General features: G+C 44.0%; 1 protein-coding gene and 1 long non-coding RNA gene across 4 annotated transcripts; one reads left to right on the plus strand and one right to left on the minus strand.

Moving 5' to 3' along the window:
• The first annotated feature begins 20,312 nt into the window (after positions 1-20,312).
• UCK2 (uridine-cytidine kinase 2) lies at positions 20,313-89,880 on the plus strand. Of its 3 annotated transcripts, XM_074349746.1 has the most exons (7): positions 20,498-20,921; positions 70,273-70,432; positions 71,330-71,426; positions 75,943-76,085; positions 82,280-82,377; positions 84,602-84,650; positions 86,081-89,880. In XM_074349746.1, exons 1-7 carry the CDS (start codon positions 20,823-20,825, stop codon positions 86,218-86,220), a joined length of 786 nt encoding a protein of 261 aa, XP_074205847.1. In that variant the 5' UTR covers positions 20,498-20,822; the 3' UTR covers positions 86,221-89,880. The 3 variants fall into 3 exon arrangements, with proteins under 3 accessions (XP_074205846.1, XP_074205845.1, XP_074205847.1); XM_074349745.1 differs by lacking the exons at positions 70,273-70,432; positions 71,330-71,426; positions 75,943-76,085; ... (1 more) ...; positions 84,602-84,650; positions 86,081-89,880 and adding an exon at positions 25,127-32,974 and having other exon boundaries at positions 20,313-20,921; XM_074349744.1 differs by lacking the exons at positions 70,273-70,432; positions 71,330-71,426; positions 75,943-76,085; ... (1 more) ...; positions 84,602-84,650; positions 86,081-89,880 and adding an exon at positions 25,124-32,974 and having other exon boundaries at positions 20,314-20,921.
• On the minus strand, positions 73,897-80,660 carry LOC141574377 (uncharacterized). The gene is made up of 2 exons (XR_012501371.1): positions 79,906-80,660; positions 73,897-77,059 (listed from the first exon to the last, which is right to left on the minus strand). It is a non-coding gene; the product is annotated as an uncharacterized LOC141574377 (long non-coding RNA).
• Positions 89,881-144,179: the final 54,299 nt, after the last annotated feature.

Genomic DNA, 144,179 nt, shown 5'->3' on the forward strand with positions numbered 1-144,179 from the left:
GGAGAAATCTTGGAACCCTTGTGCATGGCTGGGGGGAATGTAAAATGTTGCAACCACTGTGGAACATAGTATGGTGGATTTCAAAAAAATTAAACATAGAATTACCATATGATCCAGCAATTTCACTTCTGGGAATAGACCCAAAAGAATTGGAAGTGGGGACTTGAACAGATATCTGTATGTTCTAACAGCATTATTCACATTAGTGAAAAGGTGGTAGCAACCCAAGGGTCCATAGATGGATGAGTGGATAACCAAAATGTGTATATACATATATATGTATAACATATATATAATATATATAATTTAGCCTTAAAAAGAAGGAAATTCTAACACATACTACAACATGGATGAGCCTTGAAAACATTATGCTAAGTGAAATAATCCAGTCACAACAGGATGAATACTGTGTAATTAATTCCACTATATGAGGTACTTAGAGTAGTCAAATCTATAGAAACAGAAAGCATAACGGTGGATACTAAGAACTGGGTAGAGGAGAGAATGGAGAGTTATTGCTTAATGGATACAGCGTTTCAGTTTGGGAAGTTCTCGAATTGGATGTGGTGGGTGATTGTTGCACAATATGAATGTACTTAATACCACTGAACTGTACCCTCAGATGCTGTTAAAATGGTAGGCTTGATATTGTGCATATGTTACCATAATTTAAAAAAAAATTTATGTTGGACCATATCTAGAAGATACAGATCAGCAGCATCTCTTAATCATTTTTGATGGGTGTGTAAATTGGTACAGCCCCCTTCGAAAGTTTGTCATTACCCTGTAAAGATAAACATTTGCATACCTTTGGACCTACTATTTTGCTCTTAGGTATACACTCAAAAGAAATTTGAACAAGTACCAAGACATATACATGATTATTCATATGAGCATTCTCCTTAATACTAAAATCTGAACACAATCCAAATGCATCTGCAGGTAGAACAATAGTAAATTAAATTAGGATATATTTATATTGCACTCCAAATGAATTTGCCACAGCTATAGCCATAATATGGATTAATCCTAGCAATATAATATTGAGTAAAAAGAGTCTGTAAGAATTACCTAAAGCATGCAGTAGACTTTTTATAAAGTTAACAACTTCTAAGCACCCCTAACATTAGTTAGTAATATAATTATCTGTGATATTAAAAGGAAAAGCAAGACAATTATTATTTAGGTAGTGTTACCTTGAATAGGAAGAGGCTGGGTGATGCAATGGAGTGTCAAAGAGGTGATTCCAAGTGTAAATTCATGTTCTAGTTTTCATGTTGGTGGTGACTTCATGGGTATTTGTTGTATCATTTTAAATGAGATGAACTAATGGTTGAGGAGCTTGAATGAATCAATGGTGAAAATGTCATGAGCCAAGAATAAATAATGAATCTAATTCTCTGCATCTGAGCTCAAAACTATTTTTTCTTTTTTGCATTCAACTCCATAACAGTTTGAAATAAATAAAGAGAAGAAGCAGGGGGAAGTAATCTTTTAAATTACTTACCATCAAGTAAAAAAATGATACTCTAGAAAAGGTGTCCTATTTCTCTTATGTCTTCAAGTACCCTCTGATATTCACTGCCACTGTTGCCTGGGCATTTAAGCATCCCAAGTTTAGAAGATCAGTGATAGTGGAAAGACAACAAAATACCTTGAGCTTGGATGGGAATTTTACAAAATAAGCAGTATTTCTTTTCTTTTTTTTTTTTTTTTTTAATTAGTCTGGCAGCTTTACATAGGATAGATTCATTTGGGGGAGAGATTGCAGTCAGGAAAACCGAGTGTCAGGCTATCATCATGATACAGTTTTCAGGTGAGAAAGCCCCGAACTAAATAAGTAGTATCAGCAGAAATTGAGAAGAAAGAAAATCCAAGAGAATTTTGAAAGATGAAATAATAATTCTTAGAATTAAGTAAAATGAGGTGAATAAGAATACTGCAATAATTCTAAGGTTTCTATCAGAGGCATTTCTAGGTTTTATGTGATCTAAAGCTTACACAATTCTTGGGCTCTCTTTCTGAGAAGGAATATGGAATTAAAGATTGAAACTAGGTATAAAAATAAATACTTATTTTTTTATTTAAAAGGGGTCAGTGCAAGTCAGGATCGCAAAAATTTATGTTTCTTTCATTAATTTCATGGTTAAGTCTGTCTCTGAATTTTAATCTGTATATTGACAAACTTGACATGAAATGTCCGGGAAAGTTAGCCTTTTAAGAGAGGAAAATATAAAAAATTAAGTTTTTACAATAAACTTCTATACTATTAAGAGTTAGAAGGGGCCTTTGAGAATGCTTAAATATCTAAACAAATCCACATTCCTTTTCTCATGAGTGAGTCTGGGCCATCTTTTTTTTTTTTTTTTTTGAGTTATAGTCAGTTTACAATGATATATCAATTTCTGGCATACAGCACAATTTTTCAGTCATATATGAATATACATATATTCATTTTCATATTCTTTTTCCCTGTGAGCTACTACAAGATCTTGAATATATTTCCCTGTGCTATACAGTATAAACTTGTTTATCTATTCTATATATACCTGTCAGTTTCTACCAGTCTCAAACTCCCAGTCTGTCCCTTCCCACCCACCTCCCCCCGGCAAGCACAAGTTTGTATCCTATGTCTGTGAGTTTGTTTCTGTTTTATATTTAAGTTCATTTGTCTTCTTTTTTTTTTTCCTTCAGATTCCTCATATGAGTGATATCATACAGTGTTTTTCTTTCTTTTTCTGGCTTACTTCATTTAGACTGACATTCTCCAGGTACATCCATGTTACTGCAAATAGCATTATGTTGTCATTTTTATGGCTGTATAGTATTCCATTGTATAAATATACCACAACTTCTTTATCTAGTCATCTGTCGATGAACATTTAGGCTGTTTCCATGTCTTGGCTATTGTAAATAGTGCTGCTATGAACACTGGGGTGCAGGTGTCTTTTTGAATTAGGGTTCCTTCTGGATATATGCGAGTCTGGGCCATCTTAATAGAAACCTAAAATCTGAGGTGACTTTTCCCATTGAAAATACACAGCAACATGCTTACTCAGTATTCCTATGATAGACTACTATTGGCCAATAATCCACTCCTACTTACTATTTCAACTCTTACCCTTCACCTTAGTAATTCACTTTGCTGCCAAAAAGGCACTGATTTTATTCATGGAAAAACATAAATACTGTAAACAATACTACTAAATGTTCATAGCTTCGTTTCTCTGACTCAAGGCTTTTTCAGGAGATCAGTCTCAAACTGACCTATATATCTAGCACAGGGCTTACTGGTAGATACTATAAAATATTTGTCAAAGGGATGAAATGCATGTTCTACATACAAAACCACTCCACCAAAGCACAGGGAAGTTTTAACGTAACATTCTTGTAGTACAAATCACTTATTCTCTCCTAGGCATAGGGAAATTCTTCTCTACAGGACAAATAAGACCTTTTTCACTCACTTCAATATGATTCTCACACATTTTCCTGCGGTCTGTTCTCAGTGTTCTCTCCTGAACCCCATGCAAATAATTCATTCCATAATGTTCTGAACATAGAGGCCAGCTGGCTATTTCAGGTAAAATTTCCTAAGTGACTATACCATTGTGGTTGTACCTGTATCTGAGGTCTGATCTGCAACTTTGGAAGTTCAGAAACTTCGTGATAAGGATTCATATGAAGGTGATCAGATTTCTATGAAACTAGATCGAAAGAAAGTGACTTTATCCCTGGCATTTAGACTAATGCCACATTGTAAGTGCTCAGTAAGTGTTTACATTAATGAGTAAGTAACAGGCAATAAAATGAAAGTTTGTTGGAAATACAGAAAGTTTAGTACAGATATATCATAAGACTTTGAAAAAACTGGAAAAACAGGCAGGACTTTGAATTGCAAGTGAAACACAGCACAAATTTTATTCAAAAGACAGTAGGGCCTTTGAAGATTTTAGAGGCAAAAAAAAAAAAGTTACATGATCAAAGTGGTGCCTTAGGAAAACAAATTTGGCAACACAATTCAGAATAGATGGCAGATTAATTAGAAGACCATACTGATGTCTAGACAAACAGAAAAAAGAGCCAGAACTAGGGTGTCAGTGAAAAGAAAGATGAATGCTAGAGAAGCCAGGAAAGTCATTCATGGAGACTAATTTAGCACAGCTTGGAGAATAGAGAAAAGAAACATGGCAAAAATCATTCCGGTGTTTCTAGTGTGGCTGATGGGAAAATGGATTCATAACAAAAACCATGTTATACAAACTCAGATTGGTCTTGTATGCTCTTTACAATCTTTATATCTATCCCTTTTGCTAAACCCCTATTCCACTCCCACTTTAGAATCTTTCCCACCTCCCTCACATCTTTTATCACGTTGGAGCTCATCTCATTTCTATTCAATAAATTCACCTTTTTCTTCTCAGAAGTTAAAGGTAAATTTCCCCTCTTCTCTCTGGGTTTCATTTGGGATGGTTTCCAGTTGCTTTATCTTCAAATTCGCTCATCATTCTTCTGCAGTATCTAATATGCTCTTATTTCTACATAGCATATTTTTCATCTAAGACATTATAGTTTTCACTTCTAGAGTTTGATTTGTGGGGTTTTTTTTTAATATCTTCCATGTCTTTACTTAGCATATCCAGTCTTTTTCTAGCTTCTTGATCATATGGAATACAGATGTAGCACTGTTTTATGCTATTTTTAACTGTGCCCCCATCCCAAGATTCAAGAATCTCGACTAACCCCAAGTAGGATCAGTATAAGAAGGGGAGCACATCAAGGCACATTATAATCATATTGCTGAAAAACGCTGCTGATAAAGAGAAAATTGAAAAGCAGTAAGAGGGACAAAAACATACATTATGTACAGAGAAGCAAAGATTAAAGTGACAGCAGCTTTCTCATTAGAATCGAGGCAAGTCAGAACATAGAACACTTTTAAATCTGAAAGGAAAAAAAAAATCTGATTCTTTATGCAACAAAAATACTCTTCAAAAATCAAGATAAGATAGAGATATTTTCAGACAAATCTGAGACAGATGGTCACGAAAATATTGTATATAATAAAAGAAATGTTGAAGTTCTCCAGGCTGAAGGAAAATGATACAAGATGGAAAGTTGGATTTATACAAAGGAATGACGATCCCAGAAATAATAAATATGGTAAATAAAGTAATTCTCATAAACAAATTATAATTTCTTTAAAAGGTATCTGTTTAAAGCAAAAATAATAACGGTGTATTATGAGGTTAATAACACATGTAGCAGTGAAATGCATGACAATAGCAGCACAAATAATGAATGTGAGAAATGTAACTATACTCTTTATGTATACTTTTATGACGTGGTATAATAGTACTTGAAGATAGAGTATAATTTAAAGATGTGATTGTAAACTCTAGATCAACCTCTAAAAAACTAATTCAAAAATACAGCTAATAGCCAGCAGTGGAAATTTTGTTAATAAGGGGTATCAAATTGATCTGCAGATTATGAACCATCCTTGCATTCTTGGAATAAATCCCACTCGATCATGCTCATGGTCCTTTCAATACATTGTTGAATTTGGCTTGCCAATGTTTTGTTGAGGATATTTGCATCTATGTTTATCAGGGACATTTTTTTTTCTTATTTCAATTTTTTTAATATGAGGGATATTGACCTGTAATTTTCTTTTCTTGTGGTGTCTTTGTCTAGTTTTGGTATCAGGGTAATTCTGGCTTCATTAAATGAATTTGGAAGTGTTCCCTCCTTTTCTGTTTTTCAGAAGGGTTTGAAAAAGATTGCTACCAATTCTCCTTTAAATGTTTGGTAGGATTCACCAGTAAAGCCGTCTGGTCCTGGACTTCTGCTTGTTAGGAGATGTCTGATTATTGATTCAGTCTTCTTACAAGTAATCAGTCTGTTCAGATTTTTTTATTTCTTCTAGTTTCAAAGTTGGTAGGTTGCATGTTTCTAGGAATTTATTTTTCCTTCTAGGTTATCCAATTTGTTGGTGTATAATTGTTCACAGTGCCTCTGGTATTATATTTGTATTTGTGTGGTATTATATTTGTATTTGTGTGGTATTATATTTGTATTTGTGTGGTGTCAGTTGTAATGTCCCTTCTTTCATTTCTAATTTTATTTACTGGGGTCCTCTTTCTTTTTTCTTGGTAGGTCTGGCTTGAGACTTGTTTATTTTATTTATCTTTAAAAAGAAAACCCAGCTCTTAATTTTATTGATGTTTTCTATTCTCTTTTTGGTCTTTATTTTATTTATTTCTACTGTGATCTTTGTTATTTCCTTCCTTATAATAAGTTTGGGCTTATTTGTTCTTTTTCTAGTTCTATGAGGTGTAAACTTAGGTTGTTTACTTGAGATCTCTGTTATTCCTTAATGAACTTTCCTCTTAGAACTGCTCTTGTTATATCTCATAAATTTTGTTATGTTGTGTTTCCATCTTCATGTGTCTCAAGGTATTGTTCTCTTTTGATTTCCTCCTTGACCCATTGGTTGCTCAGTAGCATGTTAACCTTTACATATTTGTGGATTTTCCAGTTTTCTTCTTGTAATTGATTTCTAGTTTCATACCCTTGTGGTCAGAAAAGATGCTTGATATGCTTTTAATCTTCTTGAATTTATTAAGACTTGTTTTGTGGAATATTATATAATCTATCTCAGAGATATTCCGTGTGTGCTTCAGAAGAATGTGTATTCTGTTGCCATTGAGTGAAATGTTCTGTAAATGCCTGTTAAATCCATCTAGTGTAACATAGTTTAAGTGCAATGTTTTCCTTACTGAATTTGTCTGAATTGTCTATCCATTGTTGAAAGTGGATTATTGAAGTCCCTTATATTACTGTGTTGCTATTTCTCCATTCAGATCTGTTAATATTTGCTTTATATATTAAGGTGCTCCTACTTGGGTACATAAATATTTACAAATGTTATATCCTGGGTTTGGATTACCCCTTTACCATTATATAATGACTTTTGTTTTTTCTTATTATAGTCTTTGGCTTAATGTGTATTCCATCTGATTTAAGTATAGCTACTCCTGCTTTCTTTTGGATTCCATTTGAAAGGAATACCTTTTCCCAACCCTTCACTTTTAATCTGTGTATTTCCTTAAAGCTACAATGAGTCTCTTATTGGCAGCATATAGTTGGGTCTTTTTTTTTTTTTTTCCAATCTACTCAGACACTCTATGTCTTTTGATTAGAGAATTTAGACTTTTATATTTAAAGTAATTATTGGTAGGTAAGGACTTACTGTTGCCATTTTGTTCATTGCTTTCTGGCTGTTTTGTACTTTCTTTGTTCCTTTCTTCTTCTTTTGCTCTCTTTGTGATTTGATGATTTTCTGTAGTGGCATACTTACTGTTACCTCTTTGTTGTCATCTTTTGTGTATCTATCACTTTTGCCTTTGGTTAGCATGATACATAAAACATATTTTACTGTTCAGTTCTTTTCTATTCAAATCATTTTCTTGTGAAATGCCAACTTATACCCGTACCCTTGTGGGTTTTCTCTTCTTCAATTATTAACTAGTATACTTCCATAATAGTCTTATCTTTGTTGGTGGCTTTGCTTACAATGTGAGCAATTCTTCACTATTACTTTCCATGATTTCTTGAAAGTCCTGCATCTTTTGCAAGAGATTGGCAATTTCATTTTGCAAACAATTTGGAATGAATTTGCAAATAGGCTAATGGGAACAGAAAGATGTTACATGAGGAGCGATGTTAGATGACTAATTTTATAAGTGATTGGTAAATATATAGCAGGGCAACTTTTGCTTCTTCGTGCAATCCCTTAAATGTGGGGACTTCTAATAAGACCTTGACTAGTAAAGACCCCCTTTAGGTATTTAATAGGGTTGTGGTGAGTCTTATATGAAATAATGCTCATGAAGTGCTTAGTATTTGTTCCTGGCACAAGTAGAGTTGATTACTTAATCCTTCGTGTTGCCACTATATAGCATAATATCACACCGTACGGTATTACAACTGCTTAATTGTTTGTGTGAGTGTATTTACTAACAGTCTGTGACTCCTGGAAGGTAGAAATGGTTTCTAATTCATCTTTATACTCTAAATACCTGAAAAGTTCCATATACTTAGTAAATATTCAAAACATGTTGAATGAGTAAGTGAAATAATGAATAAATGGATATCTCCCTCATCTTTTTCCTGTTACAATAACATATCTCAGAATATCTACTTAGCCTTCCTCAAAAGTAATTTCCTCTAGGCCTTGAAATATTTTGTTTTGTGCCTTTAACTTAAAATTTATTTTTTTTACTGAGGCAAATATCTCTGTGCTGATATGGAATGTTCTCCAAGATACAGTGATAAAAATAAAATGCAAAACACTCTGTAGCATATGCTAGTTTTTTTTTTAATTGGAGGGAGAATACACACATATATTTGTGTGTGTGTGTTTATTTGCTATGTGCACAGACTATCTTAAGGATACATGAAAAACCATTAGGAGTGAATGCGTTTGGGTAGTAACATTGTGAATACACATGGTAAAGATTTACTTTTTAACTGTATACTCTTTAGTGTTGCTTTATTTTTTTTTAACCTTGTGGATATATTACCTAATAGATATAATTTTATAAAATTTTTTTTACAATTCCTAAAACCTAAAATAAATGATAAGCAGGAAATTGGAATGATGTTGGAATATTACAAAATTCAGGTTAGAAAAGTATTTAAATATAGGTTTGTTACATGTATATATAGAAGTGTGTAAAAGTACAAGTTTAAACATTTTTTTCCAGGTCTTCATCTCCCTGGAGGCTTACATATTGCACATTTCAAGTTGTCCTAATGACCACAGATACATAAAAATTGGTTAGGATTTAACAGATATACTTTTTATTTTTTTTAAAATGATTTCCACTCTTTTCCATATAATTTGGTTCTTCTGATGGAATCTTGCACCTCTGGCCACACTAAGCTTTATTTCTGTGGCTTTTTATTCCATTGTGGGTTTTACTGTATTCTTGGTCTGTATGATTTCTTCCTTCCTAAAGAATAGCAGACTTTGTCAGTGCCCTGCCAACCCTCAGGTCTGACTGTTGTATTTACTCCACCAGCTTCTAGCTGCCTGAGATCATCCAGCATCAGGAGCCTCTGCTCCTCTTGTGAGGTTACTGGAACCTAAATTAGTTTGACCTTTGAAAGCAATTTAGCCAGATATAGCAAAGGCCTTAAAAATGTGCATACCCTTTGATCCAATAAGAGGAAATAATCAGATAATTGGGTCAAGAAGTATATTTAAGGATGTTTTCATATCCCTACCTAATTGAAAAAGCAGAATATCTAAATGTTAAAAAAGAGGACTGTTAAATAAATTATAACAAATGTATGCAATGGAATACTGTTAAGTACTTAAAATGATATAAATGTGTATTGGTTGCATTGAAAGTTCACAATATATCATGTGACTATATTGGTTCATTGGTAATTGTGTTGGGACAATCTTTGCTCCTTAGTGCAATCTCTTAGCTGTGGGTACTTGGCTAAGGAGATCTTGGCTAAAAAGGACCTTTGTTTAAAAAAAGTTACATATATATATAAAGCACAGAAAAACATCCAGAATATTGACAATAACTTGCAATTTATTGTCAATATTCTAGACCTTGAATAGGGTGGCAAATCTTTATTAGCTTATTAAATAAATAATGAGGGTCAATGATGAGAATATGTTACAAAATAAGGGTTATGGTTATTTCAAATTTGTGCAGTTGAAATCCACTAAAAAAAAAAGTAAAGAAAGGAAAGAAGGAAAAAACATCTAGGAGGTTACACATGAAACTGTTCATGAGAGTTATTTCTAACTGGGACTTCAAGGGTGATTGTTTTCTTTCTACTCAAAGAGTTTCTAATTTGTCTATAGTTCTACGTTACTTACAGAATGGAAAAATAATAAAAGTCAAAAAAGTCAAAATCATTAAATTTAAGATTAAAACATATTCAACAATAACAACAGTGAAACTTTACCCTCTTAAATACACAAAAGACTATTGTCTGTATTGGCCAATTATGTTCATTTGTAGCGAATGCGTTACACGGATTCGTGGGGTATTCCATGTAGAACACAGGAGAAACATTTCTGTAAACAATGGGCAAATCCCATTGGATTTGATTCATTTCACCTATGTCAGGCCACTTTTGCACAATACTTGGAGAAAATGTCAGGTCGTTTACTTATAAAAGGAAGGACGCAGTGCCCTACCTACTAGGAAAGATGAAGCCATTTGGAGAATATTCCCTTGAGTTGTGAGGTGTTACTGACATGAAGGTGCTTGAATATAGCTACTTTTTTAGGGAAAGGAGAATTTCTAAATGCTATTACTTAAGTTACCTTGCCTTAAATAAAGGAGAACTACTTTATTTAAGGAGATGTAACTTATTTAAATTTTCAGAGTTTCAAATAGTGAAGTCAGAGGTTATTTTAAAAAGTTGAGGTTGCTCTGGGACTTGGTTAGATGTCTCTGCTTTATCTTCTTTGGTACTTTCCCTAGGACCCCATCTTATTGTCATGGCTTGTTCCAGTACCTGTCTTTGTAGATTGTAAGCTCAATAAGAATAGGAACAACATTTTACTGGCCCATAATAGGAACTTAATATCTAGTGAAAGAATGTATAAATGAATGAATGGATAGAGTTGTGATTTAGAGCTAGGTACTAAACGGTTGAAGTTTTAAAAAGCACAATGATGAGGGTTCCTTACACATTGATGGAGAGGTGTGGGTTACATTAAGATTTAAGATTTTAAGGTGAAATGTTTACATTTGTAGTTGACACAAACCAAGGGCAGTACATGAAATGCCAAGATAGAAATATACTACTATTCATGTATAATTGAAAAATTGTGCTCTACACTGGAATTTGACACAACATTGTAAACTGACTATAACTCAATAAAAAGTTAAAAAAAAAAAGAAATATACTACTAAAAGTTCCTATGAGGTGTAAGAATGTAGAGAAAAGTGGTAGATAAGCTACAATGTCATAATTATATCAATTCAGAGCTGGGAGGGAACATAGAACATCTAAAAGTCAATCCCTTCATTTAATAGATGAATAAATTAAAGCCAATACAATTTAAATAACTTACAAGGTCACATAGCTCATTATTGATAATATCACACCATGAGCCAGGTCTCCTGACTTGCTGGTCTAGTTCTCTGTTCACCAAACTTAAAGATTGACTATCCCTTAAACCAAGGAAAACGGAAGTCAGAGACAGTCATCTTTTATCTGAACATCCTGGTCCAGACTACTTCTTCAACCACAAAGAGCAACAAAAATAAGGGGTCATCAGGGACCGCATGGTAAAGGAAACAGAAAAGTTTACATCTGTAACATTGTATGTAGTTCTGTGCTCACATCTGGAAAAGAGCTTGAAAAGAGCCATAGGAGGAAATGTAACTGATCTGAGAGTTGGAAGAATAGGATACAAACATTCAGACGTTTCAGCCTGAGCTGCGAAAAGAAAATAATTATTGGGACTGGACCTGGAACCTTTGCAGTTGTCAGTGAAGAGGAAAATGAGACCCTTCCACAAAATGCGCCATTGTCAGATATTCTGTCATGAATTACATGACCCACAAGACTGATCCAGTATGATAATTCCGAAGGCCCTATTTACAAACCCCCCTTTCTTTTCAACTCCCACTTGATCCCTAGAAATGCCACCACCAGAGAGGGGAAAATGAACGCCTAGCTGTTGTTCTCTCCGGTGACAGTGGTGCTTCACTGGTCAACAGGCTGAAACTTATTTGGAGCCCCTCCTCTGTTGACCCTCATTTCATTCCAAACCCTGGATCGTTGGGGATGAGAGACACTTCTTCACCTTCAATCATAACTGTCAACTACTGATGTCTTTTATTCATTTTCTCTTTTTGGCATCAACAATAGTTTCATGCCCGTGAATATTTTCCGGTGTAAGTATGTCTTGATTTATAATTGCCATCATGGAAGCGGTTTTTAATGAAACTGTCAGAGCATTCAAAAGATAAGTGTTTTGTGCATCCAAAAATAAATAAATTATCTCTCTGTTTTCCATCTTTGGTGTGTTCCATTTCTTGCTTGAAGTTAATCAGATGTCACAGTCTTCAGCTTTCTTTTCCTGAGGGTTTTTTTTTTCCTTCTTTTATATTCCCTTTTGTGTTTAACTTTTAATGTTCTCTTTTCCCACATATTTTTTAAAACTCTGATATTTATTTTCATAATTGTTTGAAAGCATAAATGTCTTAATGATATTAATATGTGCGTTTTTCATTAGATAGCAGAAACCAACCAATTCTGCCAGCAAGGAATTATTCTTTGCAAAAAATATGAACACTAAAAACTGAATAATAAACTAACCAGGTAATAATGATTATCTTTAAGGGAGGGGATTGATAAGAACTTTTGCATTCTATATAAAACTTGTCTACATCGTTTGATTTTTATACACTAAACATCTGTAACTTAAGCCAGAAAATAATTATAATAAATTATTAATAACTGAATATTAAACATGAGATATCTATCTAATAGAAAGCTGAATTCAATAAATATCTTTCTCAATGTAAATAGGTCTCTTAGGACTTCTTTCAAGCTAAAAAATCCTGTTTATGTCCCTGCAGGAGACAATTTGCTGTATGGACCGTTGCTTACTATAGACAAGCATTTCTCATGGTGAGCTCCACAGAACATTAGTTCTGCCCTTTGGTACAGGCATACAGAAAAAAAAAAAAAAAAGGATTCTGGTTTGTTAAGTTTGGTAAAACACTGGTTTAAACAAACATAAGTAAGTTGCTTTACTGCAGTATTTCTCATAGTGTTTAATATGCTAATGCACATCCCAGAAGTTAAAGTGGGAATAAAATGTAGTACATGGGTTTTTCCAAACTTATTTGTTCCCAATACCTTTTGTTCTGTCCAGAACCACTGCTCCAAGGCACATATTTTGGGAAACACTGCTTTAGGGTGCTCAACAAAGAGTTCTTTTCATAGTAATGGGTACAAAGGACTCTACCTTCTTATCACAGGATTTATCAATATCTCAAGACACACTGCTCATTGCACATCGTTTTTGAGCCAGATCTAGAATATTGAAGATATAGATTTTTCAAATATTAAACTAACCATATATTTTTTAAATAAACAAAACTTGTTCATGATGGATTATCTTTTTTAGTTATTGATGGCTTTGGTTTGTTAACATTGTGCCTGTGTTCAGGGTTTTTACATATTATGCTTCAAAGAGAAACTAACATTTCATTTTCCAGTCTTGTAATATGTTGCCAGGTTTTGGTGTTATAGTCCTGCTGGCCTCATGAAATGAGTTGTGAAGTGTTCCATCTTTTTTGTTTTCTCTGGTAGAGTTTGTGATATCTTGGTATTAACTCTCCTTTGAATGTTTGGTAGAAGTCACTGGTGAATGGATCAGAGCCTGGAATTTTATTTTGTTGTGTTTTATTTCATTGGACAGTTTCCAATTTTGTAAGAGAATCTCAGTTCTGCAAAAGGAGTCAGACCCCATTCAGTGTAGAGGATACAGCCCCAAGGCCTCACCAGCAATAAGTAGTGGACTTATTTGGGTGCAAGGGAAAATGCTTTAAGCATCTCTGCCAGCTTGGTGATGAGGTTCTGGTTCAGAGCAAGTGGTAAAGCAGCCAGAGATTTAACAGGGCAATCCTGGAAATGAGACAGGGATAGGATAGCTGAGATAAGCTTGTCATATATCCTTGGCTGACTGGGATACTATGCATGGACAGAGGAGACCCAAGAGATCTCGGAGAGCCTAGCAAAAAGTAAAAGATGAGGGAGACCTGAGGACTGGCTGAAGCTTTGAATGCATTCCCCAATCTATACATAAATCAATCAGCAGAGGGTGGGAGCCTAATTGACTCAAGGTATTTGAGCACAATCTCTGCCCAAAATATTGACTGACCACTAAGCTATGCAGTCACAGACGCAATACCTAGGGAGCCAGACCAAGCCAACACAACAAACTAACAAACAAAAATAAAAGAGCAGAGACATCAGTGGCTGCACATGAGGGAGACAAATTTGGCAGTTTAAATCTAGGCATGTTATAAAACAAAAGCCAAAAAAACCCCTGACAACTAGCATTTTTATAAAATGGAATTCAGAGTTTCTATATTATCTAAAATGTCTAGTTTTTTATAAAAAATTACTAGACATGAAAAAATTACTAGACATGCAAAAAAAAAAAAAAAAAAACCCACAGGAAAGTTCTATCCATATCCAGGGGAAAAAAAGCAATTAGAAGAAACTGACTGTGAGTGGAACCAGCTTTTAGCTTTGGCAGGCAAGCACTCCAAACCAGCTATTACAAACATGTTCAAATAATTTTAGAAATGCTAACAATAAACCAACAAAAAGGGACTCCAAATAGGGAAATAGTATAAAAGAGAACCAAATGGAAATTCTAGAGTTGAAAAGTGTAATAACTCAAAAGAAAAATTCACTAGATGATCTCAACAGCAGATTTGAGATGACAGAAGAAATAATTGGTGAATTTGAAGATAGACTACTAGAAATTATCCACTCCAAAGAACATAGGGGAAAAAAAATAAAGAAAAATAAACAGGGCTTTGGAAACCTTGGAGTCAAGCATTCCAACTTAAATGTAATGGGAGTACCAGAATGGGAGAGAGAAAGGAGTAGAAAAAAAAATATTTCAAGAAATAACGGCTGAAAACTTCCAAAATTTAATGAAAAACCTTAACTTACAGACCCAAAAGTGCAATGAAATTTGAATAGGATAAACTAAAAGAGAACCACACCTAGACACAATGAGGCAAATTTCTGAAAGCCAGAGTGAAAGAAAAAAAATCCTGAAAGTAGCAAGAGAAAATGACTTATCACATATCGATGGAAAACAATTAACAACTAACTTTTCATTAGAAACAATGTGGGCCAGAAAGACAGTGGAATGACATAGTCAAAGGACTAGGGAAAAAAATACCAACCTCTTAACCAAGAATTCTTTTTAGTTGTTGTTAAAAGAATTTGGTGGGGGTGGGGGGGGGTGGGGATTAGGTTTATTTATTTATTTTTAATGGAGGTACTGGAAATTGAAGCCAGGACCTCATGCATGCTGCACATGTGCTCTACCACTGAGCTATACCCTCCCTGACTTAAACAAGAATTCTATATCCAGTAAAACCTTTCTTTAAAAAGGAAATTCAAATAAAGACATTACCAGATAAGCAAAAACTGAGAAAACATGTTACTGGAAGACTTATTATACTGTTAGATCTACTATGGATTGTCAGGCTGTATAAAAAAGCAAGATCCAATTATATCCTTCCCCTAAGACACTTTAGATTCATAGACATAAATAGGTTAAAATTAAAAGATGGAAAACAATATACCAGGCAAACTGTAAACATAAGAGAGGTGGGGTGGCTTATTAGTATCAGACAAAATAGGCTTTAGTGAAATGGAGCAGGGCCCTGTGGGGTCCTCCTGGGTACAAATACTTTCTGTGCCCCCCATTTCTTGTATGTAGGAAATAAGTTTCATTCTTTCAGCCTCCTTGACCTTCCCTGAGTTCCAAAGGGCAGATTCAAACAGTTGTTAATCAGGGAAGGGAGGGGATGCAAAGACGAGGGAGGAACAGCCAAGAAGCAACAGTGCAGCGATCACGCAGTGTCCTGGTTCCCCCTCAAGGAACAGACATAATAATACCTTTGAGCTCCTCTGTAGGAACCAAGGCCCTCACTGAGGCGGAGCATGAGGTTACTGGAACACCACCCTGTTACTTCACTGCCAATCAACTAGAAGAATGTCTGCACGCAGGTGAAAATAATGAAGACTCTGACCCCCTCCCACAATGATTCTCCCTCTAAAAACTTTCATGGTTGAGCAGAATTGTCAGAGTTGTTTTTTGGACACGAGTCTGCCTTCTCTCCAGGTTGCCGGCCTCCTGAGTGAAGCAACCTTTCCTTTTCCAATCAACACTTGTCTCTTGAGTACTGGCTTTCGAGCAGCAAGCAGCCAAGCCTGAGCTCAGTAACATTAGGACACAGACTATTCCTAGTGATAAACAGGGACATTTCATAATGAAAAAGGATATGTATATGATATACGTTCACATATGTGTTACATACACATAGACATATAAAGAGATGGGTATGATATTTATAACCACTCATAAATGTATATATACCTAACAAAAGAGCTCCAAAATACATGCAGTGAAAAGTGACATAACTGAAATGAAAAATGGATAATTCAACAATTTTAGTTGGTGATTTCAAAAGTTCACTCTCTGTATGTGATGGCCAGGAGAAATGCCTCAAAGAACTCCACCTGCAAGGGACATGACTGACCAAGAGCCCCAGCTAGTGTGCTCTGAAATAAACTGCTGCATTTGTTCCCTAACCATGCTTCCCATAGGTGACTGGCAGCCAACTGGAATACTGAATATCACTGGACTACTAAGGCAGGCCCATCCCTAGGAGAGATGAGGCTCTTCTGATTGTTAACTTCAACATGAGGACTCCCAACAGCTTGGAAAGACTGAAAGGCTGAAAAACAGAAAGGCTGAAATGTTCTTAGTCTGTACTGTGGTCCAGGATGCTTCTGCCCAACCTTCCCTACCGCTCTCCCTCACTCAGGGTCAGGCCTGTGTTGTCATCTGAAAGCTCTTTCTTCCAGACTTTTTCCAGCTCCTTCTTTCCTCTCACAGCCATTTCCCCTGATAAATCTTTTTGGGTTTAATCTCAACTTGGCAAATACTTCTTAGATGACCCAGATGAGCACAAATGGTACCAAGCGTGGTCCAAGGAAACAGGTGGTCAGATAGGGGTTTGGGACTGGCTCACCTACTGCCCGGCATATGAAGAAGATGCCATCCTGGTTGGGAAGTGGGACATGGCACAAGGTGGCGGCTCAGTTGCTGAAGATATCACTAGTGGTGACCTGGGAAAATGCCCTGGTGGAGGAGAAAGCTGTGGCAGATACAATGTTTTAGGCCTTTCAAAAACATGGGGGACCAATGTCTACAAAGAATGGACTTGGATGGTTGCTGCTAAGCTGTAGTGATATGCTTCTGTTAGCAAGCAGTTAATGGTTAAGCGTGAGAGTCAGGGAACCTCTGGGAGCTTACAAAGAGGCCCTGATCCCTTGTGCAAAGGGGAGGCACATTTGAGCAGCAGGCTGAAGACCTAATTGTTAGAGAGGCTCAGAGCTCATTAGCTGTTTGCATTGGTCAGTCAAGGCAGGAGTAATTAGAAAATATTAGGGCCTTGGTGATAAAAACCTAGGATCCTAAAATATGGCTGGGGACATCTGAATGGATGCCTTTGAGGATGCTGCCTCTGTGAGCACCATGGCCCTGGACCCTCTGTGCTTGCAGAGGTGGCCCACGGTCCCTAGGAAGAACTAACACTTCTGCTCTGCCGGTAATAGGTGCTCTCCTCTGAAGCTGCTCTTACCCCTCCCCCTCCCTGGCCACCAGGCTGAGAAGTGAGGCTATGTCAGGCCTGAGTAAATTATACTCAAAATTCTACTTGTGTGTGTGTGTGTTTCCTGGAGGAATCTCTTGCTTTTTTTAGTTTTCTTAGTCTTTGACTAAAACTATTTCTGAAACACGAGGTTCCATCCCTCAAAGCCTTAGGCCTCTCTGCCACCAGCAACAGCTGCAATTTCATCATGAAGCAGAACTGAACTCATTTTCTCTTCTAATGACCTGGGGAGAGTTCGTTTTGAGATACCAAAGGAACTTTTCAGCAACATACCATTTGAACCCCGAGCAAAAACTCATCTGCTGAATCTGCAGTCTCATTTGGCCTCCAACACCAATTGGCACCACAGCTCAACAACCTGAGGACAAACAAACCCACCATCCTTGGCTGAGCCATCAGATTAAAGGGAGCGCCTCCCCTGAGACTGATGCCATCAGCTGTACCATCCTCTGCTTTTCCTGTTGACAATTACCAGGGCTGGGGCTGGGGTGAGGCCAGGAAGGTGTTGAGGGCAAACCTGTAAGGAAGACTCCATTTTAAGCACTTGCCCTGTCTGAGAGTCAGAGCCTCCTTGGGTTTTGCACCCTAGGGGTTTCCCTTGTCTCACCCTAGTCCCAGCTCTGCACATCACCCACTATAATGCATCCATTATGGTGTAATGGACAGAGCATCAGCCCCAGGGTGGAGGGGTAGGGGGAGGGGTAGATGTAGCTTATTTACAGAGAAAGCGACCTTGGCGCTAATTGAGAAAGGTGAAGGAAAACACTGCAGAAAAGTGGGCTGGGCTGGGTGGTGGTCTGGTGATAGGAAAACAGGCAAAGGGTCAGATACAGGTCTGGGATGAGACCTGGGAACAGGAGGAAGCTAAATGGCTTAGAAGATGGAGCGTGAAGACAATGGGGATGGCCAGGAGCTTGCTCTTACTGGGTGCTGGGAGCTGGCTGGACAAGACAACTGAACTCCTGACTTTATTAAGTCTTAATTTCATAGAATCCCATTTGAAAATCTGGTTATAAGGTAGGGAGAGAAAATCAGAAAATCTCTATAGAACTCAAATCTATATGTTAACTTTTTCAAAGTCTGGGAAGATTTCTTGGGGCATATGAGATTTCGGAAACTGGACCAACTACAGTCTAAGGGCCCTTGTATGAATATTATCTTTCTGAGGAAGGGGAAGGGCATGTGGGCAAAAATCAATATACTGAATTTAAAAAAATTAACAACTTGCATTTGTGTACTGTTTTATAGGTTACAAACTCCTTTGACATTGTCTTTTTAATTCTCAGTCTTTTCTCTGTGCCTTTGCCATTTCTGTTCCCAAGTCTGAAAAATCTTTCTCCTCCTAGACTGCTGGTTGAGAGCTATTTTTAAAAACTGATTTATTGAGATATAATTCATATACCATGCAATTCACCAATTTATATGATTCACTAGTTCTTATGCAAAAGTCGTGCCACTATCATGACAATCACTTTCAGAACATTTCCTTTACCCTGAAAAGAGATCCTGGACCCATTAGCTGCCACTCCCCATTTACCCCTGACTCCTCCAGCTGTGGGCAACCACAGAAAAGTCTCTCCTTTGATTAGTTGTATCTGCACACTCAGGCTAATTTCATTCCCAAATGTTAACTAGACCCGAAGTTGATCAGACATATCTGGATATATATAAACAATTCTCACAGATAACCAAGAAAATGTATTTCCTTGAATCTTTTCTAGCTCTGGATTTGTTTTTTTCTCAGTGGGAGGGGAAGGCAGGCAGCTGGAAATCACTTAATCTAGAATCTGCTGTGTAATTGCTATGTTAGGCTCAAATGTGATCTGAACATCCCTAGCTATGGGATTTGGTGACCAGGCTCCCAAGAGAGAATGACACAGCACAGGGAATAGCACAGGCAGCCTGCTTGGCTTTATAGAGAGTAAAGACGCAGAAGTCCTTGTTGAGGTCACCAGTGCTGAGAATATCCTTAATAATTTAAATGGACAAGAGGAATTTCCTTATGTGAGGGTGAGCCAGCCCTAGGGGCAGAAGAGGGAAAAGCCCACTAGTCTACTAGTCTTACTCCTACCTCTCTTCCCTGTGCCCCAGCAAAGGCTTCCTTTCCAGCCCTTTAGATGTCTTTTCTCATAGAACACTTACATAGGGTCTGTAACTGTGCCAAGTACTATTTTAAGTACTTTCAATATAATAATTCATTTAATACAATAATCCTAGCATGTAACTGCCATTATCATTCCCATCTAACAGATGAGATCCTTGAGCAAGGGAGATTAACTTGCTCCTGGGACTGCCTGTGGATGCAGAAATCTAGTTCCAGAGGTGGCACTGCTCTGAGTCATCCGCAGCTACTGCCTTTGTAACCAAGTGCCTAATTGCCCATCTCTGAAAAAACAGTTCAAGTAAACGTATTAACAAGTCCACATGACGTTAAGTATTATATGAATGTTTCCACAAGCCCTAACTCCACAGGAACCTCAACGTTTGGGATTCCAAACCATGGTTAGAAAGGGCGTTGATGTTAGGAAGGAGGGCGCCCCTCAGAGGAGACCTTCAAGTTACCCTTCTCTAGGAAGGACTTCAGAGTCGCCTGTTAAGGACGACGGCGTTTGGGGGTTTCCAAGAGAGGAAATATTTAAAGCCAGCGGCTGACATACTATTTTGGCAAACGGGAGGGGAAAAAAATCTCATTTTCGGAACACAAGTTTTTAGCCTGGATAATGGGTAAATGACATTAACTCTTTGTATCATTTTAACTGTCCAAGTTTGTTCGAATTTTGCCTCTGAAACCTGGAGGCATCCCCTCCTTTACTTGATCTGCCCTTTTAGCCTTTTAACCCTTTTGAAATGGGTGGTAGCATACCAACTTAAAACGCAGTGGCTCCTTTTTTTTTTTGCCTCGGTCCGCCGCAGATGGTCCGGGAAAGGGTTAACCGGGCGGATGGGGAGGAGGGTCGGGCTCACACCTTTCCCAGAGACCTCAGGCGGCGGCGGCGGGGCCCGGGAGGGGCGGAGGCTGGGGCCAGACGCCTCGCCGCCTCTGCCTCGGCGAATAGCAGCGCGCTGCCCGCCCGGATTGGAGCAGCAGCATCACGCTGACCTCTGCCTGGGATGTAAACCGGGGCCGGCTGCTGCGGGCAGAGGAAGGCTCTCGGCTCCTCCGGGGAAGCCAGCCCCAGCACCGGGCTCCGAGCGGCGCGCAGGGAGCGGCGGCAGCCTTGAACTGGGCAGCGCCCAGCGGCGGCTGCGGGAAGCGGAGCGAGCCCGGCGCGGGCGCGGGCGTGGAGCGTGCGTCCGTTCGCACAGGCAGCGGGAGGAGGGGCGGCGCGAGCCATGGCCGGGGACAGCGAGCAGACCCTGCAGAACCACCAGCAGCCCAACGGCGGCGAGCCCTTCCTTATCGGCGTCAGCGGGGGCACGGCCAGCGGCAAGGTACGACGGGGCCCGGGGGCCGCGCTCTCTTCCCCTCCGCTCGCCTCCCGGGCCCGGGCCCGGCGGCGGCGCATGTGGCCGGCGGCCGCGGGCCGTGTCAGTTGCTGCAGCCACCGCGTGGCCCGCGCGCCTCCGCTCCTGGCCGCGTTCCAGCGCCGAGTCTTCCCCGCGCGGACTCCGGGCGCCGCGGCGGGGGGCCGGAGGGCGGGGACTCGGGCCAACGAGGTTCCAGGGGTACCCTGGCCACCGATCACGGGGCTGGCCCCCTCCCTCTCGTTTTTCCCCCCCCGCGGCAGTAACTCGTGGCCGGGGTCCTATGGGGGAGGGGCAGAGAAAGCGGATGCTTATTGTTTTGCCAGTCAGACGTGGGAAAGAGGGCTTTAAGCAGGGTCCTCCAAGAGCCCCCGATACCCCCGTCTTCCCCCCCGGCGTGGCGCTGATGTGCTCGCCCAGCAGCGCAGCCCGGGTGCCAAGGGCGGAGCGAGCCGGCTAGCCCGACCGCGAGGGCTGCGAGAACGCGCGAGGCGGCGTCCCGGGGAAGGGGAGCCCCACTTGGGCTGGACGCGGGAGCTGGGGATTGCAGGGGTTTCCGGGTAAAATCCTGAGAGCCAGATAGGCGAGATGACATCAATGAAATGATCATAGTCGGGGCTTCTCTCTCTCTCTCTCTCTTTTTTTGTTATAAGAGGAAACGCGGTCCGCTTCAATGAGAAAGTTGTTCTGGCTCCAAGCTCTTCGAGGTCTGGGGCACCCGCGTCTTGGATCCACGGAAAGAGGTCGTCCTCTGGGTGTCTGACTTCTCTAGGATCCTTCCTTCTGTCTGTCTTTTTTTCCCCCCAGTAAGACAAGAGGAGGCTAGGGAAATGCTTTCCTAGCTTTACCGTGGGCTTTTTCTGCAGGTGGAGAAGGGTGGAGTCCTCCCAGATGTTTCTTTGCTCTCCTGCGGTTAAGATGTGGCTACTTGTTTCCTTCACAGTTTTAACAGTCTCCAGTTCATTTGGTGCGCGGAACTCCTCCAGGGGAGCCTGCGGGAGATGGGTGCTGCGCTGTGGGTTTGGCGAGGCGGGATGATGCCTCCTAAGGCTGGGGAGAGCAGAGCAGGAAGGCTGGTTGGCGCCATGAGGAGCGAGCCACGAGGTTTTCACTCCGGAGCCGACTCCGCCGTAGCCCCTCCTCCATTTTGGTTGCACATTTCCCCCTCCAGGTCTGGACTGCTTTGGCGCATGGGGCCCGGACTCGGCAGCTGGCGCTGGGTGACTTCTTTATGGATTAGTTAATCTCGTCGGTGGCTCCCAGGAGTAAGAATCTGCCTGTTTTAGGCCCCAGAAGTTTATGTTGAATTTTTTCCCCGGTTGAATGCATTTTTATTTTTAATTTTTTTTTCTTTTGGTAATGTTCTCTACGAGTACTATTACTAGTAAGTCACAGCCAAACCAGGATTCCGCCTCTTTTAGGAAGTTTACCTGTTCTATTATAATTACCTCACCTCCCCATCCCCCCACCCCTTCCATAGCATATTCGTGTTGCGTGGGACCTTTTTTTTGGGTGGTTTTTCAGGGCTGTATTCCCGGAGCTCCTAGCACGATGCGTGACATATAGTTGAGCCCAAATATTAACCTGAGGTCCAGCCCTCCTAGGGGGAAGGAGGCAGATGGGCATAGCATTTGGGAACAAAATGACCTTGGTAATCATCTAAGTAATTGACTTACTACAGAGATGGAAACTGAGATCCTAAAAGGTAAAATAACTCCCTTCTCCTCATTCTCGTGTGCGCCTCAATTATCAACTTGTTCTCAGTCGATAATCAGTATAAATTTAAGTGTTATTTCGGTAACGTGTCAAGTAGGAGCTAGTAGTGAGCGGTTAAGGGAGAAGCTAACTCCGCTGTCCCTATTTCTCAAGGAGGAAGCAACTACCAAAAAAGTGTCTTTTCATACACTTTTTAAAGCACGTTGTACAGCTGCGGCACTTACAAATACTTTGTCATTGTTTAAGATTATTTGATAATTGTTTGGTTCCTAAGAAAGCCCAAGGGAGCACTGAATGGACTTCTAAAATTCCGTACTGTAGTCGGTTTGCTGCAATTATGTCTTGATTCTATATTTGTCTTTCTTGCCTTTCTTCCGAGGAATGTGAAGTTTTTTTTTCTTTTAAAGGATGGTCAGCATCAAGAAACTGGACTTTCTTTGAAAGCCTCAAGCTTGAACGTTCCCACAGTACAGGGGGTCTGGAAGCAAGGTTGATACTTTGCCTCCCTGGGTATTTGCATTGGGTCTGTTAAAGGAATTTGGGAGGAGGCACAAGGCCTAAGAACATCATCAAAAATGACACTTTTACAGCTAGAAGGGACCTCAAAGGCCCTGGATCCCAGTACTGAATCTGATGGCTTGTAGATGAGAAAACAAACGAATTCACATCATACAGTTAGTGGTGGAGCTGGAACTAGCCCTGTGCGGCTCTGTCCTTGCTGTTGCCTTGTTTAAGAATTGATGTTAAGGCATACGCAGAGAACCAAGTTTACATCTTCAACGTGGAAGGGGGCTACTTGGAAATGGCTACAGAATGGTATCAGAGGTACTTGACCCAAAAGCAAATGGAAATGCAGATTGCTTTGAACCCAGTGGCCCCATAGTATAGATCTTGAGTGATTTCTCCCCTCCTCCATTCCTTCTTTATAAGAAAAGACAACTCCCTGTTGAAGTGCTCTTGAGAACTCTGATTTGTCTCCATGTTGTGGCTCCCCTGAGTTATAAGCATTTTATCTTAGGCTAAATTGTTTTGGTGCTAGAAGGCAAAAATAGTGATAGCCGGTCTGTATATCACATTTTTTTTAGCTTGTTTTAAAAATGAAGATGAATTAGAATTCTAGAGTAAGCTTTGCTAGGCTGCCATGGCAAATCATTGTTCAAAACTCATCTTAAAATTGTGGGTTTAGAAGGTAATTCTGATCTGTAGGTTAAAAATCAAGTTCTCGTATTTCCTCCTGGAGGCCAGGTCTAGAGAGAGCCAGGAGTAATGGGGAAAAGAAACTAGTTTAAACTTCTTTACCTGCGTAAATATCCATGACTTTAGGTGCCATTCCCTCTTTATTTTTGCTGTTTCTGCCCTTGTGACTTCTTCTTTGGCCAATTGAAATAGCTTCTCAATCTGCTCCTTCCCACTGCCTGCAGAATGGGTTCTCCTTAACAGCTCTGACTGTGTCACTGTCTTTGGAAACCTTTAACGCCTCTCCATTGCCCAGACTACAGGTCAGATACTTCAGCACAGTGGAAATCCCCCCAGCCCCCAAATGCGGTCCCAGACTGTTTATTTTTCCACGCTTGTCCCTTTCCCCCACCCCCCAGTGCACACAGACAACATCTGTGGAACTGCTTTCACTTATTTATGCTTTTGCTTCTTGTCTTCTCTCTAATCCTTTTAGGCCTTCAGTTCTGTCAGTCCTTCCCCGAGGGAACTTTGTTATCCATTTCCTTAATCAGAATAATTTTTTTGTCTCTAACATCCATCCTTTCACCACGTTTTGCCTAGTGCTAGGGTTATTGGTTGACTGCCTCGCCCACTGTGATAAAAGTTCTGTAAGAGCGTTTCCTTATTTCTGCCATCGTGCCCATTACAGTGTTTGATGTGGTGTGGGTATCTGACATGTGCTGAACTGAGTTAAGGCAGACCACAGTTTATAATTGTCCCCTTATTCTTATAATTTATAAGGCTATTTGGATTAGAATTTGAAGCCATGGTTGAAACCATACGTAACTGTACTCTTGGTGTTGAAATGACCAAACAGTGTAAACCCCCTTGAACCAATGTGGTAGGACACACTGGTATTGCCTAGTTAGAGCCTAGTGTTTGTTTACTGTGTACTAGATAGGCATTTTGTTGAGTGAATGTCATTATGCAGAGACTGTATTATGTGCTTAGAGTTGAGGGGAATATAAGGAAATATGAGAGAAAGTCTCTGTCAGTATTTTTTAGTGACAAGCTGTTTAAACCACTTTCGCCATCAAGCCAATTTATCATTAAAGCATTTGATTATCTCTTCCCTTTGAAGTCAGGCAGGTGTCTTCCCCGTTGATGGATAACAGTGGAAGATGAGGTGAGCAGAATTAACTTGCCTGAGGTCATGCAGCAGTGATAGAACGTGGATTGGAATCCAGATTTTTCCCTTTTCTAAATCTGTTGCCTGTTTTGAACTGTCTCCCCAGCAGCGACCAGTCCTCAGAGGTATTTGGAGGGAGGTGGGTCAGACTGTGTGTGATTAATACAGACCTGGAGAAGAAAATGGCAGCCCTCTCAGTGGTGGGGGCTGTCACCTCAGATCGGCTTCACCATGAGTCAGCATCTGCCTTTGGAGCGCTCTGGAACGTGCCCTGGACCTGCCTCGCCTTGGCTCCCACTGTCCTGTTCCTGGAACCTCAGCAGCCATCCCCATCTGGCCAGATGGCTCATTCTACACCCTCGCTCCATCAGGGGCTCCCAGAGCCTTGGGACTGCTTTGGTCCCTCTGCATTTTGCTCAGAGCTGACCTTGTCAGCTTTGTACTGCCCCAAGCTGCTGCTCTGGCCCTGCAGACCCCCTGCCACTCTCCCCTTTCGTCTCTTTTCCAGCCACATGCCCTAGCTTGGCCCCTTACAAGTCCCCTCTGCCCAAGGCTCTTCGCTCCAGCTGAAATTCCCCTCTGGTTGATTACTCCAGCGCCTAGCAGTGCCTGCTAGGAGGAAGCCCAGACAGCCTCCTGTGGTTCCTCTCCTGCTGTGCCTTTGGTCAGCTACCACCTCCTTTATTTCTTGTTGGAAAGCCTTTGAAGTGTGGTTTCTGATGCGCGCGCTGTCTGGTGTCACCTAACTCCTGCTCTCTGTACCTATAGCGCTGGCATAGGTCTTCTGCCTCTTTGTTGAGTCTTGCTCTCATGAGGTTCTGTGATGGAGACAGATTGTATTTGGGAATTTCATGGCTGAAGACCTGACCTTTTTTTTGCTAGTGGGATCTGACATGGTGCTGTTAGAACTGCTAAAGATCTCTGAGGTCTTTTAATGTGTGTCTCACTTTTTTTAATCAATAGAAAAGGCTTGAGGGAATATTCCATGTGTGTGCATGTGTATATACATATGCTTTCTTTTCATTAAACTATTTTTATCATTAAGCCAATGTATCATTAAAGCATTTGATTATCTTGTCATAATTATAATGTATCTGTATATGTAAGTTATATATGTATAATCAATACATAATTAAAAACAAAAAATTATCACATAATTAAAAGCAAAAACATATAGTTAAAAACAAAAAACAAAATTAAAAAAGAATTATGAAAAGATGAAGAAATGAAATAAACACTTAAAAATTGTGGTTTCTTTAATGGTATAAAACCTTTTGATTCTTTTACTAAAGTATTTTTTATTTGTGACTAAAATTTTTTTTATTTTTAGGAAGCTTATTTCAAATGCGTGATTCGTGCATCTTGGATGATCTTGGTGATCTTACTCTTAGTGATAATATAAAGCTGAAGATTTGGCTCTAAGTTGTCTCATGAATCTTGATTTAATGACCATATTTGAAAAAGTTATTCCCTAAAATGATCCAAGTACAAGAAACTCATCATTTGTATTATGTACCAAATCATGGTAGTCCCATCCCCCAGTTATGCAGTGACTGTTGTTAAAAACCAGCAGGAAAATTTTTATCTTCTTTGCTGTCCCTCAGCTATTTTTGTAGACCAAGGTGTTCCACTTAATGCTTTTTAACTAGTGGACTCAAAACCCACTCAGGATCCTCACTTGGAATTATTTGCAGGTTTTTCCAAGTTTTCTGTTTATGAGTTTTATAGGCACACACATAGTTTTTGGCAACTAAGTTGTCTAACAGTGGAAACATTTTCAAAATATTTTTTTAACATTGACTTTGATAATTTGATTTTAATACACATACTGCTTTTCTTTCAACCTTACATAAAAACAGCAAGTCAAAAACTTTACTTTTGAAAGTAAAATATTTCCAAATGAACAAGTAGCTGCAAAATTTACGTGAAAAAAAAAGGAAAAGACAGAATTTTCTAGAAGACAAAATAAAAGTTGTAAAAGTTGTCAGATTTTGACAAGACACAGGCATCAGCATTCAGTTCACATACACGCAAGAGGTTAAGTCTAACATGAGAGTTCATTCAGAAAGCAAAGTATTTACCATCAACAAAAGTACCATCAATGGACTGTTTAACCTGAAAAATAAAAAGAATCATAAAACGTAGGAATTCTCAGGCCTGTCTTAAGCAGTAACCTGATTAGATATGGGGGCATTTGTTCTAAAATGAATCGTGTATGCTTGAGAATTTTGTATGATGATGGAAGACGGTGATAATCAAAAAGGTCAGTTTGCCTTGTCACCTGGCTATTAAAAATGATTTTTTCATTGTGCAGGTTTCTTTTAAAAAGCAATTATTTTCCCACGGTGACTCCCTGTGAAACTGCAGAAAAAGTGTCAAGAGTACCTCTGTCCCTCTCACACTTGCTTTAGTGGCCTTGCACGCCCTATGTCGGAAACTCGAGTTCCCTGCGAAGGGACCTGGAGTACCCTGCGGTGGTTTTCAGCAGTGCCTCCTCTTCCCGTCCCATGTGGTCCCACACTTCGTTTGGGTAGAGCATTCATTTCGCAAGAGTAGTGACAGAGAAGATTCTACCACTTGCCTTTTTGTATGACTTGGGGCACGTTATTGTAGGGCTTCTGTTAAGAATTTTGCATGCTGTGTACATGGTGGAAGTGTAAGACTTTTGTGTGTGGAGCTGAAGTTATGCGTCTTTATTGCCTTAATCAGTCTGTAAGTGTGCTGTCTGGTCTGATAGTCTGGCAATTCCCAACCTCCTCTCCCCTTGGCTGAGGAACTGCTTTGTCCTATCTCAGTAAACATCCTTTGTTTGTTTGCCTGTCCTGTAGGAAGTCCAGAGTTGTACAGATGTCTCTGGGATCGCCTTCTCCCAGATGGTGGAGGCTGAGTTTTGTCTCTGCCCTGTGCAGGTGGGTAGTCTCTCTCAGGCTGTACAGAGAATGAGTGTAGTGGAATGGGATGCTCAGAGTGCTGACCTGGGATTTTGGACTGTGGTCTTTATACATGTTTGCATCCACTTCTCCTTAGAGAATGTTGGAGAATTCTTTATTCTTTCACATGTTTAGTGTTTTTTTAAAATACACATGCACACACACATACATACATATATATATATATATTCACACACATACATTCTTTTTCAGATTCTTTTCCATTATAGATTATTACAAGATACTGAATGTGGTTTCCTGTGCTATATAGTAGGCCCTTGTTGTTTATTTTATATATAGTAGTGTGTATATTAATCCAAAACTCCTAATTTACCCACCTCCCCCTTCCCCTTTGGTAACCATAGTTTATTTTCTATGTCTGTGAGTCTATTTCTGGCTTGCAAATAAGTTTATTTGTATTTTTTTTTTTAGATTCTACATATAGGTGATATCATATTTGTCTTTCTCTGTCTTACTTCACTCATCCATGTTCCTGCAAATGGCATTATTTCACTCTTTTCATGGCTGACTAATATTCCATTGCATGTATACACCGCATCTTCTTTATCCAGTCATCTGTTGGTGGACATTTAGGTTGTTTCCATGCCTTGGCTATTGTAAATAGTGCTGCTATGAACATTGGGGTGCAGGTGTCTTTTCAAATTATAGTTTTCTCCAGATGTACGCCCAGAAGTGTGATTGCTGGATCATATGGTAGCTCTATGTGTAGTTTTTTAAGAAACGTCCGTACTATCTCCATAGTGGCTGCACCTGTTTACATTCCCACCAAGAGTGTAGGAGGCCCCTCATGTGATTTTGACATCAATTTATTTTTCATCATGAGTAAAAAGTAGCAAAGGATGTAATTTCTGATATATTCTAAATGTTGACATTTTAAAATATTTATTGTTTCATTCTTTTAAATGTATCTGATGGCCTCTAAATACTGTAATAATTTGAATTATCCATTTGAAAAATACATGAATAAGCTTGTACTTGAATCAGAAATGCTAGCTTTTCAATTTTTCTCCTTGAAACCATTTTCAATTCCACTTTCCCCACAAAATGTTAATTTATTTTTATGCTTGAAAATCTTTTATTGAACATCCTGTCATCCTTCTGCAACAAGAATATGTATGTACATTGGAATGATTTTTATTTCCTGTTCTCATAAATCTTTTCAGTGTTCACTTCTTTTGGATCACGTTACTACAGTTATTAGCATAAATTAATCAGAACAAGTAGGTATCCGTTTTGATAAGTAAACACAGAAGGTGGAGTTTTGTTGGAAGGCAACTTGATGAGATGGATGGCACTCCCTCACCCCATTATTTTATGTGTTGGTGGATGATTACTATTACTACTCGATGCTAGAATAAGATTTTTTACTGTATAGATATAAACTTTGAGAAACTTTGTTGATATAAGTAGATGAGAATGGAAGAACTTTTGTTATATTAAGATCACTCACTTTTTGTCTTTTAAGTTATGTCAGAACCTGATGCTATCTTTGTGAATAAGCTAGCTTGCCACCCACCTCCTTTGATTTTGTTGAAAGCAGAAAACTGGAAACCTGCAGATTTATAGAAGGATTTGTTACCCACTTATTAGGTGATTCCCCCCTCCTTTTTTTTTTTTTTTTTTTGGTTATCCTTTTTTTTTTTTTAACTTTATTACATTTTTGTGGGGGGGGTAATTAGGTTTATTTATTTATTTAAATGGAGGTACTGGGAATTGAACCCAGGACCTCGACATGCTAAGCATGTGCTCTACCACCGTACCGTCCTCACTGGTCATTCACTTTTCAGTATCAGCTTTAGTATTTCAAATCACCCTTTTATGGCCACTGATTTGGGAAACTTGGGTTCCATTCTAGCTTTGCCAGTTACTTATTAGGTATATTCATTTATAGAGAAGAAGGTCCTTTCAGCCCTTGACATTCCACAATTCTGTAAATTGCCTTGAATATCCTGTAATTGTTTTTTTTTTTTTTTTTTTTTCACCACTAGTCACACATACCAAGTGCTCCGAACCCGCCTAAGGCAGAGACTGACATCTTGCCACTTGGCAACACCTGCCTGAACTGGATTCCTCACAGGTCCTGGGACCATGTGTGCTTTCTCTCACTCCTTGTCCCTCGAGTTCGTCCCTCTGCCCTCCTTCCTTTTCCTTACCTGGATGACCCCTGCTTATCTTTCCATGCGCATTCTCTCTCTCAGGCAGTCCTCCTGGCATGGTTCGGTGTCCCTCTGCAGTCTTGCTGAAGCATCGTACCAGATGCTTGGAATTCTCCCCCACCCAGCGTGGACCTTGCTTCATTAGGCTGTCTTCCCCTCTAGACTGAGCTCTCAGGATCAGGGTTGAGGTTTTCCTCACTGTTGCCTGAGGCTCACACATGGGCTAAAAACACTTTAGGTGGGTTCTCAATAAATATTTGTTAAATAACCAGGTATTAAGGACCTTTTTCTCAAGCTCTGTAGTATCTTCACTTGGATGTAGAACAAGAGTGTCAGTAAGTCTCATATTTAACTCCTGACCTTCCCCCAGACATGCTCGACCTGCATCCTTCCCCATCTCCATTGATAACATCTTCATCCTTCCAGTTGCTCAGGCCTAAGACCTTGCAGTCATTCTTAACTGCTCTCCTTCACTTGTACCCAATCCGTTAAGAAATCTTGCTGGCCCTACCTTCTTGCCTACCTGTCCACAGTCTGACCACTTTCTACCTCCACTGCTTCCACTCTGGTCCAAGCCCCCAGCACCTCTCAGCTGGGTTATTGCAGTGGAACCCTGACTCATCTCCCTGACCTACCCTGTCCTGATCCACCCTGTTCTCATCACAGCAGCCAGAGTGATCCTGTCAAAATGAAGGCTGGGTAGTAGTTCCCCTGCTTCTGCTCAGAACCTTGCAGTAGCTTCCCATCTGACTCCCAGTAAAAGGCGAGAGTCCTTCCAAAGACCCACAAGGCCCTACAAACGGGCCTTGGCGTTGTGTTCATTGTGCACGGACAGCACTTCCTTCAGACATCTGTGTGGTTAACCCTTTCATCTCCTTGGTCTTTTTTTAAAATTGCACACAGTAGGTGCTCAGATATTTGCTGAATAAATGGGTGAAGAGTGCATTACTTTCTTGCTCAGTTTCTTCTTCTAATACTAGTTTTCAGCACTTAAACCCAGTTGCTTTGGCTGTTGCTGGGAGATCATTGTCCCTTTGCTGGTCACATTTGTATCTCCTGTTGGGGTCCCTTCACCTGGATAGGATTGTGGCATATTGCCAACCACAGAGTTTGGTGTAACTATACATACTACATGGCTTAGGTGCTTGATTAATGGTGCATTTGAAAAAATATGCAATCAACCTTAACATCTTGCTGTCAAGTTCTTACTAGTGGTGTCACCTAATTTTGTTTAACGAAATGCTTGTTGATATGAAATGGATCTTTACTTTAACTCGAGTCTTCGAAGAGTAGATCTTTTATACCAAAATGATGATCTTCTCTGTCTTAGAGGAAGGTAGATCCGTCATCTTTAGGGGAAAACGGTCTCTGCTTTGGGCAGCTTGCATTAGTCTCAATCTCGAAGCATGGATGGGAGTTGGGAAGGGGCTGAGCAGAGCTGTAGGGTGGGAGAACATGGCAGCTTTTGGGGTTCTTCTGAGCTTTAGTGTGGCTTGTTAAGGAATAGAGAATGTCCTTACTGAACTGGGGAGACTCGACATGGCAAAGACACTTTCCAAAGCTGTATGTGTAACCTTGAATTGTCCCTCTGGGATTATTTAGTGTTCTTCCTTTCATCAACACGGGTGATGTATACTTACATGTATTACAGACTGCAGTTTCTGCTGTAAAACAGCAGTGTTAAGATCTGAGATGCTGCCGTTCAAAAGGTTTTCTTGACAAAAATGCAGACGCTCTGTAAACTGAAGCAGTTACGGTCTTTACTCTTCTGATAAATTTATGATACACTCGATAGTAAGAAGTAGTTCTGAGCAGGAACAGAACTCAGAACCCAGGACGTATACCCAGGGGCCTCGGGTAGCCTGTCCCATCTGTGTGGCTCATGGCTTGGCATCTCTGCCGACAGGTGCATTGGAGTCAGCTTTACCCAAGCAGCTGTGGCGTGATGGCCCGTTTTATCAGTAGAGGTTTTCTGAGCAGCCGTTTCTGTTCTATGGTATATTGTTGTCTGCGGGAACTTTCTCCAGAAGGTGAGTTTGGGGAGGATGGTTGGTTCAGAAACCTGCTCTTTTCAGGAGGGGCGCATGTCCTGAGGACCTTTGATTTTTCTATCAAGGTAAAACATCCTATTTTGGTTAGTCAGTGGCTTCATTTTTCTCTGCTTTTTTTTAGTAGAGAAAGCAAACCTTTGAAAGTAGGAGGAGCAGACTGTTGGGTGAGACACAGTATTTGAGTAAGAGAGGCAGAAAGTACTCTCCTGGAAGGCGATGCACGTGGAGCCCTCCTTGTCTGACTCTGAAGGACACACGCTGGCCAGAGCCTGTGCTGGATTGGGTTCTGGAGGGACATGATCAGGGGACATCACGCTCAAGGTAGAAAAGACTGTGTTTTGGACATCTGAGAAGAGCTAAATCCCCAGCCTGCCATGTGGCTCCTTTTGCAGGTCTCGATGGGGTTCAAGGTCTTTCTGGCCTGATAGAATCGAAGCTTTATGATGTCTCTCCTTCATGTACGGATTGGAGTGGAACTCCTGTAAGTCCAGACAGCTCGATGGGTGGGAAAAACATGCGCTTTAGAGTCAGCCACGCTGTGTTAACATCCTAGCTCCACCCCTCCTCATCTGTCCCTTCTGGACCCGTTTCTACATTTGTGAAAAGAGATAACGTCTTGTTCGGAGAGTTGCTAGGATCCCATGAGAAGGTGTGTGCAGAGGTACCCACATTGCAGGGGGCTGCTTGGAGCCACCATCACCCACGTGCCCGTGGGTCTTGCTCTGCGGCCGTCGTGCTGTCACCGCAGGACCTTTGGCCGTTCCGCTGTCGCTTGTAACCAGCACGGCTCCCTGGCACATCAGCCTGGCCGGCATCCAGGCGCGGTGGCGTTGATAGCAGTGGGGACCCAGTAGGGCAGTGTGATGCCCACTTACTAACATGATGCTGTTTCCTTGAGGCTGTGGCCTTTCTTCTTTGCTCACAAAGCCACAGCGCGTCAGATGGCGGCCCCTCTCTTCTCCGGCTGGCCTTTCCTCGTTCCTTTTCTCATCACCAGCTTGCTGTAGGGCTTACTTAGCGATTCTGTTCTGACGTTCTTAAGTTGGACCTTTTCCTGAAAAGAGTTAAGTGGACTTGTTTTATAAAGGGTAGTTAGGGGAAGAAAAAGCAGTTTATTAAATAACATGGCTTTTTTTTTTTTTAACGCTTGTCCTTAAAAATAGAACACATAGGAACGTGTATAAAATGACAAGTATGTGGTTCAGTGAATTATCACAAAGTGACCACATCTGTACACGTGCCCTCGAAGTCAAGAAATAGATTGTGACCAGCACCACGGAAAGCCCTCGCCATCACTACCCCATCCCTCAGCTGTCTCTTGCTGGCCTCCTGGAGACAAGGCAGCGTTTTACAGCTGTAGCGTTACCGCGACTTGTGGGACTCCGTCTCCTTTAGGAGACACATACATACATATGAAAATAAGGCCACTGCAGTTCTCACCCTTGTCTGCCCCCCAGAGAAAAGGTCACACCTTCCATTCCTTTGTTCTTCCGGTAAATGTTTGTTGATTTCTGACCAAGTGCCGGACACACTGTCAAGTCCTGGGAATACAGCAGTGATTATGATCAGATAAAGCCCTTCACCACGTGGCGCTTCCGAGTCGAGGTCTGACTCACCAGTGCTAACCCGGAGCCTAACCGCGTGGTAGGTGTTTAATAAATGTCTTCCAGACCCAACTAAATATGTTCCCTTTACTGTTCTCCTGTGGCATTCACCCTCTTGGGCTGTGGTCAGCCGTTAGAGTTCCGACTTTTTTTTTTTTCCTCCATATTGTCTTTTTAATTTTACTTATTTTTATTGAGATAGAGTTGATTTATAGTATTAGTTTCCTGTGTACAACATAAGTGATTCAAAATTTTTATAGCTAATACTGCACTTAAAGTTATTATAAAATATTGGCTATGTTCCCTGTGCTGTACAATATATCCTTATAGCTTATTTATTTATTAAAAAATTTTTTTTGGGGGGGAGGGAGGTAATTAGATTTTTTAAATTAACTTTTTAATGGAGGTACTGGGGATTGAACCCAGGACCTCAGGCGTGCTAAGCATGTGCTCTACCACGGAGCTATACCCTTCCCTTGGGTTATTTATCTAATACATAGTAGTTTGTATCTCTTAATCCCTTACTGTTATCTTGCCCCTACCCGCTTCCCTCTCTGTATCTGTGAGTATCTTTTTTTTTGTCATATTCACAAGTTTGTTTTATTTATATTAAACTTAGAAGTGATAGCATGTATTATTTGTCTTTCTTTAACTTATTTTTACTAAACTTGATGCCCTCCAGGTCCATCCAAGACTCTTGACTTCCAGATTCCAGGATCCTGGACTGCAGGTTGTCTATCTTTGTATTCCTAATCTTTTGCATAGAAAGGACTTCAGTCTGATTATTGAAGGTGTGACAGGTGTCAAGGAAATGGTGCTGTCGGGGGTTAAAAGGAGTTGGAGAGTGTTAATGGCTCTGGAAAAGCTTTCCTTGCTAAAATCACCAATAATCACTTGGTTCCCAAGGCCCGTTAAAGCCACTGATTCCTGAGCTTACTTGTCGGTAACATTTGACAATGACCGTTTCCTCTGGAGGAAGTGTTTTTGATTTCGCCATCTGAGGCTGGCTGGCTTTCTCCCTGTCTCACTGTTCCTTCTCAGTCACCTCTGAGGGTTCTTTTTCTGCCTGGGAAGGTGTCATGCCTCAGAACTCCCTCGTTGGCTCACTGGTTTTTGCCCTCTGCGTTCTCTGTCTCCTCCATTTGTGGGTGACTCCCAGGTTATTTCCTGCTCTGAGTCCGTTCCTGGGGGTCCTTGCCCATTTATCCAGCTGTCTCCTGGGCACTGCCCTTCCTGTTCCAGGACCAGGTTTATTCGGAACTGGCCCACTAATACCTCACCTCACCTGCTCCGGCCACAGATACTGCACTACTGGTGTTTTCTCTCCACACACACGCACAGGACAGAAACCTTGCATCATCTCTGTCCCTCTCTTGCACTCCTCCATCCTCCCACGTCCGTCCAGGCTCCTGGGCTCCCACCAGTTCTCCTGGTGGAACTTCTCTTGAAGTTACCCACCCCTGTCCCCCCACATCCATCATTTCTTGCCTGAATAACTCTCCATTGGCTGATTTCCCATCCGCCAGTCTAGACCTCCTTCAAGACATTCTCTACGTTGTTGCTGGAGTGGTCATGCCCATTAGCCCCTTGAAGTTTCAGTGGTGGTTCTTCACCTTCAGTCTTGCTGTCAGCATTGCCCACCCCCCAAAGCCTTATGGCGTGGTCCCTCCAGCCTTACTTCCTGTCTCTCCTCCTACTCCATGCTTGTCCTTTCCAACCTGGTTGTCAGCACCCAGATCTCAGAGAGCTCACCTCCACACCTCTGGACGTGTCACTGCTTCTGCTTCACACGATGTCCGGTCCCCTCCCAGGAAGGTGTCCTCTGTCAGTCCACTGCACTCTGCATTGTGGTTCCCATCCTGTGTTCTCCTCCTTCTCGCGTGCTGTGCGCTCTTTGTCTTCCCAGCAGACTGAGTTTTAAAAGCGATGTCTTTCATCTCTGTCTGCTATGCCTAGAATATCATAGGTGCTCAAAATACTTGAGTGAATGTAATGAGGGTCTTTTTTGTTTTTTGTTATGAATGTGGGGTTGGGTTGTGTATGGGTTCATCTGGGTCATTTTGTTTTTTTTATTCTAACATCAGAATTTGAGATCTGAAAGGTGAATCTCAGATTTTCACAGTAGTTTCTCCACAGAGCTGAACATTAGACTAGTGCTGGTAGGAAGTGTGTTAGCAGGAGGCACACTTGTTGGTTCTCGCTTACCCTCTGCCCCGCCTGCCATGTGAGTGTGTAGGTGTGTGGAGGGAGAGAGGAGTGGGTGTGGGGATGGCAGATGGACTGTGCACTGATGTTTCGGAACATGGGACTAGTGCAGAAAACTTCCGATCTCATGAATTTAAAAACTACTAGTTTTTGTCAAGTCAGCTTTAAACGAACCCTGCGGTTATAGCAAAAACCATTGCTTATCTGTTGGGCTGTTAGGTACAGACATTTGAGTTTCAAGAACTTACTTGGTGACAGATATTTTGACGGGTGGCACAGGCTTTTAATTCATTAGAAAGGACTTTTGTAAGTTTTTTTTTTTTTTTTTTTTTTTAGTTGAAGTATTGTCAGTTTACAATGCGTCAATTTCTGGTGTACTGCATAATGTTTCAAACATATATATATATATACATACGTATATTCCTTTACATATTCTGTTTCATTATAGGTTACTACAAGATATTGAATATAGTTCCCTGTGCTGTACAGTAGGACCTTGTTTTATCTATTTTATATATAGTAGTTACTATCTGCAAATCTTGAACTCCCAGTTTAATCCCTTCCCACCTGCTTTCTCCCCAGTAATCATAAGTTTGTCCTCTATGTCTGTGAGTCTGTTTCTGTTCAAAGTTTTTTTATGAGAAAGAACAACTTTTATTATCTTTGTCACTTCTTTTCTTAATCAAAAGTAACATGCTGATGAGTACACAATTCTGACTGTACTCAAAGCCAGTATTAGATTGTACCCTTTAAATGGGTGAATTATGGGCTATTCGAATTCTATCTAAATAAAGCAGTTTTTAAAAAGTCAAAAAAAAAACAGAAAGTAACACATGCTCTTGTAAAAAACATCTGCATAATAACTGTTGGAGTGCCTGCCGTCACTTTATCCCATTGCCTTTTTTGCCCTTTTGTGCCTTTATTTTCTGTATATCAATGAATATTATCTGAATTTATTTGTGTGTGTATTTATTATCTATTTTTTTCAAAATGCTTTTTACAGATAATAGCTAACGTTTCCTGAGCACTGACTATGTGCTGTCCCAAGCGTTTTATACATACTAACTCCTGTAATCCTTAGAGCCCTGAGGGGTAAGTTACTGAAATTATCCCCAATTTCCAGGTGAGGAGATGGTAGTACAGAGAAGTTAAGTAACTGTGTCAAGTGCCAAAGCACCGTGTGGTGGGGTTGGTGTTTAAATCCAGGTAGCCTGGCTCCAGAGTCCAAAAACCCGCTCTGCTCTGCTGAGTTTCAGTGTCCGCTTGGCAGGGCAGGTGCACCTGCTTCCAGCGTGGCGCTCTGCTCTGGGTGTGTGGAATGAAGGTGAATCAGACCAAGCAAAAAACGAAGATAAAATACTTCTTCAGCACCCTTCCTCGGTGCAGTTTGGTGGTTTTCCTCATAAAGACTTTTATTTTCAATTACAAGCACACACTTATGCACAGATATAGTCCTTTTACCTAAATGTTACCCCTCTTGGGAAACTTTTTTTTTTTTTTCCACCTCCATGACTCCTTGGGGACCATGTCCCTTAAGATGCAAGATTATCTTAGCTGTGTGACAATTAAGACAACTGAAGTTGTTTTACATTACCTAAATGTCAGTCTCCTTGAGATGTGGGAAACATTTTAGCCTCATCAGCAATATCCTGGTGAGGGGGTGCCCCTGCAGGTGGCAGCTGCGACCTATTTTGTGTTGATGCATGCTGAAAGACGTCACCCCTGTAAAGAAAGTTAATGCTGCTAAATCAGAGGATATACCTTATTTGGAGGTTTGAGCACCCTGGTGACTGACTGTGGTCTTTTCCTAGTTCCTGTGATTGTGCTGATGAGAAAAAGGGACTGCTTAAAATTTTTTGTGTGTGTAATAACAGCATTTTATCATAACATTTGAGAGGTTTTAAGTCTTGCCTTCTCTTCTCTTCCCCTTCAGTGGGAGCAGAGGATTTCCCTGTAGGGCAGTGGCTCTTAGGTTAGTCTGAGGCCCTGGGATGGGCTTCCAGAAGGGCCTATCAGTTTCTTAAGCTGTGTAGAATTTTGTTAAGCGTGCACATTTTGCTGGAGCTGCTTTCCATCCCAGAAGTGAGCGTGAGGACTCAAAGAGCCCTTTTTGATGTGGGATGTAACACACTCTCATTCTCAGGCTGCAGGGATCCTGGAGGCTGACTTGATACAGAGATCAGGAATGCTTTTTTCTTGTCTGAGAAAATGAGGTGGGTGGGGATAAAACTCTGGAGAGGGCAGTTTGCACTTTTCTCACTAGGGCACAGAGATTCTTACTAACTGAGTGAATGCATTGGCTCAGCCTGTATACAGGGGGCACCTGATCAGATTAAATAAACATTTGGTGTGACAGCAGTACCATGCCTGCTTTTGTCCTCATCAGAACCTTCTAACATGTAGTCTGGACCTAGCTCACAGCCTCCTATTTAACTGGCTCTTCTTATTTCCAAATGCTGCTGCTTGTGTGCAGGTACATGATTAAAAATTTAACCTGTATATTATTACTTTCGTAAAAGTTAAAGAAAATGTGTCTGGTTAAAAAAAAAAGGTGAATAGCCTCAGCTCTGCTGTTCCCTAGTGCAGTGGTCTTGGGCAGAGTTGTTTGTTGTGCCTCATTTTCCTCATCTGTAAAATGGGTACCCAAATGGTGCCTACCTCTCAAAGGGATGAAGTAATACATGAAATCATACAGAAAAGGCAGCTGAAGTGTTACCTGGAGTATGGTAAACAGCCAGTAAGTGTTAGTGCTTGTGAAGGTGATGATGACAGTAAGGGTAACTCCATCCATTTATAGTAAGACCTGTAAACCCAAAATAAGGAGGCCTTCCTTCTTGACTCCATCCCATTTCCTAGAGACAAACACTTTCAACTCTTTTTGGTTGTTTCTTTTTTTATTTATCTGGAGTGCTATTTTCAGTGCTATTTTCTGACGTCCCCTCTCTCAATATTAGGCATTCCTTTTTTTTTTTTAATTGGAGTATAGTCAGTTTACAGTGTTGTGTCAATTTCTGGTATAAAGTGTAATGTTTCAGTTATACATATACATACATATTTGTTTTTGTATTCTTTTTCATTATAGGTTACTACAAGATATTGAATACAGTTCCCTGTGCTATACAGTATAAACTTTGTTTATCTATTTTATATTTAGTAGTTAGTATCTACAAATGTGAATTCCCAATTTACCCCTTCCCACCCTCTTCCCCTCTGGCAACCATAAATTTGTTTTCTATGTCTGTGAGTCTGTTTCTGTTTTGTAAATTCATTTGTGTCTTTTATTTTAGACTCTACGTATAAGTGATATCATACGGTATTTTTCTTTCTCATTCTGGCTTACTTCACTTAGAATGATAGTCTCCAGGTCCATCCGTGTTGCAGCAAATGGCATTATTTTATTCTTTTTTTATGGTTGAATCGTATTCCATTGTATAAATATACCACAACTTCTTTACCCAGTCATCTGTTGATGGACATTTAGGTTGGTTCTATGTCTTGGCTATTGTAAATAGTGCTGCTGTGAACGCTGAGGTGCATGTATCTTTTTCAATTAGAGTTTCCCATGGATATATGCTTAGGGATTGCTGGATCATATGGTAAATCTATTTTTAGTTGTTTAAGGAGTCTCCATACTGTTTTCCATGATGGCTATGCCAAACTACATCCTCACCAACAGTGTAGGAGGGTTCCCTTTTCTCCACACCCTCTCCAGCATTTATTGTTTATGGACAACAGTGATGGTCATTCTGACAGATGTGAGGTGGTCCCTCATTGTAGCTTTGATTTACATTTCTCTGATCATTAGTGACATGGAGCATGTTTTCACCTGCTTGTTGGCCATCCGTACATAGGCAGTCTTCATTGGCTTCCTGTTGTAGGTGATGAGGTTTTAACTGACACTTCCCCCTTCCCTCCATGTCTCTTCTTGTAGTATAATTATATCAAATTTTGGTTAGGGTGACATTTAGGTTTGTGCATTGTTGTGGTCTTATAAGCATTGTCCACTGCTGAGTTGTGAAACAGTGTATGAGAGTGTTGGATTTTGTGGAACATTTCAACTGCTATGTTGAGTTGAACGAAACAAATGGGGTATTGTTGATGGCTCTTAGCTATGAAGTTAAAGGTCATCATGTGGTTGCTGACCGTTAGGATTTATTTTTGTGACTTGCTCATTTTTGTCCTCAGATGTTCAGTTTTACCTCATTCGTTTGTCTAACCATCCTGGAATCTTAGAGGTTGAACTCCCAGAAGAAACATTAGACTTTAGATAGACTGAGAGTTTGGAGCAGACAAAGATGGTCTGTAGGTCTGTCAACTTTTGGTACCTGCTGCCCTTCAGGTCCTTAGTCTTAGGCTTCAGAAAAGGGAAGCACAAGGGGGTCCACCTAGGTGGATGTGGGTTGAAATGAGCCCAAAGTGGGAAAAGGCAGAATCCCAATATGATTATGAAAAGTGAACAGGAATGATAGTAGGAAAGAGCAGAGTCTTAAATGCGCACTCAGCGGAAGGGCTGGACAGATTCTCACAGTTGGAATGTCAGTGTTGATTTACTTTTTCATGGTACAGCTTACCCAGGGTCGGGGCAGAGGATACAGACAAAGCGGGACTTGTGGTTTTGTGGATCTCAAGTGTTTACCAACGAACCAGATAGAGGAGGTCAGGTGGTGCGATGCCTCCACTCTTGAGAATCCAACCTGGAGACAAAACACTGTCCTTGTGCAGTACGTGGAGAAATTGCGGGTTCTGGACCCAGGAGGGGATGGGGGAAGCCCAGTACCCAAGCCGAATTTCTCTTTGGAGCTGCAGTTCATGAAGTAGCCCTGAAGGGATCCTGGTCTGGGGCTTTCTGGCCACTGAAATTGAGAGGGAAGAGGGCAGGGCAGGGTGATGGGGCTGGGGAGGTGGAGGGGCCTGGGGAGGCCAGCGCTTGGGGACTAGTGATGGTTTTCTCCAAAATGGTCAGGTCCCGCATTGGGAGAAAAACTCGAGATTAATTTCTTCTTAAAACAGAGTTCCTTTTCTCATCTTTTGCTCTAACCTTTCTGTGTTGGGGGTTAGTGACCAGTTTTGTAGGGGGGAGTCTGGACCATCGGTAGATGCTGGACAAGCTGGTTTCAGCTAGGAATGCTTGTCTCTTGGGAAGAGTAGCAGAGGGTTTTCTTGTTCACAGTGGTTTTTCTTCCCTTCTGTTCTTGGTGGGGTGCCTATTTCCACATTTTTCATCCGGCCTTTACCAGACTTTGCTGAATAGTTAGTTACTAGCAAGATATAAGCCTTTGTAACTTGGTCATCTGCTACATAAAGTAGGTAAAATTAATACCACCCATTACTCAGAGAAATGGACAGGATCAACAGGAAAGAGATTTGACTGGAGTGGCCTGGAAATGGTATGGAATAGCCCGGAAAGGAACCTGAGATCATGGCATGTCCCAGAACAGTCACCTTCCTTTGGTATAAGCTGAGGGGACCTGGATTAAGACAGCCCTTAAAGTCCCTTCCAGGTTGCATAGTGTGGATCTTTGGAAGGGGAAACACAAGATTCTGTTCCCTCTGTGACCTGTGTCTCATCTGTGGAGCTTCCCCAGCGTACCTGGGTATCTCTGAGATCGATCCATCTCTCTCGCCCCTGGAGAAAGCACTGTGAAAGGCGGCGTGATGATGGTTCCTGTCTCTAGTGTATCCTTCTGTCTCCCGGCTTCACCCACAAGCACACAGATTCCCAGGCTCTTTCCTTTGTCTTAGTTTCTCTTTGAACGTTTGGAAGGGAGCTTTTCTTTGGTGTCCCTGTTTTTCTTTTCTCCCTGGATCTGGGTGCGGTGCTTAGGGGTGACCTCAATGCCCAGCCTGGATACCTGGTACAGTCTGGCTTAACTGGGACATTCTGAAAAGTCCTTTTAGCGAGTGATGAGACTCACCGTCAATTCAAGCTGGTACAGCTCTGGCTGTGGCTTGAGTCACATACCTCTCAAAGATCAAAGCGCGGTCTTCCTCTTGAAGACTCTTGATCCCAAGGCCGTCCGCCCCCCAGGGCCCTGGCTCTGGTGTCTTTTCTTCCAAGTTGCCCCTTTTGTTGTGAGTTATATGTCATGTGAGTATCATCAGGGTCCCAGTCCTGCTTCTGTGTGCTCTGAGGAGCCACCTTCCCATAGAGTTTTGCAGAACCGCATGGATTATAGAGAACAGACTTTAAAGCAATGGATTGCCATCAGGTTTTTGGACTAGCACCGGGAGAAATGAATCTGCTGACAATGTCTCTCCCCTGGATCTGATCAGAGATGGGGGCGGGCAGAATGGGAAAATTCAGGTGTTGGGGAGCAACTTAGCGTAGAGCAGACCCTGAACTTACCAGGTATATTTCTGAGGTGTTTTTCATGAAAAATAAACAAAGCATGACAAATAGACCAAATAGTTGTGTTCTTAAAAGTAGGCTGAGTTTGAAGTCTGCCTGCTAAATGCTTTTCCCCTCTCCCCTCTCCAGTGGGGGTGTTTGCAGAAATGGTCTTTATTCAAAAAGGAATTGCCTCCTTCCCTGAATGTCATCCTTGGTCAAAATGCATTTCAAACAGAGAGCATTTCTTCTCCACTCCCTCCTCTGTTTGGTGCCTATAACCTGTGAGGATGATGGAAAGTATTTATTTTGGGCCTGTGGCGATTCAAGGTGAAGGTACTAGTGACCTCCTGGAACTTTTTCATTCCCATCTCCACACCCGAAGTGTGTCTCCCTTCACCACTGGGGACAAGTGAGTCATCTTCCTGGGAGCCCTTAACTTCACAAGCACAAGGCTCTGGGTAAGGAATCAGGGCTTTTGGAACGCCCGTTTATGGGAGCCCTTGTCTATAGTTACTTGAATGTAAAGATCTCTTCTTGCCAAGTGCCTTCTTTAGCAGTTTTGGAATCTTGGGCACTGACCTTTCACCAGTCTTCTCCCCGCGGACTGAGCTGTCAGAACCCTCCTGCTCCCTGGGAGCTTGAAGGTTGGGGTCCCATTCGTGTCTCCCTTCATTTGGGGGTTCCAGCAGTGAGGCAGAATGGCCCTTGAGAGTTCCTAGGGGAGAGGTCGGGGGCAGTCAGGCAGTGGACGCTGGAATGGCTTTCCCCCAGGCACTGTGGACCGTGAGTTCATAATCCCACCCCATGCCGAGAGAAGGGGCTCCCTCTGAAGCCACCTGTGCCAGAGAGCAATGGGGAACAAATGGCTGGTCCTAAGATATGCATTCTTAACTTCATTCAGGTGATTCCCATGCATCCCATGGGAAAGAAAACTGGTTTCTCTGGTTTCCCTCTAGGATTTGGTCACCTGAAAAGTGCAGATGACTGACGGGTAGTGTAAGGCCCCCTGACCAGCCCGACCAGTGCAGATGGGCAGCGTCGAGCCAGTGGCCTTTCCCGTGACCTATGTCCCCTCCCTCCCCCAGCCCTAACACCTTCTCTTAGAGTTAAACTGTACGTTGCTAACTCAGCCTCTTTTTTTTTTTTAAATGTATCTTTTGAATTTCTTGAGATTAAAAAAAAAAAGTCTGTATTTTCCTCTGTTGACGTCCTGATTTTTGTTTAGCCCTTCACTCTGAAGCACTCCTTATCCTCCCCGCTTGGCTCTTACCTTCACCATATCTTTTCGAGTCCGTAAATAATACCTTACTCTCTTTTTTCCTGTCTTATACTTCTGTTTTTCCTACAGATCCCCAGTACTTCTTGGACCCCACTATAGGAGAACATCATTGTGAAGATTTTGACTGGGTTTGGAAAGTTAAGTTGGTCCCTTCTGAAGGTGTAATTAATGGTTTGCTGGGTACCTTGCACACAGGGACACTGAAAAGAGAAGGGACAGAATCTAAAGTGTCTAGCTGGGGAAAATGATGATTGTCACTTCTTCAGCTTGAATCGCAGGTGGTGCAGAATGTTTGCCAGCCTACGTTTTTTTTTTTCTTTCTGTTCTGAATTGTTCTTCCTTGGAGAGTTGGACACTTGTGAAATAAATGGAAAGGATGTTCTTTATCTCTGGAATGATAGAGATTGTAATTGGCAGGGTCCACCCAGCTCTCTTCGGGACCCCATGTCTAAGGCCTTAGTATGTGGCGGTTAGTTACAATGAGTCAGGCTTTCTGAATTTATTCCATAAACGCCTATTCCAAGTCTCTCTGAATCTCCATTTATTTTGCAGCAAAAATGTCCCAAAATAAGGCACTTATATATAGCAACCGATCCTCTACTTCCTTGCATCTTGTTTCAGAACAGCTCACGGTTGAGCACATTTCAGCAGGCACAGAATCCGCCACAGCAGGAAGTAAAACTGTTTTCACATATGTATTCAGTCACTTCCCAGTTTTTGTGCTGTCTGTCTCAAGCTCCTTCTGTCCTGTCTGCCTGGGACCCACGGAACCTCTGTCGGCCAGGTCGCACATCCCAGGGTTTCCTTAGATGTCTGCACACGGGAGGGGTGTCGGAATACATGCTGTCTGAACCTTGCTCTGGATGACGTGCTGGGAGCCGCTGTGTCTGAGACCCACGTGCGGAAGCGGGGCTACCTGTGATGTAGAACTTGGAGGTTCCGGGAGTGCGGGCGGGAGCAGAGGTGAGGATAGGGAGCTTGTGCAGCCAGCCCGGTCGGGGGGAGACTTGGAACTCTGTTTCCCTGTCCCCGGGGAAGAGTCTCAGAGTAGAGAAGTCAAAATACTCTGCATCGCTCTCTGCTCAGCCTCCGGGGATGCCCTGGTGCCGGGCAGCTGACCTCTGCGATGTTTTATCCTCTCTGTAAAGTGGAAAGGAATCTGCCTTGTCTCTGGCACCCAGATGTCATGAGAATAAAATGTGAAAATAGGTATGAAAATGTTTTTAAATTCTAAGAAACTCTCCGTGATGAAATGACATATGTCTTCTACTGTAGAGGGTATTATGTATTATGTGTTCTGAACAGTGTTACATTGTACAGAAAATAGATACCCAATCCCACTTAACAATAGGTGTAAAACTGAGGCTCAGAAATAAGTGTCTTCCCCAAGCGCACAGCTTGTCCGTGGCGCACTCAGCGCTTGAATCTTCTCTTTGAAACCTGGTTTCTACAAAGCTGATTGGGGCCCATCAAAGCAGTAGGCATCTTACAGTACAAGGAACCATCTGATATATTAATTTCTTCTGCAAACATTAGATGCCTGTTGTATCTCTAATACCTGGCATTTTAGGTGTTAGATGAGTTTTGTTTGTTGTCTTTTACATGTTTTTCCCCCTAAGTAACTTGTAATGATCTTTAAAGCATTGGGCTTAAATTTTTTTTTTTCCCTTCCTCTTTTTAACCACTCCACCCTTGGTTCTTTTCTGTTTTTGTTTTTGTTTTTTTAGATTGTATTTTTTTTAAGGTAGAGATACTGGGGATTGAACCCAGGACCTTGTGCGTGCTAAGCACACACTTTATCACTGAGCTATGCTGTCCCCTCATAGTCGTAATTTATTAGTGTCTGTTTGTTCTGCAACTGGCCAGAGGCGTGTCTTTAAGGAAAAGAGACTTGGAATGACATCAGTAAGTGAGCTAAGAGTTGTGACATGTGACTGTGTCAGCTTGCTTGTGTTCAGTTGGCCAGGTGGTGATTTAACTGTTAACCCTCCTAACTCTTCAGCTTTGGGCCCATCTAGGGGGAGCTGGAAAGCTTTAATAGATAAGTTAATTGGAAAACACTTCCAGAATCAAATGTCACTCCTTTGGCAGCTCCAGGTGTCACCTGGGACCAGCATTTAGAACCTGAGAATTACGGATGTGCCTTAAATGCACCCCTCACAGGCTCTGTGGTTTTCTTTTAAACATTTGGCAACATGTCGATGGAGCGGAGACTGAGAAGGCATCAAACGTGCCGTGGCTTCATTCTCTGTGGTGAGAACGTTTCCTAGGGGCTTGGGAAAGCATGTGGACTCTGAAGAGTGACCAGAGTCCTCTCACACCCACTTTCTTGAGATCCTGAGGTCAGTCACAGTCATGTAAGGTAGATGGTAGCATTCATTCCTCCTTCTTCTTTTTTTTTTTTTAATTACTTTAAATTTTCTTTTCTTTTCCTTTTTTTAACGGAGTCACTGGAAACTGAACACAGGACCTCGTGCATGCTAAGCATACCGTCTACCACTGAGCTACGCCCTCTCCCTCCCTCTTTCTTTTAATACATGAAAAACTGGGGTTCAGAAATGAAAATGTCTCCCCAGCTGTCTTCCCCAGTCACCCAGCAGGTGACAGAGCAAGTACTGAACCCTCTGCTCACTGAATCCTGGTTTATACCAAGCTGACGAGGCTCCGTCAAAGCAGTAGGCAAACTGGTCCTCTGAGCACCACCTGAGTCATTCACTGATTCAGCCAATGTTGAGTGGCTGTTGCATTCCTAGGACCCGGCATACAAGGATGAGTAAGGCAGTAGGAGAGGACAGACAACTGACACAAGCGATGACCGTGCAGTTGGGTAAGGAACAGGGATGTGGGGTGCAGAGTAGGGCGGATCACACAGGGGAAGATGCAGGGGTGGGGAGCTGGAGAAGGCGGAGATGGGAGGTGACGACTGAGCTGGAGCCGGAAGGATGAGAAGTTTGCCAGATTGGAAAGGGGGTGGGGACACTTGCAGGGTGGCATTCCAGACAGAACTGGAGGGCTGGGAACAGCAGTGTGTGCTCACACCGGGTACATAGCAGGAGCAGCCATTGGAGGCCAGCTTGGTAGCCCCGTGTGCCAAGTGGAGGCGTTTGAATGATGTCCCATGGCTGCTGTATCCCACTTGTCCTTCACCTGATGCTCTGGCTGTCATCTCACTGCCATTCTGGTCACCCCTGCCCCTTTATCTTCCTTTCTCCTTTTTACTCTTCCCAGCTTTTGCCTTAGGCTGCCAGTGTCTGCCTCACATTTTAAAGGGTTAGATGCTCTCAGCTTGGAGTGATTTTCCTCTGTCTCTGTTAGAGGGATGGAGAGAGTGGTTCAGAAGAAGTTCTGAGGATCTTGGCCTCTAGAATCAGCACTCTGAGAAAGTGAGGGAGGTGAGCATGGTAGGAGGACTGGAGAAAGGCTTGTTCCTTCAGACAATTATAAAAAATACCCAGTTAGGAGATATCAGGTATGTGCCGGAGGTAGGCATGTGAGGCACCACTAGCATTATTGAGCATCCTAGCACCTCAAGATAAAAAGCTGCCCATTTCCTTCTGTTCTGAATATGTGAGGTTCTGGTCCTCTGTTTCAAGGGAGGGAATGGAGACTCAGAGAGGTTGAGTAACCTGCCCAAGATTGCTCAGCCAATAAGGGATAGACCCAAAGATTCACACATGGGTCTGTCCAACTCTTCCTGCGTGCCCTGTGCCTGTGGCATGCCGTCAGTGGGTCTGGCGGTACTGCCCTGGGTGTTGTGAAGAAGATGGCCGTGGTTCCCAGTCTGCTCCCTTGGCAGCCTTGCCTCTATGAGCTCGAATTTGCTGACAGATGAACAAGCCAGCAGCAGCTGTTCTGATAGGCCTGAGAACTTGTCCCTGGAGACAACGGCTGAGTCCAGGAAGGTTACGCCAGGCCTTGCTGCAGAAGTGTCTGGACATGTCGCAGAATCTGCTGAGCTCGCGGTGTTTGTTTCGTATCCCGTTCTGCCAGGTTACAGGTGATGCCGGCACTGACTTCCCATCTGGTGCTCACCTCTCAGCCCGGGAGAGGTCCACCTGCGGGAGGGAGCGCTTCAGTGACTTGGCCACCTGTACCTTAGGAATGTTCCCTTCCGTTCCTTTCTTTAGTTTGGAGAAGGTGTTCACAGTGGCCGAGCCAGGGAGCCTTCCTGCAAGAACAGATGAGTTGCCAGTGAGGCAGGCAGCGGTGATGGGGAGTGGCCAGGCCTTCCAGCGTGTTCAGAGCAGCAGACATTGCTGTGGGAGCCCATGCTGTTCTCTGTCATCGTTCTCAGGCTCCGGGGACTGTTTTGTTTGCAAAGTGAGTGTTGGAAGGGATGGATAAGCCATGAATCCAGTTCCCTAGATTGGTGTCTGCTGGGTTTGCTTTTCATTGCTACAGCCTGTTTAAAAACTCTATGGTTTGAAGACTGAAAAAGGTAAGACCAGCTCACTGTACTGTGACACTGTTGACATAGGGACAGGAGGGCTGTTATGAAATCTACATATGTTTAAGAATCTAAATCTTACCCTGCATTTTAGACCCAAAACACACCCTGTTAACAGGATCAACTGGATTGAAAGTGAAAGTCCTTTCCTAAACTCGAATCTGGGGAGAGACCCTCACCTCTCTTGTGCAGATTTTGCCCTCCCTGCCCACCTTGCCTCATCGAGGACAGCAGTCTTCCCATCCCACTGCGCACCCGCCCGCCCCGCCTCCTTGTGGTGACCAGGTCCTTTCTTTTGGTCACTCCCGTGGGGCCAAGGCTGTTAGCATTCCTCCCTCACAGATTTGTTTTTTTACTTATTTTTATTTATTTTTGGAGGGGGATGGTAATTAGGTTTATTTTTTAACAGAGGTACTAGGGATTGAGTCCGGGACCTCGTGCATTCTAAGTACGCACTCTCCCGCTGAGCTGTACCCTCCGCATAGCTCACAGCTTTGAATCGTCTCACAGCAGCATCACATTTGCTGTAGCACAAGCCCCTGCTGTCCCATAGGAGCCCTGGACTTGCATCAGCACCCGAGTGTGCCTTCATGTGCGCCTGGGGCACTGCAGGGTGGATTTGAGCTGTTTACCTTGTTCTGCTGTGTTTTCAGGCTGTGTTGACTGCCTGCCTTTCAGGATCAACTTCTTAGTTGTTGTTTTCCCCCACTTTTGTCCGCATCCATCCTCGAATTTGTCCCCAAGTCTGCACACCACCACTGTTGAGCTGCCTTTTTCTCTATTGAAGTCTTTTCACTATCAATAAAAGAGGAGGGGACTGTGTGGCCTCCTTGTGGTTACGCGTGGTGTTTATAGAGAGTAAATTCTTAATCTTATTTGATATCTATTTTCTCATTCCCTTGTTTGTTCTTATTCCTGGGATCTTGGTGATAAACTCCAAGAGAGCAGGGATTGAATCTGTATGACTTGCTTTACTTTACCAGGCTTAAATAGGTGCTTGAAGCTGTTTTTTTGTTTGAAAAGAAGAAAAAGAGAAGAAAGCAACTTGTCAGATATAATCTGTGTCTTAGCATCAGTAAAATGAACTAGCTGTGGTTTATTGAATACATACATGCCAGTTAAGATAGAAGTCCCCTACTTAGCCATTTTACAGATGAAGAAACTGAGGCTGAAGGAGGTGAACCACTTTGCTCAAGGTCACCCAGCCACATTCGATTTCGAACACAGATCACTGTAACACAAGGCTGTTTTCTCTTCACCATGCTGTCTTGCCTCCAGGGAAATAATACCGATTTCATGAAACCGCTTTTAGGTTTCAGTAAATGATGTTATCATTTTCAGTAAACTGATAATTACTAGGTAGCCCTTGGGAGATAGGTGTTCTGATGGGAGACCCTCATCATTTTTTTATTCTGTAATGATTGCCACTTGAAAGTCCTTGCTTATTGAAAAGCAAGCCGTAAGTCCTTTTATCAGCCTCAGTAGAAATACTTACTAAATACTTGACTGAAAACAGTAAAGTCCCCTGGTAGGTGCTCTCATCGGTTTCTGTTCACATGCGTAATCTCTTACCCTCTGTTTTCCTTTCCTTTTGAGTAGTCTCAGGTGATAGGACTCTCAGAAACTAATCTTGTCACCTGCTTGGGAAGGACCATCTCTTTCTGCTGCTTCACAGACACTCGAGGAGTGGAGTGGCCCTGGCGGAGATAGCCAGGGCCAGGATGGGGCAGCATCCACCTCGGAAAGCACCTGTCGGGGGGACCTACTGTGGAGCACAGGGAACTGTGTTAATTTCCAGTAATAATATATAATGGAAAAGAATCTGAAAAAAAAATGTGCATGTATATGTATAACTGAATCGCTTTGCTCTACACTAGAAACTACAATTGTAAATCAACTACACTTTAATAAAAAACAAAATCCAAAAAAAAAAAGAAAAAGCACCTGTTGGGCATTAGTGTGGTGCCATCACCGCTGCTTGGGGAATGGTGAGTTGAGAAGCCTGGAGGCATGAGGTTCCTTGAAGTAAAGATCCCAGCCCCCCTGGAACCTTGAGGTTAGCATGTTTCAGAGAGCCTGGTTTCAGTCCCAACACTTGGGAATACTTAATTTTAGAGAGAAACTATCAAAAGAGTATTCCAGACACCCCTTTGTTTCTAGAAGGAGCAGTTAGGGAATGGAGCTGCTGCTGTCTGACACTTGTGTTGGCTTTTTTTTTTTTTTCACTACCTTACTAGCACACTCCACTGGGTGCTGGCTGCTGGCTGCTGGCAGTGACTCTGCCTCCATGGACTTCAGAGCCACCAGGTAGGGTCTGGTTTCAGCTCACAGGTCCCAGGTCATTGCCCAGTGGCCTTGAGAAGACAAGACACTTACATCCTTAAGTGAAGAAGAAATAATGCCACACGGAGGCACTCAGCAATTGTTAGTCACCTTCTCTTTGCCTTGACACCTGGAAGGGAAGCTTGTCAGATTCATGGTTAAAAATAAAGAGTAAATAACCTGTCATTGAGACTCTCCCTGGATAGAAAAAGCAGAGCTTTACTGAAATTGGGGACCTTTCTAGGCATTTGGCTATTTAGAGATAATTTTACTGTCTGGTTCTCAACTGCGCCCAGCTGGATCTGGAACTTAGGAAACAGGTAATTATGTGTGAGCCCATGGACCCCGAACAAAGAAATGTCCAGCTATTAGGAAGTCCATTTAGAGGGCACTGTCTTCTCGTTTGCCTGGTGCCCAGCTGTGCTAGAGAATAGCTTTGCAGGTCGACCCTAGGAAGGATGCGTGCACGTGAGGCCTCATCTCTGGGGACACACAGAAAACTAGTGCGGTTGAGAGGTCTGGAGGGAGGTGCACAGGTTGTATGTTGGAGAGCAAGCAGTTTCTGTGAGTGGCATGAAGAAAAAAGCTTCAGGAACAGGTCTTTCTATGTCCTCAAGCCCCAGCCTTTGCTCAGTCGTACTGGTGTTCGTTTTCACTTAAATCGTAGCATTACAGCAAAAATTGCTTTCTCTTATTTCGTAGACAGATCACAAGCGTGGGTTCAGTGACGTTAGAAGCTAGGCCAGGAACCCAGGCCTCACTCACTTGTATGGAAAAATGTGTTCTGCTTTTACACAGCCAGTGAACTTTTGGATGGCAACGTGTTTTTAAGTTGGGGACCGCTCATCGGGTATTTTGTAAAGAAGGAAACATTCTTTTTAAGCCAGAGCCTTCTATGGGTTAAAGGGTAGTCATTGGAACCAGATGCTAAAAAAGCATGCTCAAAATCAGTTTTGGACTGGCTCTTCGGGTGGTTGAGCCTGAATAACCTCAAATAGGGTGTGTAGAAATGCAGATGTTGGTAGTGGAGTCATTTAGAGCCTCCCAGTTGCTGGTTTGCAGGCTGGTTTGTTCTGGGATAAAGATTAGGGTCTCTGAAGTGTCTATTGAAAACATATATGGTATGTCAGTTGCATTACATTTTTGTTAAATATGGCAGTCCCCTTACGTGTGTTTATAAAAAGTCATTGTCACTTAATTTTTAATAGTTCCTCCCTTATTTTTCCAGCAACAGGTAAGTGACCCCTCATATCAGGGTCCTGGATCTGCCACCTGTTTTTGTGCATTCTTTGGCTTTTGTAATGGTCAGACTCGGTGCCAAATGAGAACGGGAAACCACAGAATTTTTTCCATCTCTGCCGGAACACTACCTGTCCTAGTGATAATGGGTTGTAAACCTTACCACGAGTGCACAGCTTTCCTTTTTAGCAGTCTTTTTTAAAGTAAACAGACTGATTTTTTTTTTTTGAAATAGAAAAGAGTATCATTTTGCTATTTTTCTGGGTATCAGCATCTCGCATATGGGAGTTTGGGTTAGACCACTTTCTGCTTGAAACTGACCCCTTGGTATTTAAAAAATAATTAAACTAGTGTAAAGAAGAAGGAAAATGATTTCTACTTCCTTTTCCCAGACCTGACCATTGTTGAAACTATTATATTTCTTTCTGGACTTTTATATATATATATATATATATATATCCATGGAACTTATTTTGTTTTTGGACAAAATTGAGAAAAACATCGTCTTTTAAAACTTAATATATGCTGAGCATTTTCCCATATTACCAAAATTTTTTGCAAACATGGCTTGATAACTGTACTACATTTTATGTGCAGTGTACCAAGATTTAATTAACAAACCTCATCTCCCCATTGTTGACTAAGTAGGTTGTCCTTACCTTTTGTGCAATGATGGACATCTTCATAAATGTTTTGTTCGTCTTTAATTATTTCCTTAGGATAAATTCCTAGAAGTCAAATGGTAGGTGAAAAGGATGAACATTTTCCACACTCTTGCCGAACTGGGAACAAAATCCTCAGTGCTTGCTGTTTGCAGTGCTGTGAGTGGTTTCCCAGGACAGCTGGGTCTCTGATGCAATGTGTTGCTGGGGTGGCAACGCAGTAAGGCATGGTCAGTGCCACAGTGAGAGCCACAGTAGGAAAAAACGGGGAAAACAGTTGTTCCTTGCATTCTTTGCTCTTGCATTTTTTGGGGGGAGTGGGGTGAGGAGTTTCTTTTCAGAAACTCAGCCCTGTTTATATATTCCTTATGCTTTTCATGTAAAAATTGTCTTTAAAAAAAAAAAACAAAAAAGCCTCTCTTGCACACAAAAAAGCGAGCTACTGACTTTTTATTCTGTTTCAGTAGGAAGCTCTTCAAACAAAATGCCCACCATGGGAAGACAGCAAAGTTGAACTAAAGGGAACACACCTCGATCATAGCCAAGGACCCTGTGAGGGAGCTTGGAATAGGGAGGAATGGTTAACTAGGATAACCACGGCCGTGATAACTAATTACACAACGCTCATCTAATCAGACTGTACTTCTACAGTGGTGGGAGGACTCAGGCCAGGATTCTTGCTTCTGCAAAGGTGTGAGACCAAGCCTGATGCTTCTCACCTACTTAGCAGGAAGATCTAATTCTCTTTCACTGACCTGGGTTTTGTTCACAGTTGTTGTGTGGCTGGAAACCAAGGATGGGCTGCAGAAAACTGAGTGGTTGGCTAGTATGAGGAATAGGGGGAGGAAGAAAAGGAGGGGTAGAGAGCAAAGGTACTTTCAGGGAGCAGTCTTTGAGGTCTTCCTGGAAGAGGAAGTTAACTGGGAGATTAGAGTATATGCTGTGTTTTTAGCATGTATCGGAAAGTAGGCACCTCTTAAGAGCTTGGCTTGAAGTTGGTAACTAATAATGCAAACTATATATATATTTTGGTTAAGTATTAATGAGGTCATTGGTTCTATAACTGAAAAAAGGGTTATGTGACAAAGTGTGTCTCCCTCCTACCCCAGTCGTGGTTTCAGGTGCTACTTTTTAGCTCTCTGAACCTGAGCCTGGAAGACATCTTGGTTTTAATCTTGGTTTTAGACTCTACCTGAGAAATGTGACTTTGGTTCAGGATACTTTTATTGAGGGCTTGGATAGGAGTACAGAGATGAATGAGATAAGACCCTTGCCCGTGATTTATGCAGTTTAGTGATAAGACAATAATAGTATAAGCAGATGAGTTTTTGCTGTGGTTAAATATACATAACTTAAAATTTACCAATTGAACCGGTTTAAAGTGTGTGGCTCTGCAGCGTCAAGCACATGGACGTTGTCCTTCATCCGTTACCACCATTCATCTCCAGAACTTTTTCATCTTCTCCAGAACTTTTTCATCTTCTCCAACTTAAAACTCTGTAGTGAATAAACAGTAATGTCTCATCCCCACCCCACCCCACCCCTTCCAGCCCCCAGCCCCTGGAAACCACCCTTCTGCTTTCTGTCTCAGTGAATTGGATTACTCTGGGTACTTTTATAGGTACATCAGGAATCATGCAGCACTTGTCCTTTTGTGATTGGCTTATTTCATTTGGCTTAATCCCTTGAGGATTATTTTAAGGCTGATCCATGTAGTAGCATGTGTCAGCATTTCCTTCCTTTTTAAAGATGAACAAATACTCCATTGTACAGATATATAACACATCCTGTTTATCCATTCATCCATCAATAGACACTGGGTTGCTTCCACCTGTTGACTATTGTGAATAATACTGCTTTGAGTATGGGTGTACAAATATCTATTCCCTGCTTTTCAGTTCTTTTGGGTCTCTATCTGGGGGTGGAATTGCTGGATCCTATGGTAATTCTATGTATAGTTTTTTGAGGAATCGCCATACTGTTTTCCGTGGTGGTTGCACACATCACAGTCCCACCAGCAGCGCACAGGGTTCCAGTTTCTCCACATCCTCCCCAACACTTGTTACTTTCTTCTTTTAATAGCTATCCTGATGGATGTGAAGAGGTATCTTCATAGGGGTTTTGGTTTGCATTTCCCTCATGATTAGTGATGTGGAGCATCTTTTCATATACTTACTGGCCATTCATATATTAGGAGAAATGTCTGTTTACCTCTTGATCATTTTTTAATCAATTTTTGTTGTTGTAAGAGTTCTTTATGTATTCTGGGTACCAATCGCTTATGACATATGTGATTTGCAAATATTTCTTCCATTCCTTAGGCTGTTTTTTTTACTATGTTGATAGTGTCCTTCGATGCACACAAGGTTTTAATTTTGATGAAGTCATCTTATTTATTTTTTCTTTTCCTGCCTGTGCTTTTGGTATCATATCTGAGAAATCATGGCCAAATCCAGTGCCATGATGCTTTCTTTCCTCTTGTGTTTTGTTCTGAGAGTTTTATGGTTTCAAATCTTATGTTTAAACCTTTGATCCATTTTGTATATTGTGTAGGGTAGGGGTCCAACTTTTTTTTTTTTTTTTTTTTTTTTGCCTGTGAATGTTTAGCTTTCCTAATTTTAATGTGTGAAATAAGATGCTTAGCTGCAACTCAAAGGAATTACTTAACCCCAGTCAGTGATTCAAGACTCTCACTCTGTCGTGGGGAGACAGCACAAAGTACGGGAGGCTTCCCTGAGGGAACTTTCTGTGGACCGCTTCCTAGGAATCTGCAGGAGCCATTTCAAGGAGAAGGGGGAAAGAGAAGGAGAGTATCAAGGTAAGATTAGAAACACATGGTGTTTAATGCACTTCTTAATTTACTATCTTTAGTTATATATGTATTCTTTATAGGAGGCTTGTTTGGGCTGAAATTCCCCATTTGTCTTTAATTTGTAGATTTTGCTTGTTTGTGTTTGGTGAGGATGTATGTGCTTACTTTAGCTATTTGTCATCATAGGGGAGAAACAGAATTTCACATTCTTTTTTGGGGAAGGGGTTGGGGGGAGGTATTTAGGTGTATATATTTATTTATTTTTAATGGAGGTACTGGGGATTGAACCCAGGACCTCGTGCATGCTAGGCATGCACTCTATCGCTGAGCTGTACCCACCCCTCCGGAATTTCACATTCTTAACAGAATACCCTGTGTGAGGTGGGAAAACGCACCTCATGTTTAAAAGAAAGATAACTTTGCAGGTGGTGTTCGTCAGTGATCTACCCCAGACCTGCTGCTGATTTCTGCTCTAGGAGTGGTGCCACGAGCTGATCCTTCAGAACGTGTGCAGCTGTGGGCTGCACCTGAGGGTTGAAAGCAGAGCGTGTGCCTCTTTCCGGATGAATTCCAGAGGGACACAGCTGCAGGTCTCTCTGTAGCTCTTTGTATGAGCAAAGGAAGCTCCACACAACCCACTCCCTCAGATCTCATTTCCTCTCAGTTGTTTGCCCTCTGTGCTCCCTGGGTGTCTGGCCTGTGGGTTCAGGGTTCCGAGAGCTGCTGGCCTGCAGCCTTCCTGTGGTCCTCCCTTGATCTGGTCGGGATCTTGGGAATTGAAGGCAAAGAAAGGGCCACTGAGAAAAGAAAACTTGGGGGAATTTATCATAACCTTCTGCATGAAGAAGACCTTTTTAAGTATCACATCATAAAAAATATGACAAAGTTCATCAATTTAACTACATAAATAAAAATGTTCCCCAGGCACAGGGAACTGTATTCAATATCTTGTAAATAACCTTTAATGAAAAAGAATATGAAAACAGATATATGTATGTACATGTGTGACTGAAACATTATGCTGTACACCAGAAATTGACGCATTGTAACTGACTATATTTCGGTTTAAAAAGTTAAAAAAAATGTTCTTCAGGAAACATCACTTTTTTTTTTAAAGTGAGACAGTTAACTGGAAAGAGTATTTGTGATAACAAATGAGAAATAGTTTTCTTAATAGATATAAAAAGCTTTTCAATAAGAAAAGACCAATAACTCAACAGAGAAGTGAGGATACAATAGACTGGTTTCAGGAAAGGGAAAACAGAAGGCTTTTGGGCATATAAAAGCTGTTTATCCTTACTTAAAATAGAAAGGTAAATTAAGCAGGTAGCGTTCAGTTAGATATTAAGAGTATGAGGAAATGAGTGTATGTAAATCTTGATGGTGGGGGGCTGTCTGGGCTTATGTATGGAAATTTAAAAAATACAAATTCTTTGCCCTAGCAGATCCACTACTAGACATTTATCCAACAGGTATATAAATGTACATATTCCTATTCGTAGGGCTTGTTTTAGGAAAAGTCGGGCACGCTTAAAATGGGTGATAGCTTCGGTTCCTTCAAACAATGGCGGGGTTTGAAGCCCTGTGAAGAGGAGGTGGTCTTAACTGTACTGATGGGATAATCTTCAAACTCTTACACGTGAATGAAGGTACAGATAGGGTTGTGTGTTAGCGTTTGTTTGAAAAGTTTGTACACGCTCGTGTTTTCATATGCAGGGACCACCTCTCCAAGGATGTACATGAAAACCGTAAACTGTGGCTGCCAAGAAGGAGTCAGAAAGGTGGCTGGGATGTGGGGTGGGAAGGAGATGGACTTTGCACTCTGTCCTGTTTTGTACCTTTTAGATTTGGTACCATGTTGTAGATACTGCCTCTTAAAAAGCTAACTGCCTTGAACACAAGGGTAATTGAGATTAGTAAGTAAATAGAAAAACCAAGGTGAGAACCACAAGAAAAATAAACCCAGAATTTCAGCTCAGGTTGTACCAAGATTTAACAACAGAGCTGGGACAAATTATGGAATTCAGGGCTCGAGAGACAGCCTGGTTCTGTGTGGTTTTATAGATATGAAGAAAATAAAATGAATGGGCGTGAATCATGATGAAGTCTTCAATTGAGTTACAAAATGAAAGGCCTCGCAATGGACTGCTTCCCAGAAATATTTGTTGATGTGAAAATTTAATGGGTTTTAGAGGTGAGAATAATTTTTATAGAGCATGGGTTTTGTGTTAGCCTCTGTCTTATGGATAGTATCTCATTACCCCTTAGAGCCCATCTGTGGAATAGCCATCATCCCTCACTCTTTTTTTTTTTTTTTAAATATTTTATTTATTTACTATTGTATCATTTTATTTTAGTTTACCTTGGTGGGGGGAGGTGATTAGGTTTTTATTTTTAGAGGAGGTACTGGGGATTGAACCTAGGACCTCCTGCACGCTAAGCATGTGCTCTACCACTTGAGCTATACCCTCCCCTATCCCTCACTCTTTACAACAAGGACAGTAATGGTCTGAGAGGTTGAGTTGCCTGACATATGACTGGTGCAGGTGGGTGTGGTTGAGTTGGGAATCAAGCCCCAGGTCCTGTGTGCCCAGCCTGATTCTAAAGGACCTATTTTTTTCGCCTTTGCGAACTTTGTGGTAAGTGTGCAGTTTTTGTTCATCTTGACCTTTTTTTAAAAAAAAATTATCTTGCTCAGAAGTGTAGGGCATTTCTATCAAGACACAGAATGGTACTTTTTAACACATCTGCATCCTAATAATTGCTACTAATTTTGAAGACCCTGAAGCACATGGCTGGGTCTAAAAGCAGCTTCTTGGTTACCAAGGAAACTGTAGATTTAACCCAGTGCTGAGTATAGTTTCTTTTAAGTATAGTTGAAATCTTTAAAAAGTTGGTGGGGAGTGGTGGGAATAGCTCATTGGGCGTACACTTAGCATACACAAGGTCCTGGGTTCAATCCCCAGTACCTCCATTAACCGGAACCCCCCCCCCCCAAAATTGGTTAGCATGTCTGACAATTATTAACCAGGATATTTGATGAAGTAGACACATCTATATGCCAGCCAGTAATAGTTTATAGAGAGAGCAAACGGAAAACAACAGGGAAAAGATTATAAAATGAAATGATACACATCTTTATGGTATAAATCCTCTGGAAAAAGAAAAACATTGTGTCCAGGAGTAGACATAAATAGAAGTTGAATAACATGCTCATATTTTCTGTGATTAAAAAAAATGAGGGAAATTGAACTCACCCCTTAAAAAATGACGAGTGTTATTTGTCTCCTAGGGCCGCAGTCACACATTATCACACACCTGGTGGCTTAAAACCGCGGAAGTTTATTCTCTTAGGTTTGTGGAGGCCAGAGTCCACATGGGAGGTGTTGGCAGCCTTGGTTCCTTCTGGAGGTTCTGAAGGAGGATCCATTCTCTCCTCGCTTCTGGTGGAGCTGCTGGGCTTAGGGATGCATGGCTCCAACCTCTGCCTTCATCTTCGCGTGGCACTCCTTCCTGTCTCTGTGTTTCCTCCCTTTCTGTTTCTTACAAGGACACTTGTCACTGGGGTCAGAGCCCATCCAGTCCAAGGATGATCTCAATCTCGAGATCCTCACAACCTCAGTTACGATCTGCAAAGACCTTTGTTCCAAATAAGGCCACATTCTGAGGTCCCAGGGTTTGAGACATGGTCATATCTTTTTTTGGGTGGGGCCACAATTCAGCCCACGACAGTCTGTCTTGATCCCCCAAAATTAGTGTCTGTCCCATGTACAAAATGCATTCACTCTGTATCAATTACTAATTAACAGTGGTTTGTGAGTAAAAAAAAAAAATTGAAAGGCGAGAGGTTGAACTTCTGATATTAAAAAAAAACAAACCAGTCGCAGAAGATGGATGGCCGTTAATTTTTTTTTTTTAAGATGAACTCTTTTTTTTTTTTTTTTTTGAGGTAATTGTAGATTCACATACAGTTGTAAGAAATAATGCAGAGATTCCTTCGTACCTTTCCTCGGTATCCGCAATGGTAATACCTTACAGAACACAGCCAGGGTATTGATATTAATAAAGAAGATGCAGAACATTTCCGTCACACAGGATGCCCTCCCTCGTGCGTTGTCCTTTATGAGCCACTCCTTGCCTCCCCCGCGTCATCCCTCCTCATCCTTCATCCATGTCAGCCACTGACCTGTTCTCCATTTCCCTAATTTTGTCATTTCTAGAATGTTATATATAAATGGAATCATACAGTCTGTGACCTTTCGGGATTGGTCCCCTCTCCCCCCATTTTTCCCCTCCCCTTAGCATCATTCCCTGGAGATTCCCTGCAGGTCATCATTCAGTCCTGTCAGTTGCCCAGTGGCGTTCTGTGGTGTGGTTGCACAGTTTATTTTAAGCATTCACCCCCTGAAGGTCAACATCTGGGTGGTTTCCAGTTTTTGGCTCTTGTGAATAAAGCTTCTATGAAAACATATGTGTACACGTTTCTCTATGAACATGTTTTCATTTCTCTGGGATAAATGCCCAGGAAGGAATACAATTGCCAGATCATATGGTAGTTGCATGTTTAGCTTTTAAAGAAAGTGCCACATTGTTTCCTCAGGAGGTGAACCATTTACACTTTTACCAGCAGTGTATGAGCGATCGCTTTTCTCCCCATTGTCACCAGCATTTGGTGTGTTCACTTTTTTTTTTTAAATAGCCCATCAGAATGTAACATTTATTTATGTATGTATCTATGTATTTTATTTATTTTGAAGTATAGTTGATTTACAATGTTGCATTAATTTCTGGTATATAGCATAGTGATTCAGTTATACATGTGACCATATATATATATTCTTTTTCATATTCTTTTTCATTATAGGCTATTACAAGGTATTGGATATAGTTCCCTGTGTGTAGGACCTTGTTGTTTATTTGTTTTATAAATAGTAGTTTGTATCTGCTAATCCAAAACTCCTAATTTATTCCTCCCCTCTTTCCCCTTTGGTAACCGTGTTTTCTGTGTCTGTGAGTCTCTTTCTGTTTTGTAAATACGCTCATTTGTGTCATGTACTGTGTTTTAATTTTTGCTGTTCTGGTAGGTATGCAGTGAAATGTCATCCTGGTTTTCATGTGCATTTCCCCCCTGGGTAATGACACTGAACATCTTCTCATGTGCCGATTTGCCATCTGTGCACCCTCTTGGACGAAGTGCTTCTTCACATCTTTTGCTCATGATCTAATAGGAGGGTTTGTTTTCACTGTTGAGTTTTGAGAATGTTTTTTGTGTATTACATACTAGTCCTTTGTTTGGCATGTACTTTGTGAGTATTTCCCCCTAGTCTGTAGCTTGTCTTTTCATCCTCTATAGGAAGATTTTACAGAGCATGGTTTGCTTTTGATGAAATTCAGTTTATATGCTTTCCCTCTTATGGGTCATGCTTATGGTGTCATGTCTAAGAACTCTTGGCCAAGCTCTAGATCCTAAAGACTTTCTCCTGTGTTTTTTCCTAGTAAGTTTTATGTTTTACATGAGCCTGTGATCCGTTTTGGGTTAATTTGTATATAAGGTGTGAGGTTTTGGCCCAGGTTCTTTTTTCTGCCTATGGATGACCAGTTGCTCCAGCACCATTTCTGCAAAAGGCTGTCCTTTCTCCACTGAACTGCATTCGCACCTCCGTCAAAGTAGCTGGAGTTACTTGTGTGGGTCTGAAACAAAAGTCTGACCTGTGTCTGCCGATAGTTGCTCCCTTTTTGCAAATTAGTGAATGAAAATCATTCTCTTCGAAGGGTGTGTGCTTTAACTCCTCTTAATGCCGACAGTGGATTAGTCCAGATGATTCAGGATGACCTTCATTGCGGTAAAGTCACCATCCTTTATGGATAGAGTAACACGTTTGGTATAGCTTTGGGCAGTTCTTTTATTTGTTTATTTTCTGATTCCAGTAGAGTTTGGGGGGCCAAGGAGGAGGTCGATGAAAGATGAACCCATCAAAATCCAGAAGGGACGACTTGAGGGAACGGAGTCTGTTGATAGAAGATTCGCTCCCCTTTCTTCAGCTGCTGTAAGGAATGAACAGGAAGTTGGGTTTTTAAGGACAGTAAAGGAGACTTTCAAGAAGGAAAGGGAAGTGGATGCTTGGCACATGCTTTCAGTCCCCCCTGCCAACTTCCCTGTGCTGTAGTTAGACACAGGTGCTGAAGGAGACTTAGAAAATTAAAAAGAAAAACAAAAATAACAACTTTTCATAGCCAGATAGTCTCACTTCTGGTTTCCCATAATTTGGAGCAGGACTACTGGGAAGAAAGGGTTAACTCAAATACACTTTGTACAACAAAGCACTCTTGTGCTGTTAAATCCACATTAAATGTTTACCCGTGTGTGGCCTTCAGTTGGGAAAGATTCAGCCGAGGCTCCAACTGGCACATTGTGCTCGCCTTTATCCATTCAGTTTTCTAAAAACAGGGTGGTGGTGGGGGAGTCAACTTTCTTTTTGTGCCTCTCTCCCAGAAGGACGTGGGCCAGGATTTCTGTAACAGGCATGTTCTTCTTGCTTAGTAAGCCAGACTGTAGCGAGAGTGTGGGTGGGTTTCGGCGCGCCTGCCATGTCCAAAGATGTCATCTTTTCCTCGGTCCGGGGGCTCAGTTTGCTGGGTTTTACCATCTCAGCGGGCCTCCTGTTCCTCATATAGAAGGGGAAGGATGGAGATCCAAGCTCACTTGCACTCACGAGGCTTTAAGAATTGACCGTCCAGCCGGCCGCCTCATGCTCCCACCTTGTGCAGAAGGCATCGTAAGGAACAAATTCATCAAAGCCTGCAGTAAGCCTGGACGCACTCAGTTTTGGGGGTGGTGGTGATGGTGATGCCTTTTTGTGTTTTTCCTGTGGGGAATAAAAGGACGTATCCACAAATTGCACATTCAGGCTCACAATTCACAAGAGGAGGCTGAAATCGATCATTGTTCTGTACTGAATAATTGTAACGCCGTTGCGAGGCCCCATCAACACTTGAGTACACGCTCCGTCCCTAGACTTGCCTGATGTTTCGCCTGTGTTTGGTGGCAGCTCTTAACCAGGCTGTGGGTGAGACTAGAACTTGGCTCCACGTGAGGAGTACGGGCACCCCTCCCTCTCCTTTTTTGCTTAAGATGAGGTAGGAGAACTGCAGCAGTCATTTCAGACCAGGTTGCCTTCCTGATTCCCCCTCCATGTTCCCTGGTATCTTTTACGTGCTGACGGTCATAGTGGTCCCCTCCGCCCCCTGTTTATATTCTTTCTTTTCTGCTCACATATTTGCTCCTATTTCTGTAACCCTCATTGATCTCTTTGTTACTTGGTAAGAGAGTAGGAATGTTGTTTTGATTCTTACTATGTACTGCTTTCTAGCAGGGTTTCACCAGCTCATAACATACCAGCCAGTAGCACTGCATCTGTTTTAACGTGGTGAGATTTTAAAGAGTTGGCTCGTTTCTGCTCCCAAGCACCTGCGAAGGCTCACCTGTTTCCAGAGCATCCATCCCAGGGCCCCTTAATGTGTAGAGAGTCTGTTTTTTTTTTAATTAAAGTATAGTTGGTTTATAATGTTGTGTTAATTTCTGATGTACAGCATAGTGATTCATTTATATACATATAAATGAGTTATAGATAATAAATATATAAAATATATAATATGTATAAATATATAAATAAAAAATAAATAGTAAATACATATATATTCCATTTCATATTCTTTGTCATTATAGGCCCTTACGAGATATTAAATATAGTTCCCTGAGCTATAGAGTGGGACCTTGTTTTTTTTTCCCCATTATTTCTTTTGGAGGAGGAGGTAATTAGATTGATTGATTTTACTGGAGGTCCTGGGGCTTGAACCCAGGACCTCCTGCATGCCAAGCCCGTACTCTTACCACTCCCCTCGGACCTTGTTGTTTATGTATTTTTTGTACAGTAGTTAGTATCTGTAAATCCCAAACTCCTACTTTATCCCCCCCTCCACCCACTACCCCTGTTTTCTACCAGAGAACAAATTGCAGAGAATCCAAAGTTACTTCTCTTGCTCTTTCCCTAGTGAAGTATTTGTCAGGAAAATGAACCTCTAAGGAAGTCCAGCCAGCCTGTGCCGGGCAGAGCCCGCAGGGAGGAAATGACAGAGCCTTGCCGAGAGTGCTCTGTTCCTGGCAGCTCCCCTGTATCCGTTGTGGGTGCTGCACCTGTCTGTAGTAGGGTCACCGTGGCTCCTGGGGAGAGAAGAGGTTTCCGTCCCCTTCTGACAAAGTGTCAGCAGGGGCGTGTGCGGTTAAGAGCCGGCACCCTGAAGCCAGCCGGCCTGAGTTTGAAGACCGGGTTGGCTGCTCTCCAGCTGTCTGATCTCGGGCCAGGCCGCTCAGTCCACCGCTCTGTGCCTCTGTTTCCTGCCGTGTCAGATGGGCATAAGAACACGCACCTCACAGAGTTGTTTGAGGATTAAATCACGTAGTAAATGTGAAGTCCTTAGAACAGTTCCTGGCATGTGGTGCGTTCTGTGCGGTAGCTCTTGTTTGTCATCCTTCAGTCGATTCTAAATCAGTTGAATTTAAATTTGTGGTTTCCAGGGGGGAAAGGGGGGAGGGAGGGATAAATTGGGAATTTGGGATTGGCAGATACACACTGCTATGTACACAACAGATAAACAACAAGGCCCTACTGTACAGCACAGGGAGCTACATTCAATGGCTTGTAGTAACCTATAATGAAAAGGAATCTGAAAAAGAACATACGTGTATATATATGTATAACTGAATCACTCTTGTACACCAGAAACTAATGCAACATTGTAAATCAACTATACATCAATAAAAAATAATAAAAAAGTTTAATAACTTTGTGAGTAAGTGTTGTTTGAGAGGGGTTTCTCAGTAGGGGCTCGTGACTAAAGAGAACAGAGCCAGCCGTGTAATTTTATGAACCCAGAAGTGAATTTTTAAAATATCTTTCCTAGGAATAGAGCCTAACAAGATTGACATTTCACCAAAAAGTCCTGGGAATATGTTTATTTTGGTGACTGTTAATCAACCAGAATTTTTCTCAGGTGCAGGCTAACATCTGGGTTTTTCTAGGCTGGGCTACGTTGGCAGTGACAACATGGATCAGGAATTAAAATTGAGAGCTTCTGCTGTGGGAGTTTTTGATCGAGTACTGCTTATAGTCTTCTGGCTTTCCCCTCCCAGATACTGCTTCCTCTCTGGAGAGCTTGGCCTGCAGCACAAGCAAGGTGCTGAAAGATGGGGAGGATGTTTAATTCCACTCTGACACATCGGAGTAAATACAGGGAGAGAGGGTGGCAGGTGGCAGAGAGGTGTCCAGTGGCCTGGGGACATTGATTGGTCCAGGCATAATACTCCTCATCTCACCATTTAAAATTCACAAAGAAATTGCGTGGTTGATGAGATGTTTGTGGCACCTGTGATGGATAAGGCAGCCTCTTGACCCAGGACTGGAGAATTACTCCAGCTTTCAAGAGGACATTTACACGAAGTATACTGGGTATGTGGGTGTTGATGTTAGGATTATTCAGGTTGAAAGTGACAGAAAAGTTCAAACAACAGTGTTTAAACAAGAAAATTTATCTCATTCCTGTCTCAGTTCTGTGGTCATTTGAGTCTGTGGCTTCTTTATTTAATCTGCTCCACTACCCTTAGTATGATGCTACAGAGTGGTTGCTTGAGCTCCAGCCATCAAGTCTTCATTCCAGCCAACAGGAAAGGCTGAGTCAAAAGGGGACCCTTATCCTTTAAGGAGACTCCAGGAAGCTGCCACTTCACACTTCTGCTTATCTAAATGATCAGAACTTAGCACAAACACAAAACACTACAAAGGAGGCTGGGAAATAGTGGCCCAGTTAAAACTCAGGGACTGAGATCTAGATATATAACCAAGTGTTGCCTGAGTATGTTATGTGCTTTAGGATGAAATGAGGAAGGCAAACTATCATTTTTGAAATTTCCAGGTCTGAAGGAAAAAGAAAACTGCTGGGTCATCAATTCCTACATTTCCTGTGGTAATCCATTTAAACCACATGTTAAACGTGAGCCCCGCAGGTGCCACGGCCTGCCAGATCCTGGGAATAAAAGCTGAGTCACAGCTGGTCCTGGTTACTGGATTGACTTGTGGCTGCTGTTTGGTGTCTAAGAGCCTTTTTAAGATTATATAGCCACTTAGTGAGTTTCTGATTTAAATCTTTGTGTGTGTGTGTGTGGTAGTAATTGTACTATAGCTAGGAGAACCCACTTAGCCGTGCGAGGGTTCTGGGGTCATTCGTGGCCCCAGGGCTGGATGGTCCCGGGGGAGCACTGAGTGACACCTTCCTGTTGCTGCCGCACAGTCAGTGGGTTTGACCAGGAATCGAGTCAACAGGTTTGAGCTTTGTTGTGTCTCAGGGCAAATTACTGGGGCTTTAGTTTTCTCCTACTTGTAAATTAGAGCTTCTGGGCTGCATGGGGAGCAACCCCTGCCCCCAGAGGAGTGATGTAATGTCTGGGGGCCGTGCTGGACACCATACAAGTTAGTGGTATGTTTCTTACTTAATGATAGTGACAGGGAGAGCTGCTGTCAAGAGTAATTGAGGTGACTTGTACACAGTTTCAGAGTGAAGGAGTTTCATGGGGTCTTCCTGCCCGAGGGGGCCAAGCGTCTGGCCTTCTTGCACTCTTGAGCTGGTGGGTGGTGCGTTCAGGGCAGGTGTTAACTCCGTTCTGAAGGCTGGGGAAGGAGTGATGAGTCAAGGCGCCTCATCTGGAGCTGGTTGGCTGTTTGAAGCCCTGGTGGGTGTGATTGCGAGGATTTCCTCCATCCGAGTGCTGCTCTCTCTGATTCTGCAGTAGCCCACTCAGCGGGGCAGACCACTTGATAGGACTGAAATGTTAGGCAACATGGCCCATTCTCTTCTGTGCGGGCACCCATGAGAAACATCTGCCCGTTCCCCTGGGGACACAGCCAGCCTGCAGCCCTCCACAGGGCTGGGCTACCAGCTTGGGCTCCTGTATGAGAATCGTTTTAGAGAAATATGCTTCTGATAGCAATATAGGAAGCTGTGGGGACACAGCAGCTGCCCTGTTGAAACCACTAGCTGGGAGGGCCTGTTGATCGGCTGTTGTCCGCTCCCGGGGCTTCCAGGATGGGCAGTGTCTCTGGGAAAGGCGTCCGCCCTTCTAGTCAGCACATCTGGTAGACTGGCCTAAGTGTGAAGTCCAGTGTGGGCATGTTCTCAGAATTACAGCATGGGGAGGAATCTTAAAGTCATTGTGAGTTGTTCTCCATCACCAGAACTGCTGGTGAGATTTAGTCCTACCGGTTTTTCCTCAAAGAATATTCTGGGCCCCCCCAAATTACTGGCTCCTATAATGCTGGATTCTTTAGAACATAATCCAAATTTAGTTTCCAGATACCTTAAATGTGTGTGTATGTGTTTCTCTAGGTACTTTTTTCCCATTTACTTTAACTTATTTTTTAACTTTTATTTTTGTGGGGGAGGGGGTAATTAGGTTTGTTTGTTTATTTATTTATTTATTTATTTATTTATTTTTAATGGAAGTACTGGGGATTGAACCCAGGACGTTGTGCATGCTAAGCATGCGCCATACCACTGAGCTATACCCTCCGTCCCTATATGTACTTTTAACTTCTTTTTGGTATATAAATCACTTGCCCGCTTTGAGTAATATGAAATTCTGTGAAATTTAACATAAAATGCTGACTTTAATGATATAGTGGGACAAAACAGTATTACATTTCTAACCAGTTCCCTCCCTGTTCTCTGAAAGTGGAGTAAATTTATGGGGAACATTGAGGCTGATGCCAGAGCTGCTTTGGTTCTGGAACAGTGAAAAGAATTGTGCGTTTGGAGTGAGGTCTATGGTTTGGGATTCAGCTCCATGGCCTTGAGCAGGTCATTTAGCTTGATTGAAATCACTAAGCTTCAGTTTCCTCATTAGGGAGACAAATAAGATACAATAATGTCTTGTAATAGAATTAAGGGAGATAACATCTTCAAAACTGGCATACAAGTGAAGAAACTGAAAACCACCTTCACTGATTCTTCCATATGATTTTCTCTCTTTGTCAAAAAATAACCTCATACTGACCTGATCTTGACTTTGTGTTCAGGCAGCAACCCACAGTCCTAGGTGGCTTATCACTACAACCCCTCCCAACCGGCACCCCCCCAACAAATAATGTGCTAGGAGTGACAGGGACAGAACACATTCTGGATGCTTTGCATCACATGTGGGGAGATCATGCAAAACTGCATTTACCTCCAGCTTCATGGTGGTGCCAGTTTGCCTGTGAGGTGCAGCTGGAAGGAGGGTGGGCTCTGGAGTTGGGCGCTTGGGTTGGAGTCCTGTCTCTACGGCTCCTTGCCTTGGGTAAATCACTTCACTTGTCTCCGCCTTAAGTAGAGTGGGTGTAATAATAATGGTCGTCATACAAGGCTGTGATAAGTAAATGAGATGATTTTAAAATGTTGAGCCCAGTATCTAGCACACAGGAAGAAACTGCCCCTTAAATGTGTACTCTTGTTATAATAATAATTTTTAATCTTTTAACCATCTTGTATTAAAGTATAGCTAATTTGCAATGTTGTGTTAGTTTCAGGTGTACAGCAAAGTGATTCCGTTAAACGTGTGTGTGTGTATATATATATACATATACATATATCTGTTCTTTTTCAGATTCTTTTCCGTTATAGGTTATTATAAGATACTGAATATAGTTCCCTGTGCTATATAGTAGGCCCCTTGTTTATCTGTTTTATATATAGTAGTATATATCCGTTAATCCTAAACTCCTAATTTATCCCTCCCCACCAATAATTATTATTATGTATATTGTGGTAAATGTATATTGTGGTAAATGTACATAATATAAAATATACCATCGTAAGCCATATTTAAGCATAGCTTTCAGTAGTGTTAAGTATACTTGCATTGTTGGGCAGAACTTTTTCATCAACTAACATACCCATTAAACAACTCCCCATTGCCCCCTCCCCTGAGCCCCAGCATCCTTCATAAGGAACCAGGATTGCATGATTTTGTAGCCGAGTCATTTAATTTGGTTTCCACATCTGCGAAGGGTAGCATGTGTGACTTCTAAGAGCGGTTATAATGGAGCACTTGGCCAAGGGCCTGACACCTAATAAATCAGCAGTTAAAATGTTAGCAGGCGGTGGCGGTGGTATGTTTGTGGAAAGAAGGCCTACCAGTCAGGTCCTTGAAAACACGGTGCTGAGACACGCAGCTGTGGCCCAATGGAATGGCCACCTTTACTCTTAATAGAAAATGTGATGAGCGCTGACTTTGTAGAATTGTACCTGTTGTATGTTCAGGTCCTGATTTGATTGGCCATTGGGAAGGTTCTGCCCTAGGTGTGCCTGGGTTGGAGAAATGATTGTTTATCTGCAAAATTCAGTAGTGAAATTTCTTTCCTTTTTTTTGGGGGGGGGCAGTGGTGGCCTTACTGTTCTTATTAGAAAAACACACACATTTAATGGGTTTGAACTATAAACAAAAATACCATTATTTGAATAACCTGATAGATCATATACATCCTGCTCCATAAATCCCTTCTCACTTTTGTTCTTTGGACTTCTAGAAGGAATTCTATCTCCTAGTAAAGGCTACAGTTATAAACATTACTCTCTTATAGCCTTCGGGTATAAGAAGCAGATGGAAGTTAGGAAAAGGGAATTATGGGTCTATACATGATTAAAAACTTAGAGTTTATAATTGCGTAGAACCTTGGATTCTATTGTAGCATTTTCATTTTTGAATCTAGTTTGTTATGTACAAGCTTTACCTTCCTGTGAAGATTTTTTTTTAGTGGCACACCTCTAGTTCCAAAAATCCGAAGTACCTTAAAATACTTTTTTGTGTTAATATGCAAAAATGTCATAAAAGTAAGAAAACTTCCTAATTATCAATTGAGTCAAAATATTTTTCCTCCACAGACCCCCTCTTTGGTAGTGTATTTCGCAACTTGCACAACAGGACATGTGCAACGTAGTTGAATTTGCACTGACTTGTGCAACAGGAATGGCCAGTTTTCCTTTATGCTCGGACAAGTCAGATACATTCTTTATAAAAAATTGTAGCTTTTAAAAGTTTCCTGGTTTTTCCCTGTTAAAATCAGTTGGTAAAGTAAGTTCAGGGGTCAGGCTCCTGAGACAGACCAAGAAACCTCTAACCTTGCTCATTTTTTCACCTGTTGTAATTAGGTCCCCCAGTTCCATAAGGGGCCTGAGTTACAGCTTCTAGAGGTTTTGTAATGTTGACATGCTTACTTTAAGTTCATCTTTATAATAAATGAAAAAAAAAAGAGAGAAATGAGTTATTTGGTAAATACAGCCCTTCACGATCTCATTCTTTTGAATGCACTTGTCTTTTTTCCTTTTTTTTTTTTTTAACAAAGGGTGTATGTTTTTGGAGAGAAGAGGCAGATGTGTGTGTTGCTAGCAACACAGCACAAAGCATGTAGGTTTGAGTTCATCTGGAACTGGCACCCCCCACTCTAGTTGTTGCAGGTGTTGGTGCTGTTTGTGTCCCACGTCGTGACAGCTCCGTAATTGGGACATGCCTCGGTGAAAAGGCTGCCCAGTGTACCGTGAGGGTGATGACGTCCACGCCTATGGATGAGAGCAAAAGAAGGCAACAGAAGTAGGGGGTGCAGGCCCCGGCCTTGGCCTTACAGCCGGCCAGCCGAGCTCCCCGCTGTGGTTTTTGATTCTGCTGATGTGAAGAGATGCGCCGGGGCTGAGAGATGTCGTGTGGAGCGCAGTCCCTTTGTGAGCCAGAGACCCTTCGGCCTGTCGGCACATCATCCGTGTGCCCTTTCCCCACTTGCTGCTGCCTTTTTGGATATACTTATACCAGGGCTCAAGCAAGGAAGAATAAAACCGTGTCACGTTTTATTAGTGGCTTTATGGAAGAGGAGGTAGAAATGACTGCCCTGCTCCCCCGCCTTCACTGCGGATACCTGAGTGTAGTAAGTTGTGTTAAGGAGGAGATGTTTGGGGCCCCCAGACTTCCTTCTCAGCCGGTGTAGCCGCCCTCCCCCTAACCCATCATACAGGAGGCGGCCTTTGGGTTCTTCCTTCCCACAGCCCTGGCCCAGGGCATGCGTGTCAGCCCAGTGCCCGGACCTCCCTCATTCCTTGTTGTTCTCTTCTCTCCTTACAGTCGTCCGTTTGTGCTAAGATTGTCCAGCTCCTGGGACAGAATGAGGTGGACTATCGTCAGAAGCAGGTGGTCATCCTGAGCCAGGATAGCTTCTATCGTGTCCTCACTTCAGAACAGAAGGCCAAAGCCCTGAAGGGCCAGTTCAATTTTGATCACCCGGGTGAGTTGGGGCATTGAAGGGGTCTGTGGTGTGTGTGTGTGTGTGTGTGTGTGTGTGTGTGTGTGTGTGCGCGCGCGTGTGCGTGCGCGCGCGCTGGTCAATTGAAGAAGTTGCTTAACCTCTCTGAGTCTTGATTCCCATCCATAAGATGGAGGACCAGTAGGAACCTTGCAGGGTTGTGGTGGGGCTTCTGTGAAAGAAGGGATCTTGCAGCATCCTGTCATTCTTGGCTCTTTAAATACTGATCGAATCGGTGTCTGGACAAGGGTGACTTGGAGAAGCCTGTTATTACTCAGGATGGGCCAGATGCGGGCTAGAGCACGTGGCTGGTTCCTCTGCCTCCTCTGATCTGAAGCAGCCGTTTCACATCATCCAGCACGTGTGTGTACACGATTTGTGTGTTCAACTCACTGACGGGCAGGGAGGGAGACGGAGGGTCCAGGATGGCTGCCTGAATGACTTTTGCCTGGACGGTCCCAGGTTGGCACACTGCCCTCTGGCTGGTTTGGGTTTCTTATGATTGTCGGAGTCAACACTTGCTGGTGTGATGCTTGCTGCATCCCCCTAGTCGTGAGGATGCTTTTCAGGTGATCACATGCTGGATTTAGAGAGGGGAGAGAGAGGTCCGAGGCCAGGGATAGGACAGCAAGGCAAAACAAGGAGAAACCCACTTGGCAGAACTCCTTTATACAGTTTGGTTTGAGACCCAGGGAGTTTGCATTCTGCTGTGGGTAGAAATCTGGATTTTTTTGGATGGTGGGGGGCAGGGTGGGGGGGGTGCTTCTCTAGGGTGTGATATGCATACGTGAAATAGAGGTGTGTAGCGATGTGTGTAGTTCATCATTATAGAAGTCATTTTACAATTCAGAAACATTTTAACAGTTTGATTTCCTTCAGATGCCTTTGACAATGAACTCATTTTCAAAACCCTCAAAGAAATCACCGAAGGGAAAACAGTCCAGATTCCCGTGTATGACTTTGTTTCCCATTCCCGGTAAGTGAGCTGCTCTGGGCCAGGGATTGCTCCCCAGGGCTCCCCAGAGCACCCCCGACTTCTCGAGTCCCAGGCCTCTGCCTCCCTGCTGCTGGTGCCCGCTGCAGCCTGTCTAACAGGGCGGTGGTGGCAGTGTGCCTGCGGGTGTGGTGTGCATGGGGGTCAGGAGTTCATCCAGGCGCTGCTTGAAACCGTCCGATCACGATCATCAGGTTTAGTCCACTCTGAGATGGGTTCATGAATTTGGGCTCGGGGACTGCATCTTCGTCCTCATCCACATCCCCGAGCTGTCGTTCCTGGAGTGAGATGTCAGGGGGCGGGGTGGAGGAAGCACAGAAGAAGGAAGGGAACAGTTCTTTCTGCTCTCCGGGTTGACTTGGGGTTGGGCTGCACTGAGAAGTGTGAGGGCACTGAGCTCCCCAGAGATTAGACCTTCCAGAGGGCTTCTCCCTCACATCAGACCTGTCCTCCCCGTTTGTCTGTTTCATGCTCCTGATTAGTAGAGGAGTGGTTTCGTCCATGGCATCTTCCTTCCCTCTGAGGGATGGGAAGGGGCTCCTGGAGGACTTCCCTCCTGATAGGCAGACCCCAAGCTCCTTCAGAGCTGCCCAGAGCTCTCTGCTCACGTGGCCTCCTCCGGGACCTCCCAGGCACACTCTGAACACCTCAGCCCCAATCGTGTATTGCACCACGTGTCGCTTCTTCATATTCCTGGGCTGGTAATGGCTCAGCAAGTGTTTGTAGCTTTGGGCTGTTTTGAAAGTTTCTCCCACCTACTTTTTCATTTTCCTTCCTGGTTCCTTTATCCTATTCCCTCTTGGGTTGATTTTTTTTTTTTTTGTAATGGGAAATAAGCTCTCATACTTCTTTTACTGCCGAATGTGTCTATAATTAAAAGCCCAATCTTTATCTTCTCGTGCGTCCCTTTAGTACGGATCTCAGCCTTGAATGAAGTATATGCTCTTCTCGTGAACTTTCTCAGAGCTTGAGGGTATGGTAAGGATTTGGGTGGAGGAAGAGGGAAGACAGCACATTGTGATAGAAGGCAGGGCTGCTTTGGTACTCACCTTCATCCCTCATCAGAATCTTTTGAAGTACTTCCTACCGTGGACCCGATTCTACTGTGCTGGAGATTCAAAGAACAAGATACGCCATGGTGTTGCTTTCGAAATGTATAGGAATATCAAATCACTGTTGTGAACCAGGAACTAGCATAGTATTGTAGGTCAATTATACTTCAGCTGACCAACAAATAAACTCACAGAAAAGGAGATCAAATTTGTCACTATTGGTGGTGGTGGGGATGGGGGAGAATTAGATGAAGACAGTCAAAAGGTACAAACTCCAGTTTTAGGAAAAATAAGTACTAGGGATGTAATGCACAACCGGATAAAAATAATTAACATTGCTGCTCATTATATATGAAAGAGAGTAAAGCCTAAGAGTTCTCATCACAGAAAAATTTTTTTCCTATTTCTTCAATGTTGTGTCAATATGAGATGGTGGATGTTCACGGTACCTAGTGTGGTAATCATGTCATGATGTATGTGATCAGACTATTGTGTTCTACACCTATACAGTGTATCATTATGTTGTAAACTGATACAGTGCTGTATGTCAGTTATATATCAGGAAAACTGGAAGAAAACATAAATTAAAAACAGAAGTTAAAAAAAATGAACATTATCAAGTATGAGAAAAGATCAGACATTACTTCTAGAAATGGAAAACACAGTGGCAAAATTTTAAAACCCAGCAGACATATTTAGCAGCAGACTGGGCCTAAAAAACACAATTCAAACACTAGAGGATTGATCTGAAGAAATTATCCATGAATGTATTAAGGAAAGAAAAAGAAAACAGAGAAGGAATTAAGAGACATAGAATACAGTGAGAAAACCTTAAAAATATTTAACCAGGAGAGAAAAAAGAACAAAAGCAGTATACCTGAAAAGAGAGTAGCTTAATTTTTTTCAGAACTAACAAAACTCACCACATCCATAGATTCAAAAAGTGTTACAAATCCCAGGCAGGATACGTAAAAAGAAATACACAGGTGAGTTCTAAGTTCTTCTCTTTGGAATTGGTTAATATTCCATTGTGACTTAACAGTTTTTGTGCCTGCTACAGAGGTGTTTTGAAGGTTTGTACGAAGTTGTGTGTCTGTACAAACACATACATGCTTGCTAATTTCCATTTCCTTTCCATTGTCTGCTTCATCAATGAGCTTTTTTTTTTCGTTTTTCATTTTAGGTAGAATTGTTACAATTTGACTGCACATAGACAATGTATTGCATATAAATATGTATATACAATATACTGCACATCTTTTTAAAAAATTTACGTATACGTACTGTTCATTGTTTCTAAGAATGTTAAGAGCTTAACTTTTTAAACTTACATAGTTATCAAAGAAATAAAGCCAACCACAAAATAAGAATTAATTCAAAAAGACACACATACCCCGCTATTAACAGCAACATTGTTTATAATTGCCAAGATACGGAAGCATCCTAAGTGCACATCAATAGATGAGTGGATAAAGAAGATGCAGCATATATGTGTAATGGAATACAGTGCACCCGTAAGAAAGAAGGATATTTTGCCATTTGCAGCCCTTCATTCACTTTTTTTTTTCCCCCACTTCAAAAACCAGAATTTTATGACTGGCATAAACATTTCCATTCAATCAAAAAGAACAAAAATACCTAGAAAGAAACTTAACCAAAGAGGTTACCTATACTCTGAAAACTGTAAAACATTGATGAAGGAAATTGAAGATGATACAAAGAAATGAAAAGATATCTTGTGCTCTTCGATTGGAAGAATCAACATTATCAGATTCAACCAAAGCAATCCACAGACCCAATCCAACCCCTTGTCAAAGTACTCACATTTTTCGCAGAACTACAACAAACAGTTCCAAAACTTATATGGAACCATAAAAGACCCCGAACTGCCAAAGCAAACTTTTGTAGATCTTTTTTGTTATTTTCCTCTGTCTTTCTTCTTTTCGTTCTCTTTTCTTATGGTTTGATGACTAGAGAAGTTCCTTTAACATTTGTTGCAATCAGCCAGCTTTTAAAATACAGAAGTTAGAAGTCTCTCCATTACAAATGTGGATATGGTTTCTCCTGGTATTTATATCAGCTCAATATACTTCAAAGCTATGCGGTTAAGGAAATAAAGCTTCATGACTTTAAAAAAAAAAAAAAGAAAAGAAATACCTAGGGTAAATCGATGCTTTAGCCCAACCCCACTCTAATGAAATCAGAGCCCCAGGCGGGTAGAGTCTAGGTATATATATATTTTTAAAGCTCCCCAGATGATTCTGTGTGCATCCAGAGTTACACTGCTGTCCTGGAGAGTCTCCTAACTACTAACCTGTTCTGCTATCTTTTCTGCTCTGTATTTTGCTACCTTGGTAGTTGCTTCAACAGTGCTGCCTTAGAATGTGGACAGGAACCCAAAAGTCTGAGCTAATCAAGAATCAAAGCTTGTTTATGGGAAGGAAGTTCAAAGGCATCCTCCTTGGGGGTGGGGTGGGATGGGCAGCCACTGTTGACCTCCCTGTGTTTGCACTGATAAGGCAAGGTGCAAACCTTCCTATCATCTTAAGGGCATTTTAGAAGGACTGTTTGTTTGGTTTTATTCACAGATGTTTGCTGCTCTGCCGGTCAGGGCAGTAGTACACCTTGCCGTGGTACCTGGTCACTTCCCGTTCAGTGAATTTTAGGGGAGAGGCAGTAGGTGGAATGCAGGGTAGTTTTAGGACAGCAGCCAAGCCTGAGAATACAAGGGAAGCTGAGGCAGGGCGGAGTTGGACCCCAGCAGGCCCCTGTTATCCGTTTGGTTTCACTTCCCTTGCTTTTGAAAAGTCTTGTTTACACTGGTGTCTGCCTTGGGCCTCCCAGCCCTCGGGTGGATGGATGAGGTAATGTAGGATCCTGCTGCACTGATAAGGGAGACTGTTCTAGGAGTGAGACGGAGCCAGACGGGGCAGGATGCTGGGAGCATTGACTTGCCTGTAAATCCTTCCTCCTCTCCTTCTTATCTAAAGCTTTATTTTTCCCTCTGCCCCTTCCTTCTTCCTTCCAGTGGCCTCAGGGCTGGGGGAGGGGTGGGGCTCTTGGGAGAAAATTGCATTTCTGGTTTTGGAAGTTCAGAGTGTTAGGTCCCACAGATGCCAGGCCTGACCCTTCCTGGAGACCACATGTGCTTTTGTCTGTCTTCATTCTTCCTTTAATAGCAGGTCTTTTATTCCCAGGAGAGGGACGCCTGCCCTCCCTTGCTGCTTTATGGCCAGAGCTCAGGAAACCTTTGCCCTAGTTGTCCTGGCCCCCGTTTTGGGGTCTTCAGTGGTGGTTTCAGGGCTCTGTGAGGCTGTGTTAGCTAAACCCTCTCAGCCCCCTTTATGTCGAAGGGGGCAGGACCCTAGACTCCCAGGCAGCTGCCCTTGCTCCTGTTTCCTCTTGCCTGGCACCACCCAGCCCATCACCTGCCCTGTGGTTTGCAGGAAGGAGGAGACGGTCACTGTCTACCCCGCGGACGTGGTGCTGTTCGAAGGGATCCTGGCCTTCTACTCCCAGGAGGTACGAGACCTGTTCCAGATGAAGCTTTTCGTGGACACAGATGCGGACACCCGGCTCTCCCGCAGAGGTGCGTCCCAGAAAGCTTCTGATGGCCCTGTTGGCGGCCTGTGACAGGCCCCTGCCCACCATGAGACTGGAGCCCCAGCTTGCCCCCCGGCCGCTTTGTGGCCATGTGGCCCAGCCCAGCTGAGTCAGTCCAGCCCCAGGATGTTCTGCTGCCCAGGGATTCGGTGACATTTGAGAAGGGATTAGTCACTTACTGTTTTGGATAACGAAAGGCTTGTGAGGTCACAGAGATGAAAAAAGAAGTTTACGTGCTGCTTTGGCTAAGGGAGAGGTTTGGTTAAACACTCAGTTCCTTCTGATTCCGCTCCCCCCACCCCCGGCATCATAGTCAAGATGGGAAATAACTGCAGGACATCGGGGGGCAGGAACACCCTACGCCTGCAGCTTCAGGCGGCTGGGCCCACCAGCCTGCATCTCACCTTTTGCTTTCTAGAAAGTTCTGTGGTGGTTTTGTCACTGTCCATCCAGCTCGGGAGCAGTAGTTCCCTCTGCAGGCCTTTACCAGGTGGGCACCTGTGTGCTGAAGATGCAGGGCTGCTCGGGGGCGAGCAGGGGAGCTGGGCCCGTGAATTCTGCTCTGCAGGACGTGGAGCCGAGACCTTGCTTCCGTGGGAGAGACCAGAGGCTTCATGGGGGAGGCAGGGTCTGGACTTGGATATGATGTAGAATCACGATGTAGGCAAGTCAAGGAGGTACATGGTGCAAACATAGACACCTTGGCTCGTTCTGAGAGGCAGGTGGCTGGAGTTCGCAGGGCTGTGAAAAGAGACCCCAGAAAGTAGCTTGGGGCAGGTTGTGGGGACTGAGGCTTCTGATTTGGTTCCTGGTGCACAAGGAAGAGCTACCAAGCAAGGGGTTTTGAGCAAAATTGCCTCAGCTGCCTATTGGAAGGTTATTCTGACACAGGACTGTTTTCGCTGATCTGGACGACAGGTAGGGCTGTCATCCGCAGGTGGTGGGAGGGGGGATGGAGACCTGGGGAGAGATGAGAAAGGTACTAGCAAAGTGAGAACAGCCAGACCCAGCCAAGGCAGTGGGGCGGGGGTGACCGAAGGAGGCATGAGAGGTGACTAAGGCTGCGAGTCCCCATCGTGCGGAAGGGGAATGACGCGGGAAGCGCCTGGTTTAGCTCCTAGTCACTGAGCAAACCACTCACAGATTCAGATTTCGTAAGCTCCAGCCCAGAGCCTTCTGACCTCAAAAGCTGAAATTTTCTCTCTTTGGTTCATGAAACAAATGTGTAGTTTATCCAGTTTAGCACTCTTGTCGTAAGAACAAGAATAAATGGAATCAGCAGAATCTAGAGAAAAGAGTTCCTGGGTTTTGGCTTCCCAAGAAGTAATAGGATCCACACTTCATTAGGTCAGGAGAGCTGGACATCACCTTCCAGGTCGGGTGGGGAGGGGGAGTAATTGGACAGAAAAAAGGAAGGAAAATTCTAGTCGAGCAGAGCCTCCTGCTAGCTTTGTGACTTTGGTGGCTCCTGTGACCTCCCAGGCTTGGGGTTCTTTTTAACGGGTAGTATGAGGGAGACAGGCCTATTTTTTAGGGTTGCGACACAGGGCAGGGAAGAGTTGCATGGTCTTTTTTTGACAGGTCATTGAGGCTGGAGCCTGACAGTCCCTCATAGCTCTGACCTCAGGGCTTATCACCTTGTCACCTTCACGCACCAATGCAGGTTCAGCCTTGGCTAACCTGCCCAGGTGTCCGTGTGAGCTCGCCAGATTTGGGGAGCATCCTTGGGGAAACGCTGGAGTCAAATGACCTGGACTTTGTTTAAATCCTGGTTTCCACATATCGTAGATGTGTGACCTGGGGCAGATTATGTTTTAACCTCTTTGTACCTTATTTTCTTATTGGTTGATCATCTACTGATTAGTTAGAACTCCTGGAATAGTTGTGACGATTAGTGATAATGCAGGTGAGATGCCTGGTGGCGGCTTTAGTGGATGAATACCGATGTGGTAGATCAGAACTCCGCTTTGCCTGAGGTGGTAGCTGGAGTTCTGTTTTCCTGAGTGTTCTGTCAAGACTGGTCTTGTCCCCTGGAGCTGCTGACACCTGGGCTGACACTGTCATTAGTCTAGCAGGTGGTACTGAAGTCCCAGGGGATGCAGTTCAGCTTGAAGGAGGAAGGAGTGTAAGAAGTTGCACAGGAAATGAATGAGAACCACATTGTGTGCAGTGGCAGCGTCCTTGGAAAGCAAATGAATCTTAGCCTCTGATTCTGACAGATGGTCTATGGGGTAGATTAAACTGAAAACCCTCCCTCCCTTTCCTGTACTGGGATCCTTCTGTGAAATGGGGAAGAGACTTGAGCTGATGGGGGCCCACTCTGGGGGTTTCTTAAGGCCTGTTCTGCACCCCGTAGCTTCCCTGATGTCTCCCGGGGCAGGTTGCTGCCTCTCAGGTCTGCCGTCTTCTCTTGTCACCCCCTGCTTGAGTCACTCCAGTTGGACTTCTCATTCTCTGTCCCCGTTGGGCAAAAAACCTGCCTGGCATGTGCCTTGTGGGATGGGAGGGTGCATGGTAAGGGAGAGGGAGGGAGAGTTAGTCGGGGGCTGTGGGGCATGCAGACATTCCTGGAGACTTGAGTGAGTTCCATGGTTTTACCCGTCCGTGTGTCACACTCTCCTGGGCACGGGGCCCTCACGTTCCGAGTTGACCCTCACGCGGGAGGGGTTCTGCATCAAATCTCACAGCCTTGGAGAGACTGACCTCCTTCCCGTGTGGCCCCCTTGTATTTCCAGGGAATGGGTTTCCTTCCCACAGAGCTTGCCCTCACCTTCCGTCTCTGTGTGAATTCCCCCGAGCCCGGCCTTGAATTCAGGGGCAGGGAAGACCCGAGATGAGGGAGCCTAGGACTGCTGGCTCTTGGTCTCTCTCCCGCCGTGGCTCTCTGTGCCCAGTTCCCACGGAATTAGGGCTGCAGTGGGCGCCAAGATAGTCTGTTCTTTTACTAGAGTCACACATCTCAACTAATTTTTTTTTTTTTAACATTGGGTGTCCAGTTTTTTTTAAGTTAAAACTTTTTTTAACTTTAAAAAAATTAATTTTTTTTTTTATTTTCAGGGGGAGGTCATTAGCTATGTGTATATATATATATATAGCACTGGGGATTAAACCCAGGACCTCTTGCATGCTAAGCACAAGCTCTGCCACTGAGCTGTACCCTCCCCACCTCAACTGATTCTCAAAGTGAATTGATAGCCATTGAGGAATTATGTCTGTTCTGGGTCCTTCTACATTTTGTTCTCAGCTTTGGCTGCCTCCTCACTAGTACATTTGGAATGGCTGAGTGCAAGCCAGGCAGAGAAAGGCAGGCCTGTTGTCGCCTGCCCATTACCCCGCTGCGGAGAGGGCCTGTCCTGGTCCAGCAAATGTGCAGGGTCAGAGTGATGATGGTGAAGCCAGTTTTGCGTCTCTGGAGTTTCCGGTCTGGGCCGAGACCTTGTTCTGACTCAGTCCTTGGCTTGGCCTCATTTCCTGGCTGTGCCTGAGGAGGAGGGCAGCTCAGTGCCGTGAACCGGCTGGCCCTGGGTTGTCCTTGGCTCACGGAGGGGTCTCGGTCTCTTTAAGGTGATAATTGGATGGAAGGCCCTGAGGAGCAGGGGTGGGGGATGCCTTCTGGTTTTGCCTGTTCCCAGTGTCCGGGCAACATTCGGACCTGCTTCTGTCTCCTTTTCCGAGGTGGAAACTGAGATGACTCCTTCCTGCCTTCCCTGTTTCTCCTTCTCCACCATGTCTTCCCAGGTGTTTGTGTCCTGCCCTCCCACATCCCTCCCTACCCCTCCTCCCTCCGATGGGTCCAGCCTGCTTACCTGAGTTCATAGTTCCTCTCTGTGCTGGCCTGCTCTGTCAGGGAGCCGTCGCTCTCCCGAATCTGCCTCAGGTCCTGTTGTCTTCATCACCATAGAAACTCGGGTTTATTGAACACCAACTATGTACCAGCCACCGTGTTGAAGAGTTTGACTGTCTTCGTAAGTGACAGCTTTGTGAGGAAGTTACGATTTCGGTCTCTGCTTTACAGTGAAGGAAAATGAGATTCAAAAAGGCCAAATGACTTGTTTAAGGCCACAGGGGTAGCACTTAACGGGGTCAGGATTCGAATCCGGGTCAGGCTTGCGCCACCGGTGGGGCACGAAGCAGCTTTGATCCCTGGAGCAGATGCCGCGTGACTCACCGTCTCCACCCACTTTCTCCCTGGCCTGTTTCTCGCTCCTGTGAGCTCCTGTGATTTGACAGGTGACGCTCTCAGGTCTGCAAGACCCAAGGTTGCTGCAGGCCTGGGCTGAGGGCAGTGGCAGAGCCGTTTGAAAGGGGAGCATGCACGCGTGTGTGTCCTTCCGGTGGGGGAGGATGGACGGAGGGAACTTCCCACGGCGCTGCGCCGAAGCTGTCGGCAGCTGTGTGCAATGCACGTCTTGCGAAACAAACCAACCCAGCATCAGGCTCCTGCAGGGCTTTTAAGTAAAAGCTGCCTAAGTGCAGGCGTGTGTTTGCTTTTGTCCCAGCTCTGATACCCTTTTGGTCTGGCTTCCTTTTTCCTTTGGGCTTTATCTGGCGACGTGTGAAGAGCTGGAGGCCACCCGGACTGTGTGTTTTGGCGAGCAGGGCTCGTTGGCCGCAGAGGCTCGTGGGGCTGAGCCACGTGGCAACTCTGGGGCTCCTCCTTGGCTGCGTGTCCCTGGCAGGGCAGTGGCGGCAGCTGGAGCCGGGCCCCGTGCCCAAATCCCTGAGAAGACTGCTTCCTGGCTGGGCTGGGCATGCTGTCAGCAGGGTTCATGAGGCAAGTCCTGACGAATTAGGGACCAACCAGCTATGTTATTGCCAGGACTTCTGGGGGAAAACCTGGTAAATTGAGGAGCTGGTGGAGAAGTCAGGTGGTGGCGGTGGTCTATTACCTAGCTCTCTGGAATGTGGTTTCCCTGACGGTTTTCTAGCCATCTGCTTGATCTTACAGACTTCATGCCAGCCTGGATCATAAACGCAGACTCTCTCTGTTTTCTGCCCCGTCCACATGCATGCGTGCCTCTGTGTGTGTATGTGTGTATATGCACGCAGATGTGCGTGCCTGCGTGTAAACACAGAAGTGTTTACAGACGCGGCTTTCTGGAAATTCACTCCCAAGTCTTCCCTATGTTTACGGTGGGTTTCATCCCATGCTAAATCTCTTACCTGAGAAATGGTTGAGAGAAGCCGAGGGGCCACCGCAAATGATTGTAGATGGATTTGATACCCTTTTGGGGTGAGAGGGAAAGATTCAACAGTGCATAGTGTCAAGATGGAAAACATTTGGAGGGAGGGGCTGTTTTGATTGAGAGAATCAAACTCACTGCTGAGTTTAGGGGAACCTCAGGCCCAGGGAAGTTAATGTATAGTGGCAGAAGCAGGATTCCAGACCCTTTTCTGTTTTCTGACAAAAGACTGCTAAAAGCAGTGTTTAACACAGGTCCCTGAGTAACACCCCCCTAAGGAAGAAGATGGTAGAAGATGGTGAGTTTGGGTCCATTTGGGCTGCTTCACAGCTCCGGCCCACAGTTTCTTACATGGTTTTCTCATCTTTCACTAAGTGGTCTTCTATTTGCAAACCTCTGTGCTTGAGATGGGCAGGAATGGCTGACCACAGCTGTGCCCTCAGCCTGACTTCCACCTGCTTTAGGGGCTTGAGTGTGGGTGGGAGCTGGCTGGGAAGAGGTGGCCCACAGCAGATGTGCCAGCCTGAGCTCAGGTAAGTGCTTGCTAGGGGCTGGGATCAAGGTGGGCAAAGGAGACGTCTCCTGGCACCACCCCCGCCTTTTGCCAGGAAGCCCCACCACCTCTCTGGGCCCAGTCTGTTTGCTTCCTGTTACGAGCTCTCCAGGAGCATCCTGCTCTTCTTTTTGTTCACAGTGAAGTTTTTTTGGGGTCAAATGTTGCTTGTAACCAGAAGACTACTGGCCTGGCCCAGACAACCTTTGCTTTGGAGAGCCCTTTGTCATGGCAGATGTGTTGACTGTGGCAAGATGTGAACTTGCATCTTGTTTTTCCCGAAGCTGCTGCTGACCAGCTCTTGGTCAAGTCTCACAGGAATCCGGCTGATGAATCATCCCGAGTACTCGCGCGGCCTGTATGATCCTGGTCGGCCTCGGGAGGGGCGGACATGTGTTGGCTCAGGCACCGTTTTTTGGATTTTTGTTTTTCCTTCTCTCCTAGTATTAAGGGACATCAGCGAAAGAGGGAGGGACCTGGAGCAGATTCTGTCTCAGTACATTACATTCGTCAAGCCTGCCTTTGAGGAATTCTGCTTGCCAGTGAGTTGTGTTCTTGTTTTCTTGTTGAATTTAGATGTTAAAATTTCAGCTGTACAGCAGGGAGGGTATAGCTCGGTGGTAGAGCGCATGCTTTGCGTGCATGAGGTCCTGGGTTCAATCTCCACCAGTACCTCCAGTAAAAAAAAAAAAAAAATCAATCTAATTACCCACCCCCCCAAAATTCTTTTTTAAAATTAAAAAATGCCTTCTTCTAAAAAAAAAAAATTCTTAGCCACACAAATAAAGAGATGTCAGTTGATCTCCCAGCTGGATCTCTCTCCGAGCACGCCTCTGTCCTCACGTCCCAAGAAAGGGCCACCTTTGGTGCTTTGTCCCTCCACTGTGATCTCCGGGAGATCTGTCCTGCCACTCTTTTTTGGGGGGTAGCCTTTCAGGTTCTGGCTGTCTGGTTCCAGCATACTGTCCCCTTCTTGCTTGGTTGGGCTCATGGTGTGAGACCCTTTACCAAGGGTGCGTCATATCTAAGGATAGACTCGGCCACTTGGATCTTCAGAAGATCTGTGGTGGTTGGGGTGTTGGTGCAGGGAGGCAGCAGCTACAAGGTGCTGTCTTCTGAATTTCTTCTGCCACGACTTTGGAGCCCTACTTTGAGCTGCTCATGGCCCCTGTGTCAGTTCCATTCGGAACATGTGCCCTGCTGGAACGGGCTTCTGTCCTGCTCAAGCACGGGCTCACCAGGCCTCCCCACGGCTGCTGGGAACTCTCTAGTGAGGTGGCTTTCAGAGAAGGGTGGTTGAGTCCAGGGGGAATTCTCAGCTTTTAGGGGACACCCCAGCTTCCTGAGGAAAGACAGGTGAACTGGGCAGGTGGAGGGCAGATGTGGGGGGTAGCCTAGCTTTGGAAGGAGAAGTATTTAATTCAGGAGACTCTTAGACCTCTGTCTCATCTTCTCCAGCTTGGCCAGACTACGGTCTAACTCCCTAAGGATTTAGAATCAAGCCCTGAGAGAGAGGAGAGAGGTTGGGTCTTAGTCTGAAATTGGATACCTTTAGGGAGACGGGCATCTTGGAGGGTATTGAGAAGAGGTATCGAGTGAGGCTGAGTGTGGGAATTTCTCTGCTTCTCCTAATAATTAACTTTTTTTTCTTTCTCCTCTCCTGGAAAAATACGGTCCCAAGCCATCTTTGTTTCTCTAAGTCTGTTACTAGGTTTTACGTCAAACCAGACTTGGCTTGTGTTTCAGATCAGGAGCAGGTGGACTTTATGAGTCAGCCTGAGTAATCCTGAAGCCCTGCTCACTGTTCACGTCCCTGGTGAGGACGGGGTTACAGAATTAGGTTTTTCTGGGAAGAGGGCAGAGGGAACATTGTATCCACCCGTTATCTGTGTGTCTGAGGACCTCTCCTGCTCTTTTTGATGTAATAATAAGAACACAAAGTAAACTTCTTATTGGGTGTAAATGAGAGTCAACTGCCAATTCCCTGCTGTGAACTCAGTTGTAAGGGAGCTCAGAATTCTACGTGAACATTTTCTGGGTGGCGTCTGCTACTTCACACTGTCCAGCCACTCTGCTTAGGGAAGAGCAGGTCATTCCTGGGAGCTTGGAGCTGACCAGTCACCTGCCTCGTTCAAGTTGGGTCAGAGCCTGACTCAGAGGCACTTCAACAGTCTAGCTTGGAAGCTGCACAGAGTAGAGAGTGTCCTGAGGCATCGTTTATATTGTCTCACCAGGACACAGTTACTTGTAAAACGGTCCACGAAATCTCAGTAAACAAACAAAATGTGCTTCTTTCCTTTTGTTTTCTCTTGTTTTCTTTTTTCTTTTCTCCCTCCCTCCCTCCTATTCTTTTTTTCACTGTGTAATAGAGCCAGTGAAAACAGTCATCAATGGGGATGGCTTTTCTTGGGTTTACCCTTGTGCTAGATAAACTGGTGTGTGGAAGTCCAAGGTGAGCTGCGCCCCTTTTCAAGTTTCAGTTTTACCAGTTGATACTTCTCCTGGTAGTGAAGAGGCAGTTACAGATTTGGTTTCAAAGACCATGTTTACAGTGCAGGTTGTAAGCTGCAACAGTATTAAATGTTAATGAGAACTCAAGAAAAAGCTGATTTATTATAATTCAGATAAAGTGGATAACGGATAGCTGCCGCCCTCCGGGGTTGGTAGGAGAAGGCTGGTCCTTTCCCCGTATTCTCTTGGAGAGGGGCGTGGGCCAGCCTCTCTCTGAACTTCTCTTTAACATGTTGTAAATGTCTTTCTCCACAGACAAAGAAATACGCTGATGTGATAATTCCTAGAGGTGCAGATAACCTAGGTGAGTCCTTGTGGGGTGTTATCCTGCGGGGCGTGTATCCTGCGGGGCGTAACGCCTACCCTTTGTCAGTTAACACTTCGGGGCAGGATATGGTGACTCAGCAGGGCTCTGTAGATGTGGCTGACCCAGTAGGCTGCCGCTGTGAGCCAAAAAGGAGTTTCTCCCTATATGCCTGGCCCTGGGAACAGGCCTCTGTAAATACGCACGGACATAAATGGGGACAGACGTGAACTTGTGCTTTTCTGGCAGCGATCAGAGGGCAGTAGACCACCTTCTACTGTCATTCCTCGTGGTGACACCTGATACCAAATATCTGAAGCCATTTTTAAGCAAAAGCAGATTTCCTGCATTTAAATTAGAATGAGCTGCCCATCCAGGTAGCCTTCCCTAAAGGGAGCTCATTGCTACCATGAGTGCATTTATGCATTTGTTTTCACTTGTCTGGGAAGCAGGAGTATCTCTGGACTCGGGTGTAGTGGGGCAGAGTTGATGTGTAAGAAGACCTTGCCTTCTCATTTTCTTTATAATTTATTTCCATCTTCCTCCATTTAGAAAGTTTATTTATATATTTATTTCTGCTGAGCCATTTGGGAGTTAGTCAGAGCAATGACTGTCTTGCCATTGCTCTGACTAACTCCCAAATGGCTCAGCAGAAGACAAGGCCATTTTCATTTATAGCCACAGTGCTTATCACCCCCAGGAAGCTTAATTTTGACTTAATCTCCTCTAACCCTCCTCAGCCTTTTTTTTGTTTTTCATGACACTGACATTTCGAGGAGAACAGGCCTGTTGTTTTGTAGAAAGGCCCTCTGCTGGGGTTTGAGATTGGCTTCGTCTCACGCAATCTGGAGACAACCACGGGAGGGGCACGTTCTTGGTGCATCACCTCAGAAAGCACTTGAGGTTTATCCCATTTTGGGGGATGTTAATGTTACCCATTTGCTCAAAGCGTGTGATTTATTTCTAAGGCCAAGAAGAGAGAGCCCTCTCTTGCGTTATCTTTGGAGGAGACAGCCTTCTGTGGGGTGGCTCTCCTTTGGGGTGGGGAGCTGGTGAGTTCCCCAGGGGAAGGGTCTCACAGCTGATTGACGGTGTTGGAAGGAAGGCAGCCCTCACATCTACAGACTTTGGGTTGATGGCTGTCATGCGTCCCTGCCGCTGATCAGGTCCTGAAAAGAAGCGCATTCATTAAGGAAAGACTTACTATGGCCTTAACTGTCTTACTCTAAGAACTCTCCTGGGGAGCTCATCACAGCCCCATGAGGCTTGGGGAGTTTGAGTGACAGGTCCACGAATGGCAGAGCCGGTCACCTGGAAGTTTTTAGCCTCCAGTCCCTGTGTGCCCTTCCACCCAAACAGACACACAGCCCTGCGCACATGCTCCCCCGTCTCCCCGCGTCCCTAACAGTCTGCTGGTCTCTGCCCCACAGTGGCCATCAACCTCATCGTGCAACACATCCAGGACATCCTGAACGGAGGGCTCTCAAAACGGCAGACCAACGGCTATCTCAACGGCTATACCCCTTCACGCAAGAGGCAGGCCTCAGAGTCCAGCAGCCGGCCGCACTGACCCCCGTCTTCTCCAGACCCCGGCCCCTGTCTCCAAGGGACCAGGAGGAGGGGTCAGAGGCACTGTTCATCTATACATATGGTTTCCTATGACATTGCTGTATTTAAGAATTTAAGAAAACACCATGGAGATGATGAAATGCCTTTTTTTTTTTTTTTTTTTTTTTTTTTTTTTTTGGTACTTGGAGCGGCAAAATGAAACAGAACTTGACCCTGAGCTTAAACGACAAACTGTGCCAACTCCTACTGGTGATGCCTAATTATGAATCCAACGTGTAACCAGTTATAAATATATATATATATATACATATATATATAAAAGGATCTATTTTTGTGTAAATGTACAAATACTGTACAGCTGTTTGCCGTAAGTATTCCGCAGGAGGGCCTGTACTTGAGTGTTTGGGGCCTGGAGCTGGAGTTTCCCCAGGGGACGCTGTCCTTCGTGTTCCTGGTGGGGCTGGCTCCGGCGTCCGCGTGGGAGGGAGGTGGGGAGCGGAGGCGGAGGCTCACGGCCCTGAGTATCTATGGACCGCGTTGGAAGTGGAGTTTGCAACCTTTGCTCGCCTCCCCTGCCAGATGCCACCTTTTTGGAGCTGGGGTGTTAATGAGATGTGATGATGAGAGATAACTTTTTTTTTTCCTTTTCTTTTTGAGTTGAAACTCAAAAACCAAACTCAGGGAAGAGGCCCACCGAGGTGAACAAGTCTTATGTGTTTTCTTCTTGCCCTCCGCCCCACCTCTGGCTGCTCTGGCAGCTGCCAGGCCCTTTCTTACTCACCTGCCTCTCGGTCTCTCTGAAAGCCAGGGCTCCCCATCTCTCCCTCCCCAAGAGGGCTTTGATGGGATTGGGCCCCAGTCGAATGGGGAAGGAGGGAGTGGAACTGTGTCTGTCAGAGTCTGAGGAGACGCCGGGTCCTCCTTTGTCCCCCAGAAGTCACTGGTCAGATTCCTTGTGAAGTGCACAGTGGACCCTTGCGGTCTGGGCTTTGGTTGAGGACTCCTGCTGGCGCCCCATCACAAGGTGGCGGGAGAGCTGTGCCGTGTAGGGCATAGTAACTTTGGTTCCCCAAGACCCTGGGGTTGAGCAGTGAGGCGGGGGTAGCAGGGACTAGCAGCATCACAGCCACGCGGATTCATTCATTTACCGTACGTGACGTCAAATGGCAGCCACGGGGCACCTAGAGGCAGGGAGGAGCAAATAGCATATTGAAGTCACAAGTTGGAGTCTTACGCTGAAAACGTTTAGAGTGGAGAGTCCCTGCTTTTCCCGGGGCCCCTCTTGGTGGAAGCTTCCTTCTTTGTAAGAAGTACAGGTTCCTGAATGTTGCTGGTGGAGGGGTGGAGGAAACCGGGGCACCAAGCGAGACGGAGGAGGTACGATGATAGTGCTCTGAAGCCTCACATTAACTGCAGAGGAGCCGGACCCTTTTCATCTCAGCGCCTGGTAGGCGACACCCTTAGTTATTCCCTTGTGACTGCTACGGCCTGAAGCGTTTTGGGGACCCCTGCTTCTTCTGTTGCTTTCATAGCCTGTTGGAGCCATTCGGATAAATCTGATGCTGTTACCTTCTTCATACCGAACTGTCTGTCTGTACGCTCAGCACGCTCTGACTGGTATCCCCTTCTGTGGACTCCATTCAACTCTTAACTCAGTTTGGCTGTTTCAGAAAGTCAAACCTAATCCCCAGCAGAGATTTGCACCCCTGAGACATTCAGGAGACGGTGCGCAGGCTCTGGAGGGAATGAACCCCTGAGGGCAGCAGCCACCTGGCTGGAGCAGGGACAGGCTCCCTGGTGCCTGCTCTGAAGGTGGGATGGCCGAGTTCCGGAGTGTGTGTTTCATGTCAGTATTGATTCTCTTTCTAGTCATACCTTGTGCGGTTCTGAGGTGAAGGGTAGATGGCAGGCCTGGGTTAGGATCCTGAGGACCCGAGGGCCTCCTGCCTGTGCTCAGGGGAAGCCCATCCCTGTCTGGGAGAGCCTCAGCCCTTCAGTGGGTAGCACGCTCCACGTTACTTGAAGCTTCCAGGTGCCAAACCATTTAGTGCCTTGGCTGTCTATCCCACTGCCTTGGAAGATGGATTCTTCTCATCTCTGAGCCTTGACTTACTTAGCTGCTTCCTCATCTACTCGTGGTGTTGGGACCAAGCCTCCAGTGTCTCTGAGTAGCCCAGTCCTCGCTGGGGAAACAGCTCCGGGGCTGCTGCCCTGCCTTTTGGTACAACCACCGCCAGTTCTTGCTGTCGCAGCTGGGCCGCGCGGGTGACTCCTCTGGTTCTGTGACACACTACGTCTGGGGTGAGGACGGAGCAGGGTAGGAAGCTCTGCCCCTACGTGGCGACCCCAGCATTTAGCCAGCTGAATACCTGAACTTGAGCTTTCTCTGTGGCAGATCCTGGACTTGGCATTTTGAGAACCAGTGTGTCTCTTATTCCACTGGAGAGTCAGGTAGAATCATTAGGCCAGAAACCACGTGAGTCACCTGGGGACTGTCTGCTGCCCAGCGCGGCAGCTCGGATGAGCACAGTGGGGTCATGTTGGTTGTGTTGCGTGCACAGCAGTTCCTTGGCTTCAGAGCTGCCCAGCGGTGCTTGCTTCTTCCCCGCTGCCCAGGAGGTGTTCGTGGACCAGGTGTTTAGGAAACGAGCGTTGTATCATGGGAGGGCCTGGCCCTGCCCGCTTCCTTGCACTCATGGAACTCCTGCTGCTCTGGGTTCTTCCTGGGCGGCCTGAGACCAATAGGAGCCCAGAGGTGGGAGTGCGTGTAAGGAAGATGGAAGCATTGTCACCTCAGGCGTCCCTTGATTTGGGGTGGGTAGGGGAGGCCCTCGAAGGGGAGGGTTAGGCAACAGGTCTCCTGAAGAGCAGGCTGGGGAGGGTGGCAGGGAAAGGTCTCCAGTTCGCCCTTCAGAACCAGCCTCTGCAGCAGCCCACTCTGGTCTTGGCTGCAGGGCGGTCATGGACGCTGGCTTCTTGCCTCTCCTGGGCTGGCTGGGACACTTGTATCCGTGCCCAGGGTGGGTTGCCAGTCTCACAAGGCCGCTAGGTCAGGCTGCAGGCTTGTGTGCCTCTCAGAGCTGTCGGGGAGCAGGACGGGCTGGAGCCCAGCTGGTCTGTGTGTCACCTCGTTTGGTGTCCTTGTGTAGCCTCCTCAATGCAGCAGTCTTGACCTGCGCTTGGGCCCAGGGCCACTGGCGGGCAGTGGTAACCTCTTGCAGAAAACGTTTTCCTCTGCCGTGGGGTCTCCCACCTGCCTGTCAGCGTGGGTGAGGCAGGCTAGGCGGCTCTGGGTCTCAGAGCGGGGCTTCTCTGCCCCTCCGGGCCTTCCTCCGACCTCAGGGTGGAGTGGGGAAGGTCTCGGTGTCTGAGCAAATGGGGGTGAGTCTGGAGCTGAGTCCCCTTTGATCTGCAGCCCTCCTCAGGCAGGTGGCTGGTCACAGAGCAGCGTCCCAGCCTCTCTCAGAGGCGGTGAGTGCCTCACTGGTCCTGCCTCAGGAACAGGACGAGTAGGTAAATAAGGACTTAGGCCTGTTTTTCCTTTCAGACGCTTGTACTTCCCCCTTTACTTTCTGCTGCCCTGCCTTTATTGTTAGCAGTTACAAAGTGACCACATGCTATGTACTTTGCTGTAAATAAAGACTGAATGGGAAAGAACCAACGCTTGCCTTCTCTGTGGTGCTCAGGCCGGAGGAGCTGGGACTGGGGCCAATGGGCTGACAGGAGGGTGGCCCCTCCAAGCCTTTGCCGGGTGGACGCGGGCCCGCGGCCTGCTGTCGCTGAGCCTCCCCGCCCCAGCCTGTGCCCAGGCCTCCGTGTGCACTGAAGCATCCCCCGATGTTCCCTGAAAGCCGGGCCGAGGCCTCTGGGACGTGCTGGCGCCGCTCCCACTGAGGTCTGGTTCCTGCAGTCTCCTTCCTCTCTGCCCTCCCTTCACCATCCGTTCCTCAGCTTTTACAATAAAAAGCTAAAACAAAACCCTCTAAGTAAAGAAAACTTCATTGAGATTGGGTGGAGGAAAGTTTACACTATGACAGTGTGAACAACTTCAGGTTGCAAACACAGACGTATGTACATTCGTGTGTGATGACCCTGAATGAACATAACTATTTAGTTGATGTCCAGACATCCATCGATGCAGATAATCATCCACCTCCTTGTTTTCAAAAGATCTAGGTCACCCACCATCGATCTTAAAAGTTGGCTCTTATGCTCTTTGTAGTACCCCCCAGTCCCCACCCCCCAACCTCTCCACTCCCCAACCTCTCCACCCTTCTCAGCTCACCTGTCATTCCTTCACCCACTGCCTCCTGAGCACCAATGACCTTCATACAGAGCCGCCTTGCTGTTTCCAGCCACTTGTTCCAAGGACAGATACAAACCATCAAGGAATTCAGCAGATCGAAAAGAACTTGCATTTAAGAGGAACGCACCCTCAGAAGGCTGCTGTGCTTTTAAAGAACACTTAGGTGTCTCTACAGGACTGGTATTATCAAACTGGACCCTTGCCTGCAGGCAGATGGAGACCGTGAGTCAGAGTGCCATGCAGGTAGTGGCTGTGTGAGCGGGTTTCCTCTGTGCCTTGTCCTCACGTCTCCCCTCTCTGTGGACCACCTTTGGAGTTGGATGCTTTGCTTGGGACTCCGCTCATTTCTCAGAACTGAGTTCTGCTTCTTTGTAATTGGAGGAACAGCGAATCCTTGAGTGAATTTGCTTTCTCCCCACCCATCTGTTGCGACATCCTCTGAGCTACCTTCTGCCCTGCAGCTGGGAGGCACCCGTTTGACGAGCGAGGGCTGCCTTAATCAAACTACTCGTCAGCTCAGATGAAGAGAAACCTGTTAGGACCTGCCCAAAGCTTTCAGAGACGGGAGAAGAAGGAGACCTGGGATGCGGAAGAGTCTGCTTTGAGAGGGTGGGACCACAGGGGCTGATTTCTATCATCATCTGGTGCTGGGGGATATTTAGATTTCTACCTTAAAGCAGAGTTTAAACATTATTTGCTAAAAATCCAGAATGAAGTTAACCTCCTTGCTAAATCTTTGGCTATATGCACATATATGCTTATATATCTTTTCAATAAACCATGAACTAAATATAATTTAAAAAAAAAACGGCAGAGTCAGTTTGAGCTAGGACTAAATCCAGACATATCTTCTCAAATGAATAGATGGAGGTGAAGGGTAGAAGGTGAAACTGCGTCTTGCACAGACTTATTTTTCATACAGTCCGACCCATGCTTGGCAACCCCTTTTACACTTGGACTAGATCAGCAGTGTCCACGATGTGTTGCCCCAGATGAAATGGCCTGGGGTGGGGGGGGGGCAGGGGGTCAACGCAGTGTCTGTTGTGTGCTGGCTGCCCCGGGCTTGGAGAGGCCGGCATGGCCTCTGCCTGACACATTCGCATGCCCCGTGGCGTTTTTACCTGACAAGCCCAAGATGCTCTCACTAAGGGGATTAGAAGTTTGGATGTGTCCAGATGCCCCTCTGTCTGTGAATGCCATGTGCTTTCTTTCTAGTTCCTGAAGTTCCCAACTTTCGTGATAACATTCACAGACTTCAAACTGGCCTGCAAAGTATGTAAGGAATGTGATCCTTCTCCAGTTTTACCGAAGAGAAAACGGATTTAAGTAGGACAAGCTATGGGATGAGCATGCCTGGTGCGTGCCTGCCCTCTAGTGGTGGGATTCAGTTCTCAACAGGAGGGTTGCGGGACGTCATTTCCTTGTCCACCATGGTTTCTAAGCGTTGTCAGAGGGCCCTAGAAGTCTAAATACTGATGTGATTTCTTTATTTTTTTTTTTTTCTTTTTTTCCCTGGGATATCTTTATTAAAGTCTTCCTTAGGGCAGGCAGGAGCATCAGCTCCCACCTCTTGGTTTCTCTGCTGCCGCAGTCAACTGCAGTGGTGCTCAAGCTGTCCATCATCCTCCCTGGGACCTGATAAAGATGCTCTTGTGACCCAGTCCTGAGAATGCTGATTCTGCAGGTCTAGGGAGAGAACAAACTACAGGTGAATCGGATGCATGGGAGACTTGAAAACCAGAGGCCTTGTGTTTGTAATCATGTAGACTGTTTTAAATCTGTGGTGTTCACAGCACGGAGGAGCCCGTTTCTCCCCAAAATGTCATCTGTGCTGTTTAAAGTCCCTCCCTGCCTGCATGGAAACTGGAAAGGGGGGCGTTAAGGCTCGTTCAAGTCCAGGGCTGCCCTTTTAGGTTGTAAGGACCCCCCCCCCCCCCGGGCCCGCCACCATGGAATCAGTAGACATTAGACTATGTCTACCCTGGGAAAGCTCCTAGGAGGTCCTGGGAGCAGGGCAAGTGTCTAGAAGTTATCTAGTCCAGTGCTTCAAGCATGTTTTAATCATGGAGCCCTTCATGAAGTCTTCCCTGGAGTCTCAATGTAGAAATGGGAAAGCAGCTTCTCCTTTGAGAATCCTCAGGGTTTGCTTGAAACCACAGGAGTCCAAGCTCTTTATTTGACAGATGAGGAAGTGAGGGCCCAGAGGCAAAGTGACTGGGGCAAGATCCTACCATGGGGCTCTAGGTCTGCAGTGGACTTGATTAGGGACTCAGTAAGTCCTTCAGAGCTCCTCTGGGGAGGTGTCAGCGGCAGAAGTCGGGATGGCCCACTGCTATCGGGGTGACTCTTGGGCAGCTATGGGAGGAAGGCCCTGGTAATGCACACTTGGTTGTTGGAAGGCAGGAGAATGAAGAGAGAGAATCGAACACCTTTTAAAAATTACATTTGGTGAGTCGGGTGTCAGCTTGAGCTCCCTAAAAGGGATTCCACCTTCTGCTAAATGATTTCAGGGTCGTCTGGCTTCAGCTAAAAGGGGAGGCAGCGCATTGGAGAAGGCACTCCGGAGTTGACAGACCTAGTTTAAATGTTGACTCCTTCACATAATGGCCTGGGCAGGCTGTGCCCCAGGGGTAACACCCCTGATTTGCCCAGACTGTTGAGTGAGGCTGCCCGAGCGTCAAGTGCCCAGGGAGTGATGGCTAGCTCCGTGCTCTTAGTAGTTGGGTTGGACGGGTGAGACCGAGTCCCTGGAAGGCCTTTTTCTTCTCTGTAGCCCAGGGAAGGATCTGTAATTAGATTTCTCTATAGGTGCTGCACAAGCCCTGTCCCCAGGCCAGCCTCATTTGGTGCCAGAGGGGGGTTTAGCAAAACCAAAATACGGTTTTTAAAAAATTGAAGTTTGGGGGAAAAAAAGAAAAGAATCTGAAAAGAATACATATATATGTAACTGAATCACTTTGCTGAAACTAACACAACATTGTAAACCAACTATACTTCATTAAAAATAAATAGATAAAAATAAGCAACGAGGATTAAGAAAACAACAAGCAATAGCTACCACCCATCACGGTGAGGAAAAATTGAATGTATATACGGAGTCGTGACAGTACTCAACTGTGCAGAGTTACGGGTAGGAAAAAAAAAGAATTTACAGTGAGGAAGAGAGGACTTCTGTGATCATTTCTTCCTCCACCTTATTTTCCAGACTTGTCTGATTTTTTTTATAATGCCTACATTTTGTTTTTTATATAAAAACAATAAAGCTATGTTTGAACATTATAAAAATGGAAGTTTAGTTGATTTACAATGTTTTGTTAGTTTCTAGTGTACAGCAAAGTGATTCAGTGATATATATATACATAAGATTAACAGATACACATTTATATTCTTTTTCATATTCGTTTCGATTACATGTTATTACAAGATATTGAATGTGGTTCCGTGTGCTATACATTAGGACCTTCTTGTTTAGTTAAAATATGGTAGTATCTGTTAATGTCAGACTCCTAATTTATCCCTGCCCATTTATCCCTTCCCCCTTTGGTAACCACAAGTTTGTTTTCTATGCCTGTCTCTTTCTGTTTTGTAAATAAGTTCGTTTGTACCCTTTTTTTTTTTTTTGATTCCACATGTAAGTGACATCATACTCGTCTTTCTCCGTCTGACTTACTTCACTTAGAGTGATAGTCCCTAGGTCCGTCCGTGTTGCAGAGACCTACGCAGCAGGGTTCAGAGCTTCAGCCCCCGGGGCTGTGGGCCTCCCAGACTGAGATCCACCCATTTCTGGGCCTCCTGTCAACCCTGACACCTCCCCTGGTGTGAGGCTCTGAGATGGGAGTTGGATTCAGGGATGGGATAAGGAAGGAAATCTATTGTACGTATTGTTTAGCAATTTAAAGTGGATCCAAATACTTGATGGTATTTTTTTTTAGAACCTCAAAATGGTTTTTGGTCTTTTTTTGTGCCATGGACCCTTCTAGCAGACTAAGGACCCTTTCTCAGAATAATGCTTTTTACATATATGAAAAAACATCCAAAACACATCAAAGGAAATAAATTACATTGAAACACAGTTATGAAAGTATAAAACCAAACCTGGGATACAGTAACATATGTGCTTTATTGACACATCAAATAGCATGATCCACTGGCAATGTTTTGTGGTAGTCTAATAACTACCACAACTGTGTCGCAGTAATGAACCTAAGTGGTATTTTGAAATTCTACAAAAACTGTAACGTGTTATGAAAATAACTCTGATTTCTATGGCTGACAAACAAGTCCAACTGCAACTAACATTCCTCAGGTTTGTTGCCTTACATTCATAACGGAAGGAGTTGCCAAAATTTCAGTTAGAGGCTAGTGAAAATAAAGCTGCAAATTTTAAAGTTCATAGACCACCTGAATTCTGCCCAAAGCTTCTGTCCTTAATCCTTAGATTAAGAACCCCTGGCCTAGATCCAAACCTTCCAGGTCACCTGGTGACTGAGGTAGACAGAAGTGTCTGCTTTTGCTGTGTGTCTTGGGTGAGTCAGGCTCCAGCCACAGCACTGGGCTTCTCGTGTGATAGGAACCCAAACATAATGGAAAATGTTCTTGGAACGATATTTAAAAGAGTAAAAAGAAGGTGAAATTAATTCTTACATTATATTTTATTTAATCCAGTATATCCAAAATACTACTATTCTAACACATAATCTATGTAAAAATTATTCATGAGAAAGTTTGCTTTTTTTTTTCATACAAAGTCTTTGCTGTTCGGTGTTTATTTCACACTCAGTACATCTCTATTTGGACTGGACACGTTTCGAGGGCTCCATGGCTCATGGCTACTGGCTGCCTTATTGGACAGCACAGATCAACTTAGAATTATATTGTGTCTGGACCAGGCAAGGGCCCCAGCTGAATATTCTCCTTTTTTTTTTTTTCAAAGGGGATACTGGTGCCCAGAGAGAGACGCGATCTGTCCAAGATCATAGCTGGTTAGCTAGAGAGCCAAGACTTAGTGAGGCCCTGGTCTAGTGGTCATGCTGCCCTTCAGAAAAAATTACCTTTTTCCAGCCCTGGGTCCTGAAGGCTTTGAGTCCTTCAGGAGAGGCCCACATGTTGGAGCAGTAAGGGGCCTGGGACCCCGCTGAAGAGTGATACCAGGAAAGCAGCTAAAGAGAGAAAATCTCAGGGGGAGTAAAGGGCTCAAGGGAGATTGGGCAACGGCAGAAGGGGGTCACTTCACAGCAGGAAGAATATAGGTTGGTTCAGCAGTGCATGAGGATAAAATGGTATATTGAAGGTGGATGGAAATTAGAAGGAAACTATCAGTAAGGAATGTAGTGAGGCAAAATCTTTGAGATGATTTTGAATAGATGGGAGCACATTAAAAATCCATTTATCTCACAACGGTCAAAAGGAGGTGATTGGAAATGACTGGTAATGAAAAGAGAAGAGGGGGAAATCCCAGAATCTCCTGGTTCTTTCCTAAAAATAGATCAGCGAAGACACCAGGGAGTCATCTTCACCACAGCTCAGTCACCTACCTCTGCGCTCCGGCCAGGTACTGTGCGTGTGTGTAATACGTTGTCTGTCCTGCAGGGGGAGCTCCTTGAGAGCCGAGAGCATGTCTGGCTCCTCTTAGTATTCCCCAGTGCTTGGCATGGCGTAGTTCTGCCACGGAGCAGGTGTTTGACAAAGTTTTGAAAAGCAAAGGGGAATAAAATCGTGAGGGGGAGAGACCCTGCATGCACTGCAGGATAGGCACAGAGTCGGGGAACCTCCTGTCTGGTCTCAGCATCCACTCTTTCCTTGGGATGTTGGCAAGTCACATCACTTCTCCTGCCGGTCCTCTCCCTCTGAGAAATGAGAGCACCCTCTCTGCCCTCCTCAACTTAATGGTTTCGTAGAGCACGTGGAAGAATTGCGGTAACATGAATTAGAAACAATAAACACTGTCATGCGAACATAACATGTGTTATTTATTTTCAGTGGAAAGTGTAACTGAGCCACAGTGGTATTAAGAAATTACCAAGTTGGACTCAGACCAGCGGGTTGATGTGGAAAATAAGATGTCTGTACGTAGCCAGAAAGGAGGCGAGAGCAAATGAAAACAGCGAAGTGGTTTCGTGGTGTGAAAGCCTGTGTCAGCCACTCGGAGAGCGTGGCTTTGGGGCGGTGCCTGTGACCTTACAGGAAGCACGAAGACCACGTTTGTTTCTCTGGTCAAAGTGTCAACCTGTCACGAGGTCCAACTTTCCCAAAGTCTGACAAGTAGCTCACCTTACCAAGCATCGTTCAAAGAGGCTCTGCCAATTAGGGTTAGTTTCAGTTGCAAATAACAGAAAAACAAACCAATTATACTGCCCAAATAATTGGCTTTAAGCAAGGTAGTTAATTTTTCCCTTAAAAGAAGCCTTGGAATAGGAAGCCCAGGGCATATACTGTGGATTTCCTGGCTGCTGCTAGCATATAGAAATACCATTGATTTCTGTATACTGGTCTTTTATCTTGCAGCCTTGCTAAACTCACCAATGTTAATACTATTTTTAGAGTAGTTTCAGGAGTGAGCAGAGATAAAACAGTGGTTCAATCTACCACATTCAACCAGAAGTTCTTATTTCTGTGTCCACCTTCATCATCTCTACAGGTTTGGAAATTACACGTTGTGTTTTTCCTACTTTAGTGATTATTGTGTAACATGTATGCTTGACTTGAAAAAATCTCTAATCTCCTACTGAACAATATAAGAGCTTTGGAAAACCTTAACTCTGATCACGCTGTCTAGCTTACATGTTAGTGTTGCTAAGTGTTTTATTTCCACCTGGTTTTTATATCCTTTAAGTTAGTTGTCATTGTTTTTTTAAAGCATCATTATTGTTTCATGCTGTAGGTGCTTGTTTATATTTACCCAGAGTTTTATTAATGCCTTTGTTCACTATGTCATTTTGTGTTGTTCTTCATTCTGGATTCAGTTTTCCTCCCAAAGTACATCCTTGATTGATTCTTTCACAGAGGGTGTTAATGGCATGCTCTTTGTTGGAAAATGTCTACTTTCACTTTTGAGTAATAATTTAGCTGTATATTTCCTTTCAACATTTTGAACAATTTTTTTCTACTTAAAAAAAATAGACTTCTCTTTGTCTTTGATGTTCTGCAGTTCGCCATGAAGTGTTTCTAGTTTTATTTATCCTGCTTGTGCTTCCTGAGTGGCCAGATCTGTGTGTGTCATATATTCTAGAGTGTTCAGAGCTATTATATTTTCTACATGCTGCCTCACCTTTCTCTCTATTCTCTCCCTCTGGATCTGTAGGACCCTTTATTCTTTCCTCTAAATCTCTTTCATTCTATTTTTTTTCTCTTTTTAAACTACATTTTTGCCAAGTTTCTCAGATCTATTTCCAATTCGATTATCTCTTCAGTCAGGTTCAGTCTGCTGTCTAAAACTTATCCATTGAACTTTTAATTTCATTGACCATATTTTTAGCTTTTAGAAAAACTATTTTATCTTATTACAAATCTGTTTGTTGATTTTTCTATAGTGTTTTATCCTTATGTTTTCAATTTCTATTCTTGGCCCCTATAAAAATTGTTAATTTTCTTATGTATTCAACTATGCATTAAGCACAATTTTTTTTGGTATTTTATCTAGAATTTCTAGTATTTTATAGCAAGAGTGTTTTCTGCTTATCTGAGTCACAATAGTGAGGAAAAAAAAAAGGTTCCTATTTTTTTTCAAACTTTTTCTCCAGAAAAGTTCTGCTTTGTCTACAGGGTCAAATGTGACTTGGAGTTCTAAAACATCCACTGTTGTAAGTATGTGAGTGTGCTGGTGTGCTGGGATGCCTGAATGTGGGGTGCTGTACTCCAAATTAAACTGTAGGCGCTTTAAGTTCAGGAGCTGTGAAATGCGCTTTTCTCGTATCTTCATGGGCTCCTGCAGAGTACTTGTCCACATAATCGATGACCATCTATTTGACTTTTGTTTTGGAGCCAGGCACAGGGCTAGCATGAGATGCACACATATTTTTAAAGGGTGTCATGGAATCTGTCCGAGTCGTTCCTAACCGGAAGGGTGTAGATGTGGCTCTGCTGCCAGATTGGTCTGGGAAACTCAGCTCCACCTGTGGGCTGTTTCTCCTCGAACTGGCCACGAGATGGCGAGAGTGAGCCACAGCACAGTCAAGTCCTGCTCCAGCCGTCAGAGCAGCTGGAAGACGACAGTCAATTAAAAAACATTGAACATCTCTCCTGTGCCAGACACTGTGCCAAGACTTCTGCCCTCAGGGACCTCATACCTGGCCAGTGGGCACTCATGTAGAGACATAAGGCTTATCCAAGGCAGGATGAAATGTGCACAAAGGTTCAAGTTCCTAGACCCAGGGAGTCTCAAGGAGGAAGTTCTTCCCTGCAGGGCGGAGGTGGGTCAGTCCACGAGGCGGAAGCCGCCAGGACCGTGTCACCCCCTCCCAGTCTCCCCGCCAACCTCTTCTTACAGCTGCATCGTGCGTACGTAACTCATCATCGCCATCGGGGTTTCCTCCTAGGCCTCGCTTTGCGGTTGGTTGATGCATGCGGTTGTGTGACCCTGGGTTAACCGTTCTCTAAGCCTCAGTTTCACTTCGGGATCACAACATCGGTCTTTACCACCTCCCAGAGCTGTCGCATAATTAAGTATTAAAGGTGAAGATGCTTTGAAATTCCCTAAGCGCCAAATACTTAGGAGGATTAAAATAACCGTTCACAAACATTTTTCTAAAACTCCTTCAAGGTTAGGCCCGCTTGGGCATTTGTTGAATGGATTAGAATGTAAGCTTTTCCGGAAGAGGAGGCCCAAGCTGGTTGATAAGAGCCAGGCTGGTTCCGGGCCAAGGAAACAGCAGTGTCACTGATGTGCTGGGCTGAGCCTCGTGCTCTGATGCTTCCTGGGCCTGATGCAGCCTGGCATCAGAGAAGGGGGCTCTCTCGTAGCAGTGCCTGTCCCAGGCTCTGTGGGAGGGACCTACCTGCCTTAACCTGGGGAGAGGGGCTGCTTTCCTTCCCCCAGCAGGGGCCTTGAGGAATATGCCACTGGGCTTGGAGTTGGGCTGTAAAGGCTGAGTGAGACGCCGTCCTAACCCCTGAAACAAGCTCCCAAGGGGAAAAGCCCCTGTCATGTTTCAGGACCAATGTGATAGAGGAACCTGTGGTTCGTGGGGGCTTTCCCATCCCCACTCACTGTTGAGGGAAGGGGACTGACTCCTCCATTCGATGGGAGATTCCAGGTACCTATCCATGCTCCATGGGAAGAGGGGAGAGGAGGACAGCCTGGAGACAGGTCACCAAGCTCATCTTCCTGCCACACCCAGGAACACCCTAGGGGGATTCTTGGGTCCCTCTGCCACCAGAGTCTATTTTAAAAACAATGTGTTAATCGATTTGGTCACAATCAGTGTTTTTTACAGAAACAGACTCACAGACATAGAAAACAAACTTATGGTTACCAGGGAGGGAAGGGAGTGGGAAGGGATAAACTGGGAGTTTGAGATTTGCAGATACTAACTAATATATACATAAAATAGATAAACAATAGGTTTATGCTGTATAGCACAGGGAACTATATTCAATATCTTGTAGTAACTTCTGGTGAAAAAAGAATATGAAAATGAATATATGTATGTTCATCTATGACTAAAGCATTGTGCTGTACACCAGAAGCTGACACAACATTGTAAACTGACTATACTTCAATAAAAAAATATATAAACACACACACACACACACACACACACACACACACAAAACCAATCAGTGTTTTTAAAACTTCAGTTAAAGTGAGATTTCCATGCAGACATTTTGAGGGGTGTGTGTTTAGGGAATGGGTGGGGGTGGGAATGAGCACCAAAAGAAAGTCTTTTTTTAAATTTATTTTTAAAGGGGAGGTGACTTTTTAACAATCACCTCTCCTTTTTTGGGGGGGTGTGGGAAGGTAACTAGATTCTTATTTATTTATTTAATGGAGGTAGTGGGGATTGAACCCAGGACCTCATGCATGCTAAGCATGCGGTCTACCACTGAGCTATACCCTCCCCTAGGAAACTGTGTTTTAGAAGAGCTTTTGCTCCGAGATGATTCTAATTAGTTCTCTGCTGTTTTAGAGATTTGTGCATTCCTGCAAAGATGACTCAGTAAGCAACACCACCATCCAATTTACTAAGAGATATTTTATAATACAGCTTCTGGACACACTCAGACCTGGAGACTTTTCTCTTGGTTGCATTGTGCGTGTGCGTGTGCGTGTACGTGTGTGTGCGCGTGTGTGCGCGTGAGCGCGCTGGCCAGGACAGATCCTACAGTCAACATTATCTCCTAATCTCCTAAATGCTCCCTGCATCCTGCAACATGCTAGGCTTCAAAACTCCACCAGGGGGCGTAAATGAAATTTCTCCTAATCTTTTCATTCATCAACCGGGAATCTAGCCTCTGCTGTACGTCTGTCACTGAAATACATTACTTTGTTTTAAAATTCACTTGACTTCTGTGAGGTGGATTATATTACCCCACTTTACCTAGAGGGAGCCGAGGTTTAGGAGAGGTTAAGTAAATTACGCCGAGTCAGCAATGCGTGGAAATGCTGGAATTGGAGTCTGTGTTTTCTCGATCGCAGAGTTTAAACACCCTGCTGCCGCCTCTGTCCTGCTGTCCCAGAGGCTGAACTCTGGCCTCCCAGCCTCCCCGACCTGGATATCTGTGCAAGTGCTCCTACTGCTTTCTGCTAAGCTAGTCCTCGCGAGTTCCCTGCGCCCCTGACCAGGAAACGATTATCTCGGCCACCTGGCCTGGGGCCTCATGTCCCTATATAGCATCCCTTCTTAGGACAGCATCCATCATATCTGCATTTAAAGGCCCTCATCACTGACGCCTCCGACTCCAGCTGCAGCTTTTTTTTGTGGGGGGGGTATTTCTTTCTTTTTTTTTTTTCTTTTTAAACTATTTTTATTTTAAAGTTTTGGGGGAAGGGAATTAGGTTTATTTATTTACTTATTAATGCAGGTACTGAGAATTGAACCTGGGACCTTGTGCACGCTGAGTCATACCCTACCCCCAAACCCCCTTTTTTTCTTTCTTGAGGTGCACAGTGTTGTGTTAGTTTCTGGTGTAAGCATACTGACTCAGTGATACATATGTATTCCTTTCCATGTTCTTTGTCATTATAGGTTATTACAAGATACTGAATATAGTTCCCTGTGCTGTACAGCAGGACCTTGCTGTTTACCTATGTTATATATAGTAGTTTGTATCTGCTAATCCCAAACTCCCCACTTATCCCTCCCCTACCCACCCCAACCAACATGGATGGACCTAGAGATTCTCAGACTAAGTGAAGTAAGTCAGAGAGAAAGGCAAATATCATGATATCGCTGTGGATATATGTGGAATGTAAAAAAGTGACACTAACGAACTTAATTATAAAACAGAAACAGACTCATAGAATCCGCAGTTTTTTCCACTGGCTCTGTGGCTTGGCCCCAGTCTCCCTTCAGGTGGCTCCTCGAAACTCACAGCAGCTGAGAGGGAAGGGGTCTTCTCTAGACAGTTTGTTTCCAACCAGCAGTCCTCTGGTCAGGCCTGCCAGGGAAGGAGAGCGGGGCCCTGAGCGATGCTGCCTGGGGAAGCCAGGACCTGATCCTGTCCTGAGTGAAAGGACAGAAGACTAAGGTTTGCCAGGAGGAGAGCGGACCACAGAATCCTGTATTAAGGATTTGGCTGAGACACGATCAGGGGTGAAGGGGGCAGCCCATGGGTTAAAGCTGGTGTTACTCAGGGCTTTGGAAGAACCCGAACTAGTTACTTTCTCAGCAAAGTTTATGCTTAAAATTTTTTTTCCTTATATAGACTCTTTTTTTTTTCACCTTTTAAACTGAAATAAAGTAGTTTTTTTTTTTAAGTCTTCTTTTTTTAATGGAGGTACAGGGGATTGAATCCAGGACCTTATGTATGCTAAGCCACTGAGCTACACCATCCCCTTTTATTTTTTTGTTTTTGTACCAGAACATAGACTCGGGGTGAGATGGGGGAATGGAGGCTGTGTCCTATTGTCCAGTTGACAAACTGGAGTCTTTTTATTTTATTTTGCCATCACTATATTGTTTCCAACACATTCTCACAAAATAAAACTCTCAGCTTTGAGAATATGGTTAAATCTATTCAAGGACTCTGTCCAGGGCTATTGATTTGCTCCTAAAGGTTAGACTTGTCATTAAATCATATTTTCTTGAAGATGGGATGTGGGGAACCTCACTGACCTACAGTCTATCCTGTATCCATGTCAATGAGCACAGGGAGGGGCTCCCTGGCCTGGGTGCAGGCGGCTCCCACACTTGTTTCCAGAGTTTGCTGTAGAGTTGTCGCCTGTCTTTGGGTACCACTAAGGACACTGCAAGGAGAATGGCACAGAATGGAGAAGGGGATGTGGCTGAGGAAAACAATCCTGGCAATGGTGTGCAGACCCAGCCAGAATGTGCCCACCAAGAGCCCTGGCCTCAGGCGTCCTGCTGTCCCAGGTGCAGATCTCAACTCCAGAAATCAGTCTGTGGAGTCAGAAGTCAGGATGGCGCTGTGCTTTGGCGAGGAGGGAGAGCAAGGGTTTGGGGAAAGGGCCAGAGAGGGACTTCGCAAGGGTGAGATGCTGTTTCTTGACCTGGGTGGTGGTCACTAGGTGTATTCTCTCTGTGATACTATATCTGGCTATATGCTTAGAATTTGTAACTTTTTCTATCTCTGTTATACATCAATAAAAATTAGATTTCATCTCTTACTAAACGATCTTGGTCAAGTCACTTAAGCTCTCTGAGCCTGTTTCCTCATCCCACAATGGGGCCGTGGTGCTGCCTGCCTTCCGGAGTTGGGAGGACCAGGTGAGTGAATGATTTGAAGCTCTCAGTGTAGGGCTTGCTTGGAACATTGCTCAGTGGATAGTAGTTGTTCTTACTGTAGCTCCTGATGTTCGGGCCACACCAGGTTCTCCCCACACGGGATTGCTTGGAGTTTACACCTTTCACACCTGCACGCCTCTGCTCACACACTGTCTTCCCCCCATCCTGCTCAGGGCACACACTGAAGACCTTTTCCTGGTCTTTTCCCCTTACTCCCGGCTTCATCCTTCCCTCCTCCTCCTGTGTCCCCCAGCCCCTCTGCCCACCACCAGGCTAAGAGCATTGTGCCCTGTAAGGTACAGTGTGGTCCGCCAGCCAACACCTGGCAAGCAGGTGCTCAGGAACATGTATTGAAACGAAGCAGCACCAGCCTCTTGGGGGGACATACAGTGTGGCTCCCTGAACGGGGGAAGTCTGAAGTGCCTCCCCTGGAGTTGTGCCTTTGTTCCACCATCTTGCGTTGAAGTGGCATGCTGTGTTTCCACTACTGGGGAAATGTCATCTGAAAAATACACAGCACGCGTTAGATAGTGCATCTGGCCTGCCATCTTGACATGGGGAGAAGCAGGGAACCAAGGATGGCTGCGTGGCTGGTGTTGGGCCTCCAGCCGGACATCGTGTGTTATGCTTGTGCCACCAGAGCAGAGGTCCCGGCCAGGGTCAGGGGAGCTGCTTCCAGAGCGGGCTCAGTGCGCAATCCCTGGTCACCTCCCACAGCACACACTCACTCTCTCCTTTCTGCTCTGGGGCTCTGGCTTTCCTTTTCTGCTTCTGGGGATAAAACCCCACCTGTTGTCTTCGCAGGTGTGTTGTGAGAATCACAATCCTGTTGACTCTACCTCCGCCGTAGATCTCGAATCCAACCACTTCCCGCCGTCTCCACCGCTGACCCCCGTACAAGCCACGACTGTCTGTCAGATGAGACACTCCAGCTTTATAACTGGACGAGGATTCTACTTCTGTCCTCGCCCTTTGCAGCCTGTTCTCCCCCAAACAGCTGTAGCCACATTTAATGAATGTAAATCAAATCAAGCCACCTCTTGTTCCATAATCCTCCAGGTTCCAACGCATTTACGAATAAACTCCAAAGTCTTTCTTGTGACCAACAAGGCTACACACTCGCCTCGCTTAGAGCCCCCAGCTCTAAGATCCCTCCACCCCCTCCTCCTGCTCTATTGCAGCCATCACATCTTACTTGCTCGTCCCTGATCCCCGCCCTGCTCCCTTCTCAGGAACTTGGCATTGGCGGTTCCCTCTGCCTGGAATGCCCTTCCCTGATACGTTCTCTCTCTTCGTTGGCGTCTCTGCTGGATGTGATGCTCGGAGCAGCCATCCTTGACCATCTGCCTATCCTTTAACCCTGGCTTAATTTTTCATGGAGATTGTCTATGTCTGCACCTATATCCACCTACCTATCTTCCCTTCTATAGGGAATTCTTTTGGGTCTGTCCCCTCACTAGAATGTACGCTTTTGTGGGCAGGGACTTTGGGCTGCTTCCGGCCATGTCCTCTGAGTTCAGCAGGTTGTGTAGCTTACGGACATGCTCAATACGTATTTGTCAAACGGGTGAATGGATGATCCGAGGTAACACATGGGGAATCACCCTGAAAAGTGGAAGCGTTACCGGTAGGTTAAGACTGTTGTCTGCTGCCTCCACCTCTAGTGGCAGGAAAGCCGCTCACCTGCTGGCTGGCAGTGCGAGCCTGGGATGCAGAACCAATGAACTCAGGTTCAGAACCCAGCCGTGCAACTTAGCTGTTGTGTGAGCTGACGCAAGCTTCCTCATCTCTGCGGGCCTCCGTAACAGGTGAGAGTCACACCAGCCTCAGGTCTCCTGAGTGATTTTGGGGGATAAAAAGGGCACACCCCTTGGCCCGGGGTGCCACGCACGAGCTCAGGAGGGACACATTAGGGGTACATTAGGAAGGACCACTGGCATGGATGCAACCCATGTTCCCTAGTTCAGCTCTACCAATTAAACCGATTTTAAAAACCCACTGTTTCATTTTTGTCTTTTTTCTTAATTAGTTTGGAGCCCAGGAAGGGAGGACGGGGATATTATTTATTGGCCCCTGAATGACTGATCTTATTTGACCTTCACAAGAGCTCTGGGAGATGGGAAGGTCTTAGTTTCACCACCCACCCCCCTTTCTCAGGTGAGTAAACTGAGGCTCAGAGATGCCGTGTCCTGAGTTAGTCCACATCATTAGCAAGGGGCGGAGCTGGGATCACACCTGCATAGCTGAGCTCTGAGCCCTAGGCCCTGTATGTCTCACCACCTGCAAGTGTGGGTGAGCTGTGAGATGCCATGAGTCAGGGGAGGGGACGTGGAAGACATGACTAGCAAGTGTGCTCTGGAGCTGGTGGGAGCATGGTAGTCAGAGGCCCTGGGTCTGAGACACAGAAATCCAAGGCGGGTTTGGGGACGGGAGTGGGGTGAGGCAGGGTCGGGTGGCCCAGAATTAGAAGGAAGGCAGCGGCAGAAAGGGCATTAGGGACCCCTCCTGAGCTGGGGAAGAGCCGAGGGGGCCCATTAGCCGGAACCCTCGCCTAATTAGGAGCCCCAGCTGAGGCTGAGATGCCCTGCTGAAAAGAGGCAGGCAGGGGGCCCTGAGCCCTCCCCATCACGAGGAAAGAAACAAGCAGCCTTGGTGGGAAGGCTTAGGTAAGAAATAGAAAAATAGCACTTGGGGAATCAAAAAATTTTCTGGGTCTAGGAAAGGCCTTCTTCTCTCTCAGACACGTCTCCCTCTCTCCAGTGCGGCAACGTGGGGATGGCTGTTTCAGTGCCAGAGTCTGGGGGGCTGATGGCTTAAGCCACCACTCACCAGCTGCTGGGTGGAATGCTGCTTCAGCTGGCCAGCCTGGCTTCACTCAGCCCCCAGGGCGGAGCTCGGAGAAGCGGCCCTCCAGTGGGGCAGCTGTCCTGAGTCAGAGCTGGCTGGTTTGGACCACGTTGCTGTCAGATGAGGTGGCTGCCTGGGTCTGCACTGTGATTCCTGTTGGGGACACCAGCAGTGTTTTCATTCGCACCATCGGCAGGGGCTGGGCCTCTTTCTCTAATTGCTTCATCTCCATTGTGAATGAAAAACACTGCAAACTACATCAGCAAAGAAAGAACGCTGAAACCATCGTCATCAGCCGCTGCCGCCACCCCCCAGTGAAGGCGAGCCTGCAGCCCGGCCTCTGCAGCCGCTCACGGTGGTGCACCCTGAGGGGACTCAGAATAAGAAAGGACAGGACACTGGCCCTAGGTAACTAGGTGCTTGTCAAAGGAATGAATTCAATGAGCCCAAGTGTTTGCTTCCTCCCATACATAGAAAAGCACTCAATTCTTTAACTTGAGATGCCTGGTTTTCTTTAGGTAACAAGTAATCTTTTATGGTTCCAACTACCCGGTCTTTGTTGTAAAGCTCCTCTATATCCTAGGTCCTCCCCTACCTCTTTGGAGCAGTACCTCAGAGCCATCTGAGGGGCTGTCATTCCCGCTCAAGTCCTCCCGCCAAATAAAACATAACTCTCAACTTCTAGGCTGCGCGTTTATTTCAGTCGACACCATCCCACAGTCTCGGGCTTTGCGGGGCTGGGAGTGACAGCGAAGGAGTGGATCAGTGCAGATGTCAAGGGAGTCCTCGTGTCTCCAGGCTCCTCCACCCCGGATTTTATCAGCACTGGTTCTCCCACCTCCTGTGGGAAGTGATGGGCTTGTGATTTTAGACTCAGAAAATGCCGGCGGGTCTTCTGTCAGCTGTGGGGCCCTTGGGGAAGCTCCTTAAGTGCTCTTATCCACAGATTCTTCATTTGGAAAAATTTGTCTCAATAATGTCTACCTCTTAGGGTTACAGTGACCTAAGCAGTCCCTCATAGATAAACAAATACCCCCCACCCATCTTATCTTTAACTCCCTGCATTTTCCCACATCCACAGATTTCCACATCCATTATCCCCTTGGGTTAAGAAATCATCTCCAAGATCGATTTATAGAAAATACTTAAATTTATGTTTAATGAATCAGGGTTGCAGGAGGGGCAACACTGGTGAAGGTGCAACCACTGACCCAGGCCTGGGGATAGTGGATCACATCTAGTTAGCCTTAAACAGCAGGAAGTGGGGGCAGAGAGAAAAGGACACAAGCTGGGTAAGCATCAAAAGTGCGGCTAGGAAGGCCTCGGCCCCTGGGAGAGGTCTCATCTTGGGAGGAGGTAACAGGGAGAAGTGGCCCAGGTGGGGCTCGAAAGAGGAGTCGTGATGGAGGACAGCAGGCAGGCTCAGGGCAGAGGTGGGCTGAAGGGCACTGGCCCATTGAGCTGAACCAGACGTGGGGCCTGCCGAGGTTCTGGACCATCCTGCTGTGTTGACAGTCTTCTAGAAGAAGCCTTTACCCAGAAGGCACTCTGGCTCTTGGCCGTCCTGGGGCAGGGCCTGGCAGTCTGCTGCAGGGCCAATCACTCACCCCTCCCGAGGGCCACTGTGTCCCCAGTGCCCAGCACTAAGCGGGGCCTGTCCCACATCGCTGCACAAGACCCAGGCCTGCTTCCAGGAGCTCCCTGCCCAACAGGAGCCTGTTTCAGACACCGGCCAGACTCCCCTCCTGCCTGGTCACACTGAACCACGTTGTCTCCTGCCATGTACTGTTCAGGGTGATGAAGTAGTCATGATGAAACCTTTAATATTTAAAGCTCCGGGAGCCACAGCCCTGCACCATATTGAGCTAAAGATAAGTCATCCCGCAGAAGGCCTCGCTGGCCTCCGTTTTCTCAGCTTCAGCTGCCTTGCCTGTAGCAGCTTTTCTCTGTGAGCAGATTAGAGGCTGCACTTGACAGCTCTCTTAGGGGGAGGTGCCCCCGTTCATCCCCTCGGGTAAATTCAACAGAAAGTTTTGAGGGCCTACCGTGAGCCAGCAGGGCAGGGGTTTTGGTCTGTTTTGTTCACTGCTCTGGCCCGATGCTTAAAATGGCATATAATAGGGGGTTGATCACATGTCTCACGCTCAACTCTTCGCCATAGCCCCGTGGGGTACTTGTGTCATTCTCATTTACGGACTGTAAACCAAGGCTTCGAGAGGAGAAGTGTCTTGCCCAAGGTCACACAGAGAAGTGGGCAAGCGAGGAGGTAAGAGCACACATAGCCATTCCCAGGTCCCCTGATTAATTGGGATATTTTATTCTGGGCTGTTTTATGGGGAGAGGGCAAAGGGGTTGGGGTGGCTTGGTCGCACTCTGCTATCTCATGGGCCTGCCAAGACGTTATCCTAGATGGACAGCCAACGTTCACTGCCTATTAGCTGAATGCCATGGGTCTGACTTTTAATGGGTCACTTGTAAGCAACAAAAAAATGGAGGGAACAGTAAAACTGGGAGTAGGCTGTCCTCTCAATGCTTTGTTTTGAACTTCACAATGAGGACCGTCCTAGTTTCTCTTGAAGGTGGATTCACGTAAACATGAGACCAGATGTCTCAGGAAGAGCCTTCAGGATGGAGTGGACCCCCGTCCACCTTCTTAATGCTGCCTAATCTTTGGCTCTAACACCGTCACAGGCGAGCCATGCCTGTCCCTACCTTGGAATCCACAAGTTCTGACTGCAATGCTGCCTCCTGTGTGTGGGAAGTGGGAGAAGGCATGCCAGAGATGCAAGTGTCTGAGCCATCACCAAGACCAGTGGTTCCCTAAGTGTGACCCGGGACCAGTAGCACCAGCATCACCTGGAAACATGTTCTAGATGCAGAGTCTCAGGTCCCACTCCAGACTCACTGAATCAGAAACTCTGGGGAAGGGGCCCACAGTCAGAGTCTTAACAAGCCCTCTGGGTGATTCTTACACTAAGTTTGATCTAGACCAGGGTTTCTCACCCACAGCACTATTGGCATTTGGGGCTGGATGATTCCTTGCTGCAGGGGCTGTCCCGTGCATTGTGGGATGTTTGGCCATGTCCCTGGTCTTTCCCCACTAGATGCCAGCAGTACCTGCCTTCCAGTTGTGAGACCCAAATGTATCTCCAGACGTGGCCAAATGTCCCCTACGGGGCAAATTTGTCTCTACCTGAGAACTATGGATCCAGACCCTTGCTTCTCAAAATGTGATCCGTGGTCTGGTAGCATCAGCCTCAGCTAGGAACTTGTTATTAATGAAGGCTCTTAGGCCTCCCATAAAATCTGCTGAATCAGATTCTGTGTTTTGACAAGGTCCTCAGGTGTGTGTCTGCAGTCAGAGACTGACGAGCACTGATCTAGACTGACCGCCTCATTGGACAAATGGGAAGATGGCCTTCGAAAGCCAACAGCTCGTCCAAGGTCGTGTCTCCTGTTTCCTGAGCTCTGAATGTGCCAGTCGGGGGGCTTACTTACCATGGCTATTTCTGAAGTTAGGAGAACTGCCTGCCTGGGTCTTAAGGCAATGCTTTTTTGGGGGCCTCAGTGGTAAGGGACCAATAGCATGGGGTCAGAGCTTTCATACACTCTGGGGAATGGCTGTCTCTGTAGCTGCCAGTATATACAGTAGTTTGTAGACCATCCCTTAATTGGGACTGGTCTGATGATTGTCTCATGATTAAATTGGGTTGTGAGTTTTGGGGGGAAGATCAGAGAGGTAAAGTGTCACCTCTCATCATCTCACAGGGTAGGGTTTAGTTACCGCAATAACTAATTATATTTTCCTGAAAACAAAATGCTCCGATGCCCCACCACCCGCTAATCACCAGCACAGCCACTTTCCTCTTGCCTTGCTGAAGGCAAAGCAAATCTTGTGTAATAAAGTGCTTTTGAACTGTTCCAGCCTCTCCTGCCCGGAGTCTCCCATGGCCCATAAAAACTAGCCAGGCAACGGTAGAGCTGAGGTTTGCTGCCAAGTCCCACCTTTCTTTTATTAATGGGGAGTGATAGACACAGCCCTTCTCTAATGCGCAGCCAACCGCTCAGCAGTTTTCCTTTTACGGTTCCCACTTCTGATCACCGCACCACCCTAATTAGTCAGGGTGACAGCAGCCTCCTGGAGAACAAAGACAGAAGCCACCGGTGGAAGCACAAACATGGAGGCAGAGAGACGCGTGGGAAAGCCCTCCGAGGAGCGGGGTCTCTGCGTGGTCCTTTCTGGCCAAGTCTCTTTCGGCCCCTGGATCAGAATCTCATCTTGGGTGTGACATGAACCACCCAGGGAAATCTTCCCAGCAGAACAGATCGTTGAATTTTGGTGAATTTCCAAATACTCCAACAGCTATTCCTTGTAACACTTCCCTGCTCACACCCCACAAGACAGACAGATAGACAGACAGACAGGTACACACGCACGCACACCCCCCCCTCCCTGACTGGCCTGCCAAATTTTACAAAATTTTCCTTATTGGAAGAAACTCCACTGAATTAAGATAGTAAAGGTCTTTGTTTAAGGGCAAATATTGTGAAAACGCAGAGTGTTTTCTCTTGCTGCTGGAGCAAATTACCTCAAACTTCTAGCCTAAAATGACGCAAATTTATTATCTTACAGGCTGGAGGTCAGAAGTCTGAAATGGGTCTTCGGGGCTAAATCAAGGTGCTGGCAGGCTTCCATTCCTTCTAGAAGTTCTAGGGGAGAGTCGAATTCCTTGCCTTTTCCAGCTTCTAGAGGCCGCCTCACTCCTTGGCTCGTGGCTCTGCCTCCCCTTCAAGGCGCACTGATTTTTCTCTCTGCTCCATCGCATCTCCTGTCGGACTTTGTGGTCTGCCTTATGGGGACCCTTGCGATTATCCTGGGCCCCCTCAGTGAGTCTAGGATTATTGCTCCAATCTCAATATCTGTACCTTAATCACGTCTGCAAAGCCCTTCTTGCCGTGGGAAGTAACATATGTTCTGGGGATTAGGATGTGAACATTTTGGAATCGGTGCTGTATTTAGCCTACCAACCCTATTTACCTCCTGTTAAATGCTAATAACAACAATATTTATTACAAGCACTAAATTGTGAGCACGCAACGAAATGTTGCATGCCATTTGTTGGGCACAGGTCCTGGCCCATCGGAAGCCTTCAGGAACTGTTAACGTGTTATTATTACTGGAATAATACATAGACTTACTCTCTGTCCTTGACACTTCGGTGTTCGTTTCAGCAGCCAGTCATTTGGAAAGGCCAGGAGGTGATCAGAAATGGAGCTGGTCTGGTTTTTTGTTTGTGTTTTTATATATTTTTTCTCTTTTAAAAATTTTTTTTATTGAAGAGCAGTTGATTTACAACGTTAGTTTCACGTGTACAGCAAAGCGATTTAGTTAGACATATGCATATATACATATATATTTTTTCCGCTTCTTTTCCATTATGGGAGTGGGTATGGTTTATGGTGGGAGTTGGGGTGAGGAACTGGGAAGGCTGAGAATGTGGGCATTGTCTAGGGCAGGACAGATCCAAGTGGGGTGTTGTCACGAGCAAGCCCAGGGCACCGCGAGTGGGGAAAGGGAGTGTGCAGGGGTGTGTAAGGAGCACCAAGAGGAGGGAGGTGGAAGGGACCACGGGAGAGAAACATCATTTACTGTGACCTGGCTCTAACACTTTTTCTTGGGGCTCCCTGATCCTTTAATTGGCAATGGCTCCTGCCACTTGTTCCTCACGCCTCTGCAGCGCCATTTAAGCCCTGCTCTCTCTTCAAGGTCTGACTCAAGCATTACCTCTTCCAAGAAAGCCTTTACTCATCATTTCATAACCACGGTCATTTCCTCTCCTCCAAATGCCAGGAGTGCTTAATTCCAAGCCGCTGGTGAGGCATGCCCTCATCCAGTTTTTAACAATCAGATCATAAAACGTTTTGCTGCGCTTCTGTGTTGCCTGCAGTGTCTAGCTTGGTGCTTCGTTTGCAGCTGTCAACGTTTCTAAAAATTGAACTCCTCCCCACCCTCTCCTGCAATTCTAGCATCAGCCTGTGATTTCTCTTCCTCTGTTTAAAGCCCCTCTCCTTTTCCAGTCCTCTAAGCATGAAACCTTTCAGTCTGCATTTTCTGCATCACCCATAACCCAATGGTAATAACAAAGTTTTGATGATTCTTTCCTCTTAACAAAAAGGTGATCTGTGTGCTTGAGTAGGTTTGGGGAAACGCCGGCATAATTAATGGTAAAGACGGTCCTGGGAATTGGGACTCTGGAGTTCTGGTCCCGTTTCTACCTTTAAGGAACCTACATGACCTTGGGGAAGTGCCCCCTCTCCCCCAGCCTTTATCTTCATTTTCCTTGTGTGTAAAGGAGAACACTGGGCCACATAGTCATGTAGATTCCTTTGAGCTCTTGCGGGCTTCCTTTCTGTGCGTTGAGGCCTCATTCTCAGGCCTGTTGACTGCCCCCCTTATCCCTGCGGGAGGTGAGAGAGGACAGAGCTGTTTTTCAGACATCTTAAGTCAGACCCAGGTGTCCTCTCTGCAGTAGATGAAGTTCCTGATTATGGAGCAATTTGTTCAGGAGACGTTGGCGATAATTAGCAAGAGAAGAGGCAGGGCATCTGGAGTGGAGTTTTTTAGTCCCTTACACATTGATCAGTCAATTCCATAGGCACTACATTGGCTGGCTGGGACTTAGTTTGGGAAACTAAACTCAATGGCTTCATGGCACTCAAGAGAGTATTGCAAGGAGACAGGTACTGGCTTAACTTTACCTGGGAGCTGCTGGATGCCCAGGAGGCATGGCTGGCATGCTGCTTCTTTTCCCTTTCATTCAACATTCATTCATTCATTCATTCACTCAGGAGAACATTTTTGAGTGTCTGTGACCTATTGTCAGCAACAACAGTGACTCCATCACCTTCCCTACCCAGTAGAAGCTTTTAACACAGTGGAAGAGACAGAGGTAGCTGATCAATAGCTGTTAGTACGAAGCAGAATGCGGAATGTGGGAAATGAGGCGTCCACTTTGGGGAAAGGGAAAGTGAGCTCCGAGCTGGCTGGGGTTTGTGCTGCCTCCAGGATGCACAATGGGGTGAGAGGGTACTTGAGGTGGAAGAGGTGACATGCACACAATTGCCCAAAGTGGATAACGAGTGGCAGTTTTCAAAAGTGGACGATGCTTGATTTTGCCTGCATCATGGCAACTTATGTAGTGTGAAATGGGATTAGGAAAAGAGGTCAGGTTCAGCTTGTTTGAGGTTTGAAAAGATATTGGATTTAACTTGCTGGCAATGGGGAGCCGCTGAAGTTTCTACTAGGCAGAGGGTAGCATGATGCATAGAGTCACACATTAACAAAACATTAACAAATGAGAAGGCATGTACTCCCATCCTGTTCTTCTGAGATAAAACCAAAACCTGCACGAAAGAAAAAGCATCATCACAGAGTTTCCCTTCCCCATTGTTTCAGGTTCCAGGTTCCATGCCGCCATTTCTGAAATCCCTAATGATTCCCCGGGCTGATGGGGTGCAGAAAGGTGTGACAAGAAGCTGTTTTCTTCTAATCACTCAGCTGCCAGGTGCTACATGCATCTGGTTTAGGAAAAACAAGCACACAGAGATCTGTTCCTCTGCGTTCCCTCTAGGTGGCTAGAAACATCCTCTAAAATGGTTAAATGGAAAAAAACAGAGAGAGAAAGTCAGAGAAAGCATTCAGGAGTACTCAGCTGCTTAGCAGTGTATGTGGCTGTTAGAAAAGCTTTCCTTGAAGTGTGTGCAGGGAAGGGGAGAGCCTCACCCTTTTGTTGCCCATTTGCCAAAGGTCTGATGGAGATTCTGGAGAGTGGGGTTGAGTAACGTCCAAGGTGATGAAAGTCAAATAACAACAACAAACCCAAACCTTGTTTAGCAACGCAGGGTCCTTGGGATGGCAGGTGTGCTTATCTGGGTGCAGTTTCCTCATTTGCCTCTCTGTGTGCTGCTGATCATAAGAGGAAAATGATGCAAGGACAGGAAAACGGAAGATGGTTGCTCGCAGCTGGGGACGAGGAAAACTGACACCTGTCCAGCAAGCCCTGTTCTGGGTGCTCTGTGTGATGCCTCATCATGTCTGGATGAACCAACAGAGCTGGCTGACACAGGGTGCCCTGGTGGGTACAGAGGATCACATGATGTGCCTGGAGACCTGCGGGACACTGATGAAGGGTGGTTCCTTAGCCCTAAAGAACCACCACAAAGGAGCAGTGAGTTAAAGTTGCTCAAACCAGAAGAGAGAAAAATCAGAATTCGTTTAAACCAGTGAGTTTTAAAAGCTTGGATGAGGAGAAGTAGTAATAATTTATCAGAGTTACCTGGAGTTTTTGCAAAAACATTTAGCAAACATTTATAGAAACATTGAAACACATACTGAATAAACAAGAGTGGCATCACCAAAGATGACAGAGTCAGGAACTGAAAAACTCTGTCCCTTGGGAATGATTAAACTGGCAAAACCTGTCAGAATCAACTTTTTCAGAACTCTGGAATCTACTAAAAAACTTACGATAATCAGGGAATGCTTAATATTCCATGAAACAAACGGAGTAAATACTTATAAACGCTCTGGGGGAAAAGACCAAAGGTAGGTAGTGCCCCTAACAGATGTGGAGGGTGCCGGATTATGCCATCATAGGGTGTGACCGGTGACAGCGGTGGTGGCACCAGCAGCAGTAGCAACAGCCAGGGGCTTCTGAATGAGGAACACGTAAAGAAATGCTTGGCAGGAGATTTTAGAAAGGTTTAATTCCTCCGAGCCTTTTCTTATGCCATTCCCTTGTCCTGTATCACCTTTCCTTAGAAGATTGCCTCTTACACATTCTCAGTGTTCCCGACTAGCCCTGATAACCTCCTTTTTACTACCCATATGCATTTCTATGATGATACCAAATCATACTAAAACTTTAAAAGTGTTGGTGTCCTAGAATAGATTTAAGCTTTTTGAAGTCAGCATCTGGGTCATATTTATCTGGGTATTTTTAGCCTCTGGATTCTGTAAGCACAGAATACATATTTTAAAAATAGGTTCATATTGCAAGTTTACCTTCCACCCTAGTCTATGGGCCATTTCACGGACTAGGACTTCATCCTATCACTAGAACTGTTGTAATGCAAGAGCATGGCATTTGTCACAAGGGGGGCTTAATGAGACCATGGGTCTGAGTCAGTTTTGATAAGGTTTGTGGTGGGTGGGCAAAAGTATAGCTAATTTTGAAGCCTGATGCACTCCAGTGAAATATAAGCTCCCTAAAGGTAGGCACAATCTCATTCACTGTTGTATCTTCAGCAAAGCGCCAAGTATGCCATAAATACTCGCTAAAGCTAGAACTGCCCCATCCAAGGCCAGTTGGGAAATGGCTTTCCATGGTGCTCCAAATCCAAGGTCCTTATAGTTGTCCTGCCTTCTCCCATCACATACACCATTGTCCTCCCTGGAGAACTTAGGGTAGTAGTGTGTATGTCAGTCAAAAGCTAGTTTCCCAGTTTGGGACATGCTTCTCCCAGCCAAAGAGGAGCCTGCCCTCCCAGGCTGATAAAGGCTTTTATTCCATTTATCAAATTGTAACCATTCTTTATCTTCCATTGGACCTCATTTGAAAAGTTCCTTCCTGATTTTCTCTTCCCACCCCCAGCCCCTGTAGCAGGGAGTTGGCTCTGAGGCAAAGCCAGAAACAGCCTTTGTGGACACTGGCTGAGTAGGGCAAATAAAAGGTGGTGAAGAAGTTATTTTTGGTCATTTATGGTTGAGAAGTGTCTTGGCCTGCATTTTCTAGGAAACAGAGGCTGGGAAAAAACTTACAAGTTCATGCTCCAGGGGGGTCTCAAGAGTGCAATCCCAGGGAAGTGACAGTGAGGGGAAAAGGGGAATGAGGCAAAGAGGAAGGGAAGGCAAATACAAGTTGGTGTGTCACCAAACTGGCTACAGTTTACCAAGTAGCATAGCTATGGCTCCATCAGATAGGTCTCTGGAGAGGCTGTACAGAAAACTGAGTCTGGTAATAGTCTGTTGGGGGGAGGAAGGGAGAAGAACTGATCCACTGCCTTCTTCCTATCTTCCTGCTGTGATAACTTAAAGTTCTCCCCCATGGGGCCTTAACTCCTTTGTATTCCTAGGTTGTGTTACCTGGGTCCTGTGGGGAGCCACTGGGGAAGCCTGATCCTAAGAGACTGGTGGTGACATAAGCCAGTGTCGCACCCTCCTTCCCTGTCTACCTGCAGCAGGAGCCTCATGGGCCAGCCAATCAACGTGTGTATGCACAGGGGCTTAGTGGGGTTTGGTGGGTCCCCAGTGCAGGGAGTGCAATGCATGGGGCAGGAGGTATGACGTGTGAGATGTACATCACCAAGTTGTGCTTTGAGCAACGTGGGAGACTGGAAGTGGGTGTAGCAGTGGGGCCAGCTGACCCTACAGGTGGAGGACTACAATGATGTGGCCTCTGCCATGGAGACAGTATTGAAGCTCACTGAATATTTCTCCAGCCATGGCAAGCCCTCCTTTCTGTGGCCTGCAAGAGTACAGTTGTGCCAGGCAGCTCTTCTGGAGGATCATCACTAATGCTGAGTGATAATCCATGGCCAAGCTCACCTCAGGGTCCTGCATAAGGGATAGGAGCTTAGGGGGCATGGTGAAGGTAGGAAACAGAAATACAGAAAGCAGTGGGGGACTGGGTCCTTTAGAGAGTAAAGGATGCAAGTCTGGCGTTGGTCCCTTGTCTCTTGCTTATGGATTGTAAGCACCCTGAAGCCTGGGGCTGTTTTCGGATCCTGACACTGAGTGCAGCATCTGGCACACAGTAGGGACTCTACAAACAAAGTGAGGAGGGGACAAAGTGAGTCTGCCTAGGAAAAAGCCCTCTGCTTCTTACTACACAGCACGTGGGCAGGATACACGCCTCCAGGGCAGTTGGAGACCTGCCATGGTTTCCAGAGCCAGAGAGGGAGGGTTGTCCCAGTGCTGGTGGCTGCCTGTGTGGAGCTGTGATTTACAGGATTTTATAGCCCTGTTTTCGGATGTTCCCTCACTGTTTACTGCCCTGCTGCTAATAAACATTTTGTCATAAATGATAAACAGGCCAACTTGAGGGGGACGTGGTAGCCATGTTTAAATAGAGTTGGTGTTCTGCAGAACACCCAGCACTGCCTGTGGATTAGGTAGCCACAAATTTATTTTTTAAAGTCTGTCTGTTTCTGTCATTTATGTGACCGGAATCCAAGAGGAGCAAACTGTAGTTGGGTTGGAAATCTCTGAAAGGAACGGGGCAGCAGCGCTTGCAGGGAGCTGTCCAGGGTTCTGAGATGGGGAATTGCAGCGGCTGTCAGCAACTGCTGGCCATTTCTTCCCAGGAGAAAACTGCCTTCTTGAGGGCAGTTTTCCTGCGGTTCCAGGGCAGCGGAATGCTACAGTGCTCAGTGCTTAGTGCTTAGCTGCTTGGCTGGAATGTGACTTGAGACAACTGGGAATAGCTTGACTCTCACGGTACAGAAACTTCCCCTAGGATTTGTATTTCTGAGACAGAGCTGGTGCCATGTGCTGCCAGCCTGTGGATTCAGTCTTCTGTTGGCATCCTCTTGGCCCTTCTTCTCCCCCCTTTTCCTCCACCTCCTCTTGTCCTCTCCATCGGGCCCCTCTTTTCTCTACCATATCCAGCTTCACACCTGCTCCATGCTGCAGGGCTGAGATGGGAGAAGGGCCAGGAGGCAGCAGCTGCTAGCAGGTGGGTTTTGTGTTGTTCAGGGTGGGAGGAAAGAAAACAACCAAAGGAAAATGAAAAGCTTCAAAGAATCTGGTAATTGGGAAGAGGCTGGTTTGGGCTTGCCAACTGTGGATTCAGACAGATGTGAGGCAGCTGGTTAGCTGCCTGTTGCCCACGACCTTTGCAAGAGTAATGAGGAAAATGTAGAGATGTCAGTTCAGTTTATCTTGGAGAGGCCACAGGCCTCAATTTCTTGATTTGAAGATTTTATTTGAAAATGGGAAGAGATATGCTTAATTCTGATCTCATCTGGAATGGAGAGAGAAAGCCCTATGGTCCTGGCAGGAATTTGGAGCCCCAGGAAGCAGAGTTCCTTGGTTTGGGGCAACACTTGGCAACCCTCGATGTGGACCAGAGCCTTCTCTGGATCTGAAGAGGGCAGTCAGGTTGTGCAGTAATACTTCAAAGGCCTGGGCTCTTTCTTCTAGGGCAGAATCAGCACACTTCCAGAGGTGGAGGCCAAGGTTCTAGCCTCTTCCAGCATAAGGGGAAGTGACTGTGGTAGCAGCTTGGAGGAGGCAGGAGAAACCCCAAAGACCTACCCCTCCTACTGTTAAAATATTGTTCCCACAATTCAGGCAATTATAGATTCATCTGGGTGGAAAGTGTTCTTTTAAAATTTAAATATTCCCTGGAAGGGCTAAGACTCACACTTAAAGGCAGAGTTCCCAGCATTATTTGTGCTGAGTGGCTGAGGTTCTGGGACCTCTTTCCAGTTGGAATGGCCCACAGGATTCAGGGGAGAAGGCAGCTGCCAGCCATGTCACCTTCATTGGCACTGGGACTTCTGAGATGCTAGTGAGTGCTAACTCCTACCTTGATCCTGGAAGCAGACTGAAATTTCCGCAGCGCTGGGGACTCTGGAAAGAGGAAGTGTTGGCGGCTTCTGATGTTCTCTTTTCATGTTTTGGCAACAGAGTGTAAGAACACAGACTTCATAATCACAAACTCATGTTCAAATCTCAGCTTAGTAGCTAGGAAGTTGACCGATCTTCATCTATCAAATGAGAAGAAAGTTGTCACCCCTAAGGTGTAGTGGGATTTGCTGAGATAGAATATCAGAAGACCTGGCACACAGTAGGCTCATGCCAAGGGTTAGATTCTCAGCAGGAAAAAGAAATCATACTCTCTATCAATAATGATAATTTTCTTCTCTCCAAATGCATGCGTCTGATTTATGTTTCGTGTCCTATTGAATTGTCTAGCACTTTATAAACAACATAGTAAACCATAATAGGAACAGTGGGTATCTTTATATTGGGCCCCCAGTATTTTACACATAGATATGGCAAATGGAAATGGAATCTGTTTATCATGTTGAGAAACAACCTGTCTAGTCTCAAATCTTATAAGGTTGTTTATTTGAAATGCATTCAGATTTTATTAAAAGTCCTTCTCACACCTGTTGAAATAATCATATGCTTTTGTCATATGTAACTTGTGATACAATACATTCATAGATTTCTTAGTATTGGACTGTCCTTATATTTATGGGATAAACTTTGCTTCACCATTGAAGATGAATGTTTTAATGTGCAGAATCTCACTTACAACATTTTAACTTGTCCTACCCTCTCCATTTTTTCCCTCCCAACTCCATATAGCAGCCAGAACTATCTTTCTAAGGCATAAATCAGATCATGTCACTCTGCTGCTTAAATACCTCCAGTGGCTCACCATGGTAATGGGAAGAAAATAAAACTCCTTATCATGACCCGTGAGATCTTTTATTATCTGATCTCCACCAAGCTCTCTCTCTACGTTCCCCCTCGTTCCCTAGATCTCACAGCACTGGTTTTGAACCAGCCTCACTCTGTCACTGGGTGATGTTCTTCTCTGAGCTACCTCTTCCTCATCACTCATAACGCAACTCAAACGTCAGCTTCTCAGAGAGTCTCTACTTGCGCTTTTTGGTTAGGCAGCTCAGCAGTAGTTCTAGATCACATTATCCTATTTTATTTTCTTCTTAGAATTTACTAGTGCCTGAAATTACCTTATTACAGTTCTTTGTTTATATGCTGATGGTCTGCTTCCTTCCACTAAAATATATGCGCCTTGAGGGTGATGATTTCTGGTCTATACTGGCCACTGCTCCTAAGAACGGCTGCCTGGTGAATAACTGTGCTCAGTAAACAGACTCACAGATGAAACTGGCCTCTGACATTCTTTACCTTTTCATTTTTGGTCCTTGGTCATCTTCCAATAATTTCAAAAGCCTTAATTGGATTTCTTCTCCTCCTTTTCTTTGTCTGGGATCACCTTACACAGCATAGGACCTCAGAGGAGTGTGGCAACTTACAGACTATTGAGCTCTCTGACTTACTCAGTGCAGGAAGCCCCCTGTCCCATCCTGGAAGATGACAATCCAACCTCTTTAGGACCTTATAAGAACTCAAATGAGTGTGGAATCGCTCTGCTTCTAGTCTTACTTTTCAGGGCAAAGTTGATTGCAATGGGGAGGCATGATGACATTTTAAGACCAATGGTGGGAAGATACGAGGAGAACCATAGGTTCTCTTGTCAAGTAAGCAAGGTGGATGTCTGGCTTGAGTGACCGCTTATCTTCTATAAATGTTTTTGAGCTGTGGAAGGAGGCAGCACTGATCACTGGTAGCCAACGATCCCTGGACCGGAGTGGCTGTGACAAGTGCCCTATTGTATTTTCTTAGCTTAGTCTAGGGATTCCTGTCCTTACACACAGATACACAGTTTCCTTTCCTTTCTTTCCTACATTTATTACATCTTTCCTTCTTTATCTCAAAATCATTTTATTATTTATCCATGGCCCTTAAGGCCTTTAGGGCCCTGAGGAAATTAGAAAAGAAGTAAATAAACAAAGAAACAAACAAATCATGCAAGTGCCTACCTGGCTCTGCAAAGGCATTTCCCACTCGGTGGTGTAATTATTGCTGGTGTCTCTGTTTCTGTTTTTCCTCTAGACGGTGAGCCCCTGGGTGAGGGCTGGTGTCTTATTTGTCTTTGGAGGCTCAGGACTATTTTAGTCACAGAGCAGGGGACGGATTCATGTTGGTTAAAATGGATCATCAGTGGCATCACGGAGTGTGTGTGGCACCCCAGACAGGATCTCCTGCTGGTCAGACTAATGTTTGAACTCTGAAGCTGCTCCCTCCTGCTTGTGTGATCTTGGGCATGTTGCTTTAGTATTTCTGAATTTATTATTTTTTTTAATGTAAAATGGAGATCATAAAACCTACACCTTACAGGTTTTTAGGGAAGGTTAACCAAAAAAATGTTTGTAAAGTGCCTGCACTTAGTAGGTGCTCTGTGACCGGGAGCCACAATATTAATATTTCATGTTCTCCTAAACCTCTGAGCAGGCTCAGTTTATTTATCCTGGCTAATTATCACCAGCAAGGAGGCTTCCCTACCCCCTCATCGGTCGTAATTACTCCAGTGAAGTCATCTGCAGGGAACGGAGCTACCATCTGCTCAGAGGCCTCCCAGGCTGGGCTCTTCTCCCCATTCTGAAGCCCGGGAGCAGATGTGGGAGGCTGAGCAGGCAAGACTTCCACTGCTGCTGTTAGCTGCTGAATTTCTGGAATCTCTGCTAACAGCTCGAATCAGAAAGCTAGAGCAGCTGTATATTTCCTTGGGGCCTGCCAGGACTTTATATGTATGGAAAGCCCCCCTTTTTTTGTTCTTTCCTCCCTTCCCCAGCAACATTTAAAAAAATTACTGGCGTTTTCTTTCAATGGTGGTGATATAGGAAAGAGGATTGCTGTGTGGGTGTGAACTTCTGTAGGATGAGGACACCAGGGACATGGGGAGAAGAGGGTAGGGGTGGTGGTGCAGGATGGGGCCCAGGAAAATAGTTTATGGGGCCTTCCAACCTTGGCCTCCAGGAGATACATGGTGTAGGAAAAACAGTAACAGGGGGTCAGGAGGTCTGGGATGAAAAACCAGCATTCTCATTAAGGGTCTGGGACAATGGGCAAGTCACTTTACATCCCTGGGACTCAGTGTCCTCATACCTGTGATGAGGGGTTAGTCTAAATGACTTCCAAGATTCTTTTAGCTCTGAAAGCCAATAATTCTCTTTCTATATTTCTGGGTCTCTCTCCCCATTATCCCAGGATTGCATGCCTGATCCTATGCCGTGTTCCCTGGATTGGTCCCTGGTTACGAAGTCTCCTATGAGATGTTAGATGATGGAGGCTTACATCACCACATAAACTTATTTTAGTTTTCCAAGGGGCATTTCTTGGACAGACACAGTATTTTCAAATGCAAATGATAGAATTCCTAATGTTGGAATTTCAGATAATGTACCGGGAGAGGGAGAGACTGTGTGTGTGTGTGTGTGTGTGTGTGTGTGTGTGTGTGTGTGTGTGTGTGTGTGTGTGCGTGTGTTTATGTGTTTGTGTGTGTGTGAAAGAGAGAGAAAGAATGAATCAACCAAGGCTGGAGGGGCATGGTGAGGAAGAGGAGCCCTTGCTGACCATCACTTAGATCTCGCCATGGTCTCTATGTAGGGCAGCCGTGAATGTCCACGTGTGCCCTGGCTGAGGCTGTCCTGTAACAACGACGGCTGCCACTTACTGAGCGCCTGTTGTCTACCAAGTATTATCCAGGCTAGTCTCTAACCCTCATAAGAACCCTGCACGGTGGGAGTTACATCATTTATCACGGACAGTTCAGCTGTTCTCAAGTAACCTGGAGGTCCATGATGTGTAGCAATCTGCAGTATTTCAGAGGCTGAGTCCGTGTTGTGCTGGGAGGCTGGGTGCAGAGGGAGTTAGCTGGTGGAGGGGAGCTGCTCAATGCCTGTATCTCAACCCATCGGAAGTCATAACTCATGGAATGATTACAGCTTAGTGTCAGTGAAAAACGGCCTCTGAAAGGAAGCAACAACTAGTGTTGAGGAGGGAGGTGAAAAGAAATTAAGGAGGGTTAAGATAGTGGGCCAGAAAAAAAAAAATTGAGATTAAAGACTGGAAGGTTGAATTTAGTAGTGGCTCAGATTTATGATGTGCCTGAGACAGCTCACCATATTTTCTGTATAGAATAAGACAAAATGACTCATGAGAACTGGTTTAGGGAGTGTTCCAGCCTGGGCAAATGATGTTCGTCAGCTGTGATGTGTTAGGGGCTCAAAGTAAGGGTTACATGGAGTGTGAGTCACAAAGACCAATGAGACCACAAGCCCTGTTCTCAAGGAGTTCACAGTCTTTCCCTGCACAGACAACAAATGACCAAATATTCTAGAAAATTCTGTAAGGTAAATACCCATGAATGGAATACTTAAAGGGCTATTGGAATTCACAGTATGACTCATCTTCTAACTCAGGCCATCAAGGAAGACCTCTTGGGGGAGGGAGTTACTAAACTGGATTTTATAAGGCTGATTGGATTTAGATGGGAGGATGGTATTTCAGGCAGAAGGACTAGCCTGCGAAAAGGTCTGCTTGTCAGATGGTGCTGGATATGGTTGGAAGATGGTAAACAGACTCATTTAGCTAGAATGTAGATTCATGTGGATATTATGAGACAAAAGCCTAGAAGAATAGGTACTCCGATGTATGGGAAGGCCTTAAACGCCAGCCTAAGGAGTTTAGATGGGCTGCTATGCTGTAGCAACAAACAGATTGAAATCTCTGCAGCTTAAATCAACAAAGCTTAATTTTATTTATTTGCTTACTTATAAAATCTTTTAAATTAAACTGTAGTTGATTTTCACTGTTATTTTCAGGTCTACAGCAAAGTGATTCAGTTATACATATACATACATATACATATTTTTTATTTTCAGATTCTTTTCTAATATATGTTATTACAAGACATTGAATATAGTTCCCTGTGCTATACAGTAGGTCCTGGATTATCTATTTTATATATAGTGTGTATCTGTTAATCTTCAGTCCCTAATTTATCCCTCCCTGCCCTTTCCACTTTGGTAACCATAGTTTGTTTCCTATGTCTGTGAGTCTGTTTTTGGTTTGTAAATATAATTTGTATTATTTTTTAAGATTCCACATATAAGTGATATCATATGATATTTGTCTTTCTCTGTCTGACTGACTTCACTCAATATGATAATCTCTAGGTCCATCCATGCTGCTGCAAATGGTATTATGCCATTCTTTTTTATTGCTGAGTAGTATTCCATTGTATCTATCTATCTATCTATATGATATTTATCTTTCTCTGTCTGACTGACTTCACTCAATATGATAATCTCTAGGTCCATCCATGCTGCTGCAAATGGTATTATGCTATTCTTTTTTATTGCTGAGTAGTATTCCATTGTATCTATCAATCTATCTATCTATCTATCTATCTATCTCACATCTTCTTTATCCAGTCATCTTTTGATGGACATTTAGGTCGTTTCCATGTCTTGGCTATTGTAAATAGTGCTGCTATAAATGGAATGTGGGTCACAAAGACCAATGAGACCCCAAGACTCCTGTTCTTAGGGGAACCCAATGGTGCATGTGTCTTTTCAAATTATAATTTCCTCTGGATTTATGCCCAGGAGTAGGATTGCTAGATCATATGTTAAGCCTATTTTTAGTTTTTAAAGGAGTCTCCATACTGTCCTCCATAGTGGCTGCTCTAATTTATATTCTAGCCAACAGTGTAGGAGGGTTCCAACAAAGTTTAATTTTAACTCATGCTACAAGTCCATCTCAGGTCAGCAGGGAACCTGCTCCCTGTCCTCCTCAATTTGAGCTCATACCAGTGGAGTTTCCATGTAGAAGGCTGTAATTTGCTATGGTAGGAGGGAGAGGATGTGAACATTTGCATACCAGCTCTTAAAGGCTTCCACCCAAAAGTAAAACATCACTTTCACTTAACTTTTGTTGGTCAAGATAAGCCATATGGTCATGAGAAAGGGAGAGAAGAATAGTGCCACTCTGGACCTGGAAAGAAGAGAGCTCGGATACTGGTGAAAAGAGCACTCGATGGCTGCAGTTAGGGAGAACACGGGGTGCACTTGTAAGTTTTGTGCAGGAGAGTGACGTGAAACCTATGAACTTCCTAGGTGCCCACTTCACATGCCCACTCTTGCCTGTATCACACTGAAATGGTCTGCCTCATGTTGGCTTCCCTTCTTGTCCCTTAGTGGCCCACAGATAGGATGCTCAAGTGGGATTTGTTAGACAAACGAATTTATTTTTTGAAGGTTGGATTGGAGGGAGGGGAGATTGGAGCCTGGGGAAGTCAGTTAACGTATTTGTACCAGTTAACTTAACAGAAAGAAAGAAAGACACTCTCCTCTGAGTTTTCCCTGCTTTTTTTTATCGGGAAACATTTTGTCATTCCTAGCGTACATGACCATCCGTGTTGATAATTAGAATGAAGCAAAAATACTTATTTCCTGGAAACAGAAGAGAGCTGTTTGCTCCTCTTGTCAGGCTCTTCCCTGAAGGGTCTATGCCCAATTTCCCTTTGAGTGAAACATCTGGGGACTGCTCCCATCCGGTTTGGTGTGTCTGGGATGCTGGCCTCTTTGCTAGTCTCTGGTTTAATGGGCACATGAGTCTAGTAGCTTCTGGCTCCACAGAGATTGATGTGGGCAGCTCTGGCAGTGACAATTCAGGAGATCAAAGTGTGTTTTGAAAACTGCATTGCTGCTGACAGCCCCAAGCTTGATTAGATTGTGCCTGGATTAAAGGGCCCTGATGCAATTAGCTGCTTCCCTTCCTTCCCCACCCAGGGTGGGCAGACGCTGCCATGCAAGGCCAGATGGAGGCAGGGGTATAAATCCCCTCTCTGGCTCTGTGGAGGGTAATTTGGTTTCAATCGAGGCATTTGTCCTGATTGGGCCGCCTGTGTCACCGTCTGTGTTACCGTCTGCTTCTTGGCAGCCTGAATAGCATTCTAATGGTTCCACTTGGCCACAGAGAATTTTTGGTTAAGGGCAAAGGCATGGGTAAGGCAATCTGGGGTCAGGAGTCCAGGCCAAGGGAGGAGGTGATGAAGGGGAGATGGCAGGGAAAGGACAGTGGGGAAAGGAGGGTTGCAGAAAGCTTAACTCACTCCAGATGGGTTGTGCCAATGGCCTGTGGACCTGAAATGTCTGAGCCACGTGTGCTCGGCTCAGAACCTGAAGATGTTAAAGTTGCATGAAGGAGGAGAAAAGATAACCTTTTTTTTTTGAGTAGGATTGCAAATGGTAAAAAACCACACACCCTGGCAGTAAGAGACTCAGTTCTAGTCTTACCTCTGCTTGCTACTAGCTGCTTCATCTTGGGCTAGTCATTTCATATCCTTGGCATGTGTTTCCTTCACCTGTAAGACAAGACAACTGGGCTAGATGAGCTCTGAAGTCCTTTCTAGGGCCAGTATGCTGTGAATCTGTTTGGAAAGTATTAGTTGGGTCTGCAAAGCCCTATTTAAAAAATGTACCCACACATCACTGGAACCAGTTTGTTGGTCAAAATCACTACTTTGGGTTAAAGCTCAGTATCTCCATCTCTAAGTGGGGATAAAAATAGAATCTACTCCATAGAGTCACTGATAAGTTTAAATTGGGTAATAAAAGAAAGTGCTTAGCATGGTGCCTACTCTAGAATAATGATCGAATACTGTAGCTATTGCTGTTGGTGTTATTACTATTGTGTGATTGTCCAACTCTTTGCACCCATTTGATCATATGACTAGTGAGAAAATATGCATTGAGTTCTCACGGAGCATCTACAGTTGTGTCCAGTACCCTAGTGGCACTGGGGGAATGCAATATATAAAAGTTACCCTGTTCTCTCATTGGGCAGATGAGCTAAAAACAATGTGAAGCACTTCTATTGCATCAAGAGGCAGTATATACTCAATGCCTGAGGTCAGTAATGTAGAAGCTCAGAGAAGTGTTGGAGAATTTGGAGAAGGCTTCATGGAAGAAGAGACTTGAAATACAAGCAGACTGGTGGGGAGGATGGAGTGGACGTTTCAGGCCAGGGGAAGGGCAACGAGGTGAATGGAGTCAGCATGGTGCGTGGGGTGTAGTCATTTCTACCCCATATATATAGGAAGACTCTTCTTTCATTCCTGATGGTGGACGATGTATTCTAGTCAAGGCTCCCAACTACTGTGTTTGCATCTAACCTTGCAGGGATCTGAGGATGTGTGCGTGCGAAAACATTTGTAGTCTTGGGTGTTGCTGATTTAGAACCAGACAAGAATCAGATGACTCCCTTCCCAGGGTCAAATCTTGGCTAATCCTTTATCTACAATAAGATCGAAGTTCAAGATTGAATCCTAACCAAGGGATTGTTAGAGGGTCTCACTTCTCTTTTACTCCTTTTCCAACCCAGCATTGAGCAATCATCAGATATTATCTGCGCTTTCTCCAGGCTTCTGTTGAAGGCAGAATTTTCCGATATGTGAACAGTCCCAGACTCTTGGAGGCAGATCTGGAAGGTTTTTTCCTACAGCTCAGCTCACAGCCAAGTCTTGTGAGCACAATCAAGACCTTTTAGTGGTGGTGGAGGAGATGGGGGGAGTGGGAAGGGATGTGATCCCTTTTAGTAAATTTCCTGGAACAGAAATCACAGACCTGTCGTGACACCAAATTATAAATCTCTTTCCTCATTTGGAATGATGTTAGAAGCATAAAGATCAAGCCAGCCTGATTCTAAATGAAGAGGCTTAAAAGAAATTTTGTCATTGTTATATTGTCTTCATTTTCTGAAATGTCTCTTCAGGAAGGGCATCCTTGATTCTGGTGTAATTTACTTAAGAACAATAGACAGTCACGTTCATCTTAAATTCCATCTGCTTATAATAGAAAGTGAGAAAACAAATTTGGTGATGTTGGAGATTCTTAGGATTTTCCTCAAGGCTCTGCCACTTTTCAGGTTCCAGGCAGTGAGAGTAGGAGGCAAGGGTTGTTCAGCGCCAGGTGTCAGTTTGTGTGTGGGCTCTGTATTAGGTACCCAGAGTGGGTGGATCTCAAGAGGATCTTGACTGTGGCCCTGAAACCCGAGTGGAGCTGGTGATGGGGCTGGGAACAAGCTGGGAGTGGAGGTGTTGCTGGCAGGTGACTCAACAATAGTCTTAGTACAACCTCCACTTAGGAGTTTTTAATTCTCTAATAATCACTCCAGCATGGTACCTGCTCTATGGAGATGCATGGTGTAGGAAAAACTTCCAGCCAATATTTTTTCAGGATGTACTATATATTGGGCACTTCTCTAAGCATTAGATCTACCTAAACACGGCAAGCCTAGTTCTTGCCCCTCATGGAGCTTACATTTTAGAAGAGACAGATAGCAAATGAGTAAATGGAAAAATTAATAATATTCTTGAAGACAGACTCACAGATATAGAAAACAAACTTATGGTTACCAGAGGGGAAAGTGGGTAGAAAGGAATAAATTGGAAGTTCAAGATTTTCAGATACTAACTACTATATATTAAATAGATAAACAACAAGTTTCTTCTGTGTAGCACAGGGAACTATATTCAATATCTTGTAGTAACCTATAATGAACAAGAATATGAAAACAATATATGGATGTATATGTATGACTAAAACATGATGCTGTACACCAGAAATTGATACAATATTGTAAACTGAGTATACTTCAATTAAAAAAAAAAGATTCTTGAAGACTGCTATAGATCCACAGAGGAAAGGAATGGAGTGCTGTGACATAACTGTGTCCCACCATCTACTTATAGTTCCTTCTTCCTCATCTCCAGGTGATCAAATTGCCTCAGGCTATACCGAGAAAATAGAAACTGTCAGATATGAACTCCATCATCTTCCTGCCACTAAACCTAAAAACATAAATACATCTTCTTCCTCCATCTTAGTGATACAGGCTGTATCTCTTTTCCCATTAAAAGCCAGATTTTCTGCTATTCTCTGGATCTCATCTCCTCTTGTTCTCTCAAGGGTTGCTTCTCTTTGATGATTCATTTTCTCTGCAGCATCAGCAACCTCCCCCTCTCTGTTGAATCATCCCTATACTATACAGGAACACTAATGACTCCAAATCTGAAAAAAACCAAAAACCAAAAACCCTCTTCAATTGACCTCACTTTTCTATGTAGGTACTATAAAATTTCTCTGCTTCATTTTATACCCAATCTTAATGAACAGGTCGTGTATATTCACAGCTTCTTCCTTTCCCACTCAATTTCACCACTCACCACACTTCTTCAAATTAACTCTTGTCAAGGTCATACTTCTTTCTGTCTGTGTTGCACTTGATCTCTTATTACACTGAAATCACTCTTGAAACCCTCTCCTCTCTTGGATCTGGTAACACCACTCTCTCCTCTTACTTGTTCCTTGCATCTGTATTTAATAGCTCTTTTTGCTCTACCTGACCTCTAAAGGCAAATGTACCTTAAGACTTGCCTGGGGTCATTCTCCAGTATTTCTCTGAATTCTTTCCCTAAGTAATTTGGTCCAGCTCCATGAATTTTAAAAGATATCATTATCTACCAAAGATGATGACCAAAGTGGACTTCCTAGCTCAAAATTCTACTTAAAGCTACAGAATTGCCCTACTTCTGATACTTATGTGTATAAATGGGACACTTGACAGTTCCCTCACCCACCCTATTGGCCCAGGCCATCTCATTTAGCACCACCATCCACTTAGTGACTTAATTAAAAACCTAGAAGTTATCTTTGGCTCCACTCATTCCTTCTATCTCTAAAATAAATCTTGAAACTATCTGTTTCTTCCCATTTTTAATGCAATGTCTTAGTAGAAGAAACCATTATTTTTTTTTTTTACTGAACTTCTGCAATCACCTCTTAATGGGTCTCCCCATTTCCAGTGTTGCCACTCTTCAGTCATTAAAAAATTAGTACTTTGATACAAATGAAAATGAAAACACAACCACACAAAATTTATGGGACACAGCAAAGGCAGTGCTAAGAGGGAAGTTTATAGCGATACAGGCCTTCCTCAAAAAAGAAGGACAATATTAAATAAATGATTTAACCCACCAACTAAAAGAATTAGAAAAAGAAGAGCAAAAAACCCCAAAAGGCAGCAGAAGGAAGGAAATAATAAAGATCAGGGAGGAAATAAAACAGAGATTTAAAAAAACCATAGAAAAATCAATCAAACCAAAAGCTGGTTTTTTGAAAAAGTAAATAAAATCGACAAACCTCTGGCCAAACTCATAAAGAAGAAAAAAGAGAGAGCACAAATAAGCAAAATAAGAAAGGAAAATAGAGAAATTACAACAAATAACACAGAAATACAGAATATCATATGAGAATATTATGAAAAACTATATGGAACCAAAATGGATAACCTAGAGGAGATGGACAAGTTTCTGGAAACATACAGTCCACCAAGACTGAACCAAGAAGAAACTGACCACTTGAACAAACCAATCACTAGAAATGAAATTAAGTTAGCAATAAAAAACCTCCCTACAAATAAAAGTCCAGGACTGGACGGCTTTACTGGGGAATTCCACCAAACATACAAAGAAGAACTCATACCAGTCCTTCTCAAACTCTTCCAGAAGATTGAAAAGGAGGGAATACTTCCACACTCATTCTATGAAGCCACCATCACCCTGATACCAAAATCAAGCAAAGACACTACCAAAAAAGAGAATTATAGGCCAATATCACTGATGAACATAGATGCAAAAATCCTCACCAAAATATTAGCAAATAAAATCCAACAGCACATAAAAAAGATTATACATCATGATCAAGTGGGGTTCATTCCAAGGACACAAGGGTGGTTCAACATATGCAAATCAATCAATGCAATATATCACATCAACAAGAGAAAGGACAAAACCCACATGATTATCTCAATAGATACAGAATAAGCATTTGATAAAATTCAACACCCATTTATGATAAAAACTCTCACCAAAGTGGGTATAGACGGAACATATCTCAACATAATAAAAGCTGTTTATGACAAACCTACAGCCAGCATAGTACTCAACAGTGAAAAACTCAAAAGCTTCCCACTAAAATCAATCTGGGACAAGACAAGGATGCCCACTAACACCACTCCTATTCAACATTGTCTTGGAAGTCCTAGCCACAGCAATCAGGCAAGAAAGAGAAATAAAAGGGATCCAAATTGGAAAAGAAGAGGTAAAAGTGTCACTATATGCTGATGACATGTTACTATATATAGAAAACCCTAAAAGGTCTACACAAAAACTACTAGAGCTGATCGAAGAATTCAGCAAGGTAGCAGGTTACAAGATTAACGTTCAAAAATCAGATGCATTTCTTTACACTAACAATGAATCAACAGAAAAAGAAAATAAAGGAACAATTCCCTTTAAAATAGCACCCAAAGTAAAAAAAACACCTAGGAATAAATCTAACCAAGGAGGTGAAAGAATTATACACAGAAAACCATAAACCATTGATGAAGGAAATTAAAGAAGACTTTAAAAAATGGGAAGATATCCCATGCTCCTGGATTGGAAGAATCAATATCAAAATGGTCACACTGCCCAAGGCAATCTACAGATTTAATGCAATCCCTATCCAATTACCCAGGACATATTTCACAGAACTAGAAAAAATCATAATAAAATTTATATGGAACCACAAAAGACCTAGAATTGCCAAAGCATTATTGAAGAAAAAGAAAGAGGCTGGAGGAATAACTCTCCCAGACTTCAGACTATACTATAGAGCTACAGTCATCAAGACAACATGGTATTGGTACAAAAACAGACATATAAACCATTGGAACAGAATAGAGAGCCCAGAAATGAACCCACAAACTTTTGGTCAACTAATCTTCGACAAAGGAGGCAAGAATATACAATGGAATAAAGACAGTCTCTTCAGCAAATGGTGTTGGGAAAACGGGACAGCAACATGTAAATCAATGAAGCTATAACACTCCCTTACACTATACACAAAAATAAACTCAAAACGGATCAAAGACTAAAACATATGACAAGCTACAATAAACCTCCTAGAAGAAAATATAGGCAAAACATTATCTGACATACATCTCAAAAATGTTCTCCTAGGACAGTCTACCCAAGCAATAGAAATAAAAGCAAGAATAAACAAATGGGACCTAATGAAACTTACAAGCCTCTGCACAGCAAAGGAAACCATAAGTAAAACAAAAAGACAACCCACGGAATGGGAGAAAATTTTTGTAAATGAAACTGACAAAGGCTTGATCTCCAGAATATGTAAGCAGCTCATACAACTTAATAAGAAAGAAACAAACAACCCAATCCAAAAATGGGCAGAAGACCTAAACAAGCAATTCTCCAAGGAAGAAATACAAATGATCAATAGGCACATGAAAAAAATGCTCTATATCACTAATTATCAGAGAAATGCAAATCAAAACTATGATGAGGTATCATCTCACACCAGTCAGAATGGCCATCATTCAAAAGTCCACAAATGACAAATGCTGGAGAGGCTGTGGAGAAAGGGGAACCCTCCTACACTAATGGTGGGAATGCAGTTTGGTGAAGCCACTGTGGAAAACAGTATGGAGATCCCTCAAAAGACTAGGAATAGCCTTACCATGTGACCCAGGAATCCTGCTCCTGGGCATATAACCGGAAGGAACCCTACTTCAAAATGATACCTGCACCTCACTGTTCATAGCAGCACTATTTACAATAGCCAAGACTTGGAAACAGCCTAAATGCCCATCAACAGATGACTGGATAAAGAAGTGGTGGTATATTTCTACAATGGAATACTATTCAGCCATAAAAACCAACAACATAACGCCATTTGCAGCAACATGGATGTTCCTGGAGAATGTCATTCTAAGTGAAGTAAGCCAGAAAGAGAAGGAAAAATACCATATGAGATCGCTCATATGTGGAATCTAAAAAACAAAACAAAACAAAACATAAATACAAAACAGAAACAGACTCATAGACATAGAATACAAACTTGTGGTTGCCAAGGGGGTGGAGGGTGGGAAGGGATAGACTGGGATTTCAAAATGTAGAGTAGATAAACAAGATTATACTGTGTAGCACAGGGAAATATATACAAGATCTTATAGTAGCTCACAGAGAAAAAAATGTGACAATGAATATATATATGTTCATGTATAACTGAAAAATTGTGCTCTACACTGGAATTTGACACAATATTGTAAAATGATTATAATCCAATAAAAAATGTTAAAAAAACTTGGGGGCTTTTGGGATTAGAAGAGGCAACTGATTCTTAACCCAATGAATAAAACATAACACTGGGGGAAAAAAACAAATTAGACAGCATCTTGACCCCAGTTTCCAAATATTCTAAGGATTTTGTAGCATTTTGTTTCCAATCTTTGCCCATCAATTTATATATTATCATTGCTCATTTTGAGTCCTAAACTTGTTTTTTCAAGTATAGTGTGAGGTAGGGATCAAGACTCATTTATTTTCCTATGTGAGTATATATCTAATTATGCCAGCACCAATTTTCTTTTTTTTTGGTGGGAGGAAGTTATTAGGTTTACTTATTTATTTATTCTTAGAGGAAGTACTGGGAATTGAACCCAGGACCCCACGCATGCCAAGCATGCCCTCTACCACTTGAGCTATACCCTCCCCGCAAAAAGATGAAACAGATTTGTGGACCACATTAAAGAACACGGTTTTGGCCTGTACTGTTTGTTTTATGAGGGGGAGGTAATTAGGTTTCTTCATTGATTTCTGCTTGGAGGAGGTACTGGGGATTCAACCACTGACCTCTTGAGTGCTGAGCATATTCTGTACTACGTGAGCTATACCCTTCCCTCTTCAGTCCTAAACTTTTTAATCCTATAAATAAAAGTATTGTCATTATCTTATTTAGAGATAGTGTTTGAATTTACCAACATGTTTACCGTTTTCTTTATTCTCCATTCTTTTTTGCATCTCAGGTCATCTTTCTGGATCTTTTTCTTTCCTTTTCTTTTGAAATATGTCATTCAGAGAAGTTTCTTGGTAGTAAACAGTTTTTGTTTGTGTATAAATATTATTCTTTTACTCTCTTTCTTTATAGATAATTTTGCTAGGTACATACTTTTAATTATTAGTTATTTTCTTTCAACAAAATTAAGTTGTAACTCCATTGTTTCTAATTTCTGTTGTGGTGGTGGTGAAGTCAGCTGTCTTTCTAATGGCCATTCCATTGTAATTAATCCGTCATTGTTGTCAGACTGCTTTCAAGATCCTGTCTTTAGTTCTTGTGTTACACAGTTTCACTGTTACATTAGGAGTGGATTTTATTTTTTTTTAAACATATCTTGGATGTTTCACTTCCTGCATTTTGGACCTATACTGTTTATTAGCTCTATTAAATTTGTAGAGTCTTAAATATTGCCTCTCCTGCCTTCTCCTTGTTTTCTCCCCCTGGGATTCCAATTATATATATGTTATATTTTCTCATTCTTTTCCCAATACCGCCAAAACTTTCTTTTGTATTTTCATCCCCTGATCTCTCTTTGCTATATGCTGACAATTCTTTGGCTATCTTCTAGTTCACTGATTCTCTCCTAAATTGCATGTTAACTCCTATTTAGCCTGTCCATTGAGATTTTGATTTTATATTTTTCATTTTTAATGGTTTCATTTGTTTTTCCTCCAAACTTGTTTCTTTTTTCCTAACAGTTTCTTGAGTTCTCATCTTTGTAATTACATCTTTTATTTCTTTAAACACGTTATACATCACTATTTAAAAATATATATTCACATCCTTGGTGTTCCTGGGGATCTAAATCTACTGATTCTTGTTTCAGCTTATTCTCATTCATAGTGGCTTCTCATGTATTTAATACTTAAAAAACATGAGCTCATTGTGTGATCTTAGTTTGTAGGCATTCTTGAGGCTCAACATGGGGAAACTTCCTTCAGAGATGGTTTGCTTTTGTTTTTCTCAGCCAGTGGACAAGAGTTGCCCTCAAACAGGACCACTTAAGCACATCTAATGGATATGAGTTCTCAGCTTAGCTTTCCCACCTTGTTATTTCAACATATATCAAAATACCCTCAGTAATCTTGGTATAAGTCAGTTACACTTTCCTTTTCTGGCTGCCAAGAAGTCCAGGCTGGTTCCTTGCCACCCACCTTAGTTCCCCTACTCTGAATCCTTACTGCTTCAGCTCTGGCCTCCCACCTCAGTGACCTTAGTTTTCAATCATTTCAGACCAAGATCACTTTCATATGTGTCTATCTTGGGGAAGTGGCATCATTTTTGAAGACCCTTTCTTCCTTCTGTGAGATCTCTGATGACTTAGAGAATATATTCTCATCTATTTGGTCTCATCGTGTGACGCAGGTAAGTCTTCAGACCTCCTTGTTAGTCATCCCTCTTCATCATTATTTGCACTTGTTATGAGTGATTAACTCATGGGTCCCCTTGTTCATAGACATTCAGAAGTTTCCTGTTGCACAAGTCCGTCCACAATTCTTACTCTGTGGCTTACAAGGCTCAGAGGAACTTGCATTGTTTGTCTCTTCAACTTTACTGCCATTGACTCTCCTTCTTTGTCTCTACCTCCAGTCATCTTGGTCCTTTTTAGTTCTTAACTACCAAGCCCCTCCTATCTCTGGGGCTTTGCACAGTCTTCCTTTGTTTATAAGCATCTCTCTCATGCTCTTTACATAATACCTCCAATCTCAGTTTAAATGTTACCTTCCCTCATCACCTTATCTATGGTTTCATTTATTGCTCTTCATCTAAGTCTTTTGCTGGTGGGCAACTTTTTTTGTATAGATGTTTTAAATTGCACTTTAGTTAAATTTCATAGTTTTTTGTTTTTGTTTTTGTTTTTGCTTTTGTGGTACATGATTTTGTGTGTCGTTTAAGAAATGTTTTCTTAGCCTAAATATATATATTTTCTTCTACAATAAGTCATACATATTTTCTTTTAAAGTTTTGCTTTAAAACTTTATCTGCAATTTTTTCCTGTGCCCACTAAGCCACTGGGAAATCCCTACTTACAGATCCTCCCAACTGGCCCATGGGCAGCACTCCACACGTCTCACTCACATACCCCTCTCCTCATTCTGCAGCAGGCAACCTGTGTGCACGCCCAAAGATGGCAGGAAGGGTAAGCTTAGGAAGATGGTTAATGAGCACATGCAGAAAGCAGGCCTGAATCTGCAGGCTGGGGAGGGCCCACAAACTTGAGCTGTAGTGCTGCTTTTGGGAAAAGCGAAGATAGGCTGTCAGCACTAGGCCTGGTGCATTGCAGTATTGAGAGTAAGCATACAAGCTTACGAATTCTTCCATTAAAAAGGAGCAAGGAGTATAAAGCAGGTATATCCATAGGCGGTCTGAGAAAGCCTCAGAATATCTAGTAGGGCTGAAAAAAGATATTTTTCCCCAGAAGGCCATTAGTAAACACTGGAGGAGGTGACTGCTACTATACATGTGAAGTCAGCAACACTAAACTCCAAGAAACATGAAAAATGAAGGAAACATGGCACAAGAAATAAACCTCCATATACACAATCAACTAATGTTTGACAAGGGAGCCAAAAATACTCAATGGGGAAAACATAGTCTCCTCAATAAATGATAATGGAAAAATGAATAACTAAATGCAGAAGAGTGAAATTAATCACTCATCTTACACCACTCACAAAAATCAACTTGAAATCGATTAAAGACTTAAACATAAGACCTGAAACCACAAAATTCTTGGAAGAAAACATAGGGAAAATTCCTTGAGTTTGGTCTTGGCAATGATTTTTTTTGGATATGACGCTAAAAGCACAAGCAACGAAAGCAAAAATTAATGCCAGACTGTATCAGACTAAAAAGGTTCTGCACAGCAAAGGAAACAATCAAAGAATGAAATAGAAACCTATGGAGTGAGAGAAAATATTTGCATATCATATATCTTATAAGAAGTTAATACAGGCATACCTTGAAGATATCGTAGGCTCAGTTTCAGACAATTGCAATAAGGCAAATATCGCAATAAAGTAAATCACACAAATTTTGTTTCCCAGTGCACATAAAATATATGTTTACACTATACTGTAGTCTGTTAAGTGTGCAATAGCATTATGTCTAAAAAAGTGCTTAATTAAAAAATACATCATTTATATATATGTAAATTAAAATATATGTGCAATTAAAAAAATGATCTATCAAGTCATGAAAGACATAGAAGAAACTTAAAAGACATATTACTAAATGAAAGAAGCCAGTCTGAAAAGGCTACAAACTGTATGATTCCAACCAAATGACATTCTGGAAAAGGCAAAGCTACAGAAACAATAAAAAGATTGTGGTTTCCAGGGGTTTGGGGAGAGGGAGGGAGGGAGGAATGAATAGATGGAGCACAAGGGAGTTTTAGGGCAATGAAGTTATTCTGTGTGATACTGTAGAAGTGGCTGCATGTAATTATGCATTTGTCAAAGCCCATAGAATGTACAACATCAAGAGTGAACCCTAATGTAAACTATGGACTTTGGTGAATAATAATGTGTCTCCCGTAGTGATTGAGGTACAATGTCAGAAAAGCCTAGACTGTCTCTTTTTGGTTACGGAAGTTAAGTGATATTGTGGGTAATATAAAGGAACCATGGTCAACTGAGTTTGCATTTTGTCCACTTGTGTTATTCACTTTTTGGGGGTATATAATGTTTCTATTAAAACAATAAGGTCACATTATGGAGACCTAGGGAAAAAAAAAGATAATAATTTGTCCATGTTGGTTCATTGATTGTACCAAATATGCCACACTGACAAGGGATGTTGAGGGTAGGGGAGTATATATGTGTGGGTGGGGAACTCTGTATTTTCTGCTCAATTCTGTTGAGAACCTGAAACTGCTCTGAAAGAATAAAGTCTATTAAAAAATACATTATTGCTAAAAAATGCTAACCATCATCTGACAACCCAGGGTTGCTACAAACCTTCAATTTGTAAAAAACACAATATCTTCAAAGTACAATAAAACGATATATGCCTTACCGCAAATGTATAAAGAACTCATACAACTTAATAGCAAAAACCTAAACAATCTGGTCAAAAAGTGGGCTGAGGAACAGAATAGACACTTTTCCAAAGAAGACACACACATGGCAAACAGGAACATAAGAAGGTGCTCAACACGGCTACTCATCAGGGAAGTGCAAATCAAAACCACATTTTCATACCTGTTAGCATAACTATCATCAATAAGGCAAGAGATGACAAGTTTTGGCAAGGATATGGAGAAAAGGGAACCCTTGTGCACTGTTGGTGGGAATGTAAGCACTATGGGAAAAAATATGGAGGTTCCTCAAAAAATTAAAAATAGACCTACCACATGAACCAGCAATTCCACTCTTGAGTATATATCAAAGGAGATGAAAACAGGATCTTGAAGAGATATCTGTCCTCCTATTACTGCAGCATCATTCACAGTTCCAAGATACGCAAACAACACAAGTGTCTATCTATAGTTGAACAGATAAAGATGTGATATATACATACAATGGGATATTATTCAGAATGAAATGCTGCCATTTGTGACAACATGCCAGGTCCTGGGGGTAAATAAAGAGAGAGCATTTTCCTTGCCCCTTCAGACTCAGAGCCTGGTGAGGAGCCAGATACCTACTCCATGAGGTAGAATGAGATAAGCTTGACAATATAGATGTGAGTGAAGGGCTACAGGAGCCCGGGGGATGTGGCTGTAGGACTAGGAGTTAACTGTGGAGGCGACACCTTCTGCTGACTAATGGGGAGGGGAATGAAGCAGGCATGGCTGTGCTGGCTTGGCAGGGAGACTGCCCAGCCCAGCAGCTTCAAGGCTAACTAAGTGAAAAATGATGCAATTCATTTGTTTCCTTCCAGCCAAATAGGACTTGGTCAGCATGGAAAACCAATGAGTTTAAAATGTCTCCACTTTGTGCCTGCAAGTTGATATCAGCATCTTCCCTCCGCCCTGAATGCTGCTGTTGAAATGTGATGTTACTTCGGTATTTTTACGTGCATCACTGCGGGGTGAGTGGGTTTGCAGCAACCCACAACAGAGTACGGTGGTCACCCTTGGATATGTGGAAGTAGAGAGGGAGGTGGGGACATTGAAAGGGTGGCAGGAAATGACATGGTTGGATCTGTTTATATAGATCATTGCAATAGCGCCTAGGGGACGAATTAGAACGGACAGGACAAGAGGCAGGGGGGCTGGGGGTTGGGAGAGGGGGGCATAGCAATTGTTCAGGAACCAAGGAGAGCAGAGGTAAAGAAGAAGAAACTCTTCCCAGGAGAAGTTGATAGGATCCAGGATCCTATTTCATCCTTGGCAAATTCACAGCAGAAAAATTAGATGTCAGCTCTTTCATTATGAGTCTACTGAGTTTGCTGAATTCGAACAGTTTATTACCAAATTCTGCTTTTTAACTTAACTTGAACAATACTTTTTTGAATGACAACAATGTGCTAAACCCCAAGTGCATGATTTTTGGGGTTACAAAGATGAAGACTACATAGACCTGCTGCTGGGGATCCTCTGTCTCATCTGCTCTGGTGGGAACAGATGTGTGAACTACCAGCACAGCAGAGCAGGAGAAACTTGCCCGTGTTACGTTCCATGTGCTGTGGGAACCCAGGTCTGACTTTCCAGTGGAGTCAGGAAAAGACTTCATGAGCTTGAAGGATGAGTAGCAACTTGCTAAATGATGGAATGGAGCAGGAAGGGCATTTTAGAGAAACAAAGGCACAGAGGTGTGGCAGCATATAACACGTTCAGAGACTGATGTAATGATTAACAGGTGGACTCTCCAGGCTTGTGTTTAAATTCTGGATCTTCCAATTCTAGACCCTGAGCATGTTACTTAACTTTCTGCACTTCCACTCCCTCATCTTTCAAATGTGATTATTAAGAATACCCATCTCATATTGCAAAAAGTGAGAAAGCTTGGTGAAGAAAACCTTATCTTGTAGGATTGTTACAAGGGTTAATAATACCTGTAAATTATTTAGAACAATGCCTGGCATGGGGCAAATTATCAATAAATGTTGACCGTTATCATTTGACTTAATATTTAGGAGTTAAAAGAAGAGGAATGGGGGGTGGAATGGAAGGTGCAATCATTCCTGCTTTCCTTAAAAATATTCATGGATGTCAAATAATTTAGGAGAGAGGGCTCCTAGGGCCAGGAGAGGCTTTAATAAAAATGCAGATGTTAAATCTATTCTATTGCTATGGACTGACTTGTATCCTTCCCACCGCAAAGTTGCATGCTGAAGCCTTAACCCCTAATGTGATGATATTTGGAAACAGGGCCTTAGGAAAGCAGTTAGGGTCAGCTAAAATCATGGATGTGGTGCCCTCATGATGGGATTAGCAGCTTTATGAGAAGACGGAGAGAGAGAGAGAATAAGAGAGAGAGAGAGAGGTCTCTACCATGTGGGGACACAGTAGAAGGTGGTTGGCTGCAAGGAATAAGGTCCTCACTCCTCACCAGTAACTAAATTTGCCAATACCTTTGTCTTAAATTTTCTAGCCTCCAGAGCTGTGAGAAATAAATGTCAGCTGCTTAAGCCACCCAGTCGTGGCATTTTGCTATAGCAGCCTGAACGCTCTAAAACTGATTTTGCTACCAAGAAGGGTGCTGTTGTAACAAATGCACATGGAAGCAGCTTTGTCACTGGGCAATTAGTAGAGGCTGGACAAGATTTGAGATGCATACCAGAAATGTTAAAAGCGATTCTGGTGAGGTCTTAGACAGAAACCAGGGCCATGTTATTGGAAACGGGAGGAAAGGCGATCTAAAGAATTTGACTGGACTGTTTTCTAGTGTATTGTAGCAGGTAGAATTTGCAAGTGATGAAATCAGATATTTATCCGAGGAGACTTTTAAGTGAAGCATTGAAAGAGTGGCTTTGTTCTTCCTGAATGTTTAGAGTAAAATATGAAAGGAAAGAGGTAAATCAAGAAGGGCTTGCTCAGCGAAAAGGCAACAGAACTTGAAGATTTGGGAAATTCTCAGCCTCGCCGTATTGCGAAGTGTGAAAGCTTGGGAAGAGCACATTCCGAGAGTGACTGAACAACCATTTGATAAAGAGACCATGGGTGTGGCTCTCGCACTTACCTTGGTATCTCAACAGAAGCCAGGAACAGAGATGCAATTAGACCAGTGGAGACACTACCAGTTTGAATTACAAGGGATGGGAAAAAAAATGAGATGAAATGAAGGACGACTGTGGGACTTCTCAGACCCTCTAGAACTGGACCACAGAGCTGTTCAGCTGTGAACACGTGCCGTTGTTCAAGAAAAGGAGGAAGGACTCCCGAGATGATTCAGAGATGATCAGGGTCCCTGCCTGTGACAAGTAAGTGCCTGCTGTTTAAGCCACCCCGCCTGTGGCATTTTGCAGTATTTTGTCACCGTGGCTTGAGCAGACTCATACAATTCTCTAAGACTTAGAGGAGGGAATTTGAACTCCCTAACAGCTGGTGAAACCTGGGCTTGAATTCTGGGCATTTTCAGTTTATCCTCTGGAGCAAATTAATTACTTACTCGCAAATTGCCACATGTCAGCAGCTGGATCCAAACAGCATGTTCCCCTGCAGAGCCAGCCACTCCTCATTCTTCCTGATTTTAGGACCGAGGCTTGTCTCATACATACATTGGAGGGAAATAATAAAACATGGGCCCCGATGTGGTCTGTGTTGGGTAGACAGCATGTGTTGGATATTTCACTGAGCCTTCCTTTCAGTCAGTACAAACAAATGGTACCCACCCTTATCCCCCACGTCTGATGATCTCTGTGCAGGGGAAATGCTGGACCAGCTTGAGACCCCAGGGCCTCCTGTAATGGAAAAGACTGAAATATGCTGGGACTATTCACTTAGCTGACTTGTACAATTATCTGTCTTTTGGGCATCCTGTTACCCAACTTTCTGAACTATAATTTCTGCTTTTGGGGGAATGAGAGGATGACCACTTTAGGATTTCTCTGTGTCTGTCCTTATACTAAGAGGTGTCAGTGACCAGGGAGAGCGTCTTTCCTTCCGATTACTCCCACTTTCCCACTCTAGACTCATCAACGTCAACCAGATCTCACTAGTGACATTGTTGGTGAAGGGCATTCCCCGCACCCTTTCTCTACTGGGTCTGGAGCCTGGAGACATAACACTGATTCAAAGAAGCAGGAAGTGTGCCACACACCCCCTCTGCTCTCTCCCAGCCAGGCACTGTGCAGAATAATAGTAGCTACCAATTTATTGAGTATTTGTGTGTGAATGGACACATATGTGCGCACCAGGCTCTAAGCACTCCATATGCTTACTCTCATTCAATCTTCCCAACAAATTCATGGAATAGGAACTGTTGTGCCCAATTTGCTGATGGGGAAGCTGAAACTCGGAGATTTTAAATAATGTGTATGAGGTGATTTAGCTAGAGAGAGGCAGGACTGGGACTTGAACACAAGTCTTTCGGACTCCAGAGACCTCTTCCTTAACCACTTGGATGTTTGGCCTCCCCTGATGCTAAAGCAGCACAACGTTTGGTCCTCATCCACAGGGACACTGTGTGCATTTTTATGGACTGTTATAGGGTAACTATTTAGGGGTTATTATAAAGGGAAGCATTAAGTTTAACTTGAGACTGAGGAGACTCAGAAAATAAAGAAATGCTTCTAGGTACCTGCAGGGATTCTTGTGATGGGAGCAGCATTATACTGTTAAACGTGGCCATGGGTCTACTTCTCAGAGAAGGGGCTTGTGACCCAGGCAGATGCCCCATCAGGTGACTACTGAAGAAGGAAATAGAAGTATCTGGGTGCCCATGTGGCAGTCTGACTTCCTCTTCCAGACAAAGATTCAGTTTTAGGAAAGTGGAGTCATGGAGTAATAGAAAGTCCTTAGTGATCATTTGAATACACGTCTCAGTTTATAAATGATGAAATCCTTGGCTCAGAAGAGGTGGCCTCTGAGAAGCCACATGGTGAGTGTTTGGGGGACAGCTGAATTAGGGTGAAAAGCCTGAGGAGAGGAGCACCCCGGGACAGGACTGCAACCCAAAGACCCTCCTCAAGTGAGCAAAGGGAGGCTCAAGAACCAACTGGTCAGTGTCCCCTGGGCTGGCAACCAGCCCTCTTGTGAAAGATAGCCCTTTGCTTAGGCAAGCTTGGCGTCTCCACCCAAATCTCCAGATGTGTAGATCAGAGGAGGGGTGGCAGTTTTGTCAACTGTGAAAGAGGATCTAAATTTTAGAGCCACTCCCTGATCCCCCATAAGCCTTTCAAACATTACTCTGGGGTGAAGGGATGATGTGTGCTTGTGTGTGTGCATGTATTTGCACATACCCATATGTGTGTGTGTAATGTCCCTGCATGTGTGCCTGTGCAACTACCTCTGCGTGTGTGTGTGTGTGTGTGTGGTGGTGTGTGTGTGTGTGTGTGCAGGGAATCCTTACAATCCAGGTTACTGGGGAGCTGGCATAGCACAGAGACATAGCTCAAAGAATCAATTCTGTGTGCAGAGAGGTCTGTGTTCAAACTTTTGCTTTGCCACGTGCTGTGTGGCAAGTTACTTAACCCACAAGACTTAGCTTCTTCAACTGTAAAACCGAAGTAACAACACTTGGCTCACAGAGTCGTTATGCAGACTCACTGAGACAATATACAAGACCCTTAGCACAATGGCTGTGTATTCAGTAAATGGCTTTATAGAAATCTCAGCTCAGTGATCACAGGAAAGGTGTGAACTGTCCGTTTGAATCTCAGCCACAACTGCACTGGGTTGGAACTGACTCTTCTCCCCTCAAGGGCTCACAGTCAGGTGTATAGTTAAAATTCAAATAGTACAGGAACGTGAAGAGTGAAAGGCTAGGTCTCTTATGCCTTAACCAGAAAGAAACTGTGCATCCACCTGAGACGTTCTGTGCAGGAGCCACGTCTGTCCTTGGGTGCCTGTCTCTCTACATCATTATAGTATCTTTTAGAATTTGAGTAGAGAATATTCACAGAAAACTTTGACACTAGGCCAGCCCTGAATAGCTGCCCATGTTTCCCTAGGGAAATGGTATTCAAAGAACAGGGAAAATCATCTTCCTATTTTTCTCCCAATAGAAGGATCCCTGGGGCTTCCTCCAAGAGCAGCAGACATCAGACTTTGGGAAAAGTTTGAGGAAAAAAATCCAGGCCCAGGGGCCACCCCAAATTCCTGACCGTCTCCGTCTTCCTCAGTATAGTAAGGCCAGCGTGGGCCTAGAACCCCAGGTCTGTATGGGAGTC

Source organism: Camelus bactrianus, chromosome 21 (assembly GCF_048773025.1).
Source record: "Camelus bactrianus isolate YW-2024 breed Bactrian camel chromosome 21, ASM4877302v1, whole genome shotgun sequence".
Taxonomy (NCBI): Eukaryota; Metazoa; Chordata; class Mammalia; order Artiodactyla; family Camelidae; genus Camelus; species Camelus bactrianus.

What these genes read in the sequence shown, in the direction of transcription:
- UCK2 (XM_074349744.1), top strand. Translation starts at nt 20,431, where the DNA reads ATGGGGAGGAGGGTCGGGCTCACACCTTTCCCAGAGACCTCAGGCGGC. An exon ending in GGGGCACGGCCAGCGGCAAG is followed by an intron (nt 20,922 to 25,123) that starts GTACGACGGGGC and finishes CTGTCTCCCCAG; the next exon opens with CAGCGACCAGTCCTCAGAGG.